The 136,931-nt window shown below is 40.1% G+C and overlaps 2 protein-coding genes across 6 annotated transcripts; one reads left to right on the top strand and one right to left on the bottom strand.

Moving 5' to 3' along the window:
• Positions 1-61,758: 61,758 nt before the first annotated feature.
• Positions 61,759-104,313, top strand: VWDE (von Willebrand factor D and EGF domains). Of its 5 annotated transcripts, XM_052801227.1 has the most exons (31): positions 61,759-62,024; positions 67,023-67,207; positions 70,079-70,310; positions 72,348-72,413; positions 73,128-73,387; positions 74,861-74,950; positions 76,302-76,446; positions 77,134-77,348; positions 77,674-77,747; positions 79,786-80,059; positions 81,474-81,682; positions 82,138-83,123; positions 84,354-84,490; positions 87,443-87,598; positions 88,203-88,307; positions 88,670-88,784; positions 90,705-90,955; positions 91,073-91,292; positions 91,849-91,986; positions 92,580-92,642; positions 94,174-94,851; positions 95,179-95,274; positions 95,359-95,454; positions 95,980-96,075; positions 97,394-97,489; positions 97,829-97,924; positions 98,431-98,526; positions 98,626-98,721; positions 100,007-100,102; positions 100,668-100,771; positions 102,368-104,313. In XM_052801227.1, exons 1-31 carry the CDS (start codon positions 61,937-61,939, stop codon positions 102,386-102,388), a joined length of 5,580 nt encoding a protein of 1,859 aa, XP_052657187.1. In that variant the 5' UTR covers positions 61,759-61,936; the 3' UTR covers positions 102,389-104,313. The 5 variants fall into 5 exon arrangements, with proteins under 5 accessions (XP_052657187.1, XP_052657206.1, XP_052657186.1 ...); XM_052801246.1 differs by lacking the exon at positions 100,007-100,102; XM_052801226.1 differs by lacking the exons at positions 100,668-100,771; positions 102,368-104,313 and having other exon boundaries at positions 100,007-100,660.
• A 4,301-nt stretch (positions 104,314-108,614) lies between these two features.
• On the bottom strand, positions 108,615-117,654 carry LOC128147964 (von Willebrand factor D and EGF domain-containing protein-like). The gene is made up of 5 exons (XM_052801268.1): positions 117,365-117,654; positions 114,411-114,506; positions 111,165-111,269; positions 110,654-110,749; positions 108,615-109,057 (listed from the first exon to the last, which is right to left on the bottom strand). The coding sequence occupies exons 1-5, from the start codon at positions 117,615-117,617 to the stop codon at positions 108,948-108,950; spliced, it is 660 nt and encodes a 219-aa protein (XP_052657228.1). The 5' UTR covers positions 117,618-117,654; the 3' UTR covers positions 108,615-108,947.
• Positions 117,655-136,931: the final 19,277 nt, after the last annotated feature.

Below are 136,931 nucleotides of genomic sequence, written 5' to 3' on the forward strand. Positions count from 1 at the left end.
AGCTTTAGGTACAGGTAAAATAGGGAGATGCCAAGGTCAGGAGAAAGAATAGAAAGGTGCTTCTGCTTTTCTAGTCTGTGCCAAAGCTGTAATAACCTAGACTTTGCATTGCTGCTGTTGCTGCCATCATGAAAAGACTATGTATGCACTTGTACCTCCGTAGGTGTCAGGAGCAGAAACATTCAGAGCTGCGTGTCCTTCTCTGCCCCACTCCCTCTCCCTAGCACTCCTCCCTCTCCATGGCAATGTCAGTCCCACAGTCTGGAGGCAGCAAAATTCAGAATTTTACCAATATTGCCAAGAAGTCTCAAAGCTGTGCAACCCTTTGCAGAGACTGTGTTGAAAGGGCAACTCTTCTCTGTTTCATGCACTGGGTAACATACACCACTAATTTACTAGTTGAGTGAATACCCATTTCCTCCTTAACTCTCAATCCTCTACCCATTTTCTGCAGCCCCCATTTTTTTCCTAAATCCAAGGTTTTGCATCTGAAGGAAGTTTCTAAAGTGATACAATTCTATGATTCTCCATTAATTTCACCAAAGCAGAAAGTCTGTCTATTTTCACACATCCCACCTCTTCCAGCTTTGTTGCCATTGATTTTCCATGCATATGTTTGCATCCTAGAAACTGAAACTCACTGATCCAAAGTACCTACAGCTCCATACACACAGTGATGAATAAGGACCCTAAAGAGATGCAGTGAACAGAAAAGATAGAGATACCACTCACCACTTTGCAAAAACAGAGACTTCCTGACAAACTTCATATGCTGTGTCACAGAAGGCTTCTCTTTCCTCTCTTCTGGGGGAAGTTAAGCAAAGGGATGAACTTGAGCATATCCTTATTCAGGGAATTGTTTATTCTTCCATCGTACAAAAGAGCTGGAATATACAGTCTACCCATCTGTGTTGCTAAGAAACAGGGCGCTGTTGCCTTGGGACTTGATTCAGAATTCAAAAATGAAAATAGTGTCTCAGTAGACTGCAAAAATGCAGCTTGAAACCTAGCAACAAGGCCACAAGTTCAATGCGATTCTCTTCCGTGTTAGAAAACAAGGGTATTAGAAGGAAAATATGTCTGAGGAAAAGAAAACAGTAATTTGAAAACAAACCAGAGCTGTTGTATCACCAATTATCCTAAGGGATCGAACTATCTTTTACTAAACATACTTTTATGACCTGTAAGATCTGATGCTTTGCTACCCTGTGCTTTGAGCAGGTTCATATTTACTATAACAAGTGAATACAAAGTAGCACCAGTATTTACACCAGTATTTATTTCCTGAATATGCAGCTTGTGCAGTATAAGTGACAACACAAAAGTCAGGATAGCAGAATTAATTTCCAGGTTGTATTTCAGTTTTCAAGCACTCTGCCAACAGAATAATTTAATAGTTGCTACACATGCTTTGAAATGATCACTCTTAAAATGGTATGGATTGTATAACCGGGAGCAATTACTTAACCAGATACACATAGACTGTTTTTTATATTTGCTTACGTGCAAGTGAAATATAAATAAGAACACACCACACGTATAAAATTACAAATATGTTATAGAACCCTTTCACTTTAACAAACCATCATTATGTGCTGTTGGAAATTACATTGGTTCATTCAGCTATTTTGTTGTAAAATCTGTTCCCTCTGGTTGCAGAACTTCATTACACAGCTGAAACTTTGGCCAGCTCTCCAGCAGAGTAGGCCAAGTTTGAACTGACTTATAGTTCTCAGCTGAGTAAACAGGGCTCAGTTGATTTTTTTTTTTCTTTTTTTGGTGTTTCATCATAAAATCATAAAAAGCTGTTCTTCAGCTATGTGATATGACTGTGTACATAGTGGATTTAACTGGAGACAAAGGAGGAAGCAAAACTCAGTGGTGACAAACCACCTAGAGCCACCTGAACAGTTTTCACATGCATTTCTCCTTGTTTTTCTTCTTATAAGTATACTATTTCCAAAAGAAAAGAAAAGAAAAAAGCTTTCTTCCTTAAATGTTTCCAAGTTTGCAGCACTTCCATGCAGTTCCTTCAACATTTATATTGTTGCAATTGCTCAGAGTCAGGGCCAAAAGATTATCTGGGAAAATACCTTTGGGTTTGGTTTTGAACAACATTCAGAACCCTTTGAGAGGTTACACTGATACAATATATTTTTCTGTATTTTTTAAGCAAATTAACATTTCTTCAGGCTTTCGGCTGAAAAGAAAGTTGGAGGTTGTAGCTGAGATTTGTGACAGGACTTTGTATTAGTTCAAATACAGAAAGATCTCACAGCATCCTAAAGTAAATTATAAGATATAATTGGATGAGCCTTTGCAAGTTTATGCTGCTGAGATACCTTCCGTTTACTGAAGAGAAAATATCATCAAACAAAATTCCTTAAAAATCACTTGAAGAAATAAAATCATGTCACATTGCCAGTAGATGGCAGCATGTTACTTATTTTACAAGGTAAGGGAGTTTTAAAACCCCAGAAAGCTGAGGAGTAAATATTTTTGCTCTACTGCAGCGTAGCAAGAGGGCTTGAAATTTTCCTACACAAAACCACCTCATGTTTTCAGCTAAATATAAGCCCTTTGTAGACTTAAATAAGATTAAGAAGACCTTAAAGTACAAGCTGGAAAAAGCAGCAAAGCTAGTCAGGATCCTAGCCTGAGCTGCAGAATCTTCTTAGAGACAAGCAAGCACAGATGGAATATCATACCCAGATTTAACCTTGAAAACCATAACCAACAGTATCTATACTTTCTACCTCGAAAGAAAAGATTTCAGGAAAAAAAAAAGAGAGAGAGAAAAAAAAAAAAAGAAAACCTGCCTGTTCACTATTTATAAATGGTAAAAGAGAATGGGGTGGAAAATATTTTGTTCAATCACCATATCATACAGAAGCATTATCAGTCAAAACGCAGACTGTAAGAAAAACATATTACTTGACAGGACCATTAGCATGACCTTTTGAGCATGTTGTGTTCTTCAATGTTTTTTAGGATTTTTTTAAACTTGAATTGTTCTATGGTGTATTGATTCTGAAGAGTCAAAAACAAAAAAAAAAAAAGAAAAATATTTACTTTTGATTTTGAACACAGACAAACAATTCTTATCACCAGTTTCCAGCCTGTGTTAGAAATAGAATCTTTGCTTTCCTTAGGCTCTGAGCTTTTTGGGATAGTGACCTACTTTTTTCCTGTATTTCTGTGGCAGCTGAACCAAATAGGTTCAGGGCCCTTGTTTGGGGCATATCATAGAAATGGTCCAGTGATAACTCAAGAAAACCAGGAATATGTCACTAGGTGTTTGTAGTTCTGATTTAGTTCTTATACACATGCAGAATCTGAGTATGTCCACTGAAGTCAGTGTAAAAGCAGTGTGAATCAGAATTAACTATGTAAAACTACTGCTGGAGAACAGAAAGAAAGATTAAATTACAGAAGTTTGCATTACTGTGTAAAATACTGATCAATATGTGATAACAGTGTAATATTTCATTTTTCCTCAACTAGAATATAGAGTGGTGTTTGAGGGCAAATCGTCGCTTAGTGTTCCCTTGCTATAACTCATGTAAGTAAGGAACAAGCCTACAGATTTCATAAATCCACTTCTTTTACTTCTGAAATCTTATTAGAGACTGAGTAGAATAAATCCTGGTTTACACTAAAATAACTGTTACATTTCCTTTATTCTGAGTAGTCGTTCATCAAGCCCAGGAATTAGAGGCCTGTCTACCCCATGCAGTGCAACTCTGAAATATCCCAACTAACTCCAGGATCAATGTCTATAGGTCCAGGTCAAGGTGACACATCCATTGCTGCTAATCAGCCTTCACATTCAGCGTCATGCAAACATAACTCTATTGCATTCAAGTGCTGGAGTTAAGAAAAGCAAACCAGCTCAGAGCTCTTTTAGGCTTCTCTGCACTACATAAGGAATTGTGATGATAATTCTTTATCATCATTCCTTCCACAGAGATGAATGAAAAAGGGAACAGTCTCAAAGGCTAGGTAGGGGCAATGCCTATTTCTTAAAAACGCAGTAGACAGGAGAAACAGCTGGGATACTTAGAATAACAAACCAAACCAAAGCCCCCAAACCCTCTGAAAACTAGCTCCCACACTTGTCAAATTTGAGTCCTTATAAATTTCTCCTTTTATCTGGTTATGCCTTCAAACATCTCCATTATAGTTTACCTTAAGATATTGTATGACACAGAACTAAAAGCCTCACCTGTTTTTGCTGTGAGAATTACCACAAAATTATTTTTTTATGGAAAATTTAGAAAGCGACATTAAAAATAAAATCATAAGAAAATCTATTTTGTCTTTTCTAATCCATTGATAGCAGTCTTTCATTCTGCTGTTTCCAAACCACATAGAACTGAAGAGAAGATAAACACACAACGAAAAGTAGTCAGCAGTAGAAATGATAGCACAAAGCGCTCTTATGATTTGCAGTGTCCTTCCAAAGCAAAATTAAACCAGACAGCAATTTCCTCCCCTCATGTGTCTCCTTTTCCAGTAAGAACCACAAATGTAAGTATGTATGTATGTGTATAAAAACAGCTTGTAAATATTTGGTATTCCTACACCTTAAAACAATTATCACTCGAGTTATGGCTTTAGCCTTTATCACCAAGTCCTAAATCCCTCACTAACAGGATTTAATTTACCCAAACTGCTGACAAAACTAAAACAAGGAATCTACATTGTTGTGGATTTGAGTCATTACATTAGTTGCTGCTGAAGTAATGATGTTCCCTTTTCTGAGTCTGAGTCCAGTGGGATTGGATTCCCTGAATTTTGAATTAATCAAAATCTAGAAACTACAACAGATAGGCACAGTGGCTCAATGTATATAGATTACATTTATTTGGTTAAATAATTCAAAACCTTTCTTACAAGCTAGCTAACTTTATTATCATACATTTGGCTTTTATTTTCCTGTTCCCACTCTTCAAGGGTTTTAGTTTTAGTCCCACTTTTACTGAAATCAGACAGCCTTTTTCAGACATTTCCATGATCTCCATAAGGCTGGAAACCATCCACCTAGGAGGCTGGAAAATAACCACCAGAACTAGGGTCTTTACATCTGTGTAGATGATATACTCAGAATAAAATATCTATCTCAGTTGAAAGAACTGATGCATCCAATGTCTGCTAGGAAAAAAAGGTGATTCAGAAATTATTTTCTAAATAACTTGTACAAGACTGTTTCTGTTATGAATGACAATTTTGAGTGGCTATAATTCAATTTTATCACACTGATAATGTAGTTTGGAGTCAAAAAGTCATACAAATAATACCTAAAAATAAATATTTACCATTAGCTGTTTATTGGTGCGTTGCTTAAAGTATTTCAGTTTTCCAGTTGTGGTGCATAAATTCTCCCAACAAAGACGTGCCTTTTTATTCTGTACTTACACAGTTCCTACCAACAAAATCCTGCTTCAGGACTGCAGTTTTTATGCTCTACTACATCATAGGCAAAGACCTACCTCACAGTGGCAGAGAAGTAGGAAATTGAAACATTTTAAGTTACCCATCTGAAGTTACCAAGTCAGATTATTCAATCAGTGGGAACCATGTGGAGAAAAGGTATGTTTCTCATTAAAGAAGTGCTGGAAGAGTTTACTTAGGAAAAAAGTCTTGACTGAAGAAGGAGGTTTCATAGAGATACAGGAGGAAACCCCCTGGAAACACTTTCTTTTGGGGAAAGAAGAGGACTAGAGGTAAGAGATTGCAATTTGTTCTTAATAGTGTGTCCTAGGAAAATTCATACTGCTGGTTCTCACTTTCCCCCCCTCATTCCTTTGCCTATCTGGCTATTCTGCCCTTTCTTAAGTACGTTTTCCCAGAGGTGCCACCATCTTGGCTGCAGGGCTCAGCTGTGCCCTGTGGTGGGTCCGTTACAGAACTGGCTGGAACCGGCTATGTCTGGCACAGGGCAGCCCTGGCCTCTCCTCACAGAGGCCACCCTGCATCCCCCTGCTGCTGGTGCCTTGCCACCAGTACCCAGTACAACTTTTAATATAAAAACTCACATATTCTAATGATCTTGGCCCTAAAAGTAAAATGCACCATGTAATCCAGTACACCAAAATACACCAAAAGACTTCCTTGTACCCTAGTGCTATCAAGCCATTAAACTGAACTCAAGTAGACCATTTTTTCATTAAGATAGTGGTGGAAAGTGTATGCTCTGATTCAGTTACACACTGGAAATTATCTGCCATAAATTAATCAGTACCATAAATTCAGGGTCCTGTGGTTTCTACATTTCTGTTCATAGAAGACCTCTTGATGGATGAGAGATAAGGATTCAAGCTTCATTGCAACCTTCATACACATCAAATAACACACGCAAAAATGAGTTCAAGCACAACATATGAACTGTAAAACATAATAAATGTTCTGAAAACCTGCAATTCTATGAGGGTTGTATATTAGTGAAAACTATAATGTCATTCCTGCCCCCTGAGCTAAGTAGGGGAGGGGTGGGAAATAATATCCTTAAGTACATAGGTATACAAGGGTCTAACCTCTCCTTACAGACTTTGGTTTCTTTAAACTTTATAGAAGTATGTATCTGTATCAGAGCTTTATGATTCAGGCCAACTTCTACAAATCAAGAGCAGTGCAGAACAATTTCATAATCTTATGGAAATATAACCAAGAATCGTTATTTCCTTTAAAAAGAAGAAACAACACACCAGAAGAAATGGGTAATCCTGTTTCTTGAATTAAGTGTTCATACAACCCACTGGATTGTTGCAAATTGAATCCCAGGTGTCTAACTCTCCTCATTCAAGATGTTCTATCTCACTCTTGTGAATTACTTTTATAGCCAGGTACCTAACCTGGAGGCATTAGAGCGGTATGTAATATGGTTCCTAAACCATTATTTTGGATACATCCTGCTGACTCTTCAATATTCATAAAACATATATAATAGTATTTTCCCACATCCACAAAGTTATACAGTTTTGATGGAGGGGTATCTGAATACCAAGTCCTATGACAGCGACACATGATGGTGTCCTTACAGGCTGTAAACTGGGGAGAGGAAGAGTGAGTTGCAAGAGAATGGAGGGAGAATGGACTGGTCCCAGAAAGCATCACAGGCATAGACATACGCTATGGAAGGAGGAACTGAGACCAGTCTTGATTAGCACTGCATTCAGACTTCTTGCAGGCAGTGAATAAAAGAAAACCTACTGGTTCTGTCCACTGTGAATAAGTAGGGACCTAATAAATGCTCTCTGCAAATTGTCTTTTAAAGACAGTTTCAAATCATTACCTTGTCCTCATTTGCTAAATACAGATGAAAGTAATTTTCTGCAGGATGTTTTTCCTAGTAAGAAACTCATTTCTTAAACAGCAGACAAAATTTACTAGAATTCAATAATTGCTTAATAAAGACAATTCTTTAATTATATAATAAGTCTTTTCCTCTTTCAAATTAATTTTCCAGTAATCCCCATATTTCTCTAACAGACGAGCATAATTATATTGGCTCTGCTGAATAACCTTAAGCTATTACATTCCTTTAGCTAAGCACAGTTTTATGAAACAGCCAAAAGAACACCGTCTTTGTAATGAAGATCTGCAATCCTGAATGCTTTGTAGTCTAAATACAAAATTCTACCATTAGGGGCTGGATATTATTTCAATCAGCCAGGACTCTTCCAGGTAAATTGACTAATCATTTTCTAACACACTCAATTGTAAACTGTACAATAAGGAGTTAAAAGTTCTGAATTCCCAAGACTTTTTGTTCCATGTTTCAGAAGCCAAATCAAGTATAATTTGCATTACTACAAAGGTGCTAATAAATATACACTGCTTCCAAAGGCTTAATATCAACTCAAAGAGGTTGTGTATATGCACAGCTCTAAATCACTGATTCATTTATAAATTGAAATCATTAATTCAACCACTATATTACAATAATGTGTCACATTGTAGGACTTACAATATATTCACATGAAGGTGGATGGAGTTTACTTTCATTATTCAATATGCTTACCCCCCAAAAATAAATGGAAAACAATAATGAGTCAGATTGATGTAGGTAGATCAGTGCATGAAGAAGCCTGGCTTTTTTTATTTAGCAATAAAATAAAGTTAAAAAGAAAATACTTATCTAACAACACTCAAATGTTCTTTTTGTTCCCTTAAATATCTCTCTGCCTTATATTCACAATCCTTTTTCTTGTGAAAAGTGTGTTTGGTGAAAGCACCCTCACGCTTACGAACTAGATCTTTGTATTGGAGTTCCCTTGTGACAGAACCATGAAAAAATAGCTACTACTAGCCTTTGCCAAAATAACAATTTTGACCTGTTTCTCTATTCATTCTTTATGGGTTTTTTTTTCTCCTTCTGTCTAAGTTTTAGGCCCTTGGGTTTTTCTCCTTTTACTTTGTCCTTTCCCACCACAGGGCTGGTAGGATGGTGTCATGACCCAGACTGGACAGACCAGGGAGTCATGTTTAATTCGAAATTCCCTCAGGCTAAATTAAGGTGAAGTGACACCAAATGATCAGTTAAAGATTTTATTCATGACAGAAGCAAACTGAACTGGGGAGGCGTGGTAGTAGGTGGCAGGGTTTCTCACAACAGGAATTGGCATAAGACTACTTCTGTAAACTGTGTAACCATATACATCAATTCAGGGAATAAGGAGATCCCTCCCGTTGAGTCACGAGGTTCAGAGCAGACCCCCTTGCTTTCCAGACTCCTCCTCAGAGAAGGGTCTAGGGGTGGCTGGATCTACTCTTAGTCTCAGACTTGGTCAACGGTTTATATCTTGAAATGGATGAGGTGTAGGGATTGTGGAAAAGGAAAAGGAAAGAGAGAAGAAGAAAGAGAGAGAAAAAGGAAGAGAGAAAGATTTCACCGGTCCTGGGTCCAGCATTCGTTCAGTCAGCCGAGGTGTCCAGTCAGCCGAGGGGTCCAGTCCCAGTCCCGGTGGGCTTGCACACCCAGGGCTTCAGTTTGTGTCCTTTTATCATCCTGGCGCCTCCTTCAGGCGGGCACCCGAACTCGTCAGGTTAATGAACAGTTTGTGAGCCTTTGGGTTTGGGGGTCGTTTGTGGAGTAACTTCTCCTTCCCTGCAGACACTGCCATTGTTTGATCTTTGTATCAGAACAGTTTATCAGAACAGGGAGCTGCGCACCCTCCAGCACGCCCTCCCCCTCCTGTTGCTGATGTCTGAGCTGATGGGCTTTTCACCTTGGCTCCTTGCTGTGCAGGGTTTGTCTTTAAGCAGAACTTGCCCCACCACAATGTTTGAGACATTAACTCTTTCAGTCTCTCACAGATGGTGTAGCATCTGCTGGTGGCTCTGCAGAGGTTGGGCACCTTTTTTCTTGGCTAAGATGAATGTTGAGAAATTAGATGTACAGCTTTGTTTACTGAACTGCTCCTGAGTGCATGTCTTTATGGCCTACTGTACAGGGACTGTTGCAGATGCAGGAAGGGAAAGCGAGTTTCAGGAAGCCGTTCTTTATAACACATTTTTACTTTGTCCTATTCAGTGCATTTTTTCAAAGAAAATCCCAGATTCTACAATTCTCCCAAGTGAACTTTGTTCTCTGTCTGAAATTGTTCAATTCTGATCCTTTCTTGTATCATCTCAAAGATATTGATATCACACGGAACTAGTACATCCTGCTTTGTACACATAACTCTGCATCTACTACACCTTCATGTTGTATTTCTGTCCTCCTGACTTTGCTCTTTCAAATGTCTCACGTTAGCTGTATGGTTCTCATTGAAAGGAGGTACCACTTGTTAGAGTGATCTGTGATTTGATTATAACAGCAACACACTCAAAAAGACTTTATTATCCACTGTTTGAGGCTCATTCAGTAATTAGTCACCAATTTGAGACAGGAGATGTCAACCCCATTGCTTGGTGAAATGTAAGCATGGATTTAAGACATTCTCTGAATAAATATAAGTTTAATTAGACAGGTAAGGGCCTTAATGAATCGAGTTGCTTGCCCTAAAACATGAAACTCCGTGGTACATGATTAAAACCTAACAGTGCCCAGTGTTTGGTGTGCTAAATCTGATAACAGCATTCTGTACATGGTATCTGCGTCCATGGTCTGGTTCCAAATGCAACTCTTCCAATGCAAGTGCAACAACATACATCAGGGCTTGACTCCTAGTTGTCTTGGCCAAAAAGCAGTGAAAAATTCAGAAGGAAGAGCTATCCAGTAAGCATCTTTATTTCTACAATTTTATGAAAGCTATTTAAATAAAAATAAAATAGGACATCATCTTTGGCATTCACAATAGTGCATATTTATAGCCCAAAAAGTAAAGTTAAAATCTTCTACTGCAAACTAAGTGGCAATACATTCTCATGCTAATAGAGATCAAATAAAAATCAGGTTTCTTTTGTAGCAAGAAGGTTTAGATCTTACATGGTTCACTGACAGACAAACTCCCTTTAATAAGGGCTGATGTAGAGAGTTAGATGTTAAAAGCCAGGGCAGCGCAGCAGAGTTCAGTGAAAGCTTAGGACTGAAACCACAGACACTAAGTCCTAAATCCAGACTGGGATGTGTCATCTGGCAGGCAAGGCTTATCTGGGCGTATATCCCTCACTAGACTTAATTTGAGCTGCTGTTCTTTAAGCAAGAGATCAGCTACAAATATCCCTCACTTGAAAAGACAAACAATTCCTGTTCTGGGAGGCTTCAAATGATGTTCCCCAGTTAACAGATATTCTGGTATATTTCCCCAGTGCTGCATCTTGAAAAAATAGGTGGTAAAACTAGCAAAGGATGAAGTCACTACATATCAATAGTCATCTGGAAATTCATGACAGGCTTTATGCAGAAGTATAGCAGAGAATGCTGCCCAAAGCCTTTCCTGAGTTCAAATTGCTTTGAATCAGGACAGTTGAATGTACAGATGGATAAGCTGTTGTCAGAGCTTTGAAGAAAAAGAGCTAGATCCTGCCTTCTTGAAATGGAGTGGAAACACTCACTATCACTGTCATAAAGTAAAAGAGAGAGTGGAGGATAGCAAAGGTTAAAGTGCTCTTTTATGGGCTTCTGTGCTGAGGTTTTTTCAACTGGATGAACTACTCTTCATCTGCACAGTATGCCTGCAGGGAGAGCTGGCTAAAAAAAGCTGTGGATATGGCCATGTGGATAAGTGTTGCCAGAATGAATATTAATACCTGAAAGCCTCATTTTTATTTTTAGTTCACTTTCCCAAGAATAATGGTGTTTAATTTCTGAGAGGAAAAATGCATTGCAAAATCAAAGGGAACTGACACTGAAGAACAGTAGACACCAGAGAGTTAGAAATTAGCAGTCTTTATGGAAGACAATACAGATGTAGGTTATGTATCACAGATCTGAAGGATGCAGAAAGGTACAGATTTCTTTTGGATGATAACTTTGGAGGGCATAGAAATATTATAAACATTCTTAAGAAATGTGCTGCCTAAATTGGCTGCCATCATGACGCCTTCCTAGAAAAATTCAGATACCCCAGAACAGCCAGGATAAAGTCACAGGAAAATCTTTTTTGCCTCTTAATCTGCAAAACTTATAATTACAATAAATTCATTTGCTGATAGGACTGATATTGATTTAATTTAAGGATGGTCAGATAGATTATATTTCCACCTCAGAAAATTCCTTTTACTGTTTGGTCAATGTAGTATTCCTGAGGATCTAGTTCAGACAGCCTGACTAAAGAGACTTTCTTCTGCATGGTATCACTCTGCCTCCAGCTGCCACCTAGACTTAGTGCTGGCATTTTCCTTACAGGGAACAACAGAGATGTTTTTCCTCATCTGTAGATACTGAAAAACAAACTACAGATGGACTGAGTGTTTAAATCAGCTTCTACCATTTCAAGAAAGGCATCAAGAAGGCCTTTTAATCACTTCCTATCTCAGTTCATTTGTCAATAGTAAAATACTTGCTTTCTGCCCAATTTCCAGCTTTGGTGTCTAGGTCTCAGAACAAAATTCTGACCTCTAACAAAACTGAAAAAGGTCAACAGGTTAAAACAAATGTTACTTCACTTTGGGGTAAGAGTATTCTCTCACTTCCCCACACCGTGTATGCTGCAGAATGCCCACATCTGGAGGCATATTTTATTGCGATGCTGAGATACATGAAGAGGATTGTAAAACTGTGCCTAAGTCTCTGGAAAGGTCAGAGCCCTTTAGCTTGTTCAATTAATTTCATTCATGCTTGGCTCTGTGCCAGGTTCAGCTCAAGACACAAGTGCAATTGCAGATGTGATGCTGACTTGCACATAGGAGCAAAAGCAGCATCTGCCAAAGAACTTGTTATGCACCCTCTTTGTTTGGAAGAGAGGGAAGGAGGACAGAGCTGAAGCCATAGTTCCCAATTCTTAGAGAAGTGGTTCATGGGAAGGCAGCAGGAGAGCTCTTTGTTACTTCTCCTAGTGAAGCTGGAGCACTGAAAAATCAGGAATGGAAGAACCAGGAATTAGAGAATGAAAAAGTAGCGGGATGACTCCATCACTCAGTAAAGGTCACTGTCCATGGAGATGGAGTTGTGGGTCCTCTTATGGAGACCATTTCTCCATATAAGTCATTGGAGTCATCTTTTTCCTATGCCTACTACTCACCCTCACTAGAAGCCACAGCTTCCCCTGTTCTCTTCCTGTTGTGTCTGTCCCATCCAGGCATGCAAGTGCAGTAAACATTGCAGAGGTAACTGAAGCTCTTTACAGACTTGTGCTTAAGCAAAACCAGTTTATTCCTGGTCCAAGGCTTAAGACTTTGTGTTACATCTAAGTCAAACATGCTTCCCACATGATTACTCAGTGACAGACAGGAATCAAACAGGATAGTCTATCAGAGCCCACAAACAGCTGTCTTGACACAACTGAATAGACAGGAACTTCTTAAGTCAACATATCATGAAATTATGGTTTACCATGTCAGGAATTAATAGCATTATTCTAAAAAACAGCACAGCTTTCTTCCTGTCACACAGGTGTTGCAGCTTCCATTCTATTGACTAATAAATCCAGAATTTCACCCAGAACGTATTTCAGTTTGTTGTGGTTTAAGCCCAGCCACCAACAAAGCACCATGAGGCCGCTCGCTCACTACTCCCCAACCCGGTGAGGTGAGGAGGAGAAAATATAAAGAAAAGCTCATGGGTTGAGACAAGGATAGGGAGAGATCACTCACCAATTATGGTCTCGGGCAAAAGACAGGTTCAACTTCGGGAAGAAACAAAATCAATTCAATTTACTACAAATCAAATCAAAACAAGGATAATGAGAAACAAAACCAAATCTTAAAACACCTTCTCCCCACCCCTCCCTCCTTCCTGGCTCAACTCCACTCCCCATTTTCTCTGCCTCCTCCCCCCAGTGGCACAGGGGGACGGGGAATGGGGGTTGCAGTCAGTTCATCACACGTTGTCTCTGCTGCTCCTTCTTCCTCAGGGGGAGGATTCCTCACACTCTTGCCCTGCTCCAGCGTGGGGTCCCTCCCACAGGAGACAGTCCTCCATTAATTTATCCAGCATGGGTCCTTCCCACGGGCTGCAGTCCTTCAGTCACAGACTGCTCCAGTGTGGGCTTTCCCATGGAGTCATAGCCATCTTTGGGGGCATCCACCTGCTCTGGCATGGGGTCCTCCATGGGCTGCAGGTGGGCATCTGCTCCCCCACTCACCTCCATGGGCTGCAGGGGCATCGCCTCCTCTGGCGCACCTCCTCCCCCTCCTTCCTCACTGACCTTGCTGTCTGCAGTGGGGTTTCTCTCACATCCCACTTCCCCTCCACTGCAGATTCCCCTTCTTAAATCTGTTCTCGCAGAGGTGCTACCACTGTCGCTGATGGGCTCATCCTTGGCCAGAGGCGGGTCCAACTTGGAGCCGGGGAAGCTTCTAGCAGCTTCTCAGAGGAGCCACCCCTGTAGCCCCTCCCCCACGACCAAAACTCCGCCACACAAACCCAAAACACAGTTGAATACTTACATGGACAAGTTGCATGCATACAACTGGATAGGGTTGTGCTCTTCAGTTCTGTGGGAAAACCCAAGTCCTGAAAGATATATTCATCAAGCTGGAAGTCACAATACAATCTTTATGTTCCTTTTAAATACACTACAGGCTTTACACTATGTGAATTTAATTGAAAATTTTGAAATAGATCAACTATTTATTCCCCTTTCAAAGTTAGAAAGTTTTCTAGGTGTATCATGATCACTGGTATAGTCTTATACTATATATAGTATATATACTATATATACTTATACCAAGCTTACCTATGTCAAAGACCTTAAATTTAATTAATTTTGTTAAAACATTTATGACAGGTCACTGTTTCACAACCTACTTCAGTTCACAGCTGAATAGTTCCTGTTCTTGCATGTATGTGTACATAGCTGAAATCCACAGAACTAAGCCTTGTCAACATCAGAAAGCTTTTTACAGCTCCATGACAAAGGGCACTTAAAAAATTAGTTCTCAGTAACCAACACCCCTGCCTGTTCTGACCTGGAACACCTGTGAAAATGAACTTAGTTTGTGATGGTAATGACGTATCTGTGATCTGCTTTTTAAGTGTCCTGAGGCCACTTTTTGATTTGTTAACAAAGTTGCAGATATATACTATGCCAAGAAAAAACACAGTTTAAGATATAAAATAGTAATCCTTCATTTTGTATAAAAGAATTAGTAATTTACTGAAAAATAGTCTTTGATATATCCCTAATTCTATCATAATTATGTAGTGTAACAATATACTTTGCTTTTTCTAATGGCTACTTTTCCAACTTTGTTTACAAAATTTACCCATGCATATATTTTAACACAAGGAGAAACCACTCTTCTTTGACCTGTTACATAAATAGGTCTCAGGAACTTCCTTGTTTTCTTACTGCCTGTTAAAGCAAAGGGTTAAGAAAATTATTTTACACTGCTTGTAATTTTCTGTTAGAGAATTTTGGTGTTTGCTATAAGGTAAGCTGCCTTAAAAAACGTAGTATCTTCCTTTATAAATGGTGTAAATACAGTAAATAAAATACAGATCAGACTAACACAAATTCATGTAGCAAGTCTGAGAAGGAACTGGGAATTTTAAATTTAGTTTTCAAGATGAAAGCAGCTGTTTGCTTTTAAGACTAAATGGCACATTGTAGAGGGAGCACAGGTGCTTGACTTACCAGCACAAATAACTAGATTGAGCAGAACATCACACTAATGCCACTGCAGGGTGTTCAGAGCTAGAGTCATTTGTTTTCACTTCTCTCTAATATATCAACACTTGGACATTTCTAATGCCTCAGTAAGACATCTACTATCAAATGTCATTGAGATTAAAATCTGCACTTTCTCACCAAATCTTATCTCAAGCAAAGCCTGGACCCCTATTAGCATAAAACAATTACAGCAGCCATATGGGGTCGCTCATTCACTTTTCGGTGTTTCCATCTCTAGTGTCTGACTGTCTTACACCTTACCATCATAAGGTACCCCAAAGTCAGGGTATAACTGCCTACATTTTACATAAAAGCATTTGGGACACAGAATGTCTTGGTCAGGTAATGTAATTAGAATCATGTGTTGAGGTTAAGTCTAAAGCAAGTTTTCAGCAAAATTAGGAATATATGCAGAAGAGTCTTGTTTCTAGCAGGAAAAATAAGTTGTATTAAAAAAAAAAGTGAAAGAATGGGATGAGTCTGAACTGGCACTTTCCTTGGTATATCCTCCTAGTTTTGGCAGTCCTAACGTTGGGTGATGCAGATGTCTTTAATAGTCCTCAGATAGCTCTTTCTTTGACGAATTTCTAAACTTCATTTTTTGAACTATTTAAACATTTGGTATGCCAAACATTCATTTTAATTATGTAGTTTGAAAAAAAGACTTTTTTTTTTAAACTGGAAACTTGATTATTTGACCAAATGTTTTCTAGTCCTTGTTTTATGAGAAATATTTTTTTTTCCTATTTGTTTTCTTCATCCCACTCAAGTTTGATAAACCCCTATCATATTCCTCACCTGAGTCACTTTTCCTCCAAGCAGAAAAGTCCTACCTTCACAGGGACTCTCCCCTGACCTGGAAGCCATTCCTTACCATGAGTGTCTTCACCATCCTTCACTGTATATGAATGCACACAGACTCTGAAACATGTGAGCACCCCATAGACTCATGTAGGCTCATAGCAATGTTTCCTTTTCCCAGTAAAGCTAACCATTCTGCTTGCTGCTTTGTGATTGTAGCTAAGCACTGAAAGTATATGTCGTGGTTTAACCCCAGCCAGCAACTAAACACCACGCAGCCGCTCACTCACTCCCCCCCACCCAGTGGGATGGGGGAGAAAATCGGGAGAAGAAGCAAAACCCGTGGGTTGAGATAAGAACGGTTTAATAGAACAGAAAAGAAGAAACTAATAATGATAATGATAACACTAATAAAATGACAACAGCAATAATGAAAGGATTGGAATGTACAAATGATACGCAGTGCAATTGCTCACCACCCGCCGACCGACACCCAGCCAGTCCCCCGAGCGGCGAATCCCTGCCCCCCACTTCCCCGTTTCTGTACTGGATGGGACGTCACATGGTATGGAATACACCGTTGGCCAGTTTGGGTCAGGTGCCCTGGCTGTGTCCTGTGCCAACTTCTTGTGCCCCTCCAGCTTTCTCACTGGCTGGGCATGAGAAGCTGAAAAATCCTTGACATTAGTCTAAACACTACTGAGCAACAACTGAAAACATCAGTGTTATCAACATTCTTCGCTCTGAACTCAAAACATAGCACTGTACCAGCTACTAGGAAGACAGTTAACTCTATCCCAGCTGAAACCAGGACAGTATCCACCCCTTATTCTATACCATTGACGTCATGCACAGTTCCCATACCTTTAGTTACATCCTGATCAATCATCACTTTTCCATCCCTTTAAGACATATGAGCAATGATATATATATATATGTATACACACACAGAGATATCATTCCTTTAGTTCATGGGTCATGTTCATAAAATGTTCATTGAGTTCATTTAGTTTCCGACTCTGGGCTCCATCTGTCATACCAGTCTTTCTGGGCAGGAGGGATGGTGCAAAGTCCTCTCAGTCGGTAGAGCAGAATTGGGCTTCAGTGCAGTGTGACAAGCAGGTGACATTTGGCGCAGCAGGAGGATGGTGTGCACCGTTGGATTGTTGCATGCTGGAGTCAGTTCTGGTTCCATCACTACTGCGCTTTGCTCAGTTTTATCACAGTTCTTTTCTTGCTTGATCTAAGTGATTCTTACTATAGTACTATGGATATAGCACATAATTATAGTAAGGATAATATACAGTAGCAGGGTTATATAGCAACTAATATACAGTTTAATTCTGGCTGTTCTCACCTAAAATTAAATCCCCTTGAGGCACACATCGGACTTCCCCATCTTTTCGCATCACCCACCAAGTGCACCCAGGCCCTTGAGCAAAAGCAATCCCACGAATGGGTTTACCTTTGCCTGAGGCAGGAGTAACCCAGACTGTCTTCCCTAACATATTTTTTATGTGCACTACAGGGACTTTATCCCCTTCTACAGTATGTAAAAATTCCGACTGGGCAGGGCCACCCCGATTGGCAGATCCTCTGGTGTTGACTAACCAGGTGGCTTTTGCTAAATGTGTATCCCAATGTTTGAAAGTTCCACCCCCCATTGCTCTCAATGTAGTCTTTAACAGTCCATTGTATCGCTCAATTTTCCCAGAGGCTGGTGCATGATAGGGGATATGATACACCCACTCAATGCCATGCTCTTTGGCCCAGGTGTCTATGAGGTTGTTTCGGAAATGAGTCCCGTTGTCTGACTCAATTCGTTCTGGGGTGCCATGTCGCCACAAGACTTGCTTTTCTAGGCCCAGGATAGTGTTCCGGGCGGTGGCATGGGGCACAGAATATGTTTCCAGCCATCCAGTGGTTGCTTCCACCATCGTGAGCACATAGCGCTTGCCTTGGCGAGTTTGTGGGAGTGTGATATAGTCAATCTGCCAGGCTTCTCCATATTTATATTTCAGCCATCGCCCTCCATACCACAGGGGCTTTAACCGCTTGGCTTGCTTAATTGCAGCACATGTTTCACATTCATGGATAACCTGTGCAATAGTGTCCATGGTCAAGTCCACCCCTCGGTCACGAGCCCATCTATATGTTGCATCTCTTCCCTGATGGCCTGAAGCATCATGGGCCCACCGAGCCATAAATAGCTCACCCTTATGTTGCCAGTCCAGGTCCACCTGAGCCACTTCAATCTTGGCAGCCTGATCCACCTGTTGGTTGTTTTGATGTTCTTCAGTGGCCCGACTCTTGGGTATGTGAGCATCTACGTGACGTACTTTTACAACCAGATTCTCTAGCCGGGATGCAATATCTTGCCACAGTGCGGCAGCCCAGATGGGTTTACGTCTGCGCTGCCAGTTGCTCTGCTTCCATTGCTGTAGCCAGCCCCACAGGGCATTTGCCACCATCCATGAGTCAGTATAGAGATAGAGCACTGGCCACTTTTCTCTTTCAGCAATATCTAATGCTAGCTGGATGGCTTTCACCTCTGCAAACTGACTCGATTCACCTTCTCCTTCAGCAGTTTCTGCAACTTGTCGTGTAGGACTCCATACGGCAGCTTTCCACCTCCGATGCTTTCCCACGATGCGACAGGATCCGTCAGTGAACAGGGCATATTGCCTCTCATTTTCTGGCAGTTTATTATACAGCGGGGCCTCTTCAGCACGTGCCACCTCCTCCTCTGGCGACATTCCAAAATCTTTGCCTTCTGGCCAGTCCGTGATCACTTCCAAAATTCCTGGGCGACTGGGGTTTCCTATGCGAGCCCGTTGTGTGATCAGTGCAATCCACTTACTCCACGTGGCATCAGTCGCGTGATGTGTAGAGGAGACCCTCCCTTTGAACATCCAGCCCAGCACTGGCAGTCGGGGTGCTAAGAGGAGCTGTGTTTCAGTACCAACAACTTCTGAGGCAGCTTGAACTCCTTCATATGCTGCCAATATCTCCTTTTCAGTTGGAGTATAGCGAGCCTCGGATCCTCTGTATCCCCGACTCCAAAACCCCAGGGGTCGGCCTCGGGTCTCCCCAGGTGCTTTCTGCCAGAGGCTCCAGGTAGGGCCATTCTCCCCAGCTGCAGTATAGAGCACATTTTTAACATCTTGTCCTGTCCGGACTGGTCCAAGGGCTACTGCGTGAACAATCTCCCGTTTAATTTGTTCAAAGGCTTGTTGTTGCTCAGGGCCCCATTGAAAATCATTCTTCTTTCGGGTAACTTGATAGAGAGGGCTTACAATCAGACTGTAATTTGGAATATGCATTCTCCAAAACCCCACGACACCTAAGAAGGCCTGTGTTTCCTTTTTATTAGTTGGTGGAGACATAGCTGCTATTTTGTTAATCACATCCATTGGGATCTGACGACGCCCATCTTGCCATTTTATTCCTAAAAACTGGATCTCCCGTGCAGGTCCCTTGACCTTACCTTCTTTTATGGCAAAACCGGCTTTCAGAAGGATTTGGATTATTTTCTTCCCTTTCTCAAAGACTTCTTCTGCCGTGTTGCCCCATACGATGATGTCATCAATGTATTGCAGGTGTTCCGGAGCTTCACCTTTTTCCAGTGCAGTCTGGATTAGTCCATGGCAAATGGTGGGGCTGTGTTTCCACCCCTGGGGCAGTCGATTCCAAGTGTACTGGACACCCCTCCAAGTAAAGGCAAATTGTGGACGACACTCTGCTGCCAGAGGGATTGAGAAAAACGCATTAGCAATGTCAATTGTAGCATACCACTTGGCTGCCTTTGACTCTAGTTCGTATTGAAGTTCTAGCATATCTGGAACGGCAGCACTCAGCGGTGGCGTAACTTCATTCAGGCCGCGATAGTCAACTGTTAGTCTCCACTCCCCATTAGACTTTCGCACGGGCCATATGGGACTATTAAAAGGTGAGCGAGTTTTGCTGATCACTCCTTGGCTCTCCAGTTGGCGAATCAACTTGTGGATGGGAATCAGAGAGTCTCGGTTGGTGCGATATTGCCGCCGGTGCACCGTCGTGGTAGCAATTGGTACTTGTTGTTCTTCAACCCTCAGCAACCCCACAATCGAAGGGTCTTGAGAGAGACCAGGCAGGGTAGACAGCTGTTCCGTGCCCTCCGTCTCCAAGGCAGCTATACCAAAAGCCCATCGGTACCCCTTTGGGTCCTTAAAATACCCTCTCCTGAGATAGTCTATGCCAAGGATGCACGGAGCCTCTGGACCAGTCACAATGGGGTGTTTCTGCCATTCATTCCCAGTTAGGCTTACTTCAGCTTCCAATACAGTTAACTCTTGGGATCCCCCTGTCACACCAGAAATAGAAATGGGTTCTGCCCCTTCATAACTTGATGGCATTAAAGTACACTGTGCGCCGGTGTCTACTAGAGCCTTATACTCCTGTGGGTCTAACGTGCCAGGCCATCGAATCCACACAGTCCAATAGACCCGGTTATCCCTTTCCTCCACCTGGCTGGAGGCAGGGCCCCTCTAATTCTGGTCAGAGTATCCAGTATTCACTTCTCGTAAAATTGGCTCAGAAGTCCCTTCAAGAGGATCAGAAATAAGATCAGCCCTTCTACTCTGTTTGGAAACCGGAGCGGCATTTTTCCTGGTAGAATCCCCTTTTGTGGTGTTTTTTCCTCGCAGCTCACGTACCCGTGCATTTAGGACCGAGGTAGGTTTTCCATCCCATTTCCTCATGTCCTCTCCATGATCACATAAGTAAAACCACAGGGCACCTCGCGGTGTGTACCTTCTATATTCTTTCTCTTGGGCAGAGGAGCGCTCACTCCTAATAGCTGAGACATTGGTCCTTACAGGTGGGCAACAGGACATCTCCTCTTTGAATTGCTGGAAATCCTCGGACAGCTTCTCCACAGCCGAAATGCAGGCTTGTAGGGAGGAGGAGAGATTTTCTTCGTATTGACGGAGTTGGCGAGCCACTTCATCCACTGTCGGTGCCTCTTCGTCTTTCCAGGTCATTATTGCCAGTGAGTTGGCATAGGACGATGGTGCGCTCCGTACAAACTTCCGCCACATGGGTCGTGTGCATTGGACTTCGTCTGGATCTTTGGGTAATTGTGGGTTGTCCGGATCATGATGAATTGTCTCTAGCACAGCTAATTCCCTCAGATATTGGATACCTTTTTCCATGGTTGTCCACTTGCTTGATTGACATATAACATCTTCCTTAAAGGGGTACCTTTCCTTCACACTTGACAGGAGTCGCCTCCAGAGGCTGATGGCTTGTGTCCCTCTTCCAATTGCCTTGTCAATGCCACCTTCCCTGGCAAGCGATCCCAGCTGCTTGGCTTCCCTACCTTCTAATTCCAAGCTATTAGCCCCATTGTCCCAGCATCGGAGGAGCCAGGTGATAATATGCTCACCTATACGGCGGCCAAAATCTTTTCGCATATCCCGCAGCTCACTCAAGGATAGGGACCGGGTTATTACCTCTGGTTCTGCCTCTTCCTCCTGTTCCCGTGATGACCCTGGTTCGCCTTCATCCTTCGCTAAGCGAACTGATTTTTTTGTATATTTCTTTTTCTGTACGGGGGCAACTGATACTGGTGCAGGTTGGTCCACTGGTTCAGTTGCAGTACCGCTCGCCGGGTCTTGGATAACCGCAGTGTCTGTTGCCAAGGTTTGGGTAGCTGCTGTGCTCGTTGCTGGGGCTGGAGGGACCTCAGTGCCCGTTGCCGAGGTTTGGGTAGCTGCCGTGCTCATTGCCGAGGCTGGAGGGGCTGCAGTGCCTGTCGCTGAGGTTTGGATAGCCACAGTGCTCATCGTTTTGTTGTTAGGTCCAGAGACCTTCTCTTCCCCTTGAGGGTACTGAGTGGTGTCGAACAGGGCTCGATAGGCATGGGCCAGGCCCCAGCACGTTGCAGTAATTTGTATCTCTCTGGAGCTGCCGGGGTGACAGCATACCTTTTCCAAATATTTTACTAGTTCTTCTGGATTCTGCACTTGTTCAGGGGTGAATTTCCAAAACACTGGAGGTGCCCACTTTTCTAGGTACTTGCCCATACTACCCCACACACCCTGCCACTCATAATTATCCAGCCTTGGGGCAGATCTCTGGGTGATTTTCTTAAATAGTTGTTTAACCTTAAATGAGAGCTGAACCACATTCAGAAGCATGCTAATTCCTAGCAGTAGGGCTAGGACCGTGCTGGTCCCAACATCCCAAGAGTATTCAAATTTTTCAAAATTCTCAAACACCATTGTAACTGGACTGAAGGAGAAAGGAGAGGGGAAGAAAGGTATCCCACCCATAGACTGGTTTTCCAAGGAGGAAAGGTAAATGGTATAATTATTAATAGTTTCCCACAGATGGCTTCCACAGTATAAAGGTGACAATGCTGGGTGCAAGTACCGGATTAATCCCACAGCCGACGACTTTATCATACCATAAACCAGTGTTATACAATACATCAAAGCGAAAACCTTAATCCACCTCCCACGGATGATAAGCAGCAGAAGAGGGACTACATACAGCAAGCGAGGTGATACATAACAGAACTTTAAAAACCAGAGCAACAACTCTAAGAACACATAAATCAACATAATGACCAGCAACTATTAGACCGATATAATGAATGCTTATAACAAATTTGTTTTAACAAGCTCTGGTCAGGTTTGTCGTTATCTCAACCCTTCGTGCCCCACGTTGGGCGCCAAAAAGGACTGTCGTGGTTTAACCCCAGCCAGCAACTAAACACCACGCAGCCGCTCACTCACTCCCCCCCACCCAGTGGGATGGGGGAGAAAATCGGGAGAAGAAGCAAAACCCGTGGGTTGAGATAAGAACGGTTTAATAGAACAGAAAAGAAGAAACTAATAATGATAATGATAACACTAATAAAATGACAACAGCAATAATGAAAGGATTGGAATGTACAAATGATACGCAGTGCAATTGCTCACCACCCGCCGACCGACACCCAGCCAGTCCCCCGAGCGGCGAATCCCTGCCCCCCACTTCCCCGTTTCTGTACTGGATGGGACGTCACATGGTATGGAATACACCGTTGGCCAGTTTGGGTCAGGTGCCCTGGCTGTGTCCTGTGCCAACTTCTTGTGCCCCTCCAGCTTTCTCACTGGCTGGGCATGAGAAGCTGAAAAATCCTTGACATTAGTCTAAACACTACTGAGCAACAACTGAAAACATCAGTGTTATCAACATTCTTCGCTCTGAACTCAAAACATAGCACTGTACCAGCTACTAGGAAGACAGTTAACTCTATCCCAGCTGAAACCAGGACAGTATATTTTCAGGGAACCATCTACAATAACATGTTCTCTTTTCTGAGTGGCAGTAAGTGGTAAGAGCCCTTCATGTACAGTTAATTGCCTTGTCCCGTGTTCATTACTGCATATATCAAAGCAAAATTTCATCTGCCAGTTTACCATCCAGCCATTCCCTATACTTCTTCATGTTCCATTTCATTTTGACTACCCTGAATTATTTGGATCATCAGCAAATTGCCATCTTCCTATTCACTTTTTTTCCAGCTCATTTATGCCTATATTGAAACCCATGCTGCAGGTACAGAATTCTGTTTCTTACTGATAACATCTCTCTTTTATAATAACTACTAATTCCTGCCCAGTGTTTTTTCAAATATTTTAAACAGTTGTTATCCCATAAAAACTCCATTCCTGCAGGAACATCTGGAGCTAAGACCAGAATGTCAACCACAAGGACCCCATGCTCAGCTTCAATTGCCACATACTCCTAGGTGCCCAAGAAATTTCAAACAGCAATAAGCCCACAAATTTATGTCAGCATTTTCCCAGTCCTTTTGGAAATGAACAGCTGGGCATCCAAACCACATCATCAGAGTCCAGAAACACAGAACTATTACACCTAAGATACCAGTAGGCTTTATTTGCTGGGTACTCTTGCATGTGTCTAATAATCTTCTATGACACGGTTCACTTTAAAATTCAGTAGCAGCTTCCACTTTCCTTAAGTGTGTGGCCAAAGGAAGAGATGAACATATTCTTGCACTTTTTTCATTTGATGAATATGTGGATTATAAGTCTGTCACTGGACAAAAAATAGTACAAGGTCCAGGGCAAGGATTAGGTGCTTTCAGGTGAGTGTTCACATAAGCATCAACAGTAAACCCAGGCTTGGACCTAATCCCTAGAATCATAAGGTTTTTCAGACAAAGTCCCATTTTCAGTGTTTCTCAGTGTCTCTAAGCTCAATGCATTTCTCCCATGCAGAAGGGTCAACATGTCTTTTTTGCTTTTAGGGATTTCAGGCACAGCTCAACAGTCAGCACTGTAACAGTATTCAGCGGTATTCCAGGGTTACCTCTATGTTACTCCATTGATTTCCAGCAGTTTAGCCTATACCTTCTACCTGTATTCCATTAAGAAAGGGAAATGTTTTTGATGGAAGTAGAGATATTACTGGCCAAAAGTTTGCTCTCCTGCTGGCATCACACTAAATGAAACATGAAACCAATACTGAAGTGATGAGGGATAGAGATTGTCAGTTTCAAGGGGCAGTTTCTTATTAAATGTTCAAAAAAAATGTTAAAAAATCACTTTTCCATTTCAAATGTTTACATTTTGCATTGGATGAGCCTGGTTCAGTGGAACAAACACTGTCTATCTAACAGGATGTAGACTCCTCTTGTAAAGTATACTGGTAAAACAGACCCTTATCTGAGAACCACGGGGTCCATCTACTTTGCTAATCCTTCATTCTTTCGTCTTTAACCAAAGAGAATGATTTTGTCCCAGCAAACGCTATTCAATGAGCCTTTTCTTTGGGAGAGAGGTTATACAAAAGGAAAAAAACACCTTAATCCAAACCAAACATTCTTACTCTGTCAAGTTCCTTCCTGCCATTGGTGTCAATGGCTGCTTTCACTAAATAAAGATTAGATATTACTTATATAGGGTAGGTGCAGAATTGTTTTCAATGAAGCCAGTGTACTTGGCATCTCAGAAAAGAAACTTATTCTGCATCTTATTTCAGTACAACTCTTCCAACTAAACTGTTGGAGCTGGGGAGCCAAGATATATACCTGAGGCACTATCAAAACTCTTCAATTTGTAGACAATATATGCAATTTGTAGATCAGCTTTTCTTAAATATGGGAGAACTTACAAATGTTGCAGAAGCTATAGAGAATTTACAGATTAGTACCAAAACAACACAGATTTAAAGATTAGGTGCTGTGAGTCTAGGAGGAAACCAGTATATCTGTTTGACCTACCAAGACCTTGGGTCCCAGTGTGAAGAAAAAATGTGTATTTTCTTTCCTCAGTGGTGACAGGGAAGGTGCTGCTACATTCTTGCTGACAAGCACACTTGAGAAGAGGCCAGTGGTATATTATTTACCTCTGGAGGGGGAAGGCTGCAAATGTCTCTTATGACTTACTACTGCTTCTGAATGACTGTGATTCCCACAGCTGCTAGAGTTGGTGACACATCTTGCTCCACAATGTAGCTCATTGTTTGTAAAGATGGTGCATAAATGACATTATAGCTTTTGGTTACAGCTTGTGATGTCATGTGATTACGCTGCATTCCAGAAACTGCATATTAGCATGTATCAACTAAACATATTGCACATTAATTAACTATAGGAAAATATTGTCTGTTGGAAAAGAAAGCTGGACAATTAATGCTGTGGAAATCCAACCATAAAGAAAATTATTCTAGCTTAGGTGTTCCTGACTCAGACAAACAATTACTGAGTAACAGGCCCTAATCAGCTGCTATTCGAGAGTCAGGAAAGTCCACAGGTCAGCACTGACCTGATGCAGTAATTTGGTGGGGTTTCTTTCCCATGTCTCTAGCCACCATCCTTACTACAGTACCTGTTTGTCACCTTGTCACCTACCTTTCTTTTCAACAAAATACAATGGCCTCTACCTCCCTTCCTTGCAGCAGCAACCCAGCTGCCTATTACCTCTTCGTCTACAGAGACCACCTACCTCTGAAGTCTGCGTGTCATGCAGCATGCAGAGACAGAGCTGTGGCTGACTCTCAGCTGCTCTGCCATCAGCTGTGACTGCCCAGTTGCAAGCTGCCTGGCTGAGCAGCAGTGCATTCCCTTGCTAGCCATTCCTGCCTACATTATCTGCTCAGAGTGGTAAGTGAAAGAAAATGCTCAGCAGGACATATGAGGCCCATCTGCCATATACCCTGCAGATACATTCTAAAGAAATGTGTAAAAACCATAAATTATGCATACAAACAAAAAGACTTCCCCCTAGGCAGCTTTCCATAGTTCCATAGTCCATTAGATTTGGGGTTTTTTTTCCTGTCCCTTTGCAAGGCAAAACTTCTAAGAGTGTAAGGACTTCAGGAACAGACTAAAATATCCAGACAACTTTGGAAGCAATTTCTTAGTGCGAACTGCAAAGCTGAGGAGACTTCCTTATAATATTTCATGTTTATACTGTAAATGAAATATTGTACCTTATGTGTTATTCTCCATATATCAACAGATGTGTTACCATAGTTTAAACACTACAATAGGTCACTTAGATGAATTAACACTTACTTTGGAAAAACAGCAGGCCTGTAATTCAGTTTCTGTATACAAATAGTGTCAATATAGTGTTAATCTGTATTTCTTTGTTTCCACATACCGCCCTCCCATAACTGTTTTGAATTAATCTTATGATTGTATTTTCTGATTCTTTGTAAAGAGGAATAAAAGGTGCAAAGCATTGCACATATCCAACAATACAGACCCATGTTCCAACACTTTTACTTAGATTTAGTAAGATCTTATTTTGGAAGAATGTACATAAAAAATAGTAGAACTTGGTTCTTCATGACTGACTAATCACACACAAGCATCAGCTACAATTACAGTTACAAAGGAGTATGTGCAAAAGCATGAAAGAAAATGGACAATAAAGAAATACTCCAGGAAAAATTATGAAGTAAGTCCTTGAGCATCTCCAAATAAAATTTGCTCTATATGTATTTATTAAAAGACGATGACATGAAACACAGGCCTTTCACAACATTAGCATCCTTTAGGTTTGCAATCATAGAATCATAGAATCATTTAGGTTGGAAAAGACCTTCAAGATCATCGAGCCCAACCACCATCCATGCCCACTAAACCATGTTCTGGAGTGCCTTGTCTACGTGCTTTTTGAATACCTGCAGGGATGGTGACTCAACCACTTCCCTGGGCAGCCCATTCCAATGCTTGACAACCCTCTCAGTAAAGAAATTTTTCCTAATATCCAGTCTAAATCTCCCCTGCCGCAACTTGAGGCCATTTCCTCTCATCCTATCACCAGCCACCTGATAGAAGAGACCAGCACCCACCTCACTACAGCCCCCCTTCAGGTAGTTGTAGAGAGCGATAAGGTCTCCCCTCAGCCTCCTTTTCTCCAGGTTAAACAACCCCAGTTCCCTCAGCTGCTCCTCATAAGACTTGTGTCCAGGCCCCTCACCAACTTGGTTGCCCTTCTCTGGACATGTTGCAGCAACCCAATGTCTTTCCTGTAGTGAGGGGCCCAAAACTGAACACAGTACTCGAGGTGCGGCCTCACCAGTGCCGAGTACAGGGGAAAAAACACCTCCCTGCTCCTGCTGGCCACACTATTTCTGATATAGGCCAGGATGTCATTAGCCTTCTTGGCCACCTGGGCACACTGCTGGCTCATATTCAGCCGGCTGTCAACCAGCACCCCCAGGTCTTTCTCTGCTGGGCAGCTTTCCAGCCACTCTTCCCCAAGCCTGTAGCGCTGCATGGGGTTACCGTGACCCAAGTGCAGGACCCGGCACTTGGCCTTGTTGAACTTCATACAATTGACCTCAGTCCATTGATCCAGCCTGTGCAGATCTCTCTGTAGAGCCCTCCTACCCTCAAGCAGATCGACCCTGCCTCCCAACTTGGTGTCGTCTGCAAACTTGCTGAGGGTGCACTCGATCCCCTCGTCAAAATCATTGATAAAGATATTAAACAGAACTGGCCCCAACACCGAGCCCTGGGGAGCACCACTTGTGACCTGCTGCCAACTGGATTTAACTCCATTCACCACAACGCTCTGGGCTTGTCCATCCAGCCAGTTTTTCACTCAGTGAAGAGTAGACTTGTCCAAGTCATGAGACGCCAGCTCCTCAAGGAGTATGCCATGAGAGACAGTGTCAAAGGCCTTGCTGAAGTCAAGGTAGACAACATCGACAGCCTTTCCCTCATCCACTAGGCAGGTCACCTGGTCATAGAAGGAGATCAGGTTGGTCAAGCAGGACTTGCCTTTCATGAACCCATGCTGGCTGGGCCTGATCCCCTGGTTATCCTGCACATGCCATGTGAGTGCTCTCAAGACAAACCGTTCCATAATCTTCCCCGGTACCGAGGTTAGGCTGACAGGCCTGTAGTTCCCCGGATCCTCCCTCTGACCCTTCTTGTAAATGGGCGTCACATTGGCAAGCCTCCAGTCCTCTGGGACCTCCCCTGTTGACCAGGAACGCTGATAGATGATAGAGAGTGGCTTGGCAAGGACCTCTGCCAGTTCCCTCAGTACTCTTGGATGGTTCCCATCAGGTCCCATAGATTTGTGAGTGTCCAGATGGCGTAACACATCCCTAACTAATTCCTCCTGGATTAAGGGGGGTATGTTATGCTCTTTGTCCTTGCCTTCCAGCTCAGGGGGCAGAGTACCCTGAGGATAACTGGTCTCCCTATTAAAGACTGAGGCAAAGAAGGCATTAAGTACCTCAGCCTTTTCCTCATCTCTCGTGGCAACGTTCCCTTCTGTATCCATTAAAGGATAGATATTCTCCTTGGGTTTCTTTTTACTGTTAACATATTTGTAAAAACATTTTTTGTTGTCCCTTACAATAGTGGCCAGATTGAGTTCTAGCTGAGCTTTTGCCTTTCTAATTTCCTCTCTGTGTGACCTAACAAGATCCCTGTACTCCTCCCAAGTTGCCTGCCCTTTCTTCCAGAGATGATAAACTCTCCTTTTTTTTCTTGACTCCCAGCAAAAGCTCCCTGTTCAGCCAGGCTGGTCATCTTCCTCAGCAGTTCAACTTGCGGCACATGGGAATAGCCTGGTCCTGAGCCATTAAGATTTCCTTCTTAAAGAATGTCCATCCCTCCTGGACCCCTTTGCCCTTCAGGACTGTCTCCCAAGGGACTCTCTCAACCAGTGCCTCGAAGAGGCCAAAGTTTGCCCTCCGGAAGTCCATAGTGGTGGTTTTGCTGACCCCCTTCCTTGCCTCACCGAGAATTGAGAATTCTATCATTTCATGGTTGCTAAGCCCAAGATGGCCTCTGACCATCACACCTCCTATCAGTCCTTCCCTGTTTGTAAACAGTAGATCTAGCACGGCTCCTCCCCTGGTTGGCTCACCTGCCAGCTGTGTCAGGAAGTTATCTTCCATACACTCCAGGAACCTCCTGGACTGTTTACTCTCTGCTGTGTTGTACTTCCAGCAGATGTCTGGAAAGTTGAAGTCCCCCACGAGAACAAGGGCACATGATTCTGAGACTACTGCCAGCCGCTTGTAGAACGATTCATCCGTATCTTCAGCCTGGTCGGGTGGTCTATAACAGACTCCCAGCACAATATCTGCCTTGTTGGCCTTCCCTCTCATCCTTACCCATAAGCACTCCACCTTGTCATCACAATCATGTAGCTCTGTACAGTCAAAACATTCCCTAACATAGAGAGCCACCCCACCACCTCTTCTACCTTGCCTATCCCTTCTGAAGAGCTTATAGCCATCCATTGCAGCATTCCAGTCATGGGAGTCATCCCACCATGTTTCCACGATGGCTACTAAGTCATATCTATCCTGCTGCATGACGGCTTCCAGCTCCTCCTGTTTACTGCCCATGCTGTGTGCATTGGCATAGATGCATTTGAGCTGGCCTATCGAATCCACCCCTAACATTGGCATGCTGCCCCCAGGCTCATCTCTGGTGCACCTAGTTTTATCCCTTACCCCCTTCAAACCTAGTTTAAAGGCCTCTCTGTAAGCCCCGCCATCTCACGAGCAAGGATTCTTTTACCCCTTTGAGATAGCTGGATACCATCTGTCACTAGCAAGCCCGGTGCCGTGTAAACCTCCCCATGATCAAAAAACCCAAAATTCCACCGATGGCACCAGCCTCTGAGCCACGTATTAACCAGGTGTGTTTTCCTGTTCCTTTCAGTATATTTCCCTGCCACTGAAGGGATTGAGGAAAACACTACCTGTGCTCCCAATCCTTCCGCTAATCACCCCAGTGCCCTGAAGTCCCTTTTGATTGCCTTTGGATTTCTCTCTGCAATCCCATCACTTCCAACCTGCACAACCAGCAATGGGTAATAATCAGAGGTCTGAACCAGACCAGGGAGTTTCCTAGCAATGTCTTTTGCCTGGGCCCCAGGGAGGCAGCAGACTTCCCTGTGAGATGGGTCAGGTCTGCATATTGGGCCCTCTGTCCCCCTCAGAAGGGAGTCACCTATGACAATTACCCTCCTTTTTCTTTTTTCAGAGCATGTGAGAATGCGTGGGCTGCCCAGCTGAGCCTAGGCACCTCCCTAGATAGGGCTTCATCTACAGCCTGATCTTCATTGACCTGGTCCTCAAGTTCCAGAGCCCCATACCTGTTGCGTAGGGGCAACTGGGAAGGTGAGGGAAAGCGGGAGGGGATTCGCCTGCCTCCCCAAATAGGCATGTGTATCCATATCCATTCCCCTCCATCTCTTAGGTCCCCTCCTGCCTGGTGGCAAGAGGGCAGGGGAACCTCCACTTCTTGTGGAGCCTCCATCTGCTGCCTCTGCCTCAGGGATGGTAGGGTGTGGGTCCACCAATCTATCTCCCTCTCACACTCCCTGATACTCCTCAAACTTTCGACTTCCTCCTTCAGCTCTGCCACCAGGCTGAGCAGATCATCCACCTGGTCACACCTCAAACAAGAGGTGTCCCTGCTGCCCTCTGGCACCAGTGATAGACTCAGGCACTCCCTGCAGCCAGAGACCTGGACAGCTGCATGTTTACATGGGAGCTCTGCATCATCACATTTTTCCTAGCAATGGCTTTCACCCAAACGGCAACCATACCTGGGTCTCCTTCTGGGCCAATGCCCACCGCTTGAGTAGCCTTCTCGAGCTGGGAAGAGGGGGGCTGCGCCCTACCTGCACTCCCTGCCTGCGCAAATCCATACGATATGCAATCCAAGAGGCTTGCATGCTCCATATGCTTGCTCCATATACGTGCTACATACTACTTCACCACTGGTTAGATACTTTCTGCATACCTGCTATATAACCAACAAAAGATATAACTTTCAAGTCCACTAGGTAGGCATCAGCCTCTCATCCTACGACACAGAGCCACTCCTCCCAGCAGATCCATTCTTCATTCCCAACCCAAATGACATCTTACTATTTTTCAATCTTTCCTCTCCACACCACAGAGACAGTCACCATCTTGCATAGTCCAGCACACCCCACACTTGTAAGTAATGCAAGAGCTACCATCCATTCAGACCTTTTCTCTGTTCTTTTACCTCTGAAACCTTTACCTCAGCTAACCAAGGACTTCCTCTGTCTGTTAGTAGGGATCTATTCACAAAATCTTGCAGAAGGCATGGAAGTTAGGATTTTTTAAAAGCATTCAGTCCTGGCACTCAGTCCTGTCCCTACTGCAGTCTATGGTAAAACTCACTTGGATTTCAATGCGCCCAAATTTATTTTGCCATAGTTTGAGAGCTGTATAAGAAAATAACAGGAGGGTCTGAAGTGATCCAGGATTTCAGAGAACTGAAAAGTCATACAGAGTGGTAGAGGTAAGGGGTCCTAGAACCGATGTTCTCCCTAAATATGAGCCCATCATTGCACGCAACTGTGAATAACCACAAGTAGCAACTTCTCCCATGAATTTTAGAAAAGCCTTGTGCTGTTTTTACTATTGCTGCAAGAAATTGCCTAGCCAACAAAAGAGATTTTGACAGAAATCTTATGCTTAAAGAGATTATAGATGAGGTATTTAACATGCATAGCACCTGGGATCTAGTTAAATGAGGAATGTAGACTGCAAATGCTCGAGGGGATCTATTAGCAACAATGTCCTGCAGTGAGAGTACCCAGCAAGGTAACAAAATCATTTGTAATAAGGATATTCCCCAGAAAAAATAAATCATTAATGTGTTCCTGCTGTGCTAAGAGTATTCATGACTTATGGAGAGACAGCAGTGGTAACTGGGCTGGAGGAGGAAAACAAGGGGTCCTTTTTACAAGATTGATGGTGTTATTTTATACGAAGCAGGTATACAGGGGGAGTAAAACCAATACGTCTAATGACAGCTCACTGGAGAGGTTATTTATGCTGTGCCAAAAGATTTCGGATGCTGAATTTAAACAGCCAACCACCAAGGAAGCGTGGAGTAAGAAAAATAAGTTATAAGACTTCAGACCTAGTTTTGTTTCCAGGCTAAAAAAGATGTTTCTTGATTTTGTATAAACAGTGAGATTTGATGGGTGTTTGATCTTTGAGTTTCTTTCTTAACCAGTATCTGATCATGGTGTAAAGACCAGAGTTCAGCAGAGGCTTGGCACATAACCCAGACACTGCAAAATTTTGGAAGGCTCCTACCTCACAGTCGCTATTCCACTGTACATGACCAAGGGTGAGATTCCAGTTCTAGATTAAAAAAATGGCACCATTTCAGATGCTCTTATTGTATCGGTCAGACCAAATTTCAGAACTCTTTCTGAATGTGGGAGTCAAGTCCCATGAAAATGAGTGAGAGAATTCCTATCAACACTAATGAGCACTTAATCAGAACCTAAAAGGAAAGGAAACTAACTGCATACATCAGCTCTTTCTCAAGTTATACTGTTTTGACAGTAAGAGTCTGTGTAACCTGTGAGTGACTTTCTTCTAACATACTCTATTTTTCACTGGCTTACTCTGGGATGCCCTTTGATAACAGAGAGTTAATGGATTTCCTGCCACTTACAGGCTTTTAAAAATTCTGACTATCTGCTTCACAGAGAATTACTTAGATTTGCTAATATTTACTGAATGTTTTTTAATCCTCTGAAGGAAAGGATTCCTTTAGATAAGGGATGGTATTGTTTTTCTTCGTCTCTGATAGTTTAACTTGGGATTTGCCTTGATGCTGAACAGAACATTCAGCATATAGCTATAAAGCTTCCACACTTCGGAAAGATTCAATCTTACTTCTTAAGCAACAGAAGGAAAAAATGTTAGTATTCATTATTTTTAACCCCCTGATGATATATGCAGTTATAAAGAGTTTAATTTTTAAGTTCTGAGAAACCAAACACTGATATTTGACAGCATCTCTCAATAGTGTCCTTTGAAAATGGTCCTGGGAAGGGGGACAAAATATTATTGATTTATCCCAGAAGCTCAGCATTTACATGAACAGGAAATATACCCCATGATGGTCTCTTATAAGCAACTACCTAGAGCCAGGAAATTGAATGCATTACTTTATGCTTTTCAACATGGGCTTTAGGAATTTAGATAAAGAGTGATTCTCTTCATGGAAGAACATGAAAATTTCTCATTTCCCATTCCTCTTGAGAATTTATTTTCCTTTTTTTCCAGTGCACTAGTGTTGTTGTTTTTCCTATTCATCCATTCTGTCATGTCAAAATATATTAGCATTCTTCTGAAAAATTATAAACAAAATGAAAAGACAGATGCTTTCAGCATACTTATTAACTAGTTCAATAACTCCATTTTATTCCTCTCTCAGGTTTTGCTTCCTGGAGTACAGTAGGTTAGCCATTGTCTTCTCCCCCCAGCCACTGCATCTGGAAAAGGGAAAATATTGAGTAAAAATGTTGATTAAATTTTTTTTTTTTTCAGCACCACAACAGTATAATATAATTTTTAAACCTTTCTGTTGCAAAGATGATCCAAAATGTCCAATGCAGATTTCTGGTTTGCATTGATTTCTCTTAAAGAAAACAGTTATTTCACATTTTCTAACAGTCACTTTTGGTTTTTTGCAGCCCTTGTAACTCACAGCTCTGGTACAGTAATTCAGGTGGTCACACATGATCATTTTGAAAAGTTGCTTTGGCGCTTCTGCTATATTTTCCTTCCTATCTGCCTTCTAGTTGTTAGTGATATAACAATACAGTGTCCACTTCTGACCTCCTCAATACAGGAGAGACAGGGACACACTGGAGCAAGCCCACTGAAGGGTCGTGAAGATGATTAAGGGGATGGAGCATCCTTGATGTGAGAAGCAGCTGAGAGCTGGGACTGTTTAGCCTGGAGAAGGAGCTCAGGCAGATCTTACCAGTGTGTAGATTATAGACTTGTTCTCCATGCAGCTTCAATATTTCTTGCATCAGTGCTTCAGGGCTGCTTGTGGCAGCTAAAAGGTAAATGTTTAGTGCAGCTCTGATGTTTCTAAAGTAGTATCCCATCAACACCTTCTTCTATTTTTTGACACTTCTGTGTTTAAGCCACTCTTCCATTCTGAAAAGTCCAAGACCCTGTGTCAGGATAGCCACATTGAAAAATTTAATATAATCATTTAGCCACAAACAAAGCAAACTCTGTCTCCATGAGACAATGTGTTAAGGAATGCCTGTGAGCTGTGCGTGTAAAGTAATGTCCTGCAAATACCACAATAAGAGGCAGAGTGGAGACAAATGTAATTGAACCATATAGACTGGGGAAAAAAAGAAAGAAAGGAAGAAAGAAAGGAAGAAAAGAAGCAAAAAAAAGGAAGAAAGGAAGGAAGAAAGGAAGAGAAAGGAAGAAAGGAAGGAAGAAAAAGAAAGAAAGAAAGAAAGAAAGAAAGAAAGAAAGAAAGAAAGAAAGAAAGAAAGAAAGAAAGAAAAAGAAAAACAACTGGTTAAGCTTTCATTTTCTGTCTTGCAGATTCACTTCATTTTAGAGTAAACATCACTCTCTTCCAGACAGCTATATCTTTCTTATTGTATTACAGGAACATGTAATCAGATGAAAACCTGTAGGCTAAGTGTCTTCTTTTGTATGACACTTTTAGCAACCCACTTGTTTATAGCTGTATTTGCAATCATATTTCTACAGACCATTTTTTCCCTTCTGTAATCTGAATGCATGTTCAGGGACTCAAATGGGAATTCTGTTCACAAGCAATTGCAGAATAAAGTCTCTAATGATAAAGTTGGAACACAGCTATCAAAAAAATTTCAAGTATATACAGAGCTCAGACTGAACTCTGGGCTGCCTTGTACTGTGTAAGGCATAAACCAGAGAGCAAAATAATGGATATTTCAGAACCTATCCAAGTTATCTGCTATTTGGTTTTCATCTGCTTTTGGTTTAATTTCTTAATCCTTTGGACCAGAAAGCTGTCTGATAATATGCCTAAGAGGTAAGTAACGCTCTGTATTGTAACAGTTACAAAACAAATTACAATTCTACATGGAAGGTTCTGCAAAGAATATTGTTTACTAAATTTTCAAAATTGCATCACAGGTACCACCGGAGAAACAAGAATAAGTAGTAAACTGCAAAACATTAGGAACAAGAAAAGAGGACTGAAAACAGCTGTGGAAACAAATACCATCTCTACAAATAATATTTTTAATGTCATCTTCCAAGTCTTTTATGTATAGCAATATCTGCTTGAGGCAGTGCAGAAGGGTGCAAATGAATATATCCTCAGCATGCCAGCTGTTGCTCCAGAGTTAGATATGCTATTTTATGTCAGGCAATATTTAGGTTTATAAGAAACCTCCATGCGTTGTTTTGGAGTAGGTGGCTCAATGGGATTCCATTGCCAGGAGCAGCAAGATCAAATGTACTATCTTGGATTACAATTACCAACTCATATTGCAGAAGCAGGAATTAAACCCACAGTCAAGAATATTAGGATGCAGAGGCAAGAATCCCACCCTATGAAGCCACCCTACTGTTCTTTTTAAGCAAAATTAAATGGGCAGATATTCATTAAACTGTTCAGAACGTGGTAACCTGCCAGGTCCACTGACCACACTTGATTTGGGTGGGTGGGCACCTCGGTGAGAAATCTGATTAGTAGGAGATAGCTCAAAAGCCTCAATGAAATGTTTTGTGAAAAGAGACAGCCCTGCTGTGCAATATTGTTATATCTCAGCCATGCCCTGCTGGGATAACAAATAAAACAGGAGTAGTTATAGCTATAAAAATTTACCATATGACTACAATGCAGCAAAAGGATTAAACTTCTTTCAGTGACGGCACTCAACTTTAATTGTACTAACATCACCAGAAGGGAGAAAGAATGCTGAACAGTGAAAAGAGCCATAGTTTTCACACAGTATTCAATGTGGGTACCAAATATGTGGCCCAACTCTGGTGTAACCGAGTTCTTGGCTATTTTGAGTTTTTATATCTGGGAAATTATTTGTTGCACATCAAGACAGTTATCCAATTGGTATGAGTATGGCAGAATTCAGACTGTAAAAGAGTATAAACTTTTGAATATACACACTAACATGCTGATGTAAAAGTATGTCTTGCATACTTTCACCTGCAATGTGCTTTTTGTCCTAGGATAGGGTATATTAGGGCGCATATGAACAACTTTAACTCATCTCGTCAAGTGCTTTGGCTTGATCTGTTTGAACAATGTCACTTGTAGTCCTGCATTGTCAAACCTCAGGGCTTTTGACACTCATTTTTGAAAATTTTTGAAGAAAACAATACAAAAATACCTCTGTGAAAAGCTATTGTAAAAGCTAGTGTCCCTTAGTGTCCCTCCTGCTACTGCTGATACATCAGTAAGAAAGATAAAGGCATAACCAAGAAAGTGCCTTAAGCTCCTAAAACCAATTTTACCTGTCGACACACAGCATCTGGGGATATCAGTAACTCAGTGGGCCCTGTCCGAGTTCCTTCCTCCTTTATCTGACAATGTAGTCTGACATTTACTCTCAGATTAGATCCAGACTAGATAGGGCCAATTTTATATTCATTGCTTTGTTAGGTTCACTCTGAAGGAAATCACAGCAGTGATGAAAGCTTGAGTGAACACTACTTTATTATTGAAATCCAAACAGCTGCATCAAGGCAAAAAACACAGCAACCAGAAAATACTCTTACATATGTCTGTATTTCACTACAGACAAAGGAAATTTTTCATGCATTTAAGTGTTGGAGCTTTAATTGCCTTAAGTTGCACAAGCAAAGCTGCTGAGAAAAATCAGGTTCTATAGAAGTATTGTTGGAATTTGACCCCCCCAAATGTCCCATTTAACAGCTTTTCTACATAATTTGTGCTATAGGATTCTAAGCCTCAGCCCCTGAGGGTTAGCTTTTTTGTCCGTAGTTTCTTCCTGCAGGAAATGAAAGTACAGACTTTTTTTAGCAAGGTACACTGTCGTGGTTTCAGCCCAGCCGGTAACAAAGGACCACGCAGCCGCTCGCTCACTCCTCCCGCCCCCCTCCGGCGGGATAGGGAGGAGACGGAGGAGAGAAAAGAAAAAAAAACTGGAACCTCGAGGGCTGAGACAAGGGCAGTTTACTGGGACAACACAAAAAAAAGTTACAACAACAACAACAACGGTACTAATGAAAGAATATACAAAAAAGAGTGATGCACAGTGCAACTGCTCACCACCCGGAACCCGATGCTCCGCCACCGAAAGTCCCGAGCCCTGCCCCCGGCCCGCTCCCCATTTATATACTGAGCATGATGTCACATGGTATGGAATAGCTCCTTGGCTAGTTCAGGTCGGCTGCCCCGGCTATGCCCCCCCCCCCCCCCCCCCCCCCGGTTCCTGTAAAAATTAACTCTATCCCAGCTGAACCCAGGACAACAATACACTTGCAGACCTAGACACAGAGGAGAAATGTTAGAAATGTTGTCTTTAATAAGATGTGGAAGGTGACCTTAAGATCTGGGAACTCACTTTCCTCCTGAAGAGCTAGGATAAGTCAGCAATGAAGAAAAAGTCCAAGACGGTAATCCCTAGGGAGACTGCTGAGTTTTCTTTATCTCTAGTTTGGCAACCTAATGAAGTATTTAAGCCACACTTTCCCTGCAGCAATTAATTAAGGGAACTCTATTCTAAAGAAAGAAGCCTACCCTGTGAGCACTAAAACCTACATGTGTATTGGTTTTGTGTGGCAAGGTTTTGGTAGCGGGGGGGGGTTACAGGGGTGGCTTCTGTAAGAAGCTGCTGGAAGCTTCCCCTGTGTTTGAGAAAAGCCTATACCAGCCGGCTCTAAGACGGACCCGCCGCCGGCCAAGGCCGAGCCAATCAGCGATAGTGGTAACGCTTCTGTGATAACATTTTTAAGAAGGAAAAAAGTTGGGACGGCGGTATTCGGCAGCCGGAGAGAGGAGTGAGAACATGTAAGAGAAACAACCCTGCGGACACCAAGGTCAGTGAAGAAGGAGGGGGAGGAGATGCTCCAGGCACCGGAGCAGAGATTCCCCTGCAGCCCGTGGTGAAGACCATGGTGAGGCAGGCTGTCCCCCTGCAGTCCATGGAGGTCCACGGTGGAGCAGATATCCACCTGCAGCCCGTGGAGGACCCCACGCCGGAGCAGGTGGGTTCCCGAAGGAGGCTGTGACCCCGTGGGAACCCCGCGCTGGAGCAGGCTCCTGGCAGGACCTGCGGATCTGTGGAGAGAGGAGCCCACGGAGCAGGTTTTCTGGCAGGACTTGTGACCCCGTGGGGGGCCCACGCTGGAGCAGTCTGTGCCTGAAGGACTGCACACTGTGGAAAGGACCCATGCTGGAGCAGTTCGTGAAGAACTGCAGCCCGTGGGAAGGACCCACGTTGGAGAAGTTTGTGGAGGACTGTCTCCCGTGGGTGGGACCCCACGCTGGAGCAGGGGAAGAGTGTGATGAGTCCTCCCCCTGAGGAGGATGAAGCGGCAGAAAATAACGTGTGATGAACTGACCGTAAACCCCATCCCCCTGTGCCGCTGGGGGGTTGGTAGAGAATCCGGGAGTGAAGTTGTGCCCGGGAAGAAGGGAGGGGTGGAGGGAAGGTGTTCTGAGATTTGGTTTTATTTCTCATTACCCTACTCCGGTTGATTTGTAATAAATCAGGTTAATTTTCCCCAAACTGAGTCTGTTTTGTCCGTGACGGTAATTGGTGAGTGATCTCTCCTATCCTTATCTCGACCCACAAGCTCTTTGTTATATTTTCTCTCCCCTGTCCAGCTGAGAAGGAGGGGGAGTGATAGAACGGCTCTGGTGGGCACCTGGTGTCCAGCCAGGGTTAACCCATCACAACATGTTCTAAATACTGCAAGTCAGTAAGCCATAACCACAAGGAACCCAAATGTATTTGGTTGAGGCACCAGGTGAAGTAATGTCCTCATTTCATATTTAATGTCCACAAGAAATGTTTTCATGCTTCTTCAAACAACCAGAATCAATAATGTCGTATCTATTATGTATGCAGTCAAAGAAAGCATACAGAATATTGTATTAAAACCTACAGACATCCTCCTTTGGAACATGAAGACCAGCCGACCAGCCTGTTAAGAACCTGGTCTGGGAGACTCCGTTTCAGGACTGACTAATTCAAACGTGTTTATGCCATTTACATGTAGATGTAATGTTAGATTGGTAGAAGCCCTATGCATAAGTTCAAACCTGTCCCATCTTCCTCCAAGCCTCATTGCAGACGTCATACACAGTGCTATCTAGTTGTTCCTGAGAACCCTCTCTTCTTCCCTGTGTCTTGTGATTTGGTAGCTTGCTTCTAAATGCAACCTCAGCTTTTGTACATAAATAAAATAAGGCTGTGGTTGCCACTGAGTTGGCAATCTGCAAAGTCAACAGGGAAACTGCTGAATCTTTCATTGACCCCTTCTTCTGCTCAACTGTAGAGCTGGGCAACTTGCAACACCTTCTTGGGACTCTGGAAATTCAAGTATGTGCAATATGAGTTTCAGTAGAAGATTCAACTGTACTCATAGGCAATTCCTTGTAAAAGTGAGACTCTACTTTCCTCTTTCCCCCCTCTTTGATGTGTACATGAGAAGGTTAAACCCTAATGCATGGCACTTTCCACAGAAAACAGATGCGACATTAAATTACACAGTAGTGGAGGAGGTATTTCTGTGTGGTATGTTTCTTTCCTCCTCATTCAACAACATGAGCTGTATTGGCATCTATGACTAGTGCACTAGAAGGCTTAAAATACTCTTATAGAGTGTCGTGGTTTAACCCCAGCCAGCAACTAAACACCACGCAGCCGCTCACTCACTCCCCCTTACCCAGTGGGATGGGGGAGAAAAATCAGGAAAAGAAGCAAAACCCGTGGGTTGAGATAAGAACGGTTTAATAGAACAGAAAAGAAGAAACTAATAATGATAATGATAACACTAATAAAATGACAACAGTAATAATGAAAGGATTGGAATGTACAAATGATGCGCAGTGCAATTGCTCACCACCCGCCGACCGACACCCAGCCAGTCCCCAAGCGGTGATTCCCCCCCCACTTCCCAGTTCCTATACTAGATGAGACGTCACATGGTATGGAATATCCTGTTGGCCAGTTTGGGTCAGGTGCCCTGGCTGTGTCCTGTGCCAACTTCTTGTGCCCCTCCAGCTTTTCTCGCTGGCTGGGCATGAGAAGCTGAAAAATCCTTGACTTTAGTCTAAACGCTACTGAGCAACAACTGAAAACATCAGTGTCATCAACATTCTTCGCATACTGAACTCAAAACATAGCACTGTACCAGCTGCTAGGAAGACAGTTAACTCTATCCCAGCTGAAACCAGGACATAGAGTTATGTTTCCACTTACGAGAATCAAGAAGTAATTTTAATTTCCTTGAGGAGAGTAACTGTGATACTGTTTATAGTGATAAAATAGCTGTTCTGTTCATCCAGTATGGGAACTGAGGGATTATAATAAATGTCATTCTATGTATTATATCAGCTTATTTTTGTGATAGTACTTGTTTAAGTCTACTCCTCATGCTATATTTTTTCTGTCAAGGTTAGCTCACATGCTACTAATTATACTTTTTAATTAAGTTAAATTTTTAACTGTGTCATCAATCAATTCTGAGAAATTTAATTTTCTGTAACAATGGCTTTAGGAAACTGGTACCATCTACAGACAGAATAGCCATTAGCATATGTAAATGGAAAAACATGGAAAAGAAGATGAAACCTGTCTGTGGGCTCTGAAATTATCAATCTCCAAGACAAGATAAAAGAACAGCTTCCCTGTGGGAGACAATGACTTACTTTTTCATGATAGTTATTTAATGTCAATGTACATTATTCAGATAATAAATAAGAGGAGTTCCCCTGAGCCTGATTGCTTGTATAATGTGTTGTCATATATAATTATAAAAAGAATGAAAAGCCAAGCTTATGTGTGAGGAAGCAAACTAACTTCACCACCCACCAGCTCTTCCCATGTCATTGGCTGCTCACCTGGGCAATTGGCAATGTGTCTGTAGCTGATACAGAGTTTTTCATCTGCAGGCTGTATTTGTGACACATTTGTGAACTTCATTTCTCTAACAAAACAATCTTTAAAAAAAAATCCATTAATTTGTCCTTAATAGAAGACATTATTAGTACATACCTGAAAAGCATGCAATAACCCCTAATTCAGGAAACTAAAAGAACATTTAAGGACTGACCCTATAGGACAATTAACTACAAGTTAGATAACCACTACTGCCTTCAGCAGATTTCAAGTGGGATTGATTCTGCTTTAAGATAAGAATACAATAATCTTAGCATCCCAATTCTGAAAGCCACATAGTAACAGACATTTAAGACATACAAAAATAAATAAGATGCTAACATCCTCAAAAGCTGTTTAACTTCCAGTGAACAGCTAGGTATTTATACTTAGCTAGAGATTCAAAATTTTAAGAGTCTGGCCCACAGTCCACACTGTGTGAAAGTCAGTACAAAGCTAGTGCATCATTTAAGTCCTATTAAACCATCCATCTGTAACTTTAATGACACACAAGCCTCATGCTGACTTCTGCAGAAATGATTCTCATGCTGCATTCCTTCCCTTTCTACACTACCAAGTTATGCAGGTACACATCAACTATGCAGAAAAGGGGGTTGGAAACTCAGGCAGGGGGAAAATAGTGAATAGCATACAATAGCTAAACCTAAAAGCTGTAAATATAGGATCTTTTTCTTAACTTCTACCTTTTTGGGAAACATGCATGAGAAGGAGAAGTTACAAACAGGTTATTTGCAAATATGAAGCTTTTACTGTTTGCAAGCAATCACCATTTCCTAGTGAAAACTGGGGAAATTGGCAAAAGTGTTTTGATGTAATATCCTAGTATTTTCCTAGGGAGTTAGGGTGTTAGTACAGAACAAAAGTACTCTGTCTCCCCTAGAAAACAGTTACAACTGACACAGCGCTTTTTTGTGGAATGCAGGGCCAAACACTTATCAAAAATCTTATTGTAGGGGGGGTCATGAGGATGGAGTTAATTTTCTTCATAGCAGCCTGTATGGTGCTGCGTTTTAGATTTGTGACCAAAACAGTGTTGTTAACACATCAGTGTTTTTTGGCTGTTGCTGAATAGTGCTTGCATAGTGTCAAGGCTCTCTTTCCAACTACCCCAGCAAAGGCCAGTAGGCTGGGGGTGGACAAGAGGTTGGGAGGGGACACAGCTGGGACAGCCAACCCCAACTGGCCAGAGGGTCCATACAATGTCATGTTCAGCAATAAAACTTCAGGATAGTTTTTCCAAAGTAGCCTTTGCTCAGAGACTGTCTGGACTTCAGTCAGCTGGTGATGAGTGATTGCTTTTGCATCACTTGTTTTTTTTCCTCTTTTTCCCCTTCACTTATTAAACTGTCTTTATCTCAACCCACAAATTTTCTCACTTTTGCTCTTCTGATTCTCTCTCCCATCCCACTGGGGGAGGACTGAGTGATCAAGTGGGTAGGGGCTTAGCTGCCAGCTGGGGTCAACCCACCACACTTAGCTAAAAGTCTTCTGTACTTCTAGCTTCCCTGTTTTATTGTTTGAGATTCTCAGCCTCAGAAGAAGTCATGATGAAGCTGTCAGGGAGCACAGACTTAGGAAACCTGGTTTCCTAAGCAGCCTTGCCAGGCAAAGAACCAGATTATTGCTTCACTGAAATTTCACAGGAATTAAGGTATTTTTCATCAGGACAAACTGTTTTCTTGGAAGTTTTGCCAACCTGCTCTAATGTGGACTAGATTATTCTTGTACCATGCATTCACAGACCTCCTGCTAGGAAAAGGAAGGAGCTGAAAATAGGCACAGTTGGGGACCTAATTACAGCATAATTGCAGGCCTGCCCATGTTGATATTTTGGGGAGCCTTAGGATGAATACAGCGTAGTTATCTGTACTTCACTGGAATTTTATGTCATTCCCTCAGAATATTTCATCTGGCTTTTTGGAAAATAAAATCCTGAGCCCACTGCTATCCCACCCACACCAGATAGGAAGGAGTACACAGTGCTGTCCTGTGGTCTGATTTTTCCCCTTCCATACATTTCTGGTTATGAAAGGCAGTAACAGTTCTAACAAAGGAGTCAGTACATATTATGCATCTCCTCATGAATCACATACAGCAACAATTAATGAAGCTCCTTTTCAAACAGAAATACACATGAGAATATGCATTCATTACTAATGAACAGATGCAAGTTTAAGACAATTGAGTGGAATTAAAACATGTATATCCAAAGTTGAAGTCAGGGATATAACCAAAAGATTTCATAGACAAAGAAGTATATATCTATCTACAAACAAAGGTACAAATCAGGTTTCAACAAAGATATTTTATTTTACCACACAACTCAAAATCAGAGAGAGACATTTTGACTGAGTAGAGACAAGAGAAAACTCTACAGTTGCTTCTACCCTCAAAGCACTTCAGATGCAGTAATACTCACTGGAAGATTTGAGCTTTATTCTTAGATCTGCTAGATGTGCTATCATCTCATAAGTACAATACTTAGAGACAATAACCATGGGGGGACCATGACCATGACTTAGAGACAATGACCTCAGGGTTTGCTGGGGAGATAAATTCTTGTGACAATGTTTGTCAGTGTGGTTTACTACTAATACTTTTCAAAAGGCAAAAATATATTCTTGCTCTCATCAAAGGTAATACCAAAATTACCATTAATTTTAGCATAGATGGAAGTGTATTTAAGTAATGGAGAAGTCAGTGGTACATTCACAGTACGGCTCAACCAAGACACTACAAGAATAATCAATTACAAAAAGAAGTAACAGTTTAGAAATCTTGAATCCTCTTAGACTTTTGTTGTTCAATTTAAAATAATTCCTTCAAAAATAAGAATATGTCAAACTAGACATAAAAATGTATAAGCCTGTAAGTTTAGGATATACTTTTCTTCATCTAGAAGAGCCCTTTAAAATCTTTTTTTCTGTCTTTCATCCAACAACTGGAGAATTGCAAATATTTTCTGTAACATCAAAGCATTTAAAAATTTTCACACTAAATTGTGAGGTTTTAAATCAATGTTTTAGATTTTCCCTGAAAGCCCAACTTAAATGCAACCCAAAACTTCAATAACGAAACTGTTTGGTGTGGCATATTACAAGTTAAAGAAAATACACCGGGTCAATCCTTCCTGGAAGATATCTATGCTAGCTAGCTGTCCATTTTATCCCAAAGGGACAGTGAGCCCTTCAGCTATTTCCAGTTTCACTGCAAAGCCATTTTTTTGCATATATAAGAAATGTGAAGATGTATTTTATAAAACTTTGCAGATAAAGGATTTAACTTGCCCGTTGATATTTCTAAGGTTTTATTTGCTGCAATATTCAAATTAAGCCTATCATGTCCATAAATGGCATAACAGGGGAACAGTTCTATTCTCTTCTATGGGGACTCCATAAAAGGTACAGGCAAAGATCACTACAGTATGTAGAATCCTTTTACAGGGGCACCAGGGGCTGAACAAAGTTTTGTCCCCAGTAAATTCTGTTGCTGCTGGTGTTGTCGTAAAGACAAGCAGTAACTAGGATATGCACTTCCTTTTGAGTAATGAGCTGAATGGCAAGATAAGCTGTGAAGTACCGCATTGCTTCATTCAATAAGCAGGTTTGCCCATTTGCTGAGCCACGTGTTAGAATCCTTCACAGACACACTGTTTTTCATTAGTGCTGGAAGCAAACCACCACTCAGTCTGTCTGTACTCACGGCAGAAAAAAAAAAACCATCAGGAAAACATGTGCCCTGGAGCAACATTCTGCATTTGACTTGGTCGAGAAAACAAGCCAGTTTCAAAGCCATCATTATTGTCTAAAGAAGATCATCATTAAAGCTGTTTTTTAAATTGCATCCTTCACAAGAAGCTACTTATGCTCCAAATCCTTACAGCATTCTTCATGCCTTCTGCATTTCTACTTAGTCCTGTTCAGAAAGAGCTTTTGAGATATGTGAAAAGTTGTCATAGAATTTTGATTTTTTTTTTTTTAAGTATAACGTCCTCAACTAGTTAAATACTGACATCTAAGAAAAAGAATGCTATAATATGTAAGGAATGGTTTTCACATCTACCAAGTATTCAGACTTTTATTAAAACCAATTCCAATTATAGCAATTCAGCATATTATATTTTTGCTTTCTAGGAAAATGGAGTTACTATAGGGGGTGACCTCCACGCCCAGTCATTGCTTTCACCTAGATCTAGTTTAGAAAGTCACACAAAATTAGAGCTATTGCTATACATATAATAAAAGAGGTCTTGTCTGAGTGACTTTAAAAAATCTGTCTTTAAACTGAGTCATAATATTAAAAAAAAAAAAAGTGTTGTCTCACATCTCATATTTCATGTGGGATTTTTATTGAACAGGATTTGTAGTCTTTCAAGATTCTTTCAAATATCCCATTCTTTAAATGATGGTAATACTTTACTCCATAAATGCTTAAAGTGAAATAATCTAAATACCAAGGTGTGTGGGGGAAACATGTTGATACTGTTCCAGATTTGTGGCAGCTCTTTAAAGAGCCTGAGGATCCTCCAGGAGATGGTGTTTGGAAGGGAGGAAGAATTATTTCATGGCAGGATGCTGCTGGAGCTCTGTACACATGAATTGCATGAATTAGAAAGTTTGTAATCAAAATGTTTGTTCTTACATTTCTATAGAATTTGGGCCTAAAGTGCTCTGTCTACTTGAGAAAACATGACAGAATTTGTCCTTGAGATATTTTGTTTGCAACTACTTCTAGAGACAACTAACATTTCTGTCTGAAAGGTTCTCTTCTCTTCTACATTTTTACAGAGGAATATACATAAGAGACAAACATTTTAATAGGGGGAAAACCCTATCCTACTGATAACAAAAATGTAGCTTTTATTTCATTACCATGCTGCTATGAGCAATGGCATACATCCAGGTTTTTTTTGGTTTCTATTGTTTTGCTTTGGTTTTCTGAAGTGTATGTTTGAAAAACCCATGATAGCAGAGCTTTTAAAAAAATAAACATATGCTTTTATTTTCTAGTGCAAATGACTCTCAGTGGCTTACAGCTATCTCTTCTAGGGTTTTTAAAATGGCTTTAATGTTTATTCAGTAAGCTTTTATGGAACTCTTTTTACTGAAAACTACCTCTAGAACTACCACTGAAACAACCACAAACACACATGCACACACGCACGCATGCAGCCCCCTCAGTCCTGCAGAGTTATAGTGTGGGACATCTTCAATCATGTCTACAGCACCAAAAGGTCATGCTACACAGTGTAAGGTTAATGCAGAGCCAAGGTCAGAGAGCAGGTCTTTGTACTGAACTGCTGACAAAACACACCATTCTCAAGCAGCTGAGAAATGTTTCTCTAAATAGTTCTGATGATATCTATTAATCACTTGACCCCTCTAGAGCCCATGGGTTACAGTTACAAAAACTTCATGAGAAGGTAAAACAGTACATTCTTTGTGCTTATATTAGTGAAAATCTGTAAAACCTATCTACTGATTTATGATCAGTTTATTTAAAAACAAGCACTTTGCAGGTATATTCCAGTACTTCGTCTTCATTCATGGAGATATGACTAGACAGTTATTGCTATTCTGCAAGCTTTAAGAAAAATCAATCAATCAAATTTATAAATAGTGTTAAAACTAATGAATTTGCACTTTTACATTAAACTCACAGTAAACTGTAAGCAATTTCTTGTGTTCATTTAAAGATGTGAATTTTGCCATGGAACAAGACAGAAGGTCTCATACATGAAGCTTGATTATTGTATTTACACATAGCAATGTTTTTCACCATTTTAAGTCACTACTATGCCCTATTAGACTGACAATATCGTTAGCTATATTTTGTTTTTACTTAGATAAATTTCCACAGATTGGAAAAGCAGCCTTAATATTTACTGTACCAACCTGATGGCCTTGTGCAGTAAAATGACTATGGGAGAGCAGTGGATTTTGTGTATCTTACCTTTAGCAAACCTTTCAACACTGTCTCCTTTTACCTCCTCATAGACAAGCTGATGAAGTATGAGCTAGATAAACAGACAGTGACATGGACTTAAAACTGTCTGGACTGCTGGGCTCAAAGGGTCGTGATCAGTGGCACAAAGTCCAGCTGGAGGCCAGTGATTAGTGGTGTATCCCAGGGGTCAATACTGGGGCCAATACTGTTTAATACCTTCATTCACGACCTGGATGATGGGACAGAGTGCACTGTCAGCAACTTTGCCATTGGGAAGAGTTCTTGATGAACCAGATGCTTGTGCTGTCATTCAAAGGGACCTCAGCAGGCTGAGAAAAATGGGCAAACAGGAATGTCATGTTCAACAAGGGAAATGCAAAAGTCCTGCCCCTGGAAAAAATAATCCCATGTAGGGGCTGTAGGGTGGGGACCACCTGGCTGAAAAGCAGCTTTGCAGAAAGGACCTGGAGGGTCCCGGTGGACAAAAGGTTGGACATGAGCCAGCAATGTGCCCTGGAGGCAAAGGCAGCCAACAGCCCCTGGGCTGCACTAGGCAAAGTGCCACCAGCAGGTCGAGGGAGATGATCCTTCCCTGCTACTTAGCACTGGTGAGACGTGGCTGGAGTGCTGGGTCCAGTTCTGGGCTCGCTGGTGCAACAGAGACATGGACATACTGGATTGAGTCCGGTGAAAGGACAGGAGGATGACTAAAGGATTGGTGCATCTAACATATGAGGAGAGGCTGAGAGCTGGGACAGTTCAGTCTGGAGAAGGGAAGGCTCTGTGGGGATCTCCATGTGTACAGATACCCAACGGAGGAGGAGTAGAGAAGACAGAACTAGACTCTTTTCAGTGGCGCTCATTTAAAGGACAAGAAGAAACGGGCACAAATTGAAATACAGGAAGTTGACAGTGTTCAAACACTGAAACAGTACTGAAGGACTTACTTCTCTCCTTTGCTTAGTGTGGCCACTTCAGAAGTCTTTCAGTCTTTGGTTTCTGTAGAGGCATTCAACTGAGTATTATCCCCTTCAAACCCAAGGATCTGGGAATCTTTCCAGAGAAGGCAACCTGCAGGACTGCAGGTAACAAGGAGAGGAAGACTGAACTGGTTCCGTGGTGCTACCACTGTTCTGTGATAAGGGCAAGGACTGAAACACTGGACAATACTTCCAGAGCTATCAATGTAACCTTTTTGTGATTCACAAAGCCTACACAAAGAAAAAACTACAATTTTCTTACAGAGGGCTTAAAACATCTTTGCAGAGAATTGATAGTATCAGGTGATATATGCCATGAACACACCCCCCCCCCATATTAAAATTTGGTGTCTGTAATGTGACTTACACTCAACACAAAATTGAGTGGCATCATGCAGTAAAAATTGTGCATAGATGCTTTAGGCAGATTTACAGTTTAAACCATAGGACAAAACAATAAACCTCTTATATCCACCAATATTATGTATCCTCTGTATGTGAAAGGCACATGTGTATATATTTACACACACAGACACACACACATGTATATTCTTCATATGCATCTATAAACACATATATATACATACACACAAATATAAGTTATGACAAACTGCTTCAGACCAGCATTGGAGGGAGGCCCAAAGAATTAAAGATGAAATTTAATATGAGAAGAAAAAGGAAAAGGAATATTTGGTGGGTTGTTTTCTAGTTTGTACACTAAATGCTAATAAATGGTCCAGAATATTGAAAATTGCCCTGAGCTTTGCTAGGGAGACAAAATACAGGGAAGCAGTGGATAATTTATAGAGCTGGCCAGAAACCAAAATGTTTTAAAATTTCCACAAAATGTGGAGACTGTTTTAAGGAATATTTGGCAATTCCTTCCCCTGCTTGCTTTTTTCCCCCAGCAAGCTTATTCTGGTCATTACCTTGTCTACATATTTAAGTGCCTGAGTACACACATACACACTAAGGAGATTAGATCACTTAAACAAGATGAGAAATCCCAGATGCAAGCCATGGATATTCTCCATTTATACATAAAAGACAACCCCTTGGGGAATCTAACCACTCTTCAATTGCAAATGGTGCAGAGAAGATGTGGATCTTGATCCTGCAAACACTTAAACATGTGCTGCAGTGTAAGCTGTTAAATAGTCCAAAGAAGTCAAGTGTGTAAAGCTAAGTACATAATTTAGTTGCAAACTGAAGGTCTTAAAACATTGTATTGCTTTTAAAACTTCCAGTATTTTTTTCCTTTAGCAATACCACACAGAGCAGGAAGAGATAATCACAGCTTCAAAATCTTTTAGCAGAATTCTTGTAAAACCAAAGATTACACTCAGAAGGGGCAACTGTCATAACCTTTATGTTCACAGATGCCAAAAAGATGCTGGTGGTCTAGGGATTATCTTCAAATACACAAAGCTAAGGCTCCAGTCAAACAGCAAGACGCTTGTTCTTAGCGTAGCAGCAAGTCTTGAAACAGAGAGGTAAAAGCATCACTAAGAGTCACAGAGCTGTAGAAGGGGAATTCCTAGTTTTACAAATCAGCAAATGCAGTATCTCTAGGTTAAATCTGCGTCATCAAAGAGGAAAGATGTGAAATAAGGTCTGACTGATTATACTGGCTTTGCAGAGGGCTTAGAGACTGAATGTTCTAACTTCAGTAAACCTGCTGTTAATGGCTTGTGGACTTTAAAATGACCCTTCATCCTCAAAATACAGATGAGTGGGCTTCTACATATGCAGGGGTACTCTGAAAAGAGAAGCCAAGGAGGTTATCAAGGACTGAGTGAGAAAGAAATGCTACAGAGAACATCTGCTTAAAAATGTGTTTTTAGTTCTAAGACTGTCATTATACACAAGGCAAATAATAATCTTTTTGCTTCCCCTACATTATCTTTCTTCTTCTTGATTGACAGTCCCTCTTCCTATGAACAAGTCTATATCACTATGTGGACAAGAATGAACAGATTTTAAACAGCCTGTTCCTTTGTAACATATGTAAGCTCAGACCAGTCTAAATACAGCAGAATGAAGCAAAGGAAATGTTTCATTGTACTGATCACTTTTAACTCTGAATATCTTCACTTCTGAGCAATAATCACTTTAGGTTAGTAACTAAATAGATCACATTTGCTTTCCGACAGTTAAAGAACAGCATTGACCAGGATTATTAATCTTTTCACCTAAATGTAGAGGGCATCGGCTTGGAATAGTCCTGGTGGGACACAGTAGATGTGTTTGAGATACATGTTACCTGTCAATCTGTATGTGAAGCTTTAAACTGTGATATTTTACATTTTCACAAGGGACTCATAAGCATTAATCTCCATCACATTTCAGGGCAGGTTACAAAACAAATTTCTGACAGGTGTTTGAAGACTGCTGAAGATATGAGAAGTTTTGTTATCCAGTGTTTTTCATTAGCTCCTGTTTTGATTTTATACTTGTGGACTGTATTTTGAATTCATGACAGTAGATCCTGCAGAAGCATTATATGCAATGGAAAACTAAAAACACACAGGCAGGGCTGAAAGAAAACCCACTTAAATGCAAAGCCTTCTCTCCCTAATTACTGGAACTGTATTAAAATCGTGTAAATCCTATGACCAACTTTTACCAGCACAAAGTCATGTAGTTCAGTGGGGCCCCACCAGTGTAACTGGGACTATTACAACACCCAACATTTTCCATTCTTTTCAAGATTTCTCCCCAACTTGCTGTAGTATAACAGCATAATTTGCTTTTTACAGTTTTTTCTGGTATCTTTTGTGTTGATTTCATCTGACCGTTTCAGCAATGACCTGCTGAAAGCATTCTCCAAGACCATGGGTGGTCTTTGAACCACACAGAAAAGGAGTTGAAACCTAAACAGTATTACAGACCAACAGGCCTAACAGGAGATTATTAGTAATAAGATACATTTATTTAATTTTATATTTTCATACCTCAGGCTCATAAAGAAGGACACTTAGAATACCAATAGTAGTAGGATGCTCTACTACTGACAGTAACACAATATTTCTGTAGCTCCTTAAAGCACAGCAGCTCAAAGCTCTTCCAGCTGATGAATTTCACTTAATTGAAAAATGAGATACAGCAGGAAACAGGACTGTGTTTTACCTGCACTAGCCTTTCTACTGCTGACAGAAAAGACACAGAGATTCATGGCTTTGTTCTGTTTACCTATCAAAATTATCAGGCATTTGTCAAAACCGTATTTCTTCATCAGAAAGAGCATGAGCTGCTGACATGTCTTCTGAATACTTTCAAGTTTGAAGGAGTGTTGTATGATACTAATTAGATGAGGACTTGACTTTAGTAATTATGTCAAGGACATCCATACTGCAAAATAAAGTATTACAATTCTAGCAATGGCACTCAGTATCTTCCTCTTTATCAGTTTTATATCCACACACGTACATTGTTTAATACATCCATTTATTTAATAATTAGTTTTATTGAACTAATACTTTGTTAATTCTAGATAGAAATCAGAGTTTTATATATCCTTATAAAATATTTGGTGCATTATAAAAATACCACCTATGACATCAGATTAAAGATAATATCTTCTTTACTGCAAAGGAGGTAAGTTGCACCAACAGGCTGGAATAATGAGTCTTTGCTTAAGGGATGTGAAGAAGGCGTTCACCCTTAACTCACCCACTTACATGTTTTCTCAAACACAAACAATACCCTACCAAATGTAACAAGTTAATCATCATTTCCCTTTGTCCAGACCATAGATGTAAACATAGCAACTCTGAAGCCAGACAGCTACAATACAGCAAGAGTGCATTTTTAACTGGAAAATATAAGAAATTGTGTTATAATCATGGGTTTTGGGGAAGGATTAAGGCAGGGACAAATGTCTACAGATTGTGTAGGAGAGGCAACTTGGGGGAAGCTGATGCACTACAGCCTTGAGCTAGCTGGAGAAATGAAGTAGCCAGTTTCTTTGTTTTTTTCAGTAATAGTACCATTTCTGCCTAAATTGTATTGTAGAAGTTACCATTTTATTCATTCTTGACCTATGTAGTCATTGGAACAAAACTTGTATCACAAAGAAAGATGCCACAAGGATTTATTTTTTCCCCACTGACCATTTGGCTTTCATTCCCAGATCTACTTAGGATCTATTTCTAAAATGACAAAGCTGAGATGATTAACAGTATTAAACATCAGAATACAGAAGTTACATTTTCTTTATCTTTACCCAAAGCACTGCCTCCATAAGCCGTCTCGTTATCCCATACGGTTCATATCAGAATTCCTAACCACAGAGGAAGAAAGGTAATGGAACAGAAACTTCAAATTATAGTAAAACTGAAGAGAGTACTTAAATCAACATTATGCCAGAAAGACGTTCAATTAAAAAAATTACATAGCATTTTCCACAGTTCCTTATACTACCAATAACATGTGAATTAATCTTTTAAACTAATCTAATTGAATTAGATTAGTTTCTCCCTTCCATTTCCAGCTGTCATCTGTAGGAAACTGAAGCTTACATATCTGTACTGTTATCAATATACCTGTGCTATTTTGCATAGGTTTAGATTTGATCCATTACCTATAAAGCAGATTGCCTTCTGGCACTTAATTCATACAAACGTTGACACCTCATTACGAAAAGCTACCTTTTAAAATTTTATTTATAAAATTTTACATCACATAGGGAAACCACTTAATAACCTCTTCCTTTTTCCAGAATAAGATTTTCCTTGAAACAGATTCCTGACTGCAGTTTCAGACCTCTATTTAAATGACTTAAATAAGGCTTTTGCACTTCTATGCCGAGATTTTTCTAGATTTATTTTTGCTCTCCCTTTCAGAACCTCTCTGTAGAGTTTTCCTTTCTCAACACTTCTGTTTCTTCCTACTGTTAGCTTCAAAACTTGAGGTTCTTTTGAAATGTAATGTTAAATGCACATTGACAATTCAGATCTACTCACTTCAGTTATTGAAATAGGTGTGCAAAAAATAAAGCCACTGCCTTGAACAAACTTGCTACCAGGAAGATTGGGCAACCACATAAAAGTTTTAGTCCAGAGGGATCCATTGAACGCTCAAGGGACTCTTTCCAATCTCTGCTAAAAAACTTATGATCTGTAGTGATAGCCGAAACTGTAATGTTCCACAGGAAGGTACGAGGAGAGAATGAGGGACAGAGAGAAACCAAACCAAACCAAACGACAGCACTTCATGATTCCTTGCAGTAGGGAATTGGTTGAGATCATTGCTTTCTATTTCTCTATTGTTTGGGTCATGTCTATATCCTAGGGTATCTCATTAACAATGTGACTCAAAGAAAAATCTTTCCTAACCTCAAATCTTGTGATTTGTTTAATATTAAAATTATGAGCAAAACACCCCAAGCCAGATCTTGAAGACATCAGTACCACCTTGCCTCTTTATCATCGGTTTCTACAGAGATTCTAGTAAATAAATTTTCTGTGCAGTGTTTATGGAATCTACATCTTGTAAATTTGTTTTAATTAAGAAACACTTTGCGCTAGTAAACTTATCCAGTTTAGTCAGAAAATCTAGGAAAGTAAATAAAGTATAAATCTGACAAACTTGTAAAATGATAAACAGACCTGAGGCTGGAAGCTTTGCTGTGATTTCAGTGCCTGGCAGTTGAATGGTCCTCCTTTCCTTGGATACAGAAGTGTGAATATACACATGCATATACTTTGGAAAGATCTGGATGTTAGAATCAAATTCAGTCTCGGGTAAAACCTATGCAAAGACTGCCACCTCTCCCAGGGGCACTGAAACAAGCCATAGGAACTACTAATGTTGATCCCAACCTGCATTGGTTTGATTGGGGATTTTGTTAGTAGCTTGGCTTTGTTTTTCTTTTTCTCTCTTCAGATGCCCATGACTGATCTGATTCAGAAATACTAATTTGAAATTTTCAGGCTGACCCTCACTTTAGCTGAGGTTGGCTTGTAACTTCTCTCCTTTTCCCCCCTGTAATACTTCCTAGTCTTACCTGCGCAGACTTCTCTTCCCACTCCATTTAGATCACAGCTTCTCCAGCCTCGCACTTTTATACCCTTTCCATTTTAAGACACATTTTTACAACTCCAAAGTAGTAAGGGTCCAGTAGTAAGGGTCCATATGCACGTTTAATCTTAAACTCAAAGTCTGCCAGAAGTCAATTAAATTATGTATCTGTCAACTACGGAGAGAGAAAAGGTATAGATTCACAAGCCATCTAAGGTTTCCCATGTAAATCTGGCAATGGTTAGGTAGCTGCTTGCCTTGTTATTATTTTATGTATCCCTATTTCTGTACTTCCACCCCTTGCTAAAGATTAAGAACATAAGAAAAGTCAAACCGTATAGCTCAGTACCAGTGCTTGAGAGTGACCAATACCACATTACTAAGAGAAAACAGAACATACAAGTTAAATAATTCCTTGTCCTGTTCTCAATTTTCTCCAGTCTGATGCTTAGTGCTTCCAGAGCCAGACACTGTAGCTGCATCATGTTTAACACTTCTTGAAATTAATGGCCCTCAAAAGAGTTCAGTGTAATTAATTTAGCACCAGGCTTTTAAATCTGGTGTACTGAAATAGTATGGTAGTGGATTTTCACATTGTTTGATTTTTTAGAAATCCAACTAGCAACACTACCTTGTACAATTTTGTAAAATAGTTTTTGAACATTGTGTTTATTACTGCTTCAAAACAAGGTCTGTGCTTTGTTCCTGTGTCAAGAGATTTCTGTCAGATCAAGTCATGCTCTGTTCTTTTAACCATTGTAAAAACCAATGATGTTAACCTAAAAATTCAAATGGCCAAACACCAGAGAGGAAAGTTAACAGGGCACCAGACAGAGATTGTCCTTCCAGTTTCTTCAAACTACAGATGATAAAAAACATTTTCATAATTCGTTGTGCCAAGAAAGTGCTATCTGCAGTGAGATATCTTACTCCTATCCAAGAAAAATACATAATTTTATCTGGGGAACAGACAGGAAACATATTTTCCATTAATGTGAGGCAGGGGGAATCTGTATTCCTCTAAATACTTGTTTAAAACCTCAACAAAGCCCAATGGGAATTGGGAGGGGAAAAAAAAAAATCACATCTGCTTTTCTCTGTGAGAACGCTTCTCAGTTTCTTCTTACTGTTTAAAGATATACATGAAAACAGGAATTCTGGGTGAAATCCTCAGCAAAAATCAGTGCAACTCCACCCAGCTAAAGCTAATTGATGATCTGTGCTTCTGCTTCTTTAAAGTGCATGTGTCCTTACCATCACACATTTTATTAAATAAATAAATATTGCCTTTCTCTACAATGCAGGCGAAGGCTTAAGGAAAGATACAGACTAACTTAGCATGGCAGTCAAAGCTGAGGAAACCCTACTCATGTGCTTCCTTCATGATCCTCAGTTGTGAACTCTCTCCTCCAGTCAGGGACCAGACCTTTTCGTAAAACAAAGCCAAAGAATGTGCTTTTTCTGCTTTGGTGAAAACATCTTTTCCTTGCTGAGCTAGCCACAGTTTATTTATTTGTATATTCAGTGTTATCAGTTAACCACTGAGTGTGGATAGGATGTACCTCTTATCAGGGGTGCTATATCTGTATTTGGACACTGCCAGGATTTGGCTTCTCTGTGATCTTACTGACTCCCAACCTAGTGAGCTGGTTCCACATATATGGTAAAAGCTAGGAGGAGAAATGATAGTCCCAGAAAGACAGAACATAGCCCTTAGCACTAGGACGTGGGAGGTTTGATTTTAAATCCCGCTTCTTCTTGAGGGATTTCACTAAAACACGTTTTAGTCTTTAGAGGACCAAAGCCTTTGATACTAACAAAGGTAATCCAAGAATTGGAGAAAAAAATTTCATTATATGTTCATCATCTCAATAGGTTATATATTTTAAGAATATTTTTTCTCACCTGCATTTTAGTAGAGCACATAATTTAGTCAAGACTTTTATCCAGTAATGTTAATTTTTATTTGACAAATAACAAAAATAGTAGTGCAAATACAAACAGGCTAAGGACAGTAAGACTAAGAGTATGAAGTAGATGGTTACCTACAATATCAATGCTTTGGACTTTACTCAAGTAAACTTTATTCTATATAGGCTGAAGAATTAATTCCATGGTTTTTCTACTTTTTTAAAATTACAACTTACTAAGCTGTACACACACAAAAACAAACCACGGGAGACAGAAAGAGAAGAAATAATATGTGGCAGCTGTATCACATGCAAGTGATCAATGTAATTACATGTCAGTGCCACAGTTCAGTATGGGTAAACCAAAGATTACTCCATTAATATTCCACCAGCCAAGGGACTTTCCAGACTTCAAAATATTCTGGCACTTTCTGAGTAAATACAGCTGATAGACCTTTGAGTTAAGTTTCAAGCCATTATGTAATAAAGGATATAAAAACACTTGAGAACCATAGAAGAGTAAGGGGCTGATCCAAAGACAACTGAAGTTAATGGAAAGCCTACCACTGATTTTATTTGGCTCTTAATAACACCTGGAGATAGATTTCATGTGATTTATATTAAATCTCATACTACTTATCCAAGCCAAGTTACATTAGGTTTTTATACTGAAGTCCTTTACTACATAAGTTGAATATAGTATATACAAGAGGTCAAATATGAAAGAGAATTAGGAGCTAAAACCTACTAAAGATGTCATTACTTCTGAAAGCTAAACAGACTGTCAAGACTGAGTACATTTACATGGCAGTTTAAAAAATACCCTCTACAAATTTTAAAAGCATTTTGAAAAACAAATGCCACTCAAAAGCCATGCAGTTTTCAGAAAAAGCTGCCAGCAGAGTAAACATGAGCAAATTTAACCTCTTGTAATGCTGTGATGTTAGCCACAGAATGACCAAAATAAATAAATGCATATGACCATTACTGATTCTCTGTTTCTATTTATTTGGTGGCAAAGATAGGGATGGGGGATGTCCCATCTCACTCGGTGGGCTCAGGGGAGGTGATCCTTTAGATAGTCTGTTGCTGCACACAGGAGTCACGACAATGACTCAGGAGGGACAGGGAAAATTTCAACACCCCGTTTCGCTCGGCGAATCCCAGGGCAGGAGTCACGACAATGGCTCCTAAATGCTCAAAATATGTTTTATTTAACATTGACTTATAACACAAGTGTGGCTAAATTTGGCATAGCAGACACTTGACACCTAACAGCCGTAGCAAAATATTCCCAACAACAAGGTAGGAGGAAGAGAAGAGAGAAGAAAGAGAAAAAAGGAGAGGTAAGTATCACCACCCTTGGATCCAGTGAGGAAAGGGTCTTGGTAGTAATTGTCCTGATTCCTCAGGTGGTGGGTGTGCGCCTCTCGGTCCCTCACAGGGGATAGAACCAAATATCTCATTCTGAACTGGAACTGGTAATGTGTCTCAGTGTGTCTTCCTGTCTTAGTGATGTTTCAGGACATTAGTTTCAGAGCTGTTAAACCATGTTTTAAATAAATGAACCTCAGCTAAGTTAAAAGTCACACAACCCACAATTTGAAGGGAAGATTGGAATTTGACTTAAGGACAAAATTCATTAGATTAGACAAAGAATGTTAACAATTTATTGATCAGAAAGGACAAGTTCACTTACCATTCACATACATGAACTGGCACAATCAAAAAGAAATTATTATTACAAACAGAAAAAACTAAAACCATTAAAGGGCAACTGCAAGAGAACTCATCCCTCTCTGATGCTTTTGGATCCGCCCAGAGCTGTGGGCTCTCTCTCAGCCATCTGTACCTTACAGGAGGGGTGTTATCTGCTGAAGGCAACTCTTCCCAAACATTCAGCACTTGGTATTACTACAATAACCCTTTGAAGCTCTGCAGGGAAATTTCTCCCAGCTTCCAAGTTCTGCTCACAGCTTTATTCAGAGTTATCATCCATGCTCTATCTCTGCACTGATAACAAATACAGCAACATAGGTTTAAAGGGCTTTTTCAGATTTACCTTGCCTACGATAGAGACAGGCTTAATGGTACAGCACAGAGGATTCATTTAAGAAAGACTTCCATTCATACTCTTAGCTACACAGTTTCAAAGAAAAGGCTTATAATAAATCAGATATAGTGGGCAATTTTAGTTTAAACTCAATCAGATTCTTCTCTAATTGTTTGCCTTAGTTTAAAAAATATCGCTAAGAATCTCTAAGTGTCAAAGCTGGGGATTCATTGTTCAGGACAGCATCTACCCACCCAGCTGCTGCCCTCAGCTCTCAACCTCTGCTTCCCCTCTCTCTGCACCAGCATTCACACTAATTACTTGTTATTCCAAGTAGGCTACCACAAGCACTGCCTTTGTTCTAGGTGATCCCCTTATTTACCTTTAAGTTTAGGGCTTGGGTACGACTACAAAAAAGATTTGTGGCTTTGTCTGGAGCCAAATACTTTCAAAACTCAAAGGTGATTTCTTATTTCCAGTTCACAGCTGAACAGCTATGCACACTAACTAACACAGCTAACACTGCTAATTGTTCTTCCTGACTTAGTTACCTAAAATACTAAGGCTATTACTGCTTTATCTTTAATCAGCCTGCTATCCGCTTGCCTGCTGCCCACTCTGGACTGTTCCCCCAAATGCAATTTGAGATAACGTCATCTTGTTAAATACTGTATAAGACATGTATTTCATATATATTAAGTTAATGATCTAAGGTGCACTGTTACAGAGATCACACTAGCATGTTGGCAATAGAAGTGACAGATGAAGTCAGAAGTAGCTATGTTGGCTGCATTTATGAGAAAGTTCCCTTTTTTCTCTTTCACATTTATTCTAGGATTCCTGTTATGCATACACGTACACTGGAGCTGCACAGTCACAAACTTATGCAGATAACCATTAAACCAGAACAATCTAGTTGCAGCAGCAAGGACTTAGCATCAGCAGAGCCACCTTCTTTTTCATTTGAATTTTTAAACTGCTGCAATGACTCTATTTTCAGCATTGTCCAAGTCCCTGCTCCTTGTCATCCAACACATCTGTTTTCTCCGATTTATCACTGTGCTCTTCCCTCCCTAATAAGTCAGTCCTGAGTCAGCAAAAGCACTTGTAGTCAGGCTTCGTTCAAAAAATAATTTATTTCATTCATAGACAAAACTTAAGAATCCACCTTAAATTAAATACATATTTAAAAGCTTTACTGAACAGACTGAGATTACTAAACTGGAATTTAGCCTTGGAATAATTTTCAAAACCAACCCTACATCTCTCTTTCATTATTGTTATTCATAAAATCCACTCTGGGATATACTGTTCTATGCTGCAATGTCTAAATGCTCCCTAGCATTGATACCATTGCTCCCTGTATCGTGTTTTCAGTTGAACTTTAAACTGTTTACAATGGTAATGACTTGGACTAAATAATCATTTATAGTATCTTAAATTCTTCCTCCATTCGACAGTCTTGGTTTTTCCTCCCAAACACCCTGCTACTTAATAATATGTACATACAAAATTGTAATTTGACTTCATATTGCATTGTAAGTGAAAGAGGTGTTTTCAGTCGTGCAAACTGATTTTACATTGCCTGTGATTTACTTAATTAAAACTATGTAAATTACTGTCTAAAACTTTCTGGAATTGTAACCTGCTGGAAAGACCTAAACTCCTATTATAAGCATGAGGCTGCCCTAGAATTATTTTCATTTTTCATAAATCCACTGTCACTGACACAACTCTGTCACTGTGAGCGCCAAGTACTACTTTTGGCAAGTTGTCAGCTCTTTTAACTACAATATGCTCTTGCTCTGCTGTCACTGTAAGAGGCTACAAGGCTGATAGTAGCAGAGGGAGCTGGTAGAGGAAAACCAGTGCAAAAAGATGAAAGGTATCTTTACTCCAGCAGCCCATATTGCCACCTCTTTTGGTCTCCTGCATGATCCATGATGAAAGGTGTTAATCCTCCTGTAAATACCACTCCGTCATAACTAGCAGGGGTCAAAGAAGTAGCTCGATGTTTAAATTTTGTCAAAGCTTCTCTCATCTCTCTTTCTAGGTCCTTATTTTGTAACTTGTTTTGTAAAATACCTCTTTCTTTCCTTTTGTCTTCTTTACAAACACGCAGTTTGGGAAAAAAATAAAAATAAAACCCAAACTAATTTCAGTTGTATGCAGCATTTCAGGACAAAAGTTTATCAGGTCCGGTAACAAATAACCCAGATAGTTGACTAAACAATTAAGACAACTCATTGTTAAAATTTCCCTGAATGCTTAGGAGAAAAGTATCTGCCTCAGAGAACTGACAGGAATCCAAGACTCTGAATTCAACTCTTAGGCTGTGCCAGCGATTCCTTTTAAAAACTCGCTGCTGTCATGGAGCTGAACCGCTGCTTGCAATGAAGAGGGTCAGGGTGTGTGAGCAAAAGAGGACTGAGTTACCCACACAACGCTGCTGTGTCTCTGCCTCGACTCCAAGCCCTGATAACGTCCTTCTACAGGGAAACCTGCTCTGCAAAGAGCCACCCAGCTCAGTACCTCCTGGAAGCAGTCCTCACTGAACGTTTTATGCTTGCAGATGTTCAGTGGATGGCAGTAAGCTGCGTTTTAGAGTCAGCAACATTTATTTGTTTGATTTAGGTCTACATATCCTACAGAGAATGTGAAACATTTCTGTGGACTGCTGTTACACCCTGGTGTGTGCAAAGTAGTTCAGTGCCTGCACAACCTCAGGCCTACAAAGAAAAATACCAGCATTACCAAATCTTAAATGCTGAGATTTGTCCTCTGCCAGCCATTTCTGAAGAGGAGCATGTCCCAGCAAGCCTTGAAACTTGGGTGCTTGAAACTGTTAAATATTTGCTAAACTCATTCTGCATTAATGGTATCAAACACAGCAGGTTGCAATTACTGCTAAAGCAGAAGTATAAAACACTCTTGGGTGATCTAAGGAAACGGCCAAAGGATTCACAGCAAACCATTTGAAACTGGCTCTTTTTCAGCATTTTACTGCATATTAGAAAATAAATGCGACTAGGGGTCAGAGGACCGTAGGACGTTGCTCCTTCATGACGTCGACCAGCTTTGGGTCTCTCCGGGATCCAGAAAAGGATCTTCACAAAGCCCCCGACAAGAATCACTGCGTGTTTCAGTTGTTTTCTTGCTGAAAATCTCCCCCACGGAGCACCCGCCCAGAGGATGCCCTGGCGCACATAGGAACCGCTGCCGCCCAGGGCCCACGCCCCCCGCGCCGTGCCCGAACGCAAGCCGTAGCCGCCCGCCACCGCCCAAGCGCCGGGAGCGGACACCCCCACCGCGACCCCCGGCGGGGCCGAGCCGAAGCCGGCAGGGAGGCGGGCAGAGGGCCGGGCCCCGCCGCGGACCCCCCGAGGGAGGGGCTGCACTAAGGCGCGGGGTGGCCGCACGGAGCCGCCAGAAGAGCGCGGAGGCGCCGCCCGGCCCGGGAGCACGGCGGCGGGGCGAGCGGGGCGGCGGAGGGGAGCCGAGCCGAGCCGGGCGGCCGGTCGGTCGGCGCGGCGGGGCCATGCCGGGGGCCGCCCCCGCAGCCCGCCGCCTCTGGCTCTGCGCGGCCGTGCTGGGGTGCCTGGCGGCGGCGAGGCCCCGCCGGCGAGGTAAGCGGGGCCGGGCCGGGCACCGAGAACGGGCGAGCGGCTGCAGGCGGGGGCATCGCCGCCAGCAGGTGAACGGGAGGGTGCCGAGGCGGGCGGCTGCTGCGGGCGGCCTAGCGCAGAGAGGGCAGCGCTTGCCCCCGGCCCCTTGGCGGGGAGCGTTCTCCTCCCGTCCCAGGGAGCGGCTCGGGTCAGGCCCTTCCCCCGTGCCCGCACATCGCTTGTTTTTCAACCGGATAGCTGCATCTAACTAGTTTGGCTGGAAGAGGCTTAACTTTATGAACTGACAGAACAGGAATTGTCGTTGTCACAGCGCACCTGCAGGGAAAACCTACCCAGTGAAAATCGAGGACCCACTCTCTCTTCCTTGCTCTCTTCTCCCTGTGTGCTGGAGCACATGCGGTGCGTTGGCACACTCTGCCCTGGGACCGCTGAAAAATGCTTTGCAAAACCTGTGCAAAACCCGTATCTGTATTGTTTCAAATTTCTGAGAGAAAGTCAGCATAAAGAGTAGATACAATTGCATATTATATTGAGAACTACTAGGAAATGCTCTATAAGCATATATTTTACATTTTTTAAAGGTTATGCAACTATTTACAACGTTTACAAAGCACCCCTTAGGGTGTGGACAGGAGTGATTGAAAAGTGTTTTAACACCCTTTCAAATAAGGTTATTTATCAAGATGTATTAATGTGTGCGTGTTGATTCTATTTTCTTCATTGTTCTGTGTGTAGGAGCATTCATATTGCTGTTTCATTGCATTGCAATACTGTCATTGCTACAGCGTTTGTGATCATGTTATTTTATATGTCTCATCCAAACAAATGGTATCATTTAGGTAGTTACAGTCATTTTTATATTTTGCTTTAAAAGTGTTACCCTAAATAATTAGTTCAGGATAACTTCTTCCAAAAAGTGAACTTCTTTCTATTTTAGCATTTTGGAAGAGTTTAAATCCACAAATACATCTGAGCACTTTTGTTAAATGCAGTCCTAGTTCTAATTTCTGCCTTGGGATGTTGATATGCTGCATCCTTTGCAGACAATAGATGCAAGAAAAATCACATTGAGGATCAGAGTGGGCACTGACTAATGGCACTATTTGTTTATCTGTAGTCATTTGCCAGACCCTGGCCTTTGGACAGCAGGAGATATAAACTGATAAGCTGTTGGTACCTGAGGAACTGAGTTGCCAGTCCTGCCACTCTGCCCTTGCCTGCCTGTATTCCGCAAGTGGCTCCTTTTCCTGTCTCTGCTCTGGTTTGCGCCCAGCAGTCCTCAGTCCCTGACCGCTCTGTATGCTGGAAATATTATGGACAAATGGAAAATGATCGGCCCCTATCTGCACATGGATTGGAACAGAGATGTGAACAGGGAATTGAACAGTCCCTTCCTTTGTGGAACTCCTTTTCCACCAGAGTGCCTCAGAGGCAGTCATCAGGAGGCACTTAAATATCTCTTTGTGGTAAATGAGCTCCTGTGTTGATTTCAAGAACCAGTTTGACTTTTGGTTAAAGTGTGGTGTTCAGAGTACCGATTACCTGACCCAGTCATGGTACAAACTCCAATGTGTTGGCAGAGATTTTGTCTATATCTCTCCCAAAAGGTTCATCCACCGGCACAGTGCTATCCTGGTGTTTAAGATGTTGCAAAAGTTGAATTCTTTTCCGGCTTAGGGTCACATTTCTCAGTATCTGGCAGGACCAAGTAGCTCTGGGGTGGATCCAGGAAAAGCTCACTGTATTAACCCTGAAGACAGTCAGGAAAAAGCAAATATGGAATCAAATTCTTCCTGGCATGCAGAGACCTCAGTTAAAGAACAGTAGAGAGCCATATACAATGTAGAGGGTGTTTGTGGAAACAAGCACAGAGTAAGAGAAGTAAACTCAAATTCTAGGGAAACAGCTGCATATTTTCCCGTGATGGATTGCTTTTTCAGCAGACAGTATGTAGTATCTGGACCTCCAAACAAAATGTGAGAGTTTGACTTTCTAGAAATCAGTCTCCCCTCACAGCCTATGGCATGTGTCTCCGCTAGGTTAAGTTAAACCAATGGTGCACAATCTACAAAGGAGGCTGAACTTCCTGGTCTTAATTCTCAAGTATTCATTTATGTATTTTATAATTAGAATTTCATCATTCTAAAGCAAGTATTTAAAGTTATTAAATCACTAATACATTTAAAGGTCCAAAAAGAAATAATTAAAAAGAATATTTCCATATATATGGAAAGATTTCCATCAAGAATAATCATGCTTAAATGATAAATTCTGTTAAAACTAACATGAGTTTTCCATTTTGTGTTAGAGATTTTGGATGAAGTCAACAGTAGCACATACAGCTTCCCATGCTTTAATGTGCCTCCCATACTAGGCAGAGCTGGTAGGTAAACGTGGCCTGTAGGTAGCACTTTCAAGTTACCAGGCCCTGTTTTCAGTTCCTTATTTTTTTGCCAGCCTTGACTCATTGGGCTGAAAATTGCTGGATGTTAGACACAGGCAAAGCTTTTCTGGAGCATTACAGCAAAATCAGTATTCATCATTCTGAGAATGAATTTTGAAAGAATGCTTCTATCAAAATTACTCTTTTTAATACATCCTGAATAAGGAAATCACGATTTCAGTGGAAAATTTGGCCAACTCCCCTCTTAAATGCCTGTGATTTGAGCAGATCTGGTCTGCAGGGATAACTTTTTAACAGAGAACACAACATTCATTTCTTGTGTATGTGTCCATAAATATGATAGTTTTATTTGTTTCTGCTGTTGCTAGAGTTAGACAGCACATCAGTTACACTCAGATGTGTAATAAAATATTTTAATTTGTATTATTGATGATGGCAGTTATTTTCAGTTGTTTTGCAGAATGGGTAAGGAAAAGAAAAGAAAGAAAAAAAAAATCAACCAGTGTTACACACAATATGAGATTTCCAAGCAATAACTATGGAAATATTAGCATACTTCTAAAAAGAAAGAAAGAACACACAAAGAGCTGGGTGACATTTTAAAGTGATGTGCATAATAAGAAGAAACGTATAATTTGATCTTTAGTGGAATTTACAAGTGAGTACAGTCAGCTGTTTTAAAGATCTATCAAACGATGATCTAATTAAACTGTGGAGGAAAAGAAAATAAAGACTTGTCTCATGTCTAGCTTGATTTATTAATGGAAAAGGTAACAGATACTAATTGTTTCAGGAGTGATTCAGTTACAGGAAAGAAAACTAATGAGGGTGCTATATGAAAGGAAGAATTCCAATAAAAAATAGAAGACAGGAAGAAATTTTCACCATGGTTCATAAACTGCTTGTGCTGTAGCTTGCTTGGAAAACATTTCAATAACACACACGACTGACCTGTGATTTTTCAAGGGCTTTTCTTCAGATTCCAATGAAGGATAAATTCTCAATAAGGTCAGCTTGTATGGACACGAATAGCCTACAGGCTACTACAAGCAACTCAGAAGCACAGTGGTGGCACAGTCAATCACATTGACTTCATCTGCCCTTAGAGGATAGAAGATAAAGCTATTGTTACCTGCCTGGGTAGCCTAAAGCCATATCAGATTAAATCTTCAGGTTTTGAAAGACTATAGGATTCTCATACTGTGCTTGAAAGAGATGAAGTCTGTTCTTTCACTGGGGCATCTTCTCCATTTAAAGGAGGGGAGTTACCTGATTTTGAAACTGTTTTATAATTGTTGTTATCTGGACAATGGCATGAAAAATGTGGAAGATAGTGTATTATTGCATGATTTGAACCAAAATATGTTTGTAATCAGTGACACAATTACACCATGCAAAATATGGGACAAAACCAGAAAAACCTGGGAGTGAAAACTGAAAATTGGAGTATTAATATTCAAAATGTAAGATCATAGAGCTTTGCAGATAGCTGCATTTTTTTAATTCATTAGTAGCATAGTAGAGGCAAGAATTAACTGTGTCATGCAATATAATCTGAAATTACATTCACAGTCAGCATCAGTCAGTATCCATTTTTAAAAGCAAGATAAATAGATAGATATATTTTAAATCTTATTTATTTATAAACATTATCTGATTTTATTTTCCCCTACTTTCACTTCCCAAGCACATTCTTGAGCAAGAATGGCCATTCAGTACCTTGTATGCAAATATGCCATTAGCGAGAACTTTTACTGTCACTGTCTTTGACAGGATTCAACTCAGCTGCCGGATCAGACTCAGAAATTCTGAGATTCTGCTTGATTTCTGAATGAGTCTGGATTTTAAAAGACTGTCGTAAAGCCTTCTTCAGATTCTGATCCTTCATTTTACCTATCAGCAATTTTGAGATTTTTTTTGAGGCCACAAGGTCACTTACTTAGATGTCCCAAAATATGTTTGTCAGTTGTCTTTATTAAAATTTAGCATGTCAGTCAGTCATGCAAATTGACTTAAAATGTATATCTAAGTATCTACCCATTTCCATACACACTTGCTATGATCGGCGTGTATACATGCAAACTGTATGCAACTACCTCTCATCCATTTGAAGGAACTCTTCATTTCATGCATATGAACCCTGTAAAGTGGTAGCCTATTTACAAAAGACATAATCCTTACTCCTCTTGAGGTAAGATTTTGATCCTCTCGTATATCTGACACCCCATTTTTATTCAGGTTGTTAGGTTTCATAAACATCAGTGGAACTAAAAAGTCAAAATCCAGAGAGAAAGTATAAACATAGTCCTTTCCACAGTTTTTACATCTAGGGTAAATACCTAATGTGGTTATTAATTTACATTTATTGTCCACTTAAAGAAGGGAAGGTTACCACATGATGAATTCTATTAAATTTTAGAGTGCTAACATACCTATTTGTTGTTGTTACTAAGACTTCAATATGTTTTTCAGTAAAAGTAGCTTCACATCATATTGTGATATATCCATATTTTCCTGTTAAAAATACTTACCGTCTTTTCTAACATACTTATTAGGCATTCCATCTTGATACTCGAAATACTCTTGCTCCACAGTTCTTGAATGCTCTCCTGGTGGACATCAGATCCTGCAGAGCCCTTACCGAAGCATTGATTTTGATTCATCCCACCTCCAGCAATCAGCTATTCAGGATTTAATATGTGACCATTCCCTAACACCAGGATGGTATCGCTTTATGATTTTTGACAAGCCTGCTGAGATGCCGACCAAGTGCGTGGAGGTATGTTACAACTCATTTGATTATGAGAAATACATATTTTTTCTTAAGAATGTTTCGGTAGGAGGTGTAAAAAAAGAATATGGTTATGGAGACTGATGTGGAGGAGTACAGAGTACCTATTCTCTCTAAATACTTGAGTATATTAAAATGCGTTAACTGGACAATTAGGTCTTAAGTGTTGAAAATTTTACAGTGAATGGGCAATAGCAGAGGATGATAAATTACATCCCTTTTGGAGCACTCAAAAACTGTCATTTGTAGTCACTGCTAAAGAAGATTTTCTCAGTGGCAGCATAGCAGGGATATCATGTTGTAAAGCTGCAACTGTGTGATGGTCAGTCTGTTAGGAAGGCCATGTGAAAGCCGTATAAAGACTTGGAGCCACATGAATCCAGTAATTGTGGAGCTTTTAAAGTGAGCATATTAGAGAGAAGAGATTACTCCTAAAATGACTTGAACTAACAGAGCTAACTGAAGATTAGTTGCCTTGTCATCTGCAAGTCCCCTAAGACTCAAGAATTACGTGGAATATTTAATACTTGAGACTTGTAATGCTTTATTTTGGAACATAACAACATCTCTGTAATTGTTATATTCTAAGGCGGTATATCTTTTTAGTTTCCCACTTTAACACATTTCCTTGTTTAAAAAAAATAGAAATGTCATTAGAATATTTTACCCGTGATTTTTCTAATGAATTGAAATTGCCTGGTCACAGTCTCTTAAAAAAAAAAAAAAAAGAAAAGAAAAGCCCAACAATGAAACACTTTTAAAGGAATACAAAACAGTTAAAACATACTAATAAAATTAAATTGAGTTTATAGCGGGCCGTCTTATTTTATTTATTTATTTATTTAAGTTTAGTTTTTATTAATTTTTTACAGCAGTATAAAGCCACTGAAGTACCTTTAATGTGCAGGTGACTCAAGGACTCAGAAAGCTGTGTTGCAGAGGCTACTGTTATCCAGGCTTTCATACTGCAAAAAACTAGCAAAAAGTGTGATTCCTGAAGAACTTCCTTTCAGTTAGATTTAATACAAACAAATTAATTAACTAGTAGTATTTTTGCAGAATGGATACTTTCTATGCAAAGAACCAGCATGATAAACCAGGTGAAAAAACAATGTGTTTTTCAGAACAGAGGTTAGGCTAGCAAGATACCTGCTCAGATCATCTAGGAAAGTTTTAGAAATCTGACCGAAGTTCTCAGTGCTTAGTAAGTATTTGGTAAAAGTAGGCTACCATCCTAATACAGAGGAGTCCAGATGATTACAGTTGGAAAGAGATTGATTCAAAACCTATTCAGCAAATGAAATTTATGCATTGACATCTGCTTCTTTGCATCTGTTGACAGAAACAAGACATTTATTTTGAAATCTCAAAACATTAAAACCAAACTAAAATGGATGTCTTGTTTGGGAAGCTTCCTTCTTTCTTTCCCTTTAGGAGAACTTTTATTATAGCTATATTTAATCCTTGTCAAAGATTCAGACTCTGTTAAACAATCCATCCCATTAATTCTGTCTGTCTGATGGATTGATGGTGGGCTCAGATATTCTAGATTAAGAAAGAAAAGTGTACTTTTGAGATGAGTAATTGCTTAATGAGTCTGCAGTAGTCTTTAGACCAAGAGGTCTAAAGACAAGATGATCTGAGACCTTGTTTCACTATCAGGTCAAAGAAAGGAATACTTGATACAATGTATGAAGGAGGAGAGGTTCTCAAAATCTCACAATTTCAGATTATAGTTTTCATGTAAATATTTTCCAAATTCTGACTTTAACACACTGTGTCCTTCTAGGTGTTTCTCCTCAGTTTGCCTTCTGCAGCACATGAAAGACAGGAGTTGATCTCTAACTCATTCTGGTAACCCAAGAACCAGATTCCTTCTTTGTCTCCTTTTCTCAGGATTCATTTTTCTGTATTCCCCTGGTAAACTCTGCTGTATGCTAAATCAGACTTAGGCTTCAGTTACCATGATTGGTGCTACTGTTAAGTTGTGACCTGCGTGGCAGCTTCCTTGGCCTGAAGACCTCACGTAGCCACAGTGGTGAGGGGTGAAGGAGACTATTCCACAGCGCACTTCTCAATCCGTGAGGAAAAGCACTGAACAAGGCTTTTGCTTGCAAGGGAGGGAACAAGAGCCCTCTTAAATCACCTGTTGAACCAGCATCTGAACCACAGACCTTGTGAAGCCCACTGCTTTGTAAACGCCAAAGGATTTAGGGTTGCTACAAACTCACTGTGGTTGTTACGGGCGGTGCTACAAGCATATGTATTTCTAAAAGTGGGGAATTGAAAGACAGACAGGGCTTATCGGGTGTCTTGCATTTTTGGCTAGGGCTGCAAGTCAGTAACCTTGCATCAGCTGGCCACATCTCTTAGAAGTCCAGGAGGTTAGCTGAGCCTTCAGTCCATGGCAAAGGGCAGATAAAATGTGTCAGCTTTAGCACCTTTAGTTGATACTCAGTGTAAGTATGTTCTGCCCTGTATTTGCTGTGCTCTGATAGCATTCACACAGTCAGTTACTGAAGGTTAATGGATGTAGTGTAACTCACTAAGCCATAACACAACTGTTAGCTTTTTCGGGCAAAACACTCAGGTGTGACTCCCAGTTAAGTTCTTCAGGCTTTAAATTATAGCCTGTCTTTGGAAACACAAATTCATCAGACTCAAGGACTTGAGTCTCTTTTGTGTGGATTTGTATTCAACCTTGAGGAGGAAAATAAGCAAGCCCTCAATTATACTGTCTAAAGTTTGCTAAAAGCTCATGCAGGAAATTAATTGAATACATATGTGCCTCTCATTAAAGCACAGCAACAGTTTGATATAGCATTAACCATTTTCTGATGTTTTTCTCTGGTGCTGAAGATGAATCACTGTGGTACTCAAGCCCCTGTCTGGTTGTCTCTGAGGGAGTCAGAATCCATGCCTGGACCCGGTGAGATCAAACAGTTAACGGCTTGTGCTACATGGCAGTTTTTCTTCAGCACTTCAAAAGACTGCTGTCTTTTCCGAATCCCTGTCAGTGTGAGGAACTGTGGAAATTTCTTTGTTTACTTACTGCAGCCCACCCAAGGATGCATGGGGTATTGTGCAGAAGGTGAGAAAATGCATGCTCTAACTCAGCTAAGTGTGTTTATGAGTAAGTGTGTTTCTCTGATATTGGGCTGAGAGGAAATGTCTGGAAATACTTATACATGCTAAAATTTCTTGCAATCCTTACTTTTAATATTGATACTATAGAAAAATGATTTGGTATGGTAAGGTGGGTTCACACTACCCCTTTTTAACTTACATTTAGCACTCCAGTGTTGTTCAAAGCCCAGAAACTTAAGAATTGAAATCTTCCATATAATATAAGACACATCGAGAAGTCAAAACTCAGAGTACCTGCATTGGCACTCATACTCTGCAAATACCCATTACTGAATATACGTAAAGTTATGTATCAGAGTAAATTTTGTTTAAGAACTTGACCAAACTGTATTTTTATCAATTATTGTTTAGCATCATCAGGAATCTTTTTCTTACTGTAAATCTTTTATCATCTTTCTGGAGAGTATACACATTGTTGCTAGAAGAAAATTCAACACAGAAATGCTCTACTGATAAGTAGTACTTTATTAGTACTATGAGAAAGAGCTGAAGTGGAGTCCTTTTGCAATGCCCTGCATTGTCTTGGACCCTTGTGCTGCAAAAGTGCGTTGGTGTTCACAGCGCAAAACTTCAGTATTTAATTATTCATGCCAGATGTTTTAGATAACTTAAGGAAAGCATGGTTAAATCCTTACAGTTATAAATACTGTGAAATAGTGACAAATTAGTGTAGTCGGAAATTCTTCTTAGCTTGTATAACACACTGTTGTGAAAATACTAGCAGTATTTTTATGCATCATATACTGTATTGCTCTAAATCATATCCTCTAGTACTGACTGCCTTCAAAAGTTTAATAGCAGGCTATCAGTGGGTTTTCTGGTGCTGTATTGGCCCATCACTATACCTTTAGGTCCAATTGTTAAGGCATTATCCAAGGGTTTATTGACAGAAGAAAAATACCAAAAATGGGACATATCAGCATGCAAGTGACTGAAGCAGTGAAGAACTCCTGCACTATAGAACTTTGCATTTACTTCGGATGATGGCTTATGAAGAGGAAAGAGGATATAAAAACCATAGGCAGCCAGCTAGCAAATTTTTACTGCCTCAAAACAAAGTAGGCAAGAAACATAACTCTGGTTTGGCGCCACTGAATACTGTAAATCTGAAACACATTTTGAGTTTAAAAGCCCTATTTTAAGATGATGTTTTCATTCGAAGTGTATTGTACTCTTGTGCTGCTTTTTGTATCTAGGTTACCATGTGTACTGTGTTTTCTCTTTAACACTTGATAGCTGTAAACACTTGATGCAAATTTTCAAATAGTCTCTTTTCTACATGCTGAGGAAGTCAAATGTATCACTGAAATGTGGAACATCAAAATCTGCTCTTCATTCTTTTTGCTGAATGGGGTTTTCAATGTTGCTGCTGTCCTTTTGACTTAGTTTGAGTGGAGTGACTAACGTCTTTTTACTCCTGTTACAAATGCACTGGTATTTTCATGTTTAAACAAAGTTCCACTTTTTTTTTTTTTTATAATGATATTCAAAGTACCAAACAATAGCAATGCACAAGCACTTTTTCTTAGGCCCCTGTAGGAAAGATGATTTTTTTTCAAAGCAGGTCTGCACTGAATTTGGCTGTCCAGGGTTACAGTTAATGAATAAGCATTCAGATGTGGATTTGGGGAGACAAAATAAATATTCAAGAGAATAGTTTAATTCCTTTTTATTCACAAAGAACCCCTATAAGTATTGGCTGGGTACATCTGCAGTAAAATATATAGAGGTGGTAGAATGTTCTGTATCCTTCCTCTTAGGTATAGCTAATCTACTTGTGATTTCCAACACAAGGCTTTGTACTGAGTGGTACCATAATTGTATATGGATTGGATTACAAGACTGCTTCTGTTCTGCTAATTTACACTTCCATTAGTGTCTTGTGATATTTGGTGTATTTTTAACATAGGGCATTAATTTAAAAGCATTGGTGTGGATACTCTGTATGTATGTGAATATACAATTTAAGAACAACCTGTAGTTCTTTCAGATGCAAGGCCACAGACCTGTGATCCTGAGGGAATGGAAGTTCAAGGCGTCTGTAGCAGTGAGTATTTTGTTTTGATTTTCAAGTTCTTCTCTGCATCTATGACCCAATAATGTCAACATTTAGTCATATTCTGTCTTGAATAAAAACATGTTCATGTTATCAACAGTATTGCTCGGTCTGTTGCAAAATGAGCAGTTTGGAGGTGATTTCAGACCTTGGATTACAAAAGTACTTTCTCGGCATAATGTTCAGAATAAGTACCAAAATATTAAAAAGTAATTTTAATAATGCAGATTTATAGATACTTTGATTCTTTGGAAGTCAAATATAAGATGAATCTACAAATCATACTGTTGCTTATTGTTCCTTTTTTTTCTTTTTTCTCTTCCCCCCCCCCCCCCCCTTTCTTCATAAGTAGAGAAAATATTCTTCTGTCAGGCAGATTCCCTTGCATGTTGCTCTCTCCTGTGTGGTAAAATAATTAATTGTATTTTATTCCCTTGATTTTGTTGGTGGTTTTTTTTCCCCTCTTCAGCACCTTCCTATAGGCTAGAATATAACCAGAGGCTGATAAAGAATTTTTTGTCCTTCTAATAATTCATAAAAGGAACATACACATTTTCTCTGATTCTCTAAGCAATTACGTAATGTTTCCACATATGAAAAAAATAGTATTAGTGTATTAATTGGCAAAATACATGTAAATGTCATTTCATCCGATACTGTTTTTGCACAGAATAAAAAGCACAAACCACACTTCTGTTTGACTAGGTAACCTGGCTCCTTCATCATCTCCATCTGTGTCACCACTGCTACCAGCCATTCCTGAAGTTGTAGCGGAGCTGATCGAAGGCAGCATTTACCTAAGGTGTACCTTTGGCGTTCCTTTTGCAAACAGCTCAGTCGGATTCATTGTCACTTGGTCAAGACTTTCTCCTGAAGGTATCAAAGAAGAACTGAAACATGAAACTGCAGTTCATACGTTCTCACTTCTAGAACTAGATGGGATAAACGTCAGACTTGGAGACAGAGTATGTTAAAACATAATCTCTTTGTATCTTTGTAAATATGGCTCAGTAGACATAAACAGTTGTTAGAAACAGAGTTCCAGCACGCTGCTGTATAATTTTTCTTGGCAGAAGCATGCTGCCTCTCGTTGTTGTTTACACTAACAGTGCCCATATGAATGTGGAAATACCACAGAATATATCACTAATTCACTGCCGTTAAGGTTTTGAGACTGTCTCAGTACAGTATAGTGTGCCTCCAGGAGATAAATGTTTATTCAAGTTGCATCTTCTTCACCCTCTACCATGATTCTGTTTGATACTGTAAATGAAGAGGATTTTTGGGTGCAGCTGCAGCTAAGTGGGAGGCTGTAAGAGCCACAGGTTGTGAGAAGCTGTGTTGTTGATTCATTAGACAGATTTCTTTTCTCTGAATCAGTAATGAGCTGCTGCTTGATGGTTTTGTCTCTAGGATCGGATTTAAATGGTTTAATCTCTGCCATCAAAAGCAGTGGGAGTACCTGCATTACCTTCCATGGTAGCAGAATCAAGACCTAGGCTCTCATGGTAACTTTGAGAAGCTTAAGCATTGGAAAGTCAATAAGCTTTCTACCTGTATATACCAAAATACAGGTTAATTTTTCCTGGCCAAAATAAAAACCCAAAAAGCACATGGTTGGTGTGTGTGTGTGCATGTGTGTTCAAGCCAAAGCCAGGCTGCTTGGACAACAATAGCAATTGCTAATCCTCAAAAATCCTGTGGGGACTTTGTGATTAGTTGCGTGACAGTGTTAGCTCAGTGACAGTCAAAAGGAAAGGCACAGTCTCAAACTACCTGCTGCTGCTATGAATCCTGGGTTTTCTCAGGATCTGAAATATTGCACGTGTGGTCAACACATCTAAAAAGGGATACAGCAAAATAAAAGAAAAAATACAAAACCATGGTGTCTAGTAGCATGGAACTGGTTCAGTGGAGGGAAATCACAGTAAGTTCTTCAGCTTGAAAAAGATTGTCCAGGCCCATAACACCAGGAAAAAAGTATAGTAAGAAGAGGAGGAGGAGGAGGGTATGGTTGTTTTGCATAATGTAACATTTCATGGGCACTCAAGAAAATTAAAAGGCAAAAAATGTGAAATGGACAAAAAGAAGTAAACAACATGTAATGAAGTATAGAATGCATTTCCGCAAGATGGGCTCCAGAAGGGATTTGTTAAATCTGTGGAGACTTAGGTGCTTGTTAAACGTGCTGGTTTGTATGTGGCCTTTAGTTCAAGAATTCTGCACCACTGGTAGAGTATGCCAGCAAAAGGTCTTAGGATGCTCGACCTGTTTCTGTGTTTTTCTTAAGCAGCACCACTGGCAATTGGTAACTTCTGGTGCAAACAGAAGACTGGGTGTGATGAATCCATCAAACTGACCCATGATGGCTGGGTTTTGTCTTCATGTGACCACTTCATACCAAAAATGTATTTTATGATGCTGGTTTTGCCCTTCAGGTCTATTGTAGCAGTTCTGCTTTTTTCATGGAGAAGCCGGATATACAAAGCTCTTCTGTTGAGAGCAAGGAATTTTTTGCTGGCATTAAGGTAATTTTGAAAGAAAATAATGTTTTACTTTATTGTACTAGGAATCTTTCTGAGTATTGCTACAGCAGTTGGTCCTCTGAATAGAAGGCACTCAAAATGTATTAGTTGTGAATTAATAGAGCCTGTTGTTGGCTGTAGTGAACTTAAATTTGTCAAAAAGCAGAAAGGTCAAAGTTGTTTCTATGCTGCCCATGTACTCAAGGTGCAGGAAGGCTGAATCGGCAACTCACACATGTAGTGAAAGCCTTGATTTCCAGCAGCTGGAGTAGACTCTGACACTGTATTTGTAAACTAGGAGGGCCACGGCTCAGACCTGAGCTCTGGCACACTGTTGTCCATTATGTTTAACTGCTGCTGCTTTTTCTGACATGATTTTGGCCTATGCCAGTGGGCTCTCCCAGCACATGGCTCGTGGGATAGCCCAGGTCAGGGCCTCTTCCCAGCCGTCCGTGGGGGTAAGGGAAGGGTGAGGCCAACCTGGTCTGGGCTTAGAGAGGGAAGCTGGGACATGAGCCACTTGGTCAGAGGCCAAGCTCCAAACTCATTTTAATTCCTACTATGGCTGTAGCTATAGGGACCCATTTGCTGGCTGGGAATGGGACCCCAGTCCCAGAAAGACATATTGCATGTCATTACATGTTGGGAATAGTCCTGTTGACTTAAGGTTCTGCACTTCATAAAGTTAAGTCTGAGCTTATGTTTCTGCAGGATCAGGGCACAGATTTATCTCATGTAAGTGCAAGTCTGTAGTGCACACTGCGAAGTGTCAATGCATTATTTCTGTTTTCCTGTGAGGCTGTGTTCAGGATTTCACCCAATGTACAACGCTCAGTTGTAGGCCTCTGTTACTGATGTCTCGTTGCATTTTTGATTATGCATCTATGGTGAGCTGTGATGGAGGTTTACGGAGAGGAATCCCAGGAGAAATACGGGGCTTCCAAATTCTTTTGGGATATTGTTGCCTGTAGGTAGCTTCCCCCTCCCTTCCCCCCAGACAATACACCAAACTGTTTGTATTTTAGCTTCCAGAAGTTACCCAGAGAATACATTTTTGTGGTGTTAATGTGGTTTGCCAATTCCTTACCTTTATAGCTAGCCTTTACTCTTGCCTTTACATTATCGTTGCCCCTTATTCCCACCTCTTCAAGACTCTTGCTGCTGTGTCCTCATCTGCTCCCCAGTATGCTGCTGCTGTTCAGACCATCTAAATAAGCCTGATCAAGTGCAGCAGGCCATGCACCATGCCATTCCATCTCTTTAGTTTTTTATACTGTACTCCAAGCTGGTTAGTAAGCAGTGCTGTAGTTTACTCACAAAGCTTGCATTTTAAGTACAATTTCTTCTGTGCTAGATACATACAGAAACATATGATATATCAGAAGATGGGAAGGAATACAGACTGACAATAGAAAGTAGCATTCCTGTTCCTTGTCCTGAGTTTAGCCAGCTTGAAAGTGACTGCAAAATCTCACTAACATTAAATACTGTTGATGAAGGTAAGTAGTATCCTGATCTGTTGCATTTTGTAAGTTTAATGTATTTTTCTAAATATTCCCACTGGTCTCCTTCTTGGAGAAGCTGTTACATTGCAAAATACTTTCTAAAATGTTAAAACAAAATATTCACAGGCTGTATATATAGCTGCTGAAAGTATGGAATAATGTGTCCATAATCCATTACTTGTTGAAGTTAGCATGTGTTTTTGGCAGCTGTGGATATTGGAGCCATATTCTTTAACTTGAATAGACAGAATACCATAATACCTACAAAGTTCGTAATTCAGTTAATTTTGTTGACTTGTTTTGTTGCAAGTATTGTATATGCAGTCGTGAAGTCCTCATTTTTTACTATTCTTACTGTTTTCTGTAGTACTTTCTCAAGCACAAGTCCTGTGAACCCAAGGAGGAGCCTTGCCTATGCAGACAACCATTTTTATGTCACATTAGCAAGCCTATAATGATTTCCATTTGTCTATCAAACTGGAAAATTCAAAACCATTTTCTTGGGTGTGTGTATGAAGATGTAGAGAGGGGGTTGTGCATGACCAAACCCAAGAAAAATGCATAATTATTTTGATTTATGAAAATGTTTGTAAATCATTTATGTATCTATCTTAACAGTAGTATACAAAATGTGACTTATTTAGAGGAAAACTCACTAATGATGTGTTTTCATTAAAACAGGTAAAGAGCAGTTAGGTTTAAACTTGGCTCTTTCTTCTTGTCATGTGGATCTTCTCCAGAAACCCTGCAATAACGGAATCTGTAGTCAAGCTGTAATTTATTTCACTGCTGTGACAGACTTTATGCAGGATGGAGACAGGATTACCAGAATTGCAGTCGAACCTATATCCAGTGAGAATTTCCTGTGGAATGGCTATGTTCCAGAAGGCACACAGGTTGAAAATCTTCATGTTAAGCTCTGTAAACTGGCCAGAAATGTGGCTGATGTTAATGAAGCTTCTATTTCAGTTGTGACTTGCTGACTCACACCAAGATTTTTAAGTGGTCAATTTTCTTTTGTTTTATTTTCATTGAAATGCTGTGTTTTCATTTGAATTAATTTTTTTACATTTTAATACTGATATAACTACTCAGATTGATTAAAAGTATAATATAATATATTTATTAGAATGTAAACTAGTATCATAAGATAAATAATGCATCTGAGTCTGTTTATTTCCTAATCTGACATGGCTCACTATGTGCTTCTTTGTTTTGAAGATTACAGTAAAGGATCTTCCCACTGCCTACTGCTACTCATTTACTGACCCTCATATAATTACATTTGATGGAAGGTAATCACTGGATTGCTGCTCTTAATTTTAAGTGTGTTGGGATTTTCTGTGGGTGTTTTTTGCAGGGTTGTTTTATTTATTTTAAATCTGTGCTGGTGATACCCGTTAGCTGTAGCTTTCTATAACTGCACTTGGTATTTTACATTCTTTCTCAGACAATAAGGATAAATGTGCTTTAGTTAGTAAAAGCTTGCCAGTCATGATGATGTTTATAATATTTGTATTTCTAAATGCAAGTTTTGGGGTTGTGGCAAAAGAGTGAAGCAAATGGACTATTTTCCTTTTTAGAAGAGTATGCCAAGAGAGGAGTGGTTGCTGTACAGTCTGTTGACTATGAAAGATAGAAATGTTATTAAATATGAAGAATGATAAAATGATTGATTAGGCAAAACTTTTAATGCAAAGGTGTTTCCAACCTACAGCATAGTTTCCCTGTTTCTGGGTGTCAGTATCTGAATCCTTGTGAGCATCAAGTTGCTAGAAGCTATCTGCTGTCTGTGTAACATTGTGCTAAGCTCATTAACGGTGTTGAAAGCGACTTATTCACTGCTGCCACTTGCACATCACTAACCTTCTTTCTAAAGTGAAGACAGCTTCCCTGGCCACAGCTGGCATGTTTTTGGTATGCCTCTGTGTTTCAAAGTGTTTCTAATTCATGGAAGGTGTCAGAACAAACACAAGTTCCACACCTGGGACTTTTATATTCTCTGCTCAGCAGAAGCACATTTCTTTAAGTGGCAGGGTGAGAAGAAGAGGATAGGTTGCCTCCAAATAAGGATTTTCAGCCCACTACCCCACTTTTCTTCTGAACTTGATAACAAAAAGGAAAAGACAACTTGTAATTGCTTCTCTGGTAGCTCTGTGACTAGTAATAATAATAATAAAGTTACTGGGGTTCTCCTGAGCTTGCAGTTCCTCCTTCAGTGGAAATTATAGGGATGACTTCACTGGGCATTTTGACCATTGATACATTGTGATCAAGCTTTCTTATGAAGCAATGATTTACTGTGATATGGTCTGGCTGGAAGCATGATGCTGCAGGGAGAGAACTTTCTTTTTAAGGATAAAGTCTGTTGCTACTTTATTTTACAAGTTGAGGAAACAAATAGAAAAGGAACTGTCCTTACTGAATCATGGGTAATCCTGTGCAGTCCCAGTAGGGTAGCCATCTGCAGTTTGTCTGCTGGCCCATTATGCACAAAGCAAATCAGATTCTGCAATTAACTGTCAAATGCCATTTATAGCCAAGAGGCTGTTAAACTTCCAGCAAAAGTTTGAAGTTTTTTCTTCCTCTCCTCTCCTCCCCTCCCCTCCCCTCCCCTTTTCCCTCCCCTTTCCTTTTTTTCCCTTCTCACTGCTGAATCATTAAATTGGCTATTTTAACCTTGCTTCAGGGAACAGATGGCTAATCCTAAGGAAAAATAAAGGAAGTTGCTATTTATGGTTTTCATCTTAAATAATTTTCAGATCTCTGGGAATAAGCACTCCCCATCTTCATCTTAATAAAGCAGACCTTTTTAAAAGCATGTGACTTTCTAAATCATTTTGTCAAGGGTACTTAAGCAGTTTTCAGCAGCTGCCCCCCACATGCACACTGCTGTGCATCTTGTTGCTCTTGCTGCATAGGTGTACTACCATAGGAACACAAAGGTTGAGAAGTGCTCTCCAGTTCTCTGTCATAAGCACTGTTAAAATGTCAAAGAATGGCAGTGGCTTCATGGTTTTGTTTCCATTCACAACCTTTGTCTACATATAATCCAGTCATGATCCTTCTTTTATTCCTTATTTTTCTGCTGTGAAACAGGTTTAATTTTTTCAGTTCAGAGCTGCACAGAGGAAAATATGATGGTGTTTGTTCAGAGCAAGGTTGTGTGTTCGTTTGTGGGCTGTACTGTTTGGTTTTTCTGATGCAGGAAAATGAGTTGCAGTATCAAAGATCACCAAATATCAGAAATCTGTTTTAAGATAAAGTTGCTGATCTGGTGATACAGTTATTTTATAACCGAAGTGATATCACATGCTATTCTTTTGATTCCAGACTCTATGACAATTTTAAAACAGGAACATTTGTTCTCTATAAGAGTACATCTCGAGATTTTGAAGTTCATGTTCGCCAGTGGGACTGTGGAAGTCTTCGCTACCCAGCATCCTGTAACTGTGGCTTTGTTGCCAAAGAAGGAAGTGATATAATTGCATTTGACATGTGCAGTGGTCAGCTACGTCAGTCACAGCCACACTTATCTGTAATAAACAGAGACACAACAGGAAGCAATGTCAGAATCACTGAATCCTACCTGGGAAGAAAAGTAACAGTAAGTAGTAAATAATTGCTTGCGGATGTAATGGTTATCTCAGCAATTATTTTTACCAATTCACACCAACTTCAGAACTAAACCATGTTTTATTTTCTGCAGTTAAGCAATAGCATAATGTTTATTTTACAGCTGTAGTCCTTTGGCCAGTGTTTTGCTTGTAAGTGAAGGATGTTGTCCTGAAAAACAAGGATGTGTCAACATGCATACCTTTCTGGAACCATGTTGTCAATCACAGTGTACAACCCTTGTGTGGAAGGTGCAGTTTTCAGATTCAGATAAGCGCTTATTTAGCTGCCCTGGTGTTCCAGAATGAGATCTCTGTGGGCTCTTTTTCACTCATGCCAGTGTCATATAGGAAGGTTGTGCATGCAGATAATTAAGTATGCCAAATGACATCCACAGAATTAGAAGTGTAGATGGTTTCCCTAGAGAATGTGGCCCTCAGATAAAACATTCATGTTTACTTTTGTAATTTCCTGTAGATTTTCTTTTGTAGATAGAGTTGCTGTAGGACTCCACTGAACTTCAAGTGAAGCAGAATGTGAAAATGAAGACCTCAACTGCTCTTTAATCATCTGTTGGTCTGGAAGGCAAACCATAAAAACAGATACGCCTTTTCAACTTGGGTTTGGCTATCGGTATAAGACTATTTTAAATATTTAACTTTTATCTGAAGCACTTCATCTGAAGACCTCAGATATGAAATATTAAGATGACTAGGCAATAGAGAAATTAAAAGGACACTGAGGAACCAGAAAAATTAAGTCACTTGCTGAGATCTGTACAGCAAGTTAGTAACAGAAACAGCATTTAAACTTGCAGTGGATTTTGTTCTTGAGACTTCTAGTATTTCTTTCAAGAGATTGTAAAGTTGCCTAAAATTAAATAGTAAATATTTGAGGCTATTCTGAGCTATCTAGAACAATGAGGATCAGCTTTGCAGGTAGAAAGTGACTCTATATTAAGCTACTAACACAGGGAATCCTGTAGCTGACAAAAAGCAAGTTGAGAAGGGTGCTGTCAAAGAGTCTATTCATATTACCAGAATCATCCCTTTCCATATGCTAGCATGTGAAGAGTGAGCAGCCTAGCTGATTTTTGATTCTCTGTGGTTTTGCCGTCACTGACCTTCCACAATATGCCTGCTAATGATGGATGAAGTTTATGGACCTGTAGTGCACCATCTAGCTGTCTGCTAAGGTTGAGATGTATAGGGTTTTTATTTACAGGGCTTCACGTGAAGAAGAAATAGTGAAATTTGTCTGATCCAGAATAGTTAGAGCAAGAGTTTAATGGGATGTCTTTATATTCCTGGCCTTTTCCAATTGTTCCTTGCCAACAAGCACACCCGGTTTTATTAGGTAAAATAAAAATCATGTTTCTCATGATGATATCATCAATCTCTTTCTAGGTTTTGTTTTCTTCTGGAGCTTTCGTTCGTGCTGATGTGAATGAATGGGGAATGAGCATAACACTTAGGGCACCCAGTTCAGATTACAGACATACAATGGGACTCTGTGGCACCTTTGATGGAAGTGCAGAGAATGACTATCACACTGCAAGTGGGGTGGAAATCCCAAACCATGCTAATGTTCCTTTTTCTTTTATTAAGGAATGGAGGTAACAAAATACTGTTTCAGTCAAATGTCATCATTTTTGGTTCAGCCTTTCCTTCACACTCTTAAAAACTTGTCAAAATAATAATAATAAAAAATCTTCCTAAGTTTTTAAGTTAATGTTAGAATGCCATCATTACATTCCATGATTAATTTCAGAGAAAATTGAAATTGAAGTGCCAAATTAATATTTAAGTGGTATGATATAAGATGAGTTTGAGTAGGTTTTGAACAAAGTATCAAGGTATACAGAAAATATCCACTCTTCTCAATTCTTCTATTATAAGTTACCCTCATGGTTTTGTGATTTAACTGGTCTTTAAATATAGCTGTATGCTGCAGATTCTGTGATCTATGCTGTAGAAGTATGAAACGACAAAAAGCAAAACAAATGTTAAAGCTTTACTAAAACAATGAAAATAGTTCAGATACAGTTTCATCTTTTTCTTTCTTCTCTAGAATTTCACCAGGAGCTAGCTTGTTTGACAAGACACCTGCTTCTTTAACATCATCTAGAAAAATAGTCTTCTGTGACTGTGCACTTGAAAATACTAGATTATATCGCTCAGTGAATAAACTAGAGACAGTTTCTCAGTCAGAACTTCCTCTGTATTGTAAAGAAAGTGAAAATGGTAGATTTCTTTCTTTGATACCAGGACTGGATGTCACTGCTGAGTTTCTTGGTCCTGTCGATCTTGTCAGAGGCTTAAAGAAACGTTCATCTGCACATGAAATGGATTCATCTACACTTCTGCAGAGGGAGGATAATCAAACCGAACTTCACAAAACATCACTAGTAAATACACGTGTCTCTGCAACCTCAGTGGGAAATACTGGTGTAGGAAGAAAAGGAACTTCAGGCTCAGGCATTAGAAGAGATTCTCACCGTTACAGTAGTCATCTTCATGAAAGTCAGTCTGTTACAAGTAGGGGGAAGCGCCAAAATTATTATGAATACCATCCAGCATTTCTATTCCAAAGTCTTAGCCAAACAGACTTAGAGGGATATAGTTATTTTTTCCCAGAGGACCATGCCACTGACACAGACCAAAAGTTTCTTCCTTCTTGGCCCACACCTTCTGGCCTCACTGAATCTAGCACTTTGTTACTATGCCAGCAGGCAATAGCTAATTCCAGTATAGGAAGATCTTGTGGTGGCCTTCTTGGCCGGCGAATAGAGGATGCGATCAATATGTGTGTTAAAGATTTGCTGCTGAAAGATGACCTCAGTTGGGCAGAAGCTTCCTTAGCTCTTCTAGAGAATGAATGTGAGAAAAGAGTTTTAGAAGAAATAAATTACAACCAACAGGAACTTGAAGGGTCGGTTGAGAGCCTACTTATTGCATTAAAGTGTCCCAGTCTCTGCAGTGGTAACGGGGAATGTACAGAATGGGGCTGTGCATGTTTTCAAGGCTATAGTTCATATGACTGCAGCATACTGTCTGGTAAGTGGGGGGAAAAAAGATTTACTTAAATAATGTTCTCAATGTTTGTGCAACATACATTTATTTTTCTGCCTTTCTCTCCTGCTTTTGTACGCTGACAAGGGTTCCTTACGGTGGTCCTGTTCGTTATCCAGCAGTTTAGTTCCAGTTTAATGCAGCCATAATTGTTTTCTATTCAGCTTTCTTGTTTCCGAAGGGCAAAACATGGGCTTAGTTTCTGGTATGTCAGATTTAAAATATTTACCACTCAGCAAGTTTGCAGTCCAGAACATTGCCCCAAGAGATTAGAAATGTTTCCATACTCTGTCTTCTTCAGGGAAGATCTGCCACATCCATCCATTCCCTAATTTTTTATAGTCTATGTGATCCTGTTTATTAACTGTAAGTGGGATGTTTTTCTCTTTGGTGATGTTACATCTCTGTAAGCTAACTATGTCAGAAGTGGTGGGAGCAGAATTGATGGTGAAGAAAAAAGTAGTACAGCAAATAGAGCTGGACAGGGTTGTTTGGTTTTTTTTTTTTTAATAAATAAGGCATTCACTAAACATTCAGTTAAGCAGGTACACTGGAAAAATATGAAAAGTACTACAAAAATCAAAACCCTTTCAAAACAGAACCTGTTAATATTTTGTTTTGCAATGGTGTTTTTGTTTTAGTGACCCATTTAAAAGCAAATAGAGAAAGAGGTAAGAGAATAATAAAAAGAAATATTTTATTCCTCTTGAAGTCAAATAAACTGGTTTTACTTCATAAAAACTACTTTGGAGTGTTCTAATCTTTGTCAGTTTATTTCCTGAAATAACTTCCACTTGAGATGTTTTTGTTTAGTCTTTAAACAAAAAATTCCCATTATAAATTATTGCATAACTGTAACCTTTCCAGTTCCTATTACTAGGGCCTGAGTTTCATTTAGATTTTATTCTGCAAGTGTGATGTAAAGAACCATAGATGAGAAAGCAAAACACATATTCACAAGTGTTTGTTACCAGATGAATGTTTTCTCTGGTTCATAATACTCAAGTTCCAAGAGAAGACGAAAGCTTAGCTTTAAAGTTAAGGTTCATTTTAACAATAAAAAATGTTTCTGTTTATGCCTTTCTTCGGCTGGGTCCAGATTTCATTGTTTACATAGTTTTCTTAGTTGGATAGAGAAATAAACATACTGTTTCATGTAAATGCATATGAACAAGTTAATATACTGACATTCATTGTCTAATCTCTACTTCAAAGACCAGGCTCCAGAAATTACAGAGCTGGAGAATGCTGGGCTGTGCAATATTCGACAGTATGACTGCACATCAGTAAGAGCTTTTGGACATGGCTTCAGGGAGTCATTGAATCTGAAATGTGAAATTATCAAATTACAGGTAGGTCTGCCTGAATAGTAATGATTACATTTTAAACTTCTCAGAGAATGAGGGAAAAAATGTCTAACATATTACTCATCGATATGGGTACAACCCAATGCTTTAGTAGAAGCTAAAAGCAAAGGCACTCAGCACTTTGTAGCAGACACTCAAGTCTTTTTGCAAGATTGCCATTTCCTCCATGATAAGAGAAATACAAAACATAATGGGAATGTTCAGCAGCCGAGAGGGAGATAACAGCATATGGCAGCTATCCATCAGAAAAGGGCAAGGGCAGCCCTATTAGCAGCAACCAGTACATCATTGTTCGTTTTTTTAAGTGCTTATGGAGAGGAATTGAAGTACCAGTTCTTTGAAAAAGGACAGCAAGGTTAAAGACATCATTGTTAGATTTCTGTCTCAAATCTAATGCTTGAAGTAGCCCTTTTATAAACATAATAAATCTGTTATGAAAAGAGAAAGGCATTTTTGATGTGTTGTCCATTTCCCTGGAGTAGAATACCACGGCTATTTAGTGATGTATGTGAGCTCTATACCCCAGGTTTGAACAGGAGATTAAACATGTTGCACTGTAAACTAAGAGGAATCTGTACAGAGAGACTGTTGTTACTCAGACCTAGAATTTGCTCAAGGCAAATTTACAAGAAGTTTACAAGTGTTAGCCTGGAATAAACAATTGGCAATTACAAGTTTTTATGTCAGGTTAGACACGAGAATAAAAATAGCTTCAAAGTAAAACTGGGTTTCGTTGATGTGATGATGGTGGGGGGTGAGGGGTGAGGAGATGGTGAAAGAGGAACCATTCAATGTGAAAATTTTGTTCTTGAGACAAAAGTTTTCCTTAGCTAGTTCCAGCAGATACTAAAATTATTTTGACAGATTAAGCAATGCTGGCTATAGATTTTTCTTAAACACAACACGTATCCGCTTATCTGCAAGTTGGCAAAGTGGAGAGTAAGTTCACACTCCATTAGGTTAAAAGACTTTTAGACCAAAATCACAGTGAGACAATTATTGGGAGTTCACTTACACAGTTTGAAATGTCTCAGTTTTAACTCAAGGCAAGGTATTCTGATATAACACTCTTTGTGGTGGTGTATTTGGCTCCCAACTACAAAACCTTTCTATTTGATCACTTTCATTGATGATCTTCTCACTGACAAGAGCCAGGTAAGAAAATGAACACTACTGCTGTTATCTGCAGTTGAGGAGGAAGCTGAGACAAAAGAAAGGATGTTTGGGTTTTGGGTTTTTTTGGGGGGGGGGTGGGGGGTGTTTGTTCGGGTGGGTTTTTTTGTGTTTAGTTTTGTTTGTTTAATTTTCAGGCTGGAGTAATAGTGACTTTATGCAAATGTCAATGGACTTGCAACAGCATAGAACTCCACGTATTTTGAGATTAAATTTAAATGATCAAAATTTCATAGAAGAGGAGGCATTTTGGCAGAATTTAGAGCTAATACACACTGAATTTCTTATTTTTTTATATTTCCACTTTTGAAAATTTAAATCAAATCCATTGTCCATGGACTGTCCTACCATGTTAGGAAGGATGTAGGTCTCATGGATGATGCTAAAAGAGGTGATTCAGAGAATTCTATATTGAAGTACCTCACAGATGCAGGACTATGGCACACCTTTTGGTAGAGGTTTGGGTAAGACATGGCCAAGGAACCTATGGTTACACAGATCCAGAATTTACTAAGATTTTTGTAAAGGATGAGAGTGTGTTTAACTTCCCCCAAACAAAAATACCATTTTAGTTCCTTATTTACATTGAACTGCAGAAGTTTTTCTATGAACCTAATGAATGCTACTAGATCTAGAAGGTTTTTTAATTGGTTTTTGAAAGCTTAATTTGTTTCTGAAAAAATTATCTGAACTTGCCTCCAGCTAGTAACAAAATGTTTCTGGAGAAATAGACTGCATCATATTTCAAAAGTTACGGTACTAAATGCACTCAAAATGACACATTTAGAAATATTTAGCTGTTACACTTTTACTCACCCTTGCTGTGAATTCCTTAACTGAGTATGGGGTGAAAGAAAAACAAAATGTTTGGTTGGAACAAAAATTTCTCATATGTCTCTTCAGCAAAAGATTTTATTTTTCTGTTATTTTACTGTTTGTAAAAATAAATAAATAAATACAAGGCCTCATCAGCAGATGACTCCCCATGTCAGGATTGGTATTGAATAAATGTCTTGATTGACTCCAGTAATTGAAAAAATGTGCCAGCTCAGTAAAACCTAGTCAAACTCAGAATTATTTTGATTTTGCTGTTCTCTTGATTCTTAAGTCTGTCTGGACTCTTACTTCCATCTAACTTTATTTTCAGTATGCTTATGCCTGCTTCCACATCAATACTTCAGTCAAATAGTATTATCATCCCTATTCTGTTACCTTGAACTCTCAAGATAGATCCTTGGATGACTTGTCCTCACTGCAGTTTAGAAGAAAAGTCTACAGGGTTAATGGTGTAATCTATTGGCTTGTGCAAGGGCTTAATGGCTAACTGCCAGTATTCCCTCAGCACCCAGAATGATACCCGAGCCCTGCCAAAAACCTCATCTGTTCCTTTGACTAAAGCTTGTCCTCTCATGGGAGCAGAGATGGAGAGGGATAGAGGCACTTATACATCAGATCAGTGCTGTTAGAGGATCACCCACTGCTTAACCCTCCTGTTACCCTCTAGCTGGAAGAACTGTTTGTCCTTGGCAATGCAGTGCCAAAGGGCCGTGCAGCAGGAAAGACTTCTCTGCCTTTTCTTCCACAGTAGCAGGCTTAGGTAGAAATCTATGTGCGCAAATAATGGCATTTAATATTTCCCACTGCGTTCTAATCCAGAGACATTAGACTTGTTCAGACACCGTGTAATACATGTTTTTTTTCTGTGATAAAAATATTTTCATAATGTATTTCACTGAAAAACAGATTTTCTGTCTTAACATTTAGTATAGTGATAGACAATGGATTCCTGGAGAACCTCTAACTATGCCAGCTGCCTTCCAAAATGCCAGGACTGTCGACTGCCAGTTACCAAATGATGGCCAGCAGTCTGATGTCATGGATCTGGTTGATGAAAAACCCATTGCCAAGTGGCAAATAAAGGTACTCGCAGAAATTTCAAATATTCACTTACAGGTATTCCTATTAAGATGAAAATATATTACATAGATATTATCCTTTTTTTAATCGTACTAAATGTGGAACTCAGCTTGCTTAACTTGGGGTCTCAGTTTCATCACCTAAGCTTAAGTGTTGAGTGCCATTTGAGAGTGTTCTTCTGCAAGGGGACTGGTAGATACGACCTAGGACCTACAGAGATACATATTCTTCAAGAGTAGAAGTTAAAGGCCAGGTGGTTACCCTAGAGCATTTCAAATGACATTAGACACATTTATGGGAAAAATGAGTTGAGCCCAGTCTACACGTACAAATCCCTGTGTGAAGTAGATATCTGAGCTCTCATACAGATTGAGTTAATGAAGACAATAGAGCCTACACACTATTCAGTTTACCCTAAAGTAGACACCTACATGTGGTTGGTCAAATATCTGCCTGGACTTATTGGCAGGATTAATTAGATTTCTGATGACTATTATGAGAGTTTAAACGGCTAAATGTAGGTTGAGTTGAAGCTCATGCGAGCAGTCGATGCAATGATACTTTGATACCTGGATGGGTTAATCAATTTTTATTTTACATCTTGCAGATTTCTAATGATGGATTCATTTATAGCAACTCTAAAACAATGATATTATATGACGGAGCCTGTCAAGCATGTGAACCACAGGAATCTGGGTTGTGTGCATTAAGGGTATGTATTTCCATTACTCTCTATTATGAAAATATGCATCTTTTCAGGCAGAAAAAAATGTAGAAAAATCAGCAGAACATACCCTGTTCTTGTTTCCAACAGGGATTTTCCATGCACAGAAATAAGCACAGAAAGAGAAGCTGGGATGAGGCAATTTTGAATTAAAAAAATCAACCCCAAACCACTTCATATAATTACCAAATAAAACCAAACATGCTGTCAGTTGTTTAGATTTAAAAACAACCTTAGTCGTTTAGTGGAAGTGCAGAATAGATTAGATTTTATCTGACACTTTAAAAATTCTTCCAGATTTATTGTTTGATAACCAAAAATTAATGAATCACATTGTCTTTCTCTAAAAGGAGAAAACATGCAACATAGATGGACTCTGTTACGGTGAAGGTGACACAAATCCAACCAGCCCTTGCTTACTCTGCAGACCTGACATATCAAAGTTAACTTGGTCAGTTGTTGAAAGTAAGTTCTAAATAGTTTTGTTTTTTTTTTTAATAGCAAGAAGTTGAAAATCGACTAAGTTTTTAAATTTATGGAAATAGTGAAGTTTTAAGTTTAACTATTAAAGTGTTTCATTTAAAGCTTAGTACCCAGTATTTTAGCCTGTAATTTGATTTTGGTTTTCATCTGGCATTTCTCCTAATTTCTGAAAATTATATTTTGTTTTCCAGACCATACATGTAAAAGTCACGCTTTTTTTTTTTTTCTTGCCCAGCTCCCCCCAGTAGCCGTTACAAATAACTAATGAAAATTAACAGCTCTCAGCCTAATTGGCACTTTGAAGTCTTTTGATATTTGGCACAGCTACATCCACAAATGTTTGTCTTCAACGTTTAGGAATAAAAGATATTTTCCAACAAATGACTGATACCAAACAAGAGGAGAACACAAACTGAATTAAATGGCATGTCATATTTATTATCCACTTAATATTTGGACATAATCCACATTGATGGCATAGATACGTGGCCTAAACAAATACTTGAAAGTATATCCAAGGCTGTCATGCTTCTGTCCAGTTAGAAACCACACTATGAAAAGAAGACCCAAGTCTAGATTCTTCATTTTCCTTCTCCATAGTACAAAGTTCTAGCCTAGAAGTTGTAGCTCTTTTGGCTCAGATCTTAGTCTTTGGATATGCAAATCATATTCGTCCCTTCACCAAATGGGACGTCTTTTGGGGCTTTACTAGTAGCCATCCAGCCTGCCCCATCGACCCCAGTCTATAACATCTCAAATACAAGTGTTCCATCAGTGTTTTCATGGGTGAATGTGCTGGCAAGACTCTGCCTGGATTGGGAAGGGTCCTGTATGAGTGGGACTTCTGGTGCCTGTCTTGCTGAATCTTTTCCTAGTTCAAACTTGTACTGAAAGCCAAGGTAGCTATACCTATTCCAAAAGAATGAAACCTGAATGAAATGAAACTCATCCAGCAGTCAGGGAGTCAAGGGGTTTCCATGTTACAGCCACAGACTGGAATTCAATATTGCCAGAGTCAGAAATGGGAGAAGAATGTAAACCAGAAGCAATTCCCCAAAACCAAGGAGCACCTCTTCTCCAGAGTGGATGACATTAGGAACGGGGTGTCAGAATCTAACTGCTGAGACACTGATTACAGCTGCTTCTCCCTTCATGGTTTCTGCCACAGTGGGTGGGTTCCTGCTTGGAGTTGTCACTTCACTGTAACCCAAAACTTAGCAATCTTAATCACCTTCCTATGTCCCAACTTCAAAACCTACACTATCCTCAGGGCTTCTGCTTCTCTCTTTCACAGAACTTGTCCTGTTGCTGGGGTTTTGTTTGTTTGTTTTCACCTGGTATCTCTAGAAATCTAGCTATTCCTGCCAAATAGGTTAGAGCTCAACAGTGCAGTCTAAATAGACTAAGGCTTACTAGTAAGTTGTTGTGTGGTTGAAATCCTTCCTAGGAACCGTGAGTGAATAACTTATTCCATCACCTCATGCTCAGTTTTGCCAAGATAGTCACTGCAGCCCATTACCAAGTATCGCTTAACAATATCTATTCATTTGTTAAAGGAAACCGCAGTCACCTCTGAGTTTTATGTCTTCCTGTACTTTAATCTGCAAACTATCTCTGCATAGGTAAAGTATAGTGGTTAAATTTGATAAATTCTGAGTTCTTTCTATGTATATAGATGCACTGCATCTTTACAAGCTCTTGCGTAGTATAAGTAATTTCTTGGTTATGTTGTTACAGCTATCATGACAATATCTAGTGTTTTTCCTGTGCCATTCAAATGACATTAGAATTTAAGAGAAGTAATTACATGTGACTTCCTTAATAGAAAGATAGGCTCCTTTTAATTTTTATAAGTATATTGCAACTTTTGCTTAAAAAAGGAAAATATCTCCTTTGTTACAGACAACCAGCCTCCAGTGCTTGAAACTTTTCAGGGTATGCTACAGACTTTTTATGGAGAAGATTTTGTATATCAGTTTTTGGCTTCGGATCCAGAGGGCTCTGCTATTCAATTCACATTGGATTCTGGTCCAGAAGGTGCCAGTCTTTCCCCATCAGGTCTCCTTTTGTGGAAAGCTGTGTCAATGAATCTCCAGAAAATTACATTTTCTTTGACAGATGACTGCAACGCAAAGACTAAGGTAGAAATAGAGGTAATGAATATTACAGTAAAATGATACCTACTAGTAAGATGTTTAAGATACCTAATTACAAAACTCATTGCTAGTTCATTAAAAAAAGAAAACTGTCTTATTGGGCATGTCTTGTAGGTCAGTGTAAAATCGTGTGATTGCCTAAATAATGGCTCATGTGTGACAAACATTAATTTCCCACCTGGAAGTGGAAGATATCTTTGTGTGTGTGTGGCTGGATTTGAAGGTGATCTCTGTCAAGTGAATACTGATGACTGTAAACTTAACCAGTGTGGTATTGGCAGATGTGTGGATGGAATAAACAGCTATTACTGTGAATGTCCGCCTGAACTTCAAGGTAAATTGCTACTTTATTTACACACATTTATCACATTTAGTCATAAATAGGAGTTTCTAATTTTATGTCTACAATTTTTGTAAAAAATTTTTGACTATAAATAGCTTGCTGCTGGGGTTTGAGGAAATTTTATGGTCTTGTGATAAAATTATAAGATATACTATAAGATTTTTCTGGCATGAATACAATGGTGGTTTATATTATGAGAGCAAATTTCCATGGTTCTCCTCTGCAGAGGTAAACTCAGCAACATGGTGAAACATAGGAGTGATGAATTTGGTTACAGTGTGATTCCTCCTATGCCTGCAGATAAAAGTGTAGTCCCCACAGCCCATCTTCTCCGTATTCCGCAATAAGCAAGATACTTGATACAAGATGTAAAAATGTGAACAGCAAACCTAGTCAGCTGTACTTATTAGATGTACTGAAATAGTTGGCACTTGATAGATGCCCTTTTTGTATTTCAGCACCTGCATACATTCTACTTTTATAAACACACTGTCAAAGTCTAGTGACACGAAATTATAAAAAACCCCAAATCTGTATTTCAATGCAGGTAAAAATTGTCAAGATGATGTAGATGAATGTGTATCCAGTCCTTGCTTCCCTGGAGTATTTTGCTTCAATACTTTCAGTTCTTACTATTGTGGTCCATGCCCAAATAATCTGCAAGGAGATGGGAAGTCATGTTATGGTAAAATTATTTGTTTTTCAGAAGAATGCTGTTACCTTATTGTCATTCAGATAAGGTATCTTTGGTTGTGCTTCATGTTTCTAACTAACTTAGAACTCTTTTCAGTAGTCAGCAAAACAGGACTGTGTCTCTGACTGTGGATGGCTGGGACAGAATCTCAGTTGATGACAACATCAGACTGCACTGAGTCACATAGTTGTAAAACACTTTTTCAGGTGACTGGAAAAAATAGATACAAAATAGCCAAATTCTTTTATATCAAAGTAGAATACAATGAAATGTTGGGGGTTTTCTGCATTATTTTCATAATATGAGCAATTATTGACAAAATATTTTTCTATCAGATTGCTTAACATAGAACCCAAATCAAGGCACTTGCCAAATAAGGTGCCCAAACATTTATTTAAAATGCAATTACTGAATAACTTCTGTTTTTAAAATACTCTACTGAAAACTTTTAAGAAGCAATTTTTACTCTTTATCTGCTTTCTGAATTTTGAGTTATTTTTATGTATTAAAACTTTAGTTCTGTCATTTATTTGCAGTTGAAACAAAACTAACTACTAATGTGTTTTCACATCTTTTGTTTTTAGGAAGCTTTGAGGACACTAATGTTGAAAGAAAGGATTCCACAGGAGAAACTGGAGGGAATAAAGGTGATTTTTTTGTGAAGAAAATGGAATTTCTGATTCACATACTGATAAGAATATAGCTGGCAAATAAAGGTTCTAGTCAGTTTTATGTTATTCACTTTAATTTTTCAGTTTGACTCAATTTAATTCATTATTGGCGTTGTATTCTGATGTGAAAAATGAGACTGACATGTCAATATCAACAAATCCCTTAGGTCAGTCAAGTCATTTTATTGACAGTGTGATGTATGACGTTCTTATCGTCGCCTTTTGTTTTTGTGAGTAACCACTGACATAAAATAGGTAACGTGGGGATAGGGACATCTGTTATATGAGATAAGCAAAAGTTTATGGCATTATGTTGAATGCCATTTTCCTACTTTAACTCAAAGGAAAGGTGAAGGGTATGGCAAGTGAATGTCTTAATTCCAAAACTCCGTAAACGCTGTTGCTGGCATTTCTAGCTCTGTGCCTGCTGGGGCCTTCTTTGCAGGAAATTTTTGTGTGTCTTTTCCCTTTAGCTCTGAATTGTTAGTGGGGGACGAGGAAAACTCTCTCACTCTGCTGCCAGTGCTGGATAATTCTTCATCGGCTGCAAAATGGTTTGCTTTTCAGCAGTGGGAGACAGCACTCTGTAATAAGATTCAGTGAAGTTTAACCTTTCGTAGACCATTTTCTAGTACAATTCTAAATGGAGTTAGGGACAGAGATTAAGTTAGGTTGGATAATCTCCTCCAGTTTCATTCCTCCTCTGCCCCATAATGCTAAAAGCCCATATATGGCATTCTGCTGTTCTGGGATTACAGTGCCATCCTCCTTCCCACAACCCACCAGACCACCTGCTTTTTCTGGGCAGAATATGAAGAACTTTTCGTTCTCTTTGCACTCCTTTCAGTGAGGAGACTGAGTCAGTCTCTGTCGTTATAAAACACATGAAATATCCCACTAATAAAAGCCATGCAGAAACTTTAAGAAAGTTTGGAGAGTAAAACATGGTAATACTTTTTCTACAAGGTGGTGGATTATTCACCTAAAATACTGTCCATGGTGCATCAGTAAGTATAAGCATGTACATACTTGTGATTAAATATCTGCTTCTAGACTCTAGGTTTATTACTAGCGGTTAGACATACTGGTGAACCATAAAAAGTATCTTTTCTTTAAACTCTGTTTCAGTTTTCTAGTTGGAAGCAGTATATGGAGCTGGTAATTTGCTCTGACAGTAAAGCTGTTTATTGACCCAGTATGGGAAAATCTCTGCTGTCTGCCTCATATATATGGTGCTTTCTCCTTATCTTCCAGCCAAGAAAAGGCCATGGTGAGGGTGGGAAAGGACATACCCAGAATACCTTGATCTTCTCCAATTCTGCCAGTTAGGAGTTAGGTTCTACTGCATATGTATGTTCTGATGTAGCACACAGAGAGAATTCCTGAAGCACAGAATGCATGGGCTGTATGTTTTCTGTTCAGAAGACATTCCCCACCTTCAGAAGCAAAAAAAAGTCTCATAATATTCCCATACCTTTTTCCCCTCTTTCTTTCTAACATGCTGTAGGTTTTCAACAATCATCCTTTGAGAAGGTTTTAAGCATCTCAGGCTATATTCCCAGTTCTACAGATGTCCCTGAGAGATTTATTTCTACAGAAACAGTCAGTAGCAGCAATCTGCTAGGCTCCACAGTAAAAACAATCACCACTTGGAAGTCACTTAATTCTCAGAGAAGTGCTTCTGTACAACCTGCTGTTACTGGAAACATTGCTCATGCTCTCAGCGCCATCAGTGGTCACCTTGCTAACGTGGAGGAGAGTTCTTCAGTACATGCTGTGATGACCACATCTTCAAGGAGCCATGCTGTATCACCTGAGAAGAAAACAAGGGCACAAGTTGAGGCCTACAGCTATTTTGAGACCAGCAAGAAGACTTCTAGCAGCAGAACAAATATAAGCAAAGGGCTTTCTTTGCCAAGCAAAGTGTTCAAAGGTGGAAATGCTCAGAGAGTTCAGCACCTATTAGCCAAGCATAAAGCGAGTCCTTTACCTTTTGCCCTTGTTGAAGTCACTGTCCCACCAAAAATGCTTCCTGAAGAGCTGAGTGAAATAGTGATTCCTAAAGCAGTAACCTGTACCGATTTACCCTGTTTTCCTGGTGTACCTTGTGAGCCAAGTCAGGATGGAAGCATCAAGTGTGGTCATTGTCCTTATGGTTATTATGGAGATGGCTTCACTTGCAGAGGTATTACAAATGACTGCACTAAATGCTTTGCAGAAAAGAATCTTGTGACATTTTTATAACTTGAGAGTACATTGTTACTGTATGATTAGTGAAATGCATAGAGTATTGAATTTTCTCATTTTCATTATTAACGTTGCCATAGCCTACAGGCTTTTAGTTTTGTGGATGCACTTAAAATATTTTTTGGATTTGTCTCAGGATCCCCACTTATGGGCAGTGACCTAATGGATTCTATGTGATGTGTTCATCATGTTAGGCAAGACACAGTTGTGCTGAAATGCCACTTTTGTTTTCCTTATTCCTTTCTTTTTCTTCATTGCCTTTCAGCAAGATGTAGAGAAACATGTGGCAAAAATATGGAGTGTGTGGCACCCAATATTTGCAAATGCAAGCCTGGTTATGCTGGTTATAACTGTCAGGCTGGTGAGTATGGCATTTTGATTTAGCCTGTGGTAATTTGTATCCACAAATTAATGATTTGAAGATCACTGTTGATTTTTTGCACAGCTCTATGCAGACCTGATTGCAAAAACCATGGGAAGTGCATTAAGCCCAATGTATGTGAATGCCTACCAGGATACAGTGGCTCCACTTGTGAGGAAGGTAAATAGAAGATTTTTCACTTTTGAATCCATAAATACCCAAAGGATGCTGTAAATAACTTCCATGACTGTTCATTCTGACAGCAAAGAGGTGTGTTCATTTTACTTTTACTTTAACAGAACTCTCTGAGTAACATGTTGGTATATACCCTACTTTTTTTGATATACACTGTAAAAGTTGGTTGTGATTGGATATTTCTAAATTTAGCTTTCACAGTAAGTAGAGGAGTTGACCAGTGAATGTAGATGCCTCTAAGCTAAACACTCCCAAAGAGTGGGAAGTCCTATCTGGAAATTGTATCAGATTTCTTTTCTTCAGGATGACTGTTGGGCATGTCTGTACTCTGTTGGAATTAAGTTGTTCTTGTTACTTATTCTTGTCAAAAGGCACTGCATATGTCTCATTATTTTATTTCCAGTTCTTTGCTCACTGTCAATTATTAACACTTCCCTTTTTCTAAAGCATAACCAAACCATGCATCTTTTTAGAGGTGATTTCTTGAACAACATAATTCTATATCTGCAGCACATTGTAAACCACCCTGCCAAAATGGAGGCACATGCTTGGCCAGAAATCTCTGCACCTGCCCATATGGTTTTGTGGGACCAAGATGTGATACAAGTAAGCAAAAAAAGCATAAAGGAAGAATACAGAACATTTCTCCCGTTCTTCAGGAGCAAGAAAGCAAATTACGGCTTAAGTTTTTGATGCACTCTGTCTAATGCTAGCAAATGCCATAATACCTGTGCCACTTTGAAGGCTTCCATACTTGGGCTTTTCAGACATTAGTTAGATAGTATTTGCATTTAACTTTGAAAACATAACGTACTATAAAAATTGCAGATAGTTTATTATTTATGATTCATGAATGTGGAAACATTAAGCACGTTGCATGTGTGATACTACCTTCAGAACGAACACAGATGTTTAATATGTCCTTACAGCTTTTTAACTTCTATCATCTTAAATTGGTTACATGCTGGGGTACATTCAGAAGTTGATATCAGTGAATGGTGGGTCAGAAGAACTGGGATACAGGAAAACTGAATTCAGAACCGCATTATGGGGTCTTTTCTTTTTACTTGACATGAAAATCGGAAACTTTGCTGTGATCATAGCTGAAAAATTTGAGTTAGTCTCATGTAAATTGTCTTTTATGTATCGAATTCTACATGCTGCAATTTGGCAACTCCAAATTTTGGGTAGATGTCATACTGGTAATTTTTATCATTCATAGAGTCCAAATTTAGACATGCTGTTTATATATCATTCACCTGAATGTGCCACTGCATTATTGACCCCAAATTGAGAAAATCCTTTGTTCATCTCCTCCTCAAATCCCAGGACTCTTCATTCTCAGTTTTTCTTGTTCTAGTTTCACTTGTGACACACAAAAAAAATGGTGCTCTTTGTTAAGCAATACTAAAGAGAATGAGATGTTGTCCTGAAGAAGTGATTCATGGTTTTCCACAGCAAATGTCTTTGCTTGTTAGTCTCGTGTCACTCTATGCATGCAGCTGCACTTGCTGAAGTGATGGAGGACACTGGAGTGAACTTTCTTGGGAGTCCATCAAATCCATCATGTAACATGGTCCATTTGTCTCTCGGTATTGAATTTCCCATTTTTTTTTAGAATTTATATTTGACACTTTCTAGATTTTTAACACTGAATATAACCAGACCGTGGATAATTAAATGGAAATGTAATTACATTTTATTTACCTTTATAGTCTGGTGCTAGCTTTTTATGGCTTTGAGACTGGATTAATCTATTCAGCAATTCCTCTTCAACTAGTGGAATTGTATGTTATTTCCAGTGTTAATATTTGGGAAAGAACTGAAGAATGAATCAAGCATGATTTGTAACATATCTTTTTCTCGCCCCCTCCCCCCCCCGCTTCCCTCCTTCTTTGTTTCTGCCCAACTTCTTGGATGGCAGTGGTTTGCAACAGACACTGTGAAAATGGTGGTGAATGTCTTACTCCAGACATCTGCCAGTGTAAACCTGGGTGGTACGGACCTACATGCAGTACAGGTAACACTCCTGCAACTTCCATGTTCCTGGGAAAGCATCCATAGGACCTCCCATAGTTTGAAATTTGGAACCGTGTGGCTCAGACAGCAGCGGTGGGCAGCTGCTTACTGCCACAGAGCCCCCCCACTCTCTCTTGTCTCTGCATGTTAGTTCTGCTGCCAGCAGCACCTCCAGAAAGTCTAATACTGGTCCTAAAATTCTGGGTAAAGATTTTATGTGAATGGTATTACCTGCAGTTATCTTAGGTGTTTAATTCCTGTCCTTGCAAAAGAAGCACATATTTTATAGAGTTTTATTTGGGTGTCATGCTTCCCACTCTTCCTGACCCTGTTTCTGCAGCAATTTGTGACCCTGTGTGTCTCAATGGTGGTTCGTGTGCTAAGCCAGATGTTTGCCTCTGTCCACATGGATTCTTTGGTGCCCAGTGTCAGAATGGTAATCTTTTTTTTTTTTTTTTCCCCTCCTCCCTGCTTAGCTGCTGTTATGAGGAAATCTGTGAGAAAACATTGTTACCTTAAGACACAAAATTCACAATCAAGTCAGGTACCTGAGAAGTGGTGCAAAACAGAGATTACATTATTTTTTTAGATTTTATGGCTGATTCAGTGAATGTCCAAGGAGAAAGGAGACTCAAAATTTGCCGTGTCTTCCACTCATCTTTTGAGCAGTGTTCAACCAGTTCCATTGTATATTATGTAGTCTGGTTACTCGTGTACACGTACAGTTGCCAGCCTTGACCACTTTTTATCCGATTTTGTCTCTACTGTTGACATAGGCACCAATCCACATTAATATGATTTTTACAAGACAGGCCTGATAGTGCTGAACATTTGTATAAGCTATCAGAAGTTTAGTGTTGCACTCTTGTTTCCTAGAAGTATATTGCTAAAAGTAAAACAAAATGCAAACTACAGCCTTTTCCTCCTGTTTGTATCTTTTAGCTGTCTGCAGCCCGCCTTGTAAGAATGGTGGTCATTGCATGAGAAATAATGTCTGTACTTGTCCTGATGGGTACACAGGCAGAAGATGTGAAAAAAGTAAGCCAGTATTAAAATCCTTCCAGGATCCAAAAGTAACCAGTAAATTATTCTGTAATCAGTTAAATGTATTAAACAGCAGACATTTTTTATTTTAAGGTGTCTGTGAGCCAAGATGTATGAATGGAGGAAGGTGCGTAGGGCCAAATGTTTGCTCTTGTCCTTCAGGATGGAGAGGAAAAAGATGTAACACTCGTAAGTATCTTGTAGCTAACAGCAGAACCATACCTCAGAAGTAATATATGACTAAAGGACACCTCTGTCCACACAAGTAATATGAAGTTAGTGCCAAAGAACTCAAGAATATACACACATTGAAAAAATAATGGTCTATAACTTGGCAGCAAAATTTAGGATGGAGAACTAATACTGTGCAGTTCTTAGGCTAAATCATGAGACCAAAATATCTTTTAAATTTTTGTATAGCAAATAATACTTGTTTCTTTCTTAATTCTTGTCTAAGTAAGAAACATCTGCATTTCTGCAAAGAGCTGAGTCATGCAAGTGAAAGAATCTCAGTTTGTACTGGAGGATATAAAAGTAGATATAATAGAAAAAGAAGTACAGTGAAAGACTGAAAAACTGTGGAAACATAGTGGGAAATGATTGGAATAGAAGATGCAAAGGACACAAGCTCTTTAGGAAAGGTAGAAATAGGTCTGTGATGGTAGTACAGCTGTGGGTCACATTGTATCTTAATGAAGATATTGATGGTGCATAAATAAAATGTGGCAGCGTGGATAAAAGCACAGTCTGCACGAAAATCAACATGAGGATGAGTGGTAGAAATCCAATAGATAAAGTGTTAGTGTCTGTCATAGTACCCACCCGAGGCTCAGATATTGATACGGCCAATGAGCTCTCTAATGGCATGGAGGAAAAACAAATTTCCCTGTATTACTTTCTGTAATTATTGGAAAGTTTTATTGAAAAAAATATTACCCATATTGACAGGGGTGAGATATTCTTGGACACTATGGAAGACAGATTTGATTATGAAACAGTCAATTAACCAATGAGAAATAATAGTGGTTTCGATTATGGCTTAATAAGCAGGGATGAATGTGCAGAAAAATGTGTCATAGAAAAGAACTTTGGATCAAATGTTCATGAGCTGATTCACCATGTGTTGAATGTCTGTTGCATGACAAAAGATCTCTCACTAAGGTGTGGGTTTTAGAATGGTAAATATGGAAAAAAAAAGCTATTTAGTGGTGCTGACTTAATTCAGTATTTCGGGCTTTTGTAGCAATCTGTGATGCATCAGAACATCTCAATGCGTGCTTTGGCTGCAGGGCTTTTTGTTTCTAGTTGCCCTTCTTCTTTAATGTCTTGTTGATCTTAGACGGATTTTCAGTGAAGGTGATGTGACTCTTGTGTATGGAAAGCACTCAACCTCTCGTGGGCATCCTGAAATGTAAATAATAAGTAAAAGTAATCACTTGGGATGTAAAAAAACTTTGTGATGATGTTTGTGCAGCAATCTGTCTTCAGGAATGTAAGAACGGTGGGGAGTGTATTGGACCGAGTACATGTCATTGTCTTCCGCAGTGGGAAGGAATCCAGTGTCAAACACGTAAGAATGATGTGACCTGTAAACCTTGTGCTTCAGCACAGTTAAGACTGCTTCAGCAATACATAGTACCTCGAAGTCCTACACCTCAGTTATATTTTAACCCAAATCTGTGTCAAAGGCAGGATAAAGAGTAGAGACTCCTCTGCCCCTTCTGAAGCCCTCCAGAATATGATGGTAGTCCGGGACCATGGCAGTATGTGGTGGCTTGCTCCAACACCATATGTTGCTGCAACAGCCCTGAGAGGCCATTGCAATAGCTTGAAATAGTAGGATGCCTTAAAAACCACCTTACTCATGTCCCTATCTGTGTCTCATTCATGCCCTCAGCATATTCCCATGTCAAATCTGCATCAAAGCGTAAGGGGGATGGGATAGGCATAAGAACATCGTTGGCTCCACATGACTCTGAAGTCATCTTACACTGAGGGCTGCTTCCCTGTGAAAATACTTCCCAAGTTCTCAGCTCCTATAACCAGGCAGAATAAGTATATAGAGATAGCAGTTGCTTTTCCTTCACCAAGTTGTTTTTCTGAATAAAACCACGTATGTACCTCTCTTGCTTTAGCTGTGTGCAACCAGAAGTGTCTGTTTGGAGGCAAGTGTGTATTGCCTAATGTATGCTTTTGTCGTCCTGGTTATACTGGAGTCCTCTGTGGGAAGAAAATTCAGGTAATTGTAGAGTCAAGAAACCATCACAGATACAGCTATTTGGGAGTCATTATCTAGTCCACCCTTGTCCAGTGAAGCGGCACGAAATACACCACATGTGGTTGTCTAATTTCTTCTTTCAGTCTCCAGTGAGGGAAAGTTCATAAAATTCCTGAGAGCTATTCCAGTAATTTATAGGCTCTAATACTTAGAGAATTGTTCTCAATACCTAAAGTAAATTCCCTTTGTTTCAAATTAAGCTGATGAGCTCTTGTCATTCCCTAAGCGGCTGCAGCAGGAATTGATAACTATCTTCTTCCTAACAACCACTATTCTCTTTACCAGCTTCTGGCCCCATTTTGGGGAAGAGCATCCCACTGCTGACTTTCTTAGCTTGCATCGAATCAAGTCCTGATCTTTGTCAACTAACTCACTACACTGTCAGTCAGTTCATCCTTGTTTTATACAAACATTCCTTATCCCCAAGTATTACGTTGGGAACAGCTTTACTTTATTGCAATATAGTGAATGATGAACATTTCTCTGTTTTGTCACATAATCTTCTGTTGTATTACTTTGCTTGAGTGCTGACAGTCATTCACTGAAGTAATTCAATTAAACATTTCATTGCAACTAACTATTTTGTGACATCTGAAGTAGAAAGCATTCTACTCTTCTTGCATCACCTGTGATGTTTCTCCTATTTTCATTGTATTTCATGAATTTCAATGTATTTAGACACTTTTCTGGTGCCAGCAGAATTCATTTGGTGGAGTTGGGACATAGCTTAGCTGATTTTAGCACTGCATGCTGGTGCTGTTCCTTTATGTTCATCTTTAATTACATACCACTGTTCACACTGGTACCGTTTTACTTTAAAAGCAGTTTAGTTCTTTGGTCTCCTGCTGCAGCCAAAATAGCATATTCTACCCTTCCCATCTTTCCTTTCTTTTTAGTACTTTGCCACAGTATGTCTTTTAATGTAAAACCTATAATGGGACTGCTAGACGTGCAGGCATTTTTAGTGAGAAATGGGTAAGAACCAGGGAAGATGGCAATGGTTTAACTTTCATCCAGCCTCAGTTTCTCCCAGTTGAAACTACTGTGAATTCAGATCTTTTTCCTACTTTATCAAGTCCAATATACCATGCCAATACCATTTGTGGTCAGATAGCAGATAACTTGCTGAGGGGCAAATATGTTTAAGAAATTGAAATTATTAATAAATGCTCATACACATTTTTAAAATACAAAACTACACATCCTATAAAGATAAGACTACAATGTTTGCAATGAATTTCCAAAATGTGGCCTAAAAAAAAAAAAATTTGGTTTAAAAGTTTACATAAATATATACTGCAAAGGATTAGTATATTTTTAATCTAGAAAATACATTGCTGATCAGTCAGACAGTGCTGTATCATACACTGACCAAAATGGCACATTTTCTTAAAGAAAGAAACACGCTGTATGCACAAGTTTAATGTAATGTTGTGTTTCTGCATATCAGGAAAGCAGAGATACATTAAAATTATTTCTTAAACTTTATCATAAAAACAGGCTGTGTCATTAAAGTATCTTTTTACAATTATTTATTTATTTATTTTTCTCTCCAAGGTACAGAGGCATCACGGTTGAAGAAAAGAAGTGTATCAATTAAATTGCAATGCTGCATGGATGTATGAGACTTGAAAATAGCAAGAGCATTGAAGGCAATTACAGAGTTTATTTAAATGAAAGGAATATCCAGAAGCATTATTTTAAAAGATTCATATTGCCGTCATGAATTTTGACGAGCTTCAAAACAACAATCTTGTAGTCATTAAAACATATGTTTATTTCTATAATTTTTTGCTACCTCATGCACAAACCCCACAGCCTCTGATTCTTCACTGGGCTCCCGGGTTTGATGAATGATGCAACCCCAAAATTCTGCAGTTTGTTGATGTAGTCAACTGGACAATGAGATTTCCTTTGTGGGAACAAGATTGTAATAGCTGCTGAGTGACTCTAGGAAAGAACGCAGCATTTCATCACTTGTGAATGGTACCTTCTGATTTTAAACATTGTTTACATATATACTATTTGGCTGCATACAGAAGAAAAACCAGAACTATTTTTTTCTTCTTTGTCTTGTATTTATGTCAGTCTGTTACAATGACTAGCTAGTAGTGAGGAAAGAGGGGGAACTTAAACCAAGGCTTGGTTACTAACAGTGGAGACAAGGCCACATGTCTTGTTAACAGGCAACCAGATACAGAATAATTCTGGTTTATCTACGGCAAGCCTTTGTAGCCAGGAGTCAGATGCTGACTCTTCTGTTTTGACTTCATTACTTATACTGAGGAAGTACTGAAAGATTTCTATGTCTGTAAGACTTTTATGCCCCTGTTTTGAGATAGCATTCAGTAATATGAGGAAATTTTGTTCCTGAGTGTCTTAGAGAAATTTGGCAATGCTTTTAGCCATGCTGAATCTTAAAATAGGAACTAATAAGAGGAGGAATTTGCTGTACATCATGTCATCTGTATACATCAAACCAGGAAGTATTTGTAAAAACGTCTTAGAGGAGTTTTTTCCATTACCTATTTCTCCAGTGAACTGTTAGCACCTACCAGCTGCCAGATAGTTTTTGAACAAATAAAATTCCAGTTTTCCTGAAGTTTCCTACAGAGGACCACCATCTTCTTCCCCTAGAGCTGCGAAAGACATTTCAGTTCCTGCTGCAACCAGCTGAGCTCTGGTAATAGATACAATCGTCCCTTTAGCTAAGCCATTGAAGTTTACTGTTTTGTTTTGTTTTTTTTAAACCAAAAATAAATGTCATGACTTCCTATTCTCTTGAGCAATACTCAATTTACATACACTAATTCTGAATGGGAAGAAAATAGAGCTCATTTTGCCATTTACTGCCACTGTGGGATGCTGATTGCCAAATCATAGCTGTTAGCAGCTTTGTGCCTAGATTTCTCCTCACCTTTTTGATAGTCCTCTTAAGTCATTTTGCAAAGTAAGCTGGCATTTTGAGAAGTCAGCATCATTCCAGAATGATACCTGATGGATTTCCAAGTGCCTGACTGGTGTATTTAAAAACTGTTTTCAATTTCCCACTTGCATTTTAGATTTCAGTGTTTCCATAGTTTCTTTCAGTCAAGCATCCAAGTGGCTCATAGCCTGATCTTCTGGGAACTGTTCTCTTATTTAAAACCTACTCCACTTGGATTGTTTCCTTTCTCGCAGCTTGCAAAGATCTCTGTGAACAAAACCTGACTAGCTAGTGGAACTGATGCCTCAGGATGATGCTTTGAATACACAAGATTCTGAAAACGTTTTTAAAATTTAAACACACCAATATCGCATAATCTCATATTGTAATAACCCCAATTCCGTGTGTCAGTTACAGAAGTGGTATGCTAAAGAGAGAGAGAACATCTGGCAGGAATGCTGTTAATAGTACTTTGGTTAATAGGATTTTGCAACCTTCCATTCACAAAACTGAATTTGATATATATATATGCCTTTCAAAGATTTCAGGCTGAATAAAGGGGTTTTTTTAATCGTAACTTTTAGTATTTCCCATTTATTTTCAGTGTTTCTAAAGGCAGAAATAATTTCTTTTACATTTTCCAAATGCAAGCTGTGCAAACAAAAGCACATCCAGAGTTTTGCTGCAGTAGTTAAAAATGCTCAGTGCTAAGCTGTGCTATTTTTCAGCAAGCACATGAAGCAGAAAAATTACTAGTAGATGCATAGACAGGCAGCTACTTCAAAACTGCCCAGTAATTACATGATTAAGTGAAATTATTGTGTTACTAGGTTGTCTGTCATACACATGAAACAGAATTCACTGTAATTAGAAAGCACATTGCAACAATGCATTAAAATTGCTCAGTTTAACAAGAGGCAGAAGCATATAGAGGGCTTGTGTACACAGGTTAACAAAACTGTTCTAAAATTGCATAATGCAATCTGAAATTAGGCTCAAAAGAGTTAGGGGATTTGGAAGGGGTGAGAAGGGCTGCATACTGCAGGAGTTGCCATGGTTCCACTCTGATGGAAGGAAAGGCAACTTGTGCCAAACTGAAGATCTTGCAGTGATTCTTAGCACATTATACAGAATGTAGGTACTTTCACTGAATTTTCTTGCATTTCTTTAAATACTAAACAGTGCTGGAAGGTACCTAATGTACGTCATCCATTTATTATGTGGTTGCACTGAAGTTGCTCTGCCAACCAGCAGAAATTCTCCCAAGTGCAGATTGACTTTTGCCCATGACCTTGAAAAGATCTTTAAAATGCAGTATAATGAATGTTTCTGAAGGAAGGACTGGTATCACAGAAGATACCACAGATCTTAGCAAGGACTCAGTTTCCTGGATTTATATCCATCTTGGCTGTGGTTAAAAAAAAAAAAAAAGTGGGCCCCATGTGAAAGACTCTTTCTTTTTACAAAAGTTAGTTATATATTCTTATAGCTGAGAATAGAAAGCGAGTTAACATTTCCATCTCCCAAAAGCAAATCCTAAAGTAAATCAGTATAAAAGCTTAAGCTGCTGGACAAATTGGCTATATCCACTCCATTACTTGCCCGAATGGGAAAAATCCGAAGTTTGAAGTCTCAATCAAATGTAACACCTGGTTATATATACAAAACCAAAATGCAGAGATTAGAAAGTGTTACTAAATTACTAAAGACGTTTATGCAGTTTCTCTTGTATACAGGTATCACATGGCAAAGCTGGGTCATATTTTTTTACTCAACTTCCACCCACAGCTCAGTTTAGCCAATAAAGGATATTTTACAGATAAACCAAGTAACTCCATTCTTGCTGCAACCACTTTCAGTAAAAGAGAAAATATAAATGGTCAAATGTTCATGCAAGTAAATCAAAAAGAAGAAACACTTCTCAGCTTTCCACGCATGCTCTAAAAAAAGAGTATCAAAAACACAACCAGTGCACTACCCGTACAATTTTTTTCAGTTTTTAGTGAAAATCAGAGCACCTGTATAAGGTGTTACAGTTAGCTCTAATAAATAAGGGAGGTAACTTGTTTTGTGTTGTTTTTCTTGACCTTTGAGCTGCATGCATAACTAGCCTTTCACAGGAAGACACATCTAGCTCCAAAAATTACATGCTGCAACTAGTTTGTTCAATGCACCAGTGAGTGAGGAACAAACACAAGACAAGGAATACTGACAGCTCTTTTAGTAAGTATAGGTGGAACTGTGGAAATAATAATTTGGGGACCTGAACTGGCATTAATAATACATACTGAGACTGTTCTACTTTAAAATAACTACTAGAAAATTCACTTTTAAACTCACTTAAAATATTGCAGACATTTAAATATTCCTTAAAACCAAAAAACCTCAACGAAAAACCCTGTAGCCAGTAGATGGTGCTACATTCAAGCAGTATTTCTAAAATACACCATCACATTCTGTGTGCCATCCAATTACTGCTTGCTTACTTCAATCACTTCTAAACGGAACTATTCAAATTAGCATTTGTTCTGGCCTGCGAGAAACACCAATTACAGGTCTCTCACTGACTGCTCCTGGTCTTATGCTCCTAATGATGCTAATACCTCTTTTGGCTTCTAATCACCCTTATTGTCTCTTCTGGCTTTATTAGTAGAAGTCAGTCGTTTCAGGAACAATAGTGAGATGATATGCCTCTTCACGTTTACATACTTCTGCTCATTTACTCCGAAATCTTGGGTCTGAGGCAATTTTTTCTCCATTCACTTCCCTGCAACCAGTATGTCATCTAAGGCATTCAACTTACTTAACTCCTGAATTTCTAAATTATGGCATGATTATTGTAGTGAGCTATGACACAGACACCAAATTTCATCATCATAATAAAGCCTACTCCAGAATTGTTGTTGAAATCATCTTGTTCCGTGCATGAAAACCAAATTTTTCACCAGCGTGTCTGAAATATCCAGTGTATCATCACAGCAAAAGCAGCACAAAAAACATACACTCCTCTTACTCTGTCCCCTGCCCCTGGCAACAAAACCTGCACAACCCATGTCCATAGAAGGTTTCACCTGAACCAAATGCAACAGCCTCCAAAGGAAGGGCAGAGGCTGGCTTCTCAAATGCTCGTAACAGAAAACAGGAGTCTCATGAACTATACCAGTGTCTTTCATTTGCGCTCCGTATGCTTGGGTTCTGTCTTTTAGAGAAGACTGGTAACTAAGACGACCCCATTTCCTTTGCTTCTTGTCAATGCTCAGTGGCTTGTAATCCCTGGAGAAACATGTCTATGTAAATCACTCTGCCTATGAAGCTGCATGTTGTGGTAAGGGAAGTTATAGACAAATACAATGTTATTCCATCAAATGGATTAAAATAATGCATAGGCAAATGGATTAATGTAATGCATAATTAAAATTCTCCCGCTAAAAAAAAATCCAGTTTCACCTAGAAGACAATGAAGCTCAATCTATCTCTTGAAAAAAAATTGATTTGGGCATCATTCAGAAAGTTGACAGATTCAACTTGCATGTTTTGGCAAAACCTTCCTCAACTGTAGCCTTCAAGAAAGAGCACAAATGAAACGTGGAACAATGAACGTAGGAGTCTCAGTCCAATCTGCAGCCTGTTTAAAAGGCTGCAAAGCCTCAATGAGGCCAAACTGGAACATGCCCCGAAGACAAGCCTCAGCATCCTCCACACAGGTGATTTGTGACAGACACGGTTTTTCCTCACCGCCAGTCTGTAGCCTCCCATTATATTGCTCCTGTAACACGGTCTTGAATAGGGATGAATTGTCAATGTCTATGTGTCCTGTTTTCAGCTGGGATAGAGTTAATTGTCTTCCTAATAGCTGGTATGGTGCTATGTTTTGAGTTCAGTATGCGAAGAATGTTGGTAACACTGATGTTTTCAGTTGTTGGTAAGTGGTGTTTAGTCTAAAGTCAAGGATTTTTCAGCTTCTCATGCCCAGCCAGTGAGAAAGCTGGAGGGGCACAAGAAGTTGGCACAGGACACAGCCAGGGCACCTGACCCCAAACTGGCCAACGGGGTATTCCATACCATGTGATGTCACATCTAGTATAGAAACTGGGGGGAGTGGGGGCGGGGGATCGCCACTCGGGGACTGGCTGGGTGTCGGTTGGTGGGTGGTGAGCAATTGCACTGCGCATCATTTGTACATTCCAATCCTTTTATTATTACTGTTGTCATTTTATGAGTGTTATCATTATTAGTTTCTTCTTTTCTGTTCTATTAAACCGTTCTTATCTCAACCCACGAGTTTACTTCTTTTCCCGGTTTTCTCCCCCATCCCACTGGGTGGGGGGGGAGCGAGTGAGCAGCTGTGTGGTGCTTAGTTGCTGGCTGCGGTTAAACCATGACAAGAAGGGAGATAAATGCATTTCCCTATCTTACTGGGATAAGGAAAAGAAGTAATTGGAAGTTGAGAGATGATCAGATAATATGATTGTAGAAGTAGTCAAGATAAGGACTCTTTTAGAGTATCAGTATGGAGTAAGCTTTTAAAAAGTAACAGTAGAACTGTCTGAACAAGTACTGTGTTTGGGGTTTTTTTAATACTGTTTAACTGATCAAGATCCAAATCTGATTGGGAGGGAGGGGCAGGAAGCATACATAAAACGATATCCAGGATTTTAATCAGATGCTTTGCAGTTTGCTGACGTTCCAGAAAGATGCAAACTCTGCAAGTTTCCTCTTGCAACTGTGTAATCTTATTGAAGGTAAATTATACTTAAATTAACATCCACTTCTGATGATCTGAATTAAGGATGTTTTGTTTCATGTGCTTTTTAAAAACACATCATTAATATAACACAGTAATTCTAGTCAAAGGGGGAAAAAATCAAAGAGCATAGATCTATTCTGAAGTACTTTATTTGAAGAGTAAATTTTATTTCAAGGTCAGCTGTATCAACCAAGACATAATACTTCTGCTTACAAAGAAAAAATGAGAACAGAAGAAAATGTGTGCCATACGCTACACGCACTTGGATACTTATAACAGCTTTGTTACAATCAGCAATACTTTTCTTTCATACAGAAAAGCGTTTTCTTAATATACTGAAGACAGAAAGCTATCTGAAATCAATTAGTTACCGTGTTTGTTTTAAGGTCCCCCACTGCTGCAGACTTCATCTCTGTATGAAGAGTTACATGAAGAAAATGCAGCTTATCTTTGCTGAAGTTGCTTCATTCCTTCCTTTTCTTTGTACACTGGAGACCAGAGTACGGCAGTCGACATCTGCACACGTTTGGAGCTATGCATTTTCCTCCATGTTGACAAGGTAGTTTACATACAGCTGAAATGAGACACCAGATACATAGTATGTCTTCAGCCCAACACAGGATCATTTTTCTTCTTTGTCTCACTGTGCTAGCAGAATTGTTCCCTGGTGACCGCACTGGGACAGTATAAATAAAAGCATAATGGAAGAACTGAAAAGCACAGCCTCTCAATTTATGGCATCATGGCCTTCACTGGAATACAGCCCCAGTATGTCTAGTCTTATTCGTGCTCTATTCCCCTTTTAAAATACTATCATTTCTGTTGTTCTTTAAGGCACAGGCTATTTTTGAGATGGATGCCTCCATGAAAGTGAGGGAACAATAAAAATTCCTGCTGAAACTTATTCAAGCTGGTTCTTGGATCCACATCCATAAGGAAATGCCACATACTAGCTGTTGCTCACACACTGCCCTTCGTTCCCCTACAAGAAGGGCAGAGGAGGACTGCGCGGGCACAGCTTTAGTTGTCCCCTAGCTACTACACACCTATTCAGTTAACAAGCCAGGGGCTGCAATTTGCTCATGAACATCTGCACCAACAGAAGTCAAACTGGATGCAGATCTAGTTAGTTCAGGAACAGTGATTATTTTGACATTAAGAACCTGAACACTTCTGCCATTATTGCTGGTGCAGGGAATGGAGCTAAGCATTTTGTAAGTTCTCTGCATCTCTCATACTTACCTTTTCATATCACCCTCTGTCTCGATACACTGATGAATAAAAAGGATAAGCATTTTGCTGGTCAAATGGGAACGTTAAAGTATTATTTGTTAATGTTTGCTTGACTATATATATTGCAGAAGAACTAACACTACCTGATTTGGACTCCCACAGCCACACAAAAATTTCAAATGCAGAGAACTTAATCCAGAGACCTTGCACCCATGACATCCAGTTCAAAAGCAACATTTAAATGAGCTTTCTCTCAGTCTCCCAGAGAGCAAACAAAAGTCTTTTTACAGTCTCAGGATTATTGCCTTTTAGCATGAGGGCAGTGCTGTTATGAGCATACAAGGCCCTGCCAGAGAAGGGTAGATTAAAGTTTTTATAATAATCTGCTTTTGTGAATCAGAATTTGGGAAAATGCAAGTGGTTATTCAGCAAAAGTGTCAGTCAGTACTGATCTTGATTAGAGCCGGCTTCCTCTTACTCTTTTAAGAGCACCTGGAGTTGATTCTGCCAACTTATCCTCAAAGTGAGAAGCAAGTTTCAATTTTCCATGTCCATAAAATTTAATGAAGCTTCTAACCCCCATCAGTAGTGATAGTGTTTCTGTAATGACGATTTTCAGTTCTTTATACTGGGGTCTCGGTTTATAGAAAATATTTCAGAAATACTGACAAGACATACCGATCAATTAATTTGGTGACAACCAAAATCTGAATCTGAATTTACTCTAAAGTGGAAAAGTTCTGCTTTCTGACCAAATTGAAAAGCCACCTACTCCTTATGCATACTTGTAAGATCCCCAGTATGCAGAAGCAGCTCTCATTTATTATTCTAAGATACTTTCCTAGCAGCTTTGTTCCGCACTGAAGATTTGAGCACTATATTGGTAAATCAAACAAGTAGAGAAAAGGATAAACAAAAAATGTCAGAAGTCATTTACCTAAGTGACATGCTCCACCAACCCATCCAGCTGGACAGCTACAAATCCCAGGAGCCACACAAGCTCCATTATTCCGACAACCTTGAGGACAAATTGCTAGTGGAAAAGAATGGGTAAGTCAGCAGGATTTATAAAACTGATATAAAAGAATCCTGACAGAATGAAAGATTCAGGATGATACAAATCAAAATGGCAAAACACATTTTCTTCCAGGCCAGATGATCAACTGGTATAACTCTAAAGGCATTTCCAGGACCATGGAAATGGAAAAAAAAATTTACATACTGTGTTAAGAATTTTGGTTTAAATGTTAACAGATGTACACTTTAATGCAAAATAATTTGACACTATTTTATCTGAGTATGTACCAATAATGCAGGTCCTTCATTTTTGTAGTAATGCAATGACATTTCCATAGTTATTAGTTTCTTAATACTTTTAAAATGTTTTCTTTACTGCAGTTGTATTTTTAATCAATATAAATATTTTCATGAATGTAGTAGGTACCCACCTTCTTGGCATCTTGATCCTGTCCAACCAGAAGCACAAAGGCACTTCACAACTCCATTGACAGAGATGCATTCCCCACCATTTTGACAGCCTCCTTCACAGCTTACTGCAGAAGAACAGCATACACATTACATTTCAGAAGCAGCATAGGACTTCAAATAATTATCTTTAAACAGCTGGTCTACCATCAACTACTTGTTTTATCACATCTGCAAAGACTAAAATTTCAACTGTTCAGAGCAAGGCACAGTTCTATGAGTGAGTGAAGATGACAGAACCACGTCTGCAAATGCCAACTCAAAATGCAGTTAAAATTTAGCATGTGCTTAAAAGCTTGCTGACCATTTAGCCTGAGAGTACCAACAAACAAACATGATTATTGCTATGGCACAGCTCCTCCCCTCCCCAACTGTGAACCAACTGTTCATCAGCTACACCACTGTTCATCAGCTACACCACAGTAACTACTAACATGCATATTCTTATCGATCTTGCCAAATCACAGCTGGTAAGCCAGTAACATGTGGTCAAGGATTCACATATTTCCTTACCTGACAGGACCTACACATAACAAGAGGAAGAAGAGAAGGGGATATTACTTTGACAAATGAACATATGACTATAGTCGAGTGGTGCTTTCCCAAAGGCCAACCATCTAAGTCAGCCTCCTCATTCCAGAATCATTCTACATGTCAAAGCCCTGAAGGCCTCATTAATGAAGCATTATTTATGCCAGACGTGATTGGTGTCAACTGTGGTGTGCACCATCTTTGAAATACGGCATAATCATGTTCTGTACAACCAAATGCATCCTTTCACAAGCATGAATGTAAATGTATACACCACCTTCACTGTATTGAGGAGAAACAACTATCCTTCATTATAACGATAGACAGTTGGAATGTCTGCTTGATACTTGGTAGAAAAAAGTCCAAATCTCTGTTCTACCACAAGTTTTGAGCATGATTTCAGCTAACAGATTTTTGGCACAAATGCTGAACACGCAAGGACACACAAGTCAACTCCAGCACAGCTAGAAAAGCTCTTCAAAGCTTGTTTGCATATTTCTTTGTCACACAGTATAAGTTAATGTATTTAATATTGATCGTATTTGATCGATCGTGGTGACAGGGACAAGTGCCTGAAGACTGGAGGAAAGCAAATATCACTCCAATCTTCAAGAAGGGCAAGGAGGACCCAAGGAACTACAGGCTGGTTAGTCTCACCTCAATCCCTGGTAAGGTAGTGGAACAACTGATCCTGGAAACCATTTCCAGGCACATTCAAGACAAGCAAATCATCAGGAACAGTCAGCATGGCTTCACAGTGAGGGTGACCAAGCACTGGCACAGGTTGCCCTGAGAAGTGGTGGAGTATCCTTCCTTGGAGATACTCAGAAGCCATCTGTACAGGGACCTTGGCAACTGGCTCTAGGTGGCCCTGCTTGAGCAGGGCGGTTACATAAGATGACTGCCAGAGGTCCCTTCCAACCTCAACAATTTTGTGATTCTGTGCGATTCTGTAATAGCACATTGCACCACACTGCAAGTTTGTACATCCAGGCTCCATATGCCACAGTACTCCACCTTAAAGGTGAGCACAAGCACATCCTTCACCTTACAGGGATAACATGATAACAAATGCAAGTAGGACTTTTACTCAGATACAAATCCAAGTCTAGACTGTAGTATTAGCATAAACCAAATCCTCACTCTGCTTTTTCTATTAAGTAGTACTTCTCATGTTGCTTCTGATTTAGGCTTTTCTGAGAACGTCAAGTTCCCCTTTCTTGTGGGGTCCCTGTCAAGACCCCACAAACCTACACTTCCAGTTAGCTTTTAAGAAATTTAAAAAAATTTTTTAAAAAAATCCTTTTGCTGGAAAATGAAGCTGACCATGCTCCAGTTTACCACATAGCTCTCAACACTGTTATGTCTACTCAGAATGAATAGTTATTTCCCAATGCATTGCATAACAGTACCGTGTTATACAGATCTTCATTAGAAGACACTTCATCATTTTATTAACATTATAGTTAACAATTTTGATATCAGATTATTATCACTGGCAGTTGAATTCCCATTCAGTATCGTTAACATCCCAGAGCTACAGTTTAAGCTGCTGCAAACTTAGATGTTACCACGTTAGGTACACTCAGGTCATGCTTTCTTCATAAAATACCAAATACAGCTTTATTAAAAAAATAAAACAAACAAACAAAAAAACCCCAAACCCAGACAACCCAACAACAACAAGACTCCAGAGAGCTGCAGAAGCTAGCTGAGTTCCTTCCCCAAGTACCCATTAAGTTACATTCCAAGTAAACTCTTGTAGCTATTTCACATCTGAAGGAAATAAAGAAAATGCCCTCAGAATAAACATCAAGCATAAATAGAGAATCCTGTGAGGTGTTGCCAGCTGCTGTGACCACAGTCAGACAGAATGCTTATTAAGTTCTCAACACAGTGACAACTGCCCAATTAATCTACCAGTGTCTTTCCAAAAAGAACTTATAGAAATTTTTTAAGTGCCAGGTTGAGGCTTTTCTTCTGAAAGGAAAACAATGCTTTCTTTTCCTTCACTCTCTGGGGATATCTTACATACTACATCATTTCCCCCTCAAACTATTTCAAGTTTGCTTCCCCTTTTATCCCAGAACTCAAGTCATCCTCAGTAGTCTGATCAGTTCATAACAACATAACAATATTTTCTTGGATTGCCTTTTCCAATCCATCCATATATTCAATAGGCTTCACAAAACCATAAAAATTGGTCTTTGCTACTCATGATCTCTGTCATCTCCCGTCACCTATCAACAATACATTGCCATGCATATCTTTAGTGACTTGACCTCAATATTACCGTCTTGCAGATACTACACAAAAGTTTCAACCACTTAATACAGAAATATGTATCTATATAAGTCATCTCATTAAATTATTTAGAAAGAGTCTGTTATAGAGCTAACCAGAATATTTACGTAACACATAAACAAGGTATTTTCCGAGGGACAAAATTTTCTCAGACTCTCACAACACATTTCAGTACATATACTCCACCCCATTCTCCTGCAAGCATGCAGATCCTCTAGGCCATGCATTTTTTGATAGTAAGGTCAGAGGTCTAAGGAATTAAGGTCATTATTTCAAAGTGCATTACATCCTGGACTTGAGGAGTCCCAAATTAATTTTGTCTGTTTTCAAACTCCTTATATTTCCAAGCTGTCACTTGTTAGGGTCTTACTCACCTTTATGACAGTATCTACCCCCATAGCCAGGTGGACATCTGCATTTTCCAGGTCTGAGGCACTCCCCACCATTTTTGCATTTTGGATAACATGTTGCTGTAAGACAGACAACAAACAAAGCTTGGATAAATATTGGTAAAGCTTACCAAAATTACTACTTAAGTACATAAGAAATTTGTGTTGTTTTAGTCTCTGAGTACTCAGTTTGTCTTCACATTTCCTAAGATATATTTGCCCTGCCACCCTACATTGCCGATCAGGTGAAACAGTTTCCCTGCACAGAGAGCACTCCACCATTTTAAGCTTTTAAACACTCAAAAGTAAGGAAGCTTTTGGACCCTAGACAGAACAGGCAGAAGAAAGAGCCATATTAAAGAGGAATAAAGGAACACAGCTGGACTGCCAAAGAAGCTTTTGATAATTGAAGTCAAGAAATGACAGGTGAGAAAAGAGCTGATAGGAAGAAATGATTTAATAAAAAATGCTGCAACTTCAGAGACATCTTCTGATTCTTATGATGAAATATCAGACTTCACTCTTCACTGATTCCTACACACCTCTTCAGAAAAACTACATGCTCATTTCCTCATACCTCTTCTCTAAAATGTTTCCAGAAGTCAGCATTTCCTTCTCCTCCACTCTCTTTTTTTGCCTCAGCTTGCCTCTCAGAGACCTTTCTGAAATGTACAGTGTTTGTTTAGAAATCATCTGAGATAAATGTAACTTTTGTCATAACTGTAATTATCTGTTGGGAGAAAAGCATCTATGATCATCACAGATTCTGCAACTTTTTCATTGCCAACAGGTTGGATAAGGCACAAATTAAAATCTTCATTTTGCAAAATTCTGAGTAAGTCCAGTCAGATTGAAAATAAATTACCTATCACATAGGCCTCTTTGCTACTCATAAATCATTCCTCAATCAGCCCTGGTGTCTGAGAAAACATTTGTTTATTCACACACAGATTTTAGGAACCCATGTGTTTCAGAGAGTCTCATCTGAACTAACTGCAGGTGTGAGATGAGTTCTCTACACCACATATTGCTTTATCCTTTGACTGGATGGGCAAGAAGTCCGAAACAGAGGGAAGGGAAAAGATGAGCAGCAAGTAACACCACACTGATTTTTCCCCTGTATACTTACAGGACTCTCAAGCAACCCAACTGAAGAATAGAGGATTCTTCACATTAGTATCTGCAGAATGAGTATTTGCATGCAAATAAAGGACACAGACATGTATGAAAGACACACTTTCACCAGGTGCTTTCAGTTCATTGGAAATACCATACAAGAGCTCTCAATTTAAGAAAAAACTCTATTTCTCTGTTATTTCACATAGTTTTCAGTTCTGTTTTCTTGACAGAACAAGGGATAAAGCTTCATTTATCCAATTTTTTTTCTACATTGATGAGCTTATCAGAACAAGCATTCAGTGGTTCCCTTAACAATTCCAGACAGTTCACCTCTGTAGTTGAAAAACGGATCTGCATTTCCAACAATCCTTCACATGTCCCCTAAACCCAAAAATGTCTAGGATCCAACAGTTGTTTGGAACAGTGTATACAGCATAGCTATTCATCCCCACTACGCAGTGCATTAGCTATACATCATTTGTCACCACCTGCTAGCCTTAGCTTCTAAATAAAACAACGCTCCATGAATGATTACAGTGCTGAATGAAATTTTCAGCATCCCATTTAAGAGTTTAAAAAAAAATAATAACATTTTAAATGAAGGGCATTCAGAACTAGAACAAATATTGTATAAATTATATCACCTCTTCAAACAGGACAACATGTGAAGAAAAGAATTGCTGATATTGAGTGATTTTTACCAATTAATAGCCACAATGCTCTGCAGTTAAACTTTTGAAGAAAGGAATTAGAAATCAGGCGTGTTATAATAAACAGGGTTTAAACTAAAACTCTTCTCCTCAGTGTTTACTTTTGCATATTGGGTGACATTTGCAAAAATACTGTCTCCCCTTGGAAACCAACAGGAACAGACTCCGGTTCACCCTAGCTTTACGCCTCCTACCATGGAAATGGGATGTACAAATGACTCTGTGGGTCAGGTAACATCTAAGAAGTAAATTCCAGTATTTTTACAAGTCCTAATTTCTACACACTTTTTTGACCTTTCTGTTAGTACTATTATCACTAATCGCACCTAGAAATACCAGTTTAACATTGCTGAGGCTTGGAAAGCCATCAAGCCTCTAAAAGCATCATTCCTTACTCAGGCAAGTATTTAAACATGCACAGTGAAAATGATAAGAGGAAGTCGATGCAGAAGCCTGTCCAGTAAGTGGTCGTTTACCCAATGTTCAAGTGGTAAAACGCTATCTAGTGACAATATCGCCTTTTCCGACGGCTGGATCTGCTCACCTACGTCAGCGTCCTCATAGAGGAGCGGGCTCTTGGTTGTGCTCTATCAGTTTGCTATCATTGCCTCGCCTCACCAGAAACCGGGTGTCTTTACCCCTCTTCTTCCACTGCCCCTTACTTACGTGCTCCCTGGCATCTAACCACCAACCTCACACACCAGATCCGAACCCCAGCTCTTCAGACCTTCCCGGAGGGATTACTTACAGGAAGGCTGACAGGTCAGAGAGCTAACACAGGTACCTGTGCCCAGCCCTGTTCAGGCCGAGACGCGTCCCCAGGGACCACCACCAACGAAGAGGTCCCCACAGCCCCGGGCAGGCGACGCACGGCGGGCCGCCCCGCCGCCGGGCTCTCCGGCCCGGGGCCGGCCGCCGCCCTGCCCGCGGCGCTTCTCACCTTTCCCCCACGGCGACGCGAGGGGCGGAGCGGCCTCTCCCCGCCCGCCGTTCTTCCGCGGCCGCCCCACAGCGGCTCCCCGCCGGGGGGCCGCACCGCAACCCGCCGCCACCTTCCCTCCCGCCGGCACGTTCGAGCGCCCCTCCCGCGGTGCGAGGCCGGGCCGTTACCGTGCTGGCAGAGCTCGCCCTCGTAGCCCTTGGAGCAGAGGCAGGTGCCGTTGCCGAGGCAGAGCCCGCCGTGCTGGCAGCGCGGGCTGCAGGCCGCCGGCGGGCCCGCGCCGAAGGGCCGGGCCTCCCCGCGGGCGGGCAGGGCGCCCGCGTCGCCGCCGCGCCACAGTCCCCACAGCGCCAGCCAGAGCAGCAGGCGGGGCACCCCCCCGCCGCCGCCGCCGCCGCCGCCGCCGCCGTCCCGCCGCGCCATGGCCCGGGCGCCTCGCCCGCCGGCAGCCGCTGGCTCGGGCAGCCGCTGGCTCGGGCAGCTCGCCGCCGTCCCGCTACGCTGCCCGCGGCCGCCTCCTCTCCGCTCACTCCCCTTTCACCCCTCCTCGCTTTTCCCCTCTCAGTTCTTTTCTACTCCTCCTCCTCCTCCTCCTCCTCACCCCCACCGCAGCGCCGGCCTCCCCCCGCCTCGCCGCCCCCCGCGCCATGGCGCGGCGGGTGGAAGCCCCACCCGGGTGTCCGTGACAGCCAGCGGGTTACCCGTGCGCGGCCAGGGCCAGGGGTGTCCCCCGCCGCCGCAGTGGCTGCCATCAGCCCGGCCCAGAGCCTGCCGCAGGCAGAGGACCAGCCACGAGGTAGTCATTTCTCAGGACTTAACTGTAGGTAGGCCAAGGAGTCCGCCTGAGCACGAAGCCTAGCCGCAGGCCCTGCTTCCTTTTGGCCCTTCCACCCCTTTCCAGGGTGGCACGGCAAGACTGACCTCCCTCCGTCCCTCTTTGCGACCTTACAGACTTCCATGTTTCTATTTGCTTTCAAGTCACCATACAATGTGAATATCGTGGCATGATATTCGAAGGGTGATTTGGGAGAGAGGACTGATGTACTGAACTCACTGCCACTGTGCGGATGGGAAAACGGGAGGAATATGGGTTTCATGCTGCTGCCTCATCCAGCGTGCCTTCTCTGGGAATGGCTTGAATATAATTCTGTGACAAATGAAATGGCAATTTATTTCAGTTGAGTTGTGAAAATACCTTCAGTTGTGAGAACAGAAAACAGATGATCAGAAAACATTTTCCCTTTCATTATTTACCATCTTTCACAAGCATTTCCTACCATTTTAGATATTTGCCAGAGAAAGCACACTTTCAATGCCAAGACTGAGCCCAAGGGAATTTTTTCAGATGAGTTTGACCAATAGTGATAAAAGGATAGTATAAGCACCTGTACAAAGCATCTACAGAAAAGTGAAATAAACTTCATGCCTTTTGAAAAACTAAGGAAAAAACAAGTCTGTCTTCAACAGTGAGAGTACATTTTGAATTAGTTTTGTGAGTGGCATAAAACAGCTTAATTTGTTGTCTAGATGAAGCAGTAGTATGATCTGGTAACTGCATTCACTTTGGAAATTAAAACTTGTGTAATTGCCTGATAGAATAAAAGGCAAAAGTACTTCTGCTGGAAAACTGGCTTTGATCCCTTTTCACACCTACAGAGTGGAACATACCGTTCCTAGAGGGAGTAGAATACAAGGCAAATCTGTTGCTGGTAGCATGAGGTGCTGTCTGGCTTCTTGCAAAGGTTAAGGCACATGTAAGGTGATCTTTGCAAGACTGTATTTAGCCTTTCAAGGAACAAAGTAACATGTTAAATGATTAAAGAAGAGAAGCCTAGAAGTGCAATACTAAATAATTGCCTGAAACAGGCATAATTCCTGCCTTGCTTGTGCCTAAGCAACCAAAGCAACTTTTAGATGATACATACATGCAATTACATTCATCCTGTGCAAACCCATGTCGCAAATATCCTTTCATGTAGTACTGATGCTGAAAAAAAAGCAGGGATCTAATTACTCAGGCATAACTTGCCATGGTCTGTTAATTTGCTATCTTGAATAAAAACATCCAAGCCCTGTTCATATTGCAGCTGTGGTGGAGAGAACAGGGTCTCCTGCTTTCGTATACAGTATTCCCTCTTGCAAGTATGAGGGTAATTGGATTGTGCAGTGAGAGCACTCGTGGTAAAATTGCTTGCCAGAAATATATTGAGGAATAAATTCTTCCCCAAAGGAATAGCTTGCTTTATGCCAACCCCACAAGAGCAAAACGAGAAAAGAACTGAGATGGTGACTCTGGGCTGCGTTGTTCTGTTTTCCCCTCTCGGTTCTTTTCTACTCCTCTTCCTCCTCCTCCTCACCCCCACTGCAGCGCCAGCCTCCCCCCGCCTCGCCGCCCCCCGCGCCATGGCGCGGCGGGTGGAAGCCCCACCCGGGTGTCCGTGACAGCCAGCGGGTTACCCGTGCGCGGCCAGGGCCAGGGGTGCCCCCCGCCGCCGCAGTGGCTGCCATCAACCGGGCCTGGGGGCGTCTGTCATCATAATTTTCATCATAATTGGGTATATCATAATTTTACAGTTCCTTGACTTCTGCCAATAATTTTGACCATACTGAGTTCTTCACAGTATTATTTTTTCTATTTTTGTCTTTTCTCCATAAGACAGTTTAACGTGTAAGTGTGCCTTTCTGATATTAATGCCTAGCAACAATTAATACAGAATTCTTTTCAGGTTTTAACAGCTATTATTCATTATTCATGTAGAGGGTCTGATTTTTAAATTACTATTTATTTTCAGTCCCATATCCAGCTTTCCTATTCCAAAAAGATGACTTCTGGTGGCTTAGGTTAATTAAGAGCCCCCTTTTTTTATTTCTCTCCATGTTTCCTTTGAGGATCTTAAAATAATTAATATGAAAGAAAAGAATCCTATTTTGAAATATGGCAAGTGCCCCTTCAGCGGAGATAATTAAATGCAAAGACTATATTAAATAAGCTTGCCCAGGTGTTTCATTGAATGAAACAAATTTGTTTAAACATTATCTTCTGTAGCAAGGGTTAGGCTGCTTCACCATCTTTGTGCATCTAAATTCATCTCAGGGCTTATCAAATTTGCGGAGTGCATGTCTGCATTTTAAAGGGATTGTGTCATGTTAACAGAGGTTCTCACTGAAAACAGAAATGCTTCCAGGCATCCAACATGCTTTAGGCTTAGAAGCACAATCTGATTTTATATATATATATATATATATATAAAAAGACAGCTGTTAATGGAGTTGCTAAGTAGAGAGCTAGACAAAGAGAATTCACATCCATTCATTCACGTCACAATGTTTATATTTGGTACTTAGTTTCAAACTAAAAACAAAATAAAGCAGTTTTAGGATTAGGACATTCACAGTCTCATTTTTTGCTTATATAAACAGTATAGGAAGGAGCGTTAACATCCTTCTGCTATACTGGCTAGCTGTATCATAGGCAGCAATATGTAATAGCCTCTTGAGGGGCACTGCTGTCCAGTCCAGAGAAGAAATGAAACGTGCATTATAATTGGAGCTAAGGTACTCGGTGATATATTGTGGGAATAAGGTTGCTCACCTGGAGTTTGGGATTCTGTTCCGTGTAAGGCAGAGCAGGTACAAGGACTGGGCTCTCCCACAACCCTATGGGAATAACCCACTTCTGGGAATCCCAGAGTGTGCACGTGTCTCTTGCCTATTTCAAAGACTTTTATTTCATTACAGCATGAAAAATATTCAAGAAGCATAAGCTCAGATCTTCATGTGCCATGGGATTTCATGAGTCAGCCAGCTGTAATACAATCTGCTCTCAAAAGTAGTGACTTGTAAGAAAATTATAAGCCTAGAAATCAGGATATGAAATTGTAGAGGGTGCTTGTGCAGTGGTGATGCACAATAATCCAATAAAATGTCAGTATCTCATTAATCAGCTAGATTTACTGGGGTGGGAGGTAATGTTAGGAGGTGTATTATACAGCTAACCTCTTTCCTAGCACTGTGCAGTATGTATGGTTCCAAGCTCTGACACAATCATAGCTGCACTGTTACTGCTGGACTGGGTGCTGTACTTAAGTACATCTCATAACGCGTCATCCAGAGCCAACATGCTATCAGTGTAGCATCACAATTAGCACCCACATTTATAAGAACTTTTCAGCATAATTTGATCTCCATTCTACCATGTGTAGATGAGTCATCAGGTAATGATACAGTTAAATAGCATTGATCAAAGCTGTATCCCAACTCAAGTCCATGTCAACTTTTTCAGATAATAGGGACTTATGACCAACATCAGTCTTCTCTGTTGACAGTTTGAATACTGATCTGTCTTCCAGTGCAATTGGGCTACAGTGGCATTTGAGAAATATGTATGAAAGTCACTATAACCTGCTAAAGGAAGGAAAATGATATATGGGTTTATTTTTAAACATGTCCATGTGTGAATTAGGTGAGCAGAAATATTATATATGTACAGGCTGTGTACATACATTCATCCACAAATGCCATGCACATCTCTTGTTGGTGTCCAAAATTAAGGGCCTCTATGGATTGCACATACAGATTGTCTCCATTAGTGCCCCTAGCCCTGATTTTGTAATATAAAATCCTATTTTAATTTATCTGAAACAAATACATTAATCCGAAGGATGCCAGCCCTGTATGCAACTTTCAAAACCATTATTCTAATAAGTAATTTTCTTCACATAGCAGCAAACTCTCAATATGTGATGTTTAGTCAACATGACTGATGTGCATTGAAGTCCTTGTTCACAGATTTATCTTGCTTACTAGATAGAAATGTGAAAATGGTATATGTTAGTGAGATACTTCAGAATTAACACTTTAATCATTGCAATTAGTTATAAATCTCTCAGATTGTCACCTTTTCTAGGCAATTCCAATTAGGGCGCAGAATAAATCTGTGCCTGGGGACTCTGGGTATCCCAAAGCAATGCAAGAGTGTTGTCAAAAGACTGGCCAGGCACACTAGAAACAGTTCAGCTCTGTTTGAAGCTCTGTTTTATGCAAGCCAAGGTCACCCAGTCACTACTCCCTCCTTTGAATCCCGGATGTAAATTACCTGACAGGAAAAGAAACGATGTTTCTTTTGCCCATTAAAAGATTACTGAGCAAAAAGATCAAGGCTTGTCTTACTCCCTGGCAAACAGCTCAGCTTTCAGCTGAAACCTTAATTCCTTGTTGGATCTGATTTTGTCTTTCGGGAACATTTGGTGATGTCTGAGCTAAGAAACCTTCCATTTCTACAAAGCGGGCGGGCCAGTGACCCTTAATCTGATTTCACAGACATAAAGCGTTACTTCAAAATTGCAATTTTATAAAACAAGGTCCTACTCTTACACTGCAGATAACTTTGGTTAGTCGCTGCAACAAGGAGGGACCAAAAGTTTACACAAATATCGCCCAATTCAATTTTGAAAGCTGAGGCCAGTCTCACTATAACTAAGGAATTTTCTGCTCATGCTATAGGTCTTAAGTTCAGCCTCATTCTATAGATGCACCATCTGAAAGATGCTGAGCAGATACCCATCAACGGAAACCAAATCTGTGATTCATATGCAAAAATTACTCTTAAGGACTAAAGTCCAGATAAAGCGAGACTGAGAGACACTTTTAAGTATCACAACCAGCTTCCTTTAGAGCCATCTGGAAACCTCCTTATTTTCTTCAGCACTGTGGTATCAGGCCCTACATTCCAGCAAATAAAGGGCATGATATCATAAGGTACCAGGTACCTTGAATTTTTATTTGGCCTGGAGTTTAAAGGGCTCAGTATCTCACAATGCCACAAAGTCAAACTGAAATAGTCCTTTTCCCATCCTCTTTTCTTTCTGCACTGCACTCTGCTGAGTTGCTGAAGTGGGCTTGCAAGCAAATGAAAATAATTTGATTTCCTCACTACTCGTGGGCTCTCAACTATGTCCCTCATAAATAAATGATTTTTTTTTGGTCACTGAATCTTATATTTTGCCCTCAAAGAAATTTGGCATAATATCCAATGAAAAGAATAACTGAATAGCACTTGGTATAACTATTGACTATAACTCGGATATCACACCACTGCACACAGTATAAATACCAGGGGGCTAATGTTCTGTAAATTAATTGAAGTGAAAAGTCCATATTCACAATTCATTGAGGAAAATACCCAAGAGGGTAAATACTAATTCCAAGATACCTTTTTTTTAGTATTGAGTAGTGAATTTTATATTGTTCCAGTAGTTAAATCTCTGCCTCACAGGATACAGCTTTATATCCATCAACTGTCCACAGTATCAAATATTATTAATCATTTGATATTTATATAGTTATTAGTGTATCATAATCCCTACACAGACTTGCGCTGCTGTAAGCCAAAGCAACACTACTCAAGCTGCCCCAGAGCAAAACCAGTGTCTGTGGAAGCATTCAGAGAATCATCCTTGAGACATAAAGATATCACTTTGTCTGCCACAAAAATGTTGCCAACTTTAGGGTGAATGTAGCTACTGTTCAACAGGGCACAGCAACACAACCCAGCAATGTGGAACAGGAAGCGAATAAAAAAAGACCACATCTAATTGATATTTAGGTATGGTAGGATGTAATTACTCATGCTGGAATTCATTCAAAGCATCAGCACTCTGAATGCTCCCTTATTAAAAAAAAAAACAAAACCAAAACAATCAGTTCTTTACTGTCCACCAACAGAAAAGACTGTAGTTTGGCAGCTGATGGTTAAAAAATTGGTTTAATACATAGTTCTATGTTTTTCATATAATTTTTATGTTTGTTAAATTATATTACATCAAATCTACCTCTGAACAAAGAAAGTGGTAGCTCAAGTAAATAGTAAATAGTACTCAGAAGTTTAGCAGCACTTTGTGAGTTTAAAGTTCATTATAAATGTTGCCTGCTTGTGCTAATTTTCACAGCATTCCTGAGGGAAAATTAAATAGCAGAACCACTTTACAAATGGTGAGGCAACAGAAAGTTGTTAGGCAATTCACTTTTAGAGCTAATAGCAAAGCTGGAGTATATGTGGTATTATTTGTTTGGTTCACATTTCAAATCCTGACAGCATGTCTAATGCAAACGTGTCTTCATGCGATCTGTGCAAGTCTGGCCAGGAAATGAGTATGTGAAATGAAGGAAGTCAGATAATAGTTTATTTCTAAAGAACTCTGTCATTCATCTGAAAACCACCGGTAGACATCATCTTTCCTAACTTCATAGGTATGATCATGTTGAGGGATCACACCTCTAATTTGAATAGAGCTGGAATCTGGGCCTAAGAAACTTGAGAAGTAAGAGTTGCTAACCTAAATCCTTAATGACAACAGAACAAACAGGTTGACACTGAATTAAAATTTGTAGAAAAACCCCAGCATCTTTGTCATTGTCATCTGCCTACAAACAACCCATTAAATAGGCAATCTCCAGTGGCTCAGCTCAGCGCTCTGCCATTTATGTGCTGTGCTCCCAGTTAAACTCAACCCCTTGATGGACACTAACTCTGATAGATGCTTTCGTCTGCACTGACTGTGAAGACTTTTCATGTTGTATTTAGTAGTAACTGTCATATTTGTGTACTGACAGTATTGCCAATTGTGAAGGGTTTTCACAGTTTGTGAGTTTGGGTTTGTTTGGTTTTTTTTTTCCTCCCCTAAATCTTCAGATTCTGGAATCCTGTGAGGAGTTTTAATACTCAGTTATAATTTTAAAAGCTGTGAAAAAGAGCTAAGAATATGATCCTAGAAAAATCAAACAGATAAACTTCTTAACTTCTGCCAGCTTCTTAAAAAAAATATTTTTTTTAACTAGTATTTTTTTGTGTCTATCTTTTGAGCTCCTAGGGTAGGTAATACTGTCCTTAATTTAGCTTCTTATAAATGTAAAATGGCAAGTTTGTACATACATGCACACCTTGAAACACATGTTCATGAAAACAGACCCTGAGGTGGCCTGACATTCTAGCACAGTCCCAGTCCAAAAATCCTGAAAAACAGACTTTCAAGACAAGACTCTCCATCTGCTAATTTAGACATCACATCTGCAAGCATTAATAATGCAATCCCTTGCATTACCTTAGGTGATTTTAACATTTGACATTTTTCTAATCTAGTTTCTTAGGCTGTGGCTCTTCTGGAAAACTTCCTTCTCCTTGTTACAAAACAACAATTACAAGTTATATTTGAATCTCAAGTGTGGATAGAGGACATCCAAGCTTTCTCATTTTATCACCTATATTATTCCAAGCTGGTTTAAATCCAGCACTGACAAAGGTGGCAGTAATCAAAGTCCGGTGTCCTGACCACCACAACTGGTAATTCAATGTAAATAAAGGAGATATTTTTCTGCACCTAATTGTCAACCATTGGGATACTTAAAACTCAGATGTCCTTGAGTGAAATGTGCCCACAGGCACAAAATGATCACATCACCTTGTATATGCTGAGCCTACCTATAGGTGTATAATGGATATTGTACTGCATATATAGGACTTAGATGCTGAACAGTGGAGTGCAGAGCTGCTGCAAACACCACTCTGGCTTGAAACATGGTAGAAATAAGCTCAGCAAAAATGTTTCATACAATTGGAAACAAAACATTGACTGTGTAAATTTAACTGAGGATACTTGATGAAGATGACCATAATAAAAGCCCAGGTGCTTAGCACTTTAGACTTTCAGCTCACACTGCTTATGTGTAAGATGATTTTGCTTCCAAATTGAATGTTGCTGGCTGAAGATTTATAGGTAAACTGGACATATGCACTATGTTTTATTTTAGGAGAAAAGAATAACAGAAGTTAAAAAAATGAAATCTGAAAACCAGCCTCAATAATGCAAACAGATTGTAAGACAGTCTCTTCCTCTGCAATGGTTAATATTAATGTTGAAGTCTTGCATTTTTACTGATTTCAGTGATGAAAAAAGTCCAGTCCTGCACTACTTAGCCTCTCCTGTGCCTTAAACAAGACAACCAGACAATGCCAGAACAGGCCTTCCCCTTTTTAACATATTTTTTTTGTCAAACTTTCATTAAGGGTCTTAGCAATTTTTCTAAGGCAAAATGGAATGAAACAGCATAAATACGATTTATTTAATACTGTCAGATTATAATATCTCCATCCCCTCTTTAGAATTACGCCCAGTGGCAGCAGTTTCCATATCTAAAAATAATTTCTAATCCATAATTTTATTTCACCACACTGACAACTGGTAAAAAACATGGCACTGATAATATTTACCAGCAAAATCTTTCAAAAGGTATCTTATCTCCATAAACAATTGTGTGACATTCCTCTCATACATATTTGCTCATTCTTGGAGACATGTGGTTCTGTTTTATGACGCTATATTGGTTGACTATGGAGGTTGGCAAAAATACTTCAGTAGAGGATGTCAAATGTTGCTTTGCAAAGTTATTATAGGGGCCTATTAACACAGATTGCAGAGTTAATGTAGGTTGCAAGACCCTGTTTTAAGACAAATCATTGTTAGAAGGTGCTTGACAATTTTTCTGGGGCTGATATTTTCATGCTTTATACTGTATTAGTTTATGGGCTAAAACAAACTGCATGGCTTATGAAGTAAAGCATGAAACTTCTGTTTTCTGCTGTCTACTAGAACTTCTAAAGTTGGTTGCTTGCTTTGATAAACTTGTTATGCTACAGCCCTGACACCTTAAAATAAGCCTGCCCTGCAAGTGCAAATCAATATGTATTTGCAAGGAAGAAGGTGACAAAACAGTCATGCTCTTTTCTACAAATCATACATCCTCCATTTCACTTCCTTTTTAATGGCACTCAGAGGAGCAGATGGGCTGAAGATCACAAATGAAGGGCCAGTGCTTCCCTCCTCAGCCAGCTCAGGGTGGCATTCAAGTGTTCCAGGCGCAATTCATACTGACCTTTACACTCAGTAATCAATATGAAACATCAGTGATGTTTGACTCACCCTTAAGAGTGTTATTTTTGTTACACTGCTGAAAGAAGATGAGGCTGATGGGAATCTGCACCATCCCAACAGCTCCAAGGACACCTGGTCCCTGCACGCCTCCTTAGCACCCTGAGCCATCCAGCACCAACACCCTGCACAAACTAAAACTCCTAATGTGTAACATCAGCCTCTTAAGAAAAGTGTGTTGTTCCTCAGAAAGAAGGTAAAGCTTTGGCAATGTCTTTCATATCTTTTATTTGTTTAAACCTGCATGGAATTTTCTTAGTGAAAACTTAGATAAGCCAAATAACCCTAAGAAGGAAACATTTCCCATCATAAAAAAAAAAAACAACCCACCAGTGGCTCCCTGCCAGCCCAGTCTGCGAGAAGAAAAGGACACCAGCTCTCCTTAAGCAGCACAAAGCCAGGTTGCAATCGTTTTGCCGACACAAAAATCATCCCACTGGAGTCTACCCAGTGCAAAACCAGCATTACTGCCTCGGTACTGGCCAATAGCAGGCCAATGCTACTGTTCCTGGGTGTACTTATGGCTATTATTTTTGTGAGTTACTTTCATTGCTGCAAAGGCAATGAGCCTAGTCACGGAAGTAAAATAAGTGGTATATAGTCAAAGCCAAGCAAGACTGATTTTAAAGTAGTACCAAACAAGGGAAGTTGCAAAAATTACAATTGTAAAAGCTTGGGTTATATTTCTATTTCATAATAAGAATAAAAATAATCTAATAGTGGTCTGGAAAAAGAAAGTTTTATTTCCTATTTTCAGTGCTAAGAACACCTACATGGAATAACACCATATTGATAGCTATTTTTCCTCCACCGCTATTATCTGTAAGCTGACATGGAAGTCAATGCACAATACAGTCTAGTGCAGTGAATGGAGTTATTATGAGACTAAGAATTTGCATCTCCTTTGCAATCCTCGCATTCAGTATTGGCCATTATGGATTTGCAATAGAAGGAGATGACCCAGCAATCTGTACAGCCCGTGTAGTACATCACATTATCTCACTGGGACTTGGTGAGTTTTCACATCTAAGCTGTTCATGGTTTATGTATACAACAGAGCTAAAATGGAGTGTAAATACCTTAATGTCTTCCTTGCATATGTCATTCCTCAGCATTAGCTCTCCATCTGTAGAGTATTGTCCAAGCTGCTACAGATACATGTATACAAATGTGTCTTAATTTTCAGCTGACTGTGACTTTTTGACATGTCCCATCAAATAGCCAATAATGATGTATTTTTTGGTATTCCTAAAACTGCTTCCCATGTCTTTCAATTACTTGCCCCCAGCAGAATGGCTGCAGTTATTAGCTTGTGCTTCACTGTGTCATTTGTGTTATTCTAGTTCCATGTGAAGTATGACTTCCTCCCATTTATTTGCTAATAGCGACTAGCTGCCTTTTCCCCCCGAGGTTTTTTTTCCTCTCCAAAATGTACTAAATTATTTGCTGGCAAGAAGTATAATTATTCTTCATTGTCAGTACATTCCTCAGTTTCTTTAGGTTCTGTTCACATCCAGCAGTATAGATACTAGAATTACTTGGCAACAATTAAACTTCTAGAGTATAATTAAGAGGTATTTTCAAAGTATAAAATCCAAACAGCATATAATATACTATCTGACATGGACAAAAAATACAACCTAGAAAAATGCCTTGGGCCTTATGATTTTTTTTGTGATCATCTTAGATTGTCGTCTTTAATTCCAAAATACAATTCCATATTAACATATGCACAGTAATGATGCAAACAGCCTTGGCAGATTTTTTTAAATTTGGTTTTGTGAAGAAGAATGAATGTTTATTTTAATCTGCTTGGAATCAGCCAAAACTAAAGCCCACTGAAATTCACTCCTCTCTGTGTTATTTCCATTTGCCAGAAAAAAAAAAATCACAATTTTGTAGTTTTTTTTTATTTAACCTCCACTAAATACGGGTTACCGAAAAAGTCTTTTGTGCTTTTCTGGGCATCACAGATTGCTAAGCTGGAGTTTGCTGATGAACTAGTGGTGGTGGATTGTAAACCTCTAACAAGGAATGAAAACAAAAAACCCCAAACAAACAGGAAAAAAAAAAAGCTGAAGTAAGGATAAAAAGCAGTCAAAGCATGGAGGCAACAGAAGAGTGTCTGTCTGATACAAACCCATGATATGGCCTACTACATTATTCCCATTACTGTTTTGTGTATACTGTATTTCCAAACTGTGCAATTAGAAGATGCTCTGGCACTGTTTGTTACCTGTATATATTACAGGTGGGACTTTAGTATCCTAGTATTTCCTGGTCTGTTCAAACAACAAAGCGTGCCCAGACCTCTCGGTGTTCAGCCATGAATCCCCCTGACCAGCCAGCCTTCCTCTCCGTACTCTATTTGGGAAAGCAACGCCTTTAATCATTCAAATCACAAATGGTGACAAGGTGAATTTGGGATGAGGTGAACAAAATCTACAAGTAAACAGCAAGAACCAGTATGAAAACAGCATGAAAATCATGTTAAACATGTAGTTTTGCATTAAACAGTGCCAGGGACTATTACTGGGAAATCAGTAAATTCTGTGTTGGTAAGCTGTTCGCATGATCTGCCTTGCTCTTGGCCATACCAGCCGGCACTGTCCCAGGCCACCCCTAAGGACACTTACAGAGTTTGAACTCCTCGAGTACCTTTCCCAGCAGGCAGCTTGTGTCTAACCATGTTGTTTTGTAGGGTAAGACAGTTTACATGGGCAGGGTACTTCATGCCTGTTGGTCTCTCTACCAGCGAATGGACCTGGATGCTTTTAATATCCTAGTCTAGATGTAGCTTTACAGTCCTAGCATCTCCCTAACACACCGTAGGGGTATCTGCCCTATGAACTTTGCCAAGCAGATTCACTGTTATCCAGTATGTCACCACAGTAGGATTTGGAAACAGAGGAAGTACCCAATTCTGACCCATCTCTGACCAAAAGAGCCTTTTAATTCAGTGGAATGGCAGCCAGCAGTTTAATTATATGTCAAATGCTATTATATTTGTATCTTAAATACACAAGCACAATATTGGGTTAGATGTGTAAAGTGCTAACTCCACATGTTGTCAAGGAAGAATTGCTCAGCATTCAGATGGCGAAGTGTTTTATAAAATACTCAAGTTAAAAGTTTAATATGATGAGAAGTGTGAGAGAAAGTGCTATAAACAGATTATTAGAGAATGGTTTAGAATAAGTTGTATTAAGTGTAGCATCCATATGGATATTTGCTTTAATACCACTGCAGGCAATATTCTCCTCTCATACTTTTTTAGCTAAAAATATTCTATTTCTGCCTGGTCTATTTCAGACTAGATAGTAGGAAAAACATTGAAAGTACATTTTCTTTATTACTATGACAACTTTGAGAGGGACTCCATGGTTTGACATGATTTGGGAAAGGGAAGACATCCACAAGGAAGCTTGTGGAAGAATGAGGGACCTGTGATTTACCAGCTATTAACTTGATAATAGATGCAGGAGGAAAACACCGCTGTCCATCACAGCTTTTTAATTTCCAGTCTGTCCTCACAGTAACACATACTCCACTTATGCTTTGCTCCTAAAATCAGGTTTACAGTCTGCGGCCTAACATATAAGCAACACAGATATAGTTGCAATCTTTACAAAAGAACACAAATTACTACTCACAACATTAATCAATCGTCCTATGTTTTACTGGGGGGAAGTCATCAGTGTAGACAATAACTGTTAAAAAAAGAAAATGAATCTGTCCCTCCAGCAGTTTCAGAATAGCTAAAAAGCACAGAAATGAGAAAACAAAACCAAACATTGTGACAACTGTTTATAACCCAGATAGTTGGGAAAAACAAGCAATTTGAATACATTCTGAATGCAGTAAATGTCCCTCTAAATTGTGGGCATCTGAGGGTTCACACGTATATCCAATTCACACTGATTTCTATGTAAAGCTCTAACTGTGCTTTCTATTGCTCTGCAACTCAGAGAACCTCAGCATGAGTCTTACAGAAAACACAGACAGGCTAATACTTTTACCTAGGAGCCTGTAATTTAATGTAGACTGTAAACAAAATGGATATAGTTTAAAATGTTTTCTTATTTGTTCCAACAAAATCTGAAGAGAAAGAGTTGTAGACCTCAGTCTGAGTACAGTCCTGCTAAGTGTTAAGAAAGAAACCTTGGTGTCACCTCTGACACAGCCTAAACCAACCGTCATCAAGAGGAAACCTTGCATCAACAGCACTTATCTTACTCTTTCCAGGGTAAGGCCATATGACAACGCTGAAGCAAATGCGGCAAAATTTGGCTTCACTTTTAACATGTGACAAGTACATGCTGTAGAACTGAAGTCACCCTCCTGATCTGTAAGTGGGTGGTTTAGCCCCACTTACTTACACCCAGAGTGAGCCCCAGTGCTTTGAGCATTTCCACGTGATGGTACCAAGGGAAAAATTGTTGGTAAGTGCTTCTGAACAAGCACCTCTGACTGAAGCCCTCAGAAGCTCATTACAAGCCATGCTAAATAAAGAGGATCAGATGGTGAAGTGGGGAAAGGTTAGATCATTTTAAAGCTACGATGGTAAGTTTTCCTATTTCCTAAAAAGTTCCTGTCTATAATGCTGCAAGGGATGGAAAAATCTGCTTTTCTCTTGGCAGATTATTTCAGCTGTTAATTAATATCATGAGTAAAACTTTGCACCTTACCTTTACTGTGATTTTTTGGGGTCTTAAATATTTTCTTTTGAGAAGACTCTTTTGGAGTCCTTTTTGCAGCTAGAATAAAGCCAAACAAGATCTGATTTTATATTGATATAGGCCTTGAAATTACTCCTAGGCAAAGCCCCTACCTAGTTACACAGGCGGTATACATGTAGCCTTTAAAGTCAAAGCATCTGGCTGCAAGGATTGCTCCTGTTTCTAAAAGACACACTGTTAAGTAAACTAAAGGTTTAGGGCTGGGCATGAAATAACGCAAGAACTAGAAACTCACTGGCATAGCTGTGTTGCAAACAGCCTTCAATACAGTGAAGTTTCAGTCAGAAAAATGCACCATTTTTGTGCATGGTACCAATGGTAAGAGGGAAGGGTAATAAGAAGGAGGCTGAGAGCTGCCCCTGACTGATGAGTGAAGCACTTCTCTGCTGTCTAGGAAGCCAGCAGAAACGGAGGTGTTAACCCTGAACATCAACGGTGTCTGTGAAATGGCTACAGCTCCTTGCCTGTGCAGGGGAGGGCTCCTGTATCCCAGTACATAATATGATGCAATCGGCAAGACAGTGCAGACAACGCGCACCTTGTCCTTATTAATGCTCTTTGGGCACAATATAATGGAAGGACCATGCAAACATGAGATTGGGAAATGAGTTTCCCAGAGTTAACTGCAAAAGAACAGGATTTATATTGCCTGCCACTAGAATTTTAACTTACTGCCCCTGTGGCTGTGATAAGGCTTTGACATGGTTACCCGTGACGCTCTCACCCGGAGGCGAGGGAAACGTGCTGGGGGAGATGAGGCTGCCGTGGAGTGAGAGCAGAACTGGTTAGAAACACCCCGAGCCCTTACCAAGAGCTCTGTGGCAGAGTGGGAGGATATTTTGCAGAGGGTTCATCAGCATTACAGACCATAGGTCTGTACCTTAACCTAACCCACATAAGCAGCTGTCATAGCCTGAAGGGAATCAGCTATCCTAAAAGATGTGCAAGAAAATTATACACATGTAAACTGGTGAAACAGTGGGATTTTGTGTGTCTGGTTGAATTTCAAATAAATAAATGAATAATGTTTTTGGTTGTGTTGTGTGGTTTGGCTGATGTAGTTTATGGCTACCAGCACATCCAGCAGCTCCTGACACTGCAGAAACAGTCCTTGTAATTCTATAGCAGTGTCCAAGTGACAGCGGGTGACAGCAAGCGGAGCACATTTTAGAAGCCTGCTTATGCTCCACTTGGGACTGCTGACTGCTTCAGCCCCTAGCACAGTACAGATTTGGAAAAGCACAGCTATGCCTTAAGGCCACCTTAGCCCACGTTCCCTTGAATCTCATCCACATGTCCCAAGGAATCTAGTTGGTGCTTCCCCTCTTTATACTAAAATTAGGATGACACCTGATTAACCTGCTCCTGGTGGATATTCCCCCTCATTTCAATGATTCAAAACAGGTCCAGCAGCTGTGGCTTGCACAGTGAGGAGGAAGCAGGCAGTATCTTTCATGTTTAAGGGAGACTGTACATTTGTTCTTCTGAAGCAGCTGGTATTTCTGAACTTAAAAATAAAACATGATGTCATGAAAAATGTGCATGTCCCACATTACTTGATAGCTTTTCCATCACTCTATGAATACAGGGAACACTTTCAGCCCATTTACACCTTTGTGGCTCAGTAATGAAAGTCTATGTGAAGAAAAAAAAAGCCTAGAAGAGTTAAGCCTAGAAGCTAGTCATTACTCTTCTTGTCAGTGGCTGTATCTCGGTGAACTTTATAACTAATTCATGATATTCCTTTTTTTTTTTTTTTTTCTTACTCCACAGTATAGTGGGAGTATCCATTGAGACTGTGATTCCTTGTTAGGCTTCACAAAGAATCAGTGGTTGACCAAGAAGGGACAAAGGAGGCTTGTGAATCTGTGTTGCAATGAGGGGCTATTACATTTTTAGCTAAGTTTGAGAGGATGAAAATGTCATCTAAAAACAAAAGGAGCATACTCGATCCATATGTCAAAGCCTAATAAATCCTGTCTTTCATTTTGTGATTGTGAATAGATCAATTAAATGGATGTTACATTCCTGAATGAACCCTTGTAGTTTTTATCTGTTTGTGGCACGAACACACTTTCCTGAGTGGGAACCAGGGGTGCAGGAAACAAAGGGCTCTTGAACCTACTTTCATTTCCTTTTCCCAAAGAGCCCAATTCTGAAGTGGTCTTCAGATGAAACCAGAAATTAGGGCTCCATGCTTAAACAAAGTAATAAATGAAGCCCCTCCACAACAGTCACACATCTGGCTAAATAATAAAAAATGTAGACAAAAACTTTTCATTTGGAGCATTTCATGAGAATATTTCTGAGAGGTAAGAGCACTTCAGAAGTTGAGGAACGTTTGTTTCCTCCCTCTCACAAGCTATAATTCTTTTGTAGAATATGGAAAAGTGGCCAGGTACATCACTTGCCTTCCCACCCTCGGAGGGCGGTAGCCACAGAACTGGGAAGACAGGTGAAGCCAAACGCTGACAAAGTGCCTGCAGCTCTGATTCACCTTGACAGACTTACGCCATAAACTGAGGAGTCACAAAGGCCAGAGGAGATGAGCATGCCAGGACCAGCATGACTTCCACTTCACACAATCAAGATGGAAGAGGAGGCTTCAACTGCTGCAGCATTGGCCAGTGTTGACTTGTGTCTAACGGAAACTGAGCTGAGAAAAAGAAAGGAAAAGCAGAGGGCATCGCAGCAAGGGTCTGCCGAGACGCCTGGCGCCGTGAGCCAGCGAGCTGGCTGCTCTGCCCCAGCGGCCACCTGCCTCAGCGGGGTGTGCGCAGCAGGTCAGGGAGCTCAGGTTTTCTGAAACTAACTGGAAGTGCAACAGTCCCCAAAGGAATATGTTGTTAAGGACGGCAACCATACTCCTGGCAGCATTGCAGTTTCTCCCTCCTCTCCATGGCTGATAACACATCTCAAAGGCAGAGATTGCAGTTCCTGCCAGTTGTCGACCCTCTGCCTTCCACCTTCCTTCCCCAGACTGGCAAAACACCAGCCACCTCCTTCTCATCTAAGAGCTAAAATTGGTACAGCACATCGATACTTGTACACTGCAGTGACAAACACAGATGAAGTCAACTTTAATTTTGCTTATTTGTGTGACTGTCTGCTCACCTACGTGATGTCATTAACAACACCTGGGCTCTGCAGCTCCAAAAAAGTCACCAAGAGAACAGAAATTTCAGCAGTTCCCATAAGAGACAAGTTGATCAGGACGTTGGAGAAGAAAGATTAGTCATACATTGCATTTACATAAGGCTCTTCCCAAGTGTCCAGGTACCAGAAAAGGTGGGTTCATCTTCACCCCTCCCTTTTTCAGGCATGGGAATACTATAATATAGAGAGAGCAAATGACTTTGCAGAGGTTAGTCTTGAGTCACCAGTGGAGTAGGACACAGATCCCTGGTGCTAGGGCTTATTCATATCACCCTCTGCCACCAACACACAGTGACTCAGCAGTGAAGCCAGTTTCAGAAACCAGATCCAAATCCGGTTCATCAAAGTCACACAAACTCTAGTGAAAGATGCCTATGTATCTCATGAATAAGCTTGTTCATTCATGCTCCCTTCATCACCATGTCCTGTATCTGCAGGGCACGGTGCAGAGAGATTGCCAGGTTTCACACATTCACATGGCACTCATTTATTTGACTACTGCATCATGCAGAGCCCCATCTACAAAGGAGCTTTGCAAGGCTTCTCCAAATCAAAATCATGCGAATCAAATCTGTGGGTGAAGCAGCTAGTAAGCACAGACTTAATAAAACAGGGACTATTGGCTTTTACCTTGGTTCTAGAGAAACAAAGCTTAAGCATACACTTAGTCTATCTGTCTGACCCCAACCTGCCTATTACCTTTGAACCCATTAAACACCACCAATCAAATATAGAAATGAAGTCAGTTGAGATATCAGGTCCTTGCAAGTGCTGCAAAAATTGATGGTTGTGTCAAAAAGAGATCTCAAAAATACCCCCGTTGTAGGAAGGATACACCTTTTATGGGACACTGAAGAATCCACATTGAAACGGTCCCATTGCTAAATATCTAATCTAAAGTATTTGCTGATTTATCTGACAGGGTAATTACTCCTTAAAAAAAAAAAAAAATTGGAAAAGAGAAAGTTCCTGACAGTGTTATAAAAGTTTTAAGGGAAGGAAAATTAGGGGTGCCTATATTTTCAAAACCAGCACCCTTCTAAGAAATAAATCCCAAATTAGCCAGTGCCATAAATAACCCCATAAGAACCTATGCTTCTGAGATTGTGGGCTCAATTATTTTTGCCATGAGAGTTAGAACAGATTAAGAGGATAGGGGCACAGCATGCTGATTAAGGAAAAAGAAAAGTGGTTTGCTCAGCAGATGTCTTGTCAAAACCACATCCTTTAATCTGAAGTACAAACACTAAGACCAGAATTGCAATGATCTGTTTTAGCCATTAGAGCATATAGTATTCTGGGGCACAGCAGTGGGGAAGAAGAAGGAAGTACGGTCATTAGGGTGCAGAGGAACTGCAAGGTAAATGTGTTTCTGTGAAAGGATAAACATCGTTGTCTAGACAGTTTCCCATCAGGAGGAACTCAGCAGCTGGGCACAGCCCTTCCCAGTTGTTAACACTCCAGCAGAGAGGGAAGCACGGTCCCTGGGGAGGCCCCAGGGATGGGCTGGTCTCTCTGCTAGACCTTTTGCAGAGAAAGGATGCTCCGTGCAGGGCCCATGAGCCAAGCAGCAGGCTGCGAGAAGGATCAGTGGTGCGACTCCGACAGAAACCACCACAATGCCTGGGAAGCTAGAGATAGAACAAACCCATCTCTCTCTGGAGAGCGTTGATAAGGGTGGCAAATTGGCTTGCATGTTGAGCTCAACTCCATGGCCAAGACTTGGTGGTCTGAAGAAATCTGTGGCTTGTGAGACTGAAGATGGGGCTAAGAAAGAGGAAATCTTCAGTTCTGTCAATGTTGTTACTTTCATGACATGTAAAATTGTTCACATGAGAAAATCTTCACCTTTCATTTTC

This window comes from Harpia harpyja, chromosome 1, assembly GCF_026419915.1.
Source record: "Harpia harpyja isolate bHarHar1 chromosome 1, bHarHar1 primary haplotype, whole genome shotgun sequence".
NCBI classification, from domain to species: domain Eukaryota; kingdom Metazoa; phylum Chordata; class Aves; order Accipitriformes; family Accipitridae; genus Harpia; species Harpia harpyja.

Bases quoted from the DNA above. Each gene is read 5' to 3' on its own strand.
- LOC128147964 (XM_052801268.1), bottom strand. From the start codon at position 117,617: ATGGCGCGGCGGGACGGCGGCGGCGGCGGCGGCGGCGGCGGCGGGGGG. The intron at 111,270-114,410 runs GTGAGTAAGACC...GTTCTTCTGCAG, and splicing joins GGGTAGATACTGTCATAAAG to TAAGCTGTGAAGGAGGCTGT. The intron at 110,750-111,164 runs GTGGGTACCTAC...CTTTTCCACTAG, and splicing joins AGGATCAAGATGCCAAGAAG to CAATTTGTCCTCAAGGTTGT.
- VWDE (XM_052801226.1), top strand. From the start codon at position 61,937: ATGCCGGGGGCCGCCCCCGCAGCCCGCCGCCTCTGGCTCTGCGCGGCC. The intron at 76,447-77,133 runs GTAAGTAGTATC...TCATTAAAACAG, and splicing joins ATTAAATACTGTTGATGAAG to GTAAAGAGCAGTTAGGTTTA. The intron at 88,785-90,704 runs GTAAGTTCTAAA...CCTTTGTTACAG, and splicing joins AACTTGGTCAGTTGTTGAAA to ACAACCAGCCTCCAGTGCTT.